We start from the raw sequence: 144179 nt of genomic DNA on the forward strand, positions 1-144179 counted from the left end.
AGGGCACATTTTCTACAGCCTGAAAATACAGGTAAGGAGTACATGCCCTCTCAGACCACTTTAACTACAATATGCTCAAAGGTTATTATGGAGCTAAAAATCTATCAAGCACTGCAGCTTTAACACACATATCTGTCAACCTTTTTAGTGAAAGGCAAGATGGAGCACAAATATGATGCCAAGCAAGATAAAAATGACTGAAATTTCTAAGCTCACTGTCATCTAGAACCAAAAGTTTCCAAAAAATGATGGTTCAGTTCTTTTAATGAGCTATTCACTATGAAAAAAATCAAAAATGTACTTTCTTTACTTTGGTGTTATGCCCCAATGTCAACTGCAATTACCATGCAATTACCAGGCGGATAAATCAATAAGTCATGGATGAAAAGCATCCTCACATTATCGCGAAGACCGACTGACAGACACACAATCAGGCACCAAACAAACACATAGGCAGTATATCTGGGCACAAATCTATCAGGTTATTTGTGTGAATAAAAATTAAAAGTTGTGGAAAAATCAACACCCACAGCTTGTTTACAGTAAGTGATATGTAGTGAGAAAAATCATACTTTGACCAAAATTCTGTCACTCTTTCCTATTACAAATGTGCTCTGAACTCAAAACCCTTTGCTTCAACAAGCCACTGACCAAAATAACAAGGTTTTAGAAGTGCTTCATAAAATATGCATTTTGATGGTAAGTGGAAAACTGTTGCTCTAGCATTGTTGCAGGGAAGATAAAATAAAAACAGAATCACAGCCAACTGTAAGACTCTTGGTTTGGCTAAACCTAAGCAATACTTACATACTGTATTCTGTTTTTTATTACTATAATTGTTTTTTTGGGGTGTTAGTCTAGTACCACTGTATTATATTTAACAGGATTACTTGGATACTTGGCAGTTATTCTGCACATGAACTGGACGACTGCAAGAGCTTGAGGCTCTACTGCCACCTGTTGGACTATTGAGAAAAGTGTTTTGACAAAAAGCCAAATAATGGAGTGAAAACCTTTACATGGCTTCCAAAACTGAATACTGTGAGGTTTCACTGCTGTTCACTAAACCTACTTCTACCTATTACTTCAACACTACTCACATACATGTCCCCAATGCCAGTTCTTCTTAATACCACATACAGCTATAATGAAGATCATGAAGGAATACAACACACTGATTATATTTTTATCCAAATTTATTAGCAACAAAAGGGGAATTCTGTCAATGAACAAAATTTGTTTGCATTCATTTCTTTGCAGTTTCCTCCTCCTTTGACAAGTTTTTGATGATTTCTTCTTTCTTGGCCTGGAGGCGCTCCTCTCTGCGTTTACGGGCCTCCTTTGTCTTTGTGCGACGAGCTTCGGCCTGGTCACTGTTAAAGTGTTTGGAGGTAAAAGAAAATTAATTTGGCACGGCATCAGATTCCTTTTGTAGTATCATTTTTTTCTTTAAACATTGATATTTCTTCATTGTTTAATGTAAATAATGTCGATTCTAAGGACATATCCACATTTACTAACCTACTCCACTAAGAACATGTTTTTAGTATAATTTTATGAGCCGTTTAAATAGAAACTTGGTGTCTTTAGTAAAAGGGAACTGAGATAAAGGAGGGGGGGATTTTACTAATAGTTATCTCAAACATAAGTTTGCTTAAAATTGACTTTTAAAAGACCCAATGCTTATGATGGCATAAACTATGAATACGGTTCCGAGAACTAACAGATCGCAATAGTGACAGTGATTGGAACTTACGCAAGGAGCTTCTTGCGAGCCTTATCTGCCTTCAGTTTGTGGATGTGCTCCATCAGAATGCGTTTGTTTTTGAAGACATTACCCTTGGCTTTCAGGTACAGACTGTGGTACCTGGAAAAAGGATCAGGAAATTAAGCAAACCAAGAATCCTATAGAGGTACATCAACACAAAATAGTTGTCCAAAACAAAAATACAGTAATTCACACATACATGTGCCTGTCAATTTTTTTAGACTCCCTGTAGCGACGAAGAAGGCGACGGAGGATTCTCATGCGTCGCATCCACACCACCTTCTCTGGCATACGAGCATTGGCTGTACCCTTTCTCTTACCTGAGGGAAGCATTCAAGTATAATTATACACGTTTGTTTATAAAGTTTGTATGGCTTCAGGTCAAACAATACACAATATATTTTCAAGTCTCCCGGTTGATCATGATGCCTCAGACACAAATCAACTACCCACCGTAACCAGTGTGACGTCCCTTGCGGCGTGCCAGTGTGTTTTTGCGACAACGGGCACGGGAATGAACAGTCACTGGTTTTCGGATTATCAATCCATCTTTCACCAGTTTACGGATCTGCTGGCCTGTTACGTAGACAAAAGGACAAACCATGGCATGAAGCTGTGACCACACTAATCTAGCTAAATAAAACTCAAACAAGGTAAAGAAGATTACTAACGGGAGTTTGCATTGGCAATCTCATTGGTTTCATTGGGATCCAGCCACACCTTCTTCTTGCCACAGCGCAAGACGCTTGACGCCAGGCGCTTCTGGAGCCTGAGCATGCTGGGAAAACAAGAAGAGCATGTTAGTGCCAACCTAATATATTAATAACTGCAAAGTAGAGAAGTGTGAATTAAACTTGTCCTACGGATATTGCGTTACATTTCATTCCTCAGTGCACTTATTAAAAAAAAAATGGATGCAAACACTAAGAATTTAATTAACATTCAGAATGCATTGCCTGCATTTGCAATGTATGTCAGGGTAGACTCACTTTTGTCGTCATGCTCTAATATAACATTTACCTTATTTGAAAACATTAATTTAAACACTACGGGCTTATCACAGGAGTTAAACAATAGGTTTCACTGACGCTAGTTTAATGCGTGGGCTAGTGCGTGTGGTTCGTAGACTGAGAAACAAGTAACGCTTTAATATATTGCCGGCTAACAAAGAAATAAAAGCAAACTGTGTAGCCACGTTGTGACACAAAGACTAAGTAAAGTGATTTTTATTCAACGTAAACTGCTTAATTTTGGCTGATTTAGATGGCAGATAAGTGAAAAGCCATGAGACTGGACCGCGGCCGACCCGCGGTGTTATGTTGTGACATGTCTGTTAGCTTAACTTTGTAGCACACGAACACAGGCCTACATGTTCTGTGGTAGTTTACAAGGATTTACTACAAGTCAGACTTATCCACAATCTTCCATCTTGTTTTAAACGTAGAAACAAACGGCACTATTGACTGTACGCTTCGAAGAGAAATATATATTTAAATGTCAAATGTCTCACTTACCTCATGGCTGCAGCTAGCTACAGCTACAGGAAAACGAAGGAAATAGAAAGAGTCAGCGCATACCATTGTAGTTATCGTCGTAGGTTACTAACAATGTACGTATTAAAATGCGTATAAATGTATGATGCGTATAAAATTGATTGGCTATTATACGTCTTAATGCAATTACAAATATTTTTCAATATAATATGCATAATATACTATATTTTAAAGCTACATGATGTGTATTAAATGCTTCCCCATCATAACACATTGGTACGGTCCAACAAAAATGTAGTGTACTTTTATAATCAGTAGGGGGCGCGCTACATTTCGGGACCGGGACAGAGCAATCGTTTAACTTGTGTTACAACTTCCAGATGGATTTTGTTGTTTGTTTGCATTGTCCGCACTTAGAAATACACATTTAAAATAAAAAAGTAACTCTAAACTATTCAACTTCAGAGGTGTAGACATAATCACTCAAAAGGAAATTAAATGTAGATTGCACTGTTGTGGACAACTCTGTCAAAAAACGGCCTGGGTATCAATAATTCCAATAATATATTAATAACAATTTTTAGCACATTCTTTATTTCTGATTTCAGACAAAAAGTTGGAGTGATCAGACAGGAAACAGATAAATGTAAATCAAGCCAAAAAAAAAAAAAAAAGATAATTGAATTAGGAGGATTTTTTTAAATGATCAGTGTATTTTACCAACCATGTAAACAACGGCCTAATCAAAAGGATAAATCCAGCATAAAAGACAACTATAGGAAATAAAAATAGTACAAAAAGGAATGTAATATGATATATCAGTCTACAGTAGTTTATTGTCAATATAGCTCAAGATGTTACATGATAGGTTAATAAATGTAAAACAAATGTATAATCTGTCTATATTTTTTACACAACATCCCACATAGCCTAACTTTACAAATAATCTAACTTTTTTTTCTTTAAAGATTGTATTTTTACTTAAAAATAAGAAGAGTTGCGCTTCTATGTAACAATGTCATATGATACAATCTTTGCCCCACTAGACATTTCAAAGTATAGTGTTCCTGCACTTATACATTTATGGCAGCCTTATGCAGTAGTTGTTTTTAAATTAAGATTGTCATATGTAAAATGTACACAAATGTTAAAGGATCTTGTAAAAGCCCTTTCAAATATTCTCAGTGTTGCATACAGAGCAGCAGTGGAGGTTTTAATTAATTCCTGACACTAGCTTTCTTTGTTTTCACGTGTGACGAAATACTTAAGGGTTTACAACAAAACTAACCCTACTCTGTCTTCACATTTAATCCATTATTTGTAATCATAGCTTCTTGATTGAAGTTCTATGTCCATTTGCAATATGTGTTGTGAATCATTCACTATTTCCATGTCAGGTATTTATCTTCCTATTGATTATCTTCAATGTATGTAGGTTTGTTGTACACTAATAAGTAATGGTGTCAGTTTGACCTCAATTTTATTCCATTTCTTGTAGGTTGAACCTTCACTTCACATTTGTTGTCTCCAGTAGTAGGTAATTGCCAATGAAAAGGCTTTTTCAAAATAATTCAATTATTTATTTAGAAGTCAGCAATAATCAACTGGAAGTATTTTGGATCAACCTCAGTGAGTCATTTAAATTTAGAAACTGCAAGCTTTTATTTTGATGGGGTTTACACCATTTTCCCGTTTCCTGTCTTCAAAGAATTTGTGAAAAACAATGGTAAAACCAAACTTGGCTTTTTTTAGAAAACAAACCGAATTAAATAGTGGCTTCAACCTTATATTTATAAACCAAAGGCAAGAGAAGAAATATAAAACAATAAATCATATTTTTATAATGAGTGACATCCATTCAAACGCAATGCGAAGTGGTCGTTCCGGCAGCGCCGCCCCCTGCTGGCTACTGGCGGAACTCTACCACCGGCACTGCCGCTGAGCCAAAACATCAGCGCTGGTACCTCCTGGCTGTCACACATCTCTGTATGTCAGAGCTGTGCCGTCCGGTCTACTGAGGAGAAACGACTAAAGCTACTACAGGCACACACGCATCCGCCTCAGGACCACACGTCTGTCTGCAGTTCGTCGAGTTTATTTCTGAGATATGAGTCAGCGTAACACAATATTGAAGGTAAGTGGGATTTGGTTCTCGCGAGCCTGACAGTCGAGCTAATGCTAGCTACAACTACGACGTCAAAGGGACTAATGCTGCGCGTGCATTGTCATGGAAACATAAACTGTATGAAGGTTTGTTCGGTCCACATTGTTGACACATTGCTGACTGAGACAAGATAGTCCAGGGTCGTTTTAGTGATAGTACTCGACGGTAGCCGGTTGTAAGTACGTTGACATTGAAGTTGTGGAGGAGCCGTTCAGTGTTGCCCGCTAGCCCCCTTCACGTATTTAAGGTCAGGCTGTGGGTTTCATTGTGAGCTGTGTTAAGGCGCCGCCTGGTTGCTTTGCCTCATGTGGCCCCAGCGGCCATGGGACCTGTCAAAGACACTCACCCCGGAGCCACGGTTTAGAACTTAACATGATGGAACCACTTTGACGCCTTACAATTGAAATACTGTACTGTGAGGTGAAGAGAAGCCCACTTAGCCCATCACAACAGACGGCAGGCAGCCTAGTTTGTGCCATTGTTGTCTGCATGGTTAGTTGTGTACACAGCCCATCTGTCAGACTTCTCCTGTTTGACCTGCTTACTGCAGACAGCACAGTGGCTGAGACGGATTAACCTACTAGTCTTGTATGTACTCTGTCTATGATCATAGTTTGTTTTTTTTACTTGCGAGATTAATGTAGTAGTATCATGTTTGAAATATGTAACACTACTGCGTTAATATCATATTTCACAAGCTTCGTGGTAGCTCCTGTAACACCAACAAAATTTTTAGAGTGGAAAAATTAAAGCTACATTTATGAGGATGAATACAGAAGGATAAACATGTAAATATACTGAATGCATTGTCTTCAGATATTTTCCGTTAGGAAGAGCTTTAGTAAGACCCAAGCCTTGATGGAAAAAATATTCCATTTCCATATTGGTTATAATAATATCATGTGTTTATTTTATAATTCTATCTCACATCTTAGTAATTTTGAAAATTAAATCCAAATTAGGATATCATTTTTTATTTTCATTGTAGATGCATTAGCAGTTCTTTTTTTGTATTCTAAGACAACAAAAGGCTGGTTAGAATATTTTTGGTGTGTTCATATATTTTATCCAGCTTTACAGCTTTCATTACTTGTTATCTATGCACAACATCTCATTTTTAACTTCTTTGTTTTGCATCCAACACAGTCACCCCATCGAGTGGTGTTCTTTCGGTCACTGACCGTGTGAAAGCCCATTTTTCCCTCATCAGTGTGCGTTTTGCCTCCTACCTATCAGAACACAGTAACAGGACAATGGCTCCAAGAGCATTCATTCACTCCTGGATACTAGTTAAGCAGGGATGTTTTGCCAAGAAGCCTGCATGTTTGCCATGCAGGATGAGGGGATCCTTCCCAGATATGATTCTTTTTGTTTCTTTTGTTTTCCACACAATTGTCCAACCCTCATGGGCTTATATGGTACCAAAAAATAAAGCTGCAGTGGCTGTGATTCCTTAACAGTTTTCTTCAAAAGCCAAACCGTTTGACATTTATATGTGGTTGTTAATACCTTATTGTTGATCATTTGCACATAAAGCTATCATTTTTTTACTGTACTTTTCTCAGACTTTCACAATCTTTTTTTTTTTTTTTTTTTTATAAAGTTTGGCTTGATTTAGGATTTTCATGTACAAAATTGCCCTGCACAATGTTTGAGTGAATTTTGCATAACATAGAATTGTCTCAATAAATGTTTTTTCATTGACAGAGAGAGATGTGACCTATGTGATGTTTTCAGATGATTGAATGGCTTACAAAAGGAGGCCTCAAGTTTACAGCATGTGTATATCGATGTTTAAAGCCTTACAGCAGATATGACTGAAAACTAATGACATTTGAGCTGCGTACCAAAATTTAAGGAGTGGCGTCCAACAGTGTCTCATAGGATTCACATCTCAATTGTGTGGGTGTGTTAATACACAATACTGTACATTGTTGTCACGTTTTTTAACTACAGTAGACAAGCCCATAGACTCTAAGTGAAACAATGTAATTCCCATGTCTCTCAGAAAAACTGGGCTAGATGGAGAAAAACCGGTGTTCAATTTCTTTGTCTTTCACACTGAAGTTCCCACTGAGGTTCATACTTGGAGGTTTTCAATCAAGTACTTAATGTCTAATTTAAAATTTAGAAAGCTAGATGTATATTTTATTATCTTTGTGAAATAAAGCGCTGAAATCTCTCATCTATATATTTTAAAGCACAATTTCTCTTCATTTTCTAATTGGTATCAGTTACCTCATTTATATATTTATTTATTTATTTTTGCTTTTTCATCCTAGCATTAAGAAATAATGACAGTTTTCTTAACCAACCTTAAGTAATGTTAGATATAGCCAGGGGGATTACCATTTCCCTTACTGCTGCCATCTTGCAAAGATGTAACATGTAAAATGCACCCTAAAATATATGTTTAAGAGGTGCCAAAAAGAAAAAAAAAAATTCAATTGTAGATGAAAACAATAAGTTACTTTACACAGATGCCAGAATTGAGCAGATACAACCTTTGAACCTGGAATATAATAATATAATAATGTAATGTCAAATGTCAACTTTTGGTACAAAATATGATCCATTCAACAGAACTCTATGGCTCAAGTAGGAGTCTGTAGAATGCTTTTGTTTAGCATTATCTGTATTGCCAGTATTTCCTTCACTCGGAGTCAGTTTTGAAAGTTAGTGTGTATTTTGAGGATATGAAATGTGATGATGGGCCTGTGGTCATATTTGCCTTTTCTAGCCACAGATTAATTTAATAAAAGGAAGTATAATCTAAGGTAAACCAATTCATTGCCATTTTGTCTGCAGTTTGGTTTTATTATATTTCAGTTAAATTTATCTACTATAACTCTGTATGTCATAATAACATAAAAATGTCATGCCGTGCCTGTGTTTTGTCAGCTTACCAGCTAGTGGTGTGCACAGGAGAAAAGGAAGGAGAAGTTGGGGCAGCAGAGACCATGGAGTTGTCAGATGGCCTGTTGCTGCAGGTTAACAATGGAGAGCAGTGGTGCAACCGCTGGAAGCACCCCAATGATGACTCGGTAAGCCGCAGAGCCACAGCAGCGATCCATTCTTAAATTATATTATAGGATTGACTTTGCACATCTTCAAATCCTAAGTGCACCATTTTGTTTTAGTAATAACAGAGATTGGTCATTTTGTGTGGTATAGTTCTTCTTCACTCATTGATTTTTGTGTATTGATGTGTCACAAGGACCGCAGCACCAGCCCTTCGGTCCTGCGTTGTGTCACCAGCACGTGGAAGGAGGGTCTGCTGAACAGAAAAAGGCCTTTTGTGGGCCGCTGCTGTCATTCATGTACACCACAGAGTTGGGTAAAGTTACACCACAACTAATTAACTCAAGCATAAGTCCATTGGTAGGCTCCTCAGGTCCAGACCATTTGTTCTAATGTAGAAGGAATAGCGGCCTTATAGAGAGTTAGATTAAGTGCCAAGGGCAGTACAGAATAAGTGCAATAAGACACAAAATCTTCACTGAAGTGTATTTCAACTTTGAAAATGCAGTTTTTATGAAAACACCATGACCGTGTTTCTCTTAGTTCACTCTACTATGCATTATATTCACACAACTATATATGGGTTTAAATTTTTGGTCGGATAGATTTGCAAATGTTATATAGAGTAAAGTCTTATCTCTCTAAAGGGTGTCTTGTTGCCGAGGAGGTGGCATTTGTTTTAGACAGCTTAGGCATCAAACAGTGATTTTTCTCTGCAGTGGTTTTGTAAAATATATAGTAAACACTTAAATTGAAGTAGAAATCCTCCAGCGTGTGTGTAATGGTTAAAAAACAATTTTGGTCATTAATCCAGAGGTTCTTGTGATCAATAATCATTTTTATTTCTGCTTCAGGAGAGGCTATTCAACACCAGCATTCCTTCGTTGGGACTGCGCAATGTCATCTACATCAATGAGACGCACACTAGGTAACTGAAACAAAACCTCCCTGATAGTTTCACTTCCTTTCTGCTGTGTTTTGGTCTGATACACTCATAGGCCTTGCAAAAGGAACATATGAGACTTTTCATACACCACTGGTAGCTGGTTGGTTTTCACATACCTCAGCCTCTGAAAACACTTATAGATCCTAAAATGTAGAAAAATTATATCTCCCTGTGTAGTGCAACCTGTTACACTGGTGCAATCAGTTTGATGCAAGACTACTTCACAACCAGGGAATAATAAATACGTTTAAACTAAATGAAGTTTCTGTGCAGTGGAAAGGTTGACAGATGAATAATTCAAGGTGTTTGTCAGAAGACACTGGATACATGCATCCAGTGACTGACCTTAGCCAGCAAAACTAAATAAGATACCTTAATAGCAGTAATTTCTTTAACTGTGTGTATTTGTGAGAGACAAAGAGAGCACAGGACACACACACATTTTAATCACATTCACAGGCATATTCTACATGACATATTATTGTATATTAGCAGTGATTGAAGGTACTTTGTATATTTGACGATGTGTTCTTTTTCTTTTTTGTGCTTATGTGGTCATGCAGACAGCGGGGCTGGTTGGCACGCAGGCTTAGTTATGTGCTGTTTGTCATGGAGAGAGACGTTAACAAAGACATGTTCACGAGAAATGTGGTGGACAACGTGCTCAACAACAGCAGGTAGGAGTCACTGTAACCCAAGACAGTTGTAAGACTGCACTTATCCTGTGCATGTCAGGGGATCATGACTTTGTGTGGCGGTCCTGTGAAAATAAAACCGTGACAACAAACAGTATCTGAGGCTGGACAAAAGCTCTAGAGTCAAGAAACAGCATACAAAGTGTATACAAGGAGAAATTCAGTAAAAAAAATTGCTACAAACATATATGTCATGGGGTAGTGAATGAAAAGACTCATACACGCGGTGCTGAATGGAGAAACAGTGTTTGATGAATGGAAAAATAAGACTAACGGTAACAAACAAAACCTGAGGGGAGGTGTAATCAGAGTCCGCAGGGTTAGGAGAAACAGGATGGTGATGTAGTCTGAGTTATGGTGAGGTGGTGAAATTATCTGGTATTGCACATCCGCAGAGGAGACCCTTATATGCACTCCTAATGGTAAGGTGCTGTGCCTGTGCAGCGTGCAGCAGGTAAATAAGATTGTTGAGGGAGGGGTCGGCGGCCACACCGGAGCAGACCATGACAGTATCTTGAACGACTGTATTTAGATGCATTTTAGTTGAGTAAAGATGCACAGATATATCTCAAAAAATTAGAATATCATAAAAAAATTTTACATAAGAAAAAGGGAAAAGTGTATATATTGTAGACTCATTACACATTCCTTTTTTTGTTTTAATTTTGACAGTTATGTCTGACAGCTCCAAAAAAATGAGTAAAAACATCCTAAAATGTTACAATATTTCATCTTGAGTTTGAGTAAATTGACATTACATTCATTCAGTCTAGTTCCGTACACACTACCACAATCACAGGGAGGACGGCTGAATTGACAGTTGTCCAAAAGATACTCATTGATCCCCACCACAAACAGGGTAAGCCACAGAAGATCACAGCTGAAAAGGCTGGCTGTTTACAGAGCGCTGTATCAAAAGCATATTCTTGTAAAGTTGTAGGAAAAGGTGGACAAGCAACAGAGATGACCCCAGCCTTGAGGGAATGGTTAAGAAAAGCAGATTCAAAAATGCTGGGGAGCTTCACAAAGAGTGGACTTAGGCTGAAGTAAGAGCATCAAGAACAGAAGAATGTGAAGAATAAGTACTAGACCACTGCTCAGTCCTGTTTTCAGAATGTAAATTTTGTATTTTATTTGGAAATCAAGGTCTCAGATCTAGTGTACGAGTGGAGGCGCAGAATCCAAGCTGCCTTAAGTCCAGTGAGGATTTTGGGTTCTACTGTGTTTTAGTCCAAAGGTTATGCAGCCATCTACCAGGAGATTTTAGAGCGCTTCATGCTTTCATCTCCTAACCAGCTTTATGGAGGCTTTATGGATTTTCTTTCCCAGCAGGACTTGGCACCTGCACATACTGCCAAACCACTTAGAACTGGTTTGAAGACCACAGTGTTACTGTGTTTGGTCATCCAGCCAACTCCTGATAGACACCATATCCAGCTCAGTACAGACGAGCTGAAGGCTGTTATCAAAACAACTTGAGCTTCCTTAACACCTCAGCAGCATAACCACCTGATCCTCTCCACACCACATTGATAAAGTAATTTGTGCAAAAGGAGCCCTGACCAAGTACAGAGCTCATAAATGAGTGCAATTTCCAGATGTTTCTCATTCATGTATTATAAATGTTTAATTGATCTCTTGAAATATTTTAATATTTGAGAAACTGAATAGAGGACTTTCATGAGCTGTCGGATGTAACCATCAAAATGAACCCATAAAGACCCAGTGCTGCTTTTGTGGCAGTTCCCAAATGAATTTGTCTCTATTTTTAACCTTTCTTAAATGTTTTATCACCATTTACTCAAATATTGTGTTCTGTATTTTGCATTTATAAGTGAAAATCAGGTATTTTCCTATATTTAATGTACTCATTATGTAGATGTTCATTATAGCTCAGATTAAAGTTGAGGGCTTTTATATTTGAAACAGAGAAACCTAAAAAAAAGGATTATTTTTTCTGCAAAATATATCATTAACTGAACATAAAATAAGTGTTTAGAACCACTGTCATTTATCAAGCTCCATGGGTTTTACTGGTGAATCAGTGTTGTAGAAGATGACGGTGTTTCCACATTCACTACAGAGTCTCTGAACGTCCAAATGGGTCATATCTGATGACCATGAAAAGATGACAAACTGTATTTTACACCAATTATTTACAAGTATTGATATGGTTAGTGGATCAACGGGTATTAAACATTTTATATAAGTGAATAATTTTGGTCGCCAGTTGATGTTTGGGTTAAAGCAAAAATCAAGAAATATTTCAGATTATGTGTAATTAATCTAAAATATATTGAACTTTTATTGTTTGAATTAAAATATGGAAAACATTTTCACAATATTGTCATTTTTTTCATATGCACCTGTAACATGTAACAGCACCACAGTTACTATTGCAGGTTTTAGTTGGATGACTGAAAACATGATATGATATGTATATATGCACAAAAACAAAGATAGGATACTTAAAAAAAAAAAAAAAACATAATATCTGAGATACTGATGTGCATATAAATAGTCAGTGATGCTTTTATTAAAATAGATGCTGCCGTCTTATGTTTATGTTCTGGTTTTGTTGGTCACAGAGTGGAGAGTGCTATTGTGCAGGTAGCTACAGATGTGGATGCTCCAGCCAGTCAGCCTGGCCAGGAGCAAAAAGCTGTCAGTAAAATAAAGCAGAAAGCCAGGTCCTTCCTCCAAGAGATGGTGGCCAATATTTCACCAGCCTTCATCAGGTACTGTTTATTTATTATATGTTTTACAACTGTAGTGTTTATACTTTACCATTTAAACTACAAACACGGTGTTTCAAAATGACATAGTAGAGTGACCTAAATGAGGGTGGATGTCTCAGGTTAATGTTATTTTCTGTTCATTTCTTTCACTTCTCTACATCTCTTTGTGTTTAGGCTGACAGGGTGGGTACTCCTGAGGCTTTTTAATGGTTTCTTCTGGAGCATCCAGATTCACAAGGGGCAGCTGGAAATGGTCAAGAAAGCTGCAACAGAGGTCAGCACACAACTGATGTTACTGTCACGTAATATACAGTATATGACAGGTATCTGGGTGCCTGTAGGAGGTTAGGCTTGACATGTTTATACTGTACACTTAAACAAGACAAATGAGCTGCATTTGCTTAGTTTTAACATCATTAATGTGTTGTCTTTGCAGCAGAATGTGCCCATGGTTTTTCTCCCAGTGCACAAGTCCCACATCGACTATCTGCTCATCACCTTGATCCTGTTTTGTCATAACATCAAAGCCCCACACATTGCAGCTGGAAACAATTTGAGCATCCCAATCCTCAGGTAAAAGCCTCATGAAACTTTATGTCAGGTTTGATCTAGAAATAAGATGTACTTGTAGGCTTTTTGACAGTGTGACATCAGAACAGAGGGAATTCACAATCAAAAACTCTACTTAAAGATGTGACTAAAGCACAGATTTTACATTTGGGGGAATTTAAAGAGCCAGGTATTCTGAATGACAGACGCTTGTGAGTCTTTTCTTCCTACTTGCTCAAATAGTATTTAAATATTCTTAGTTGTACACAGCAACAATAGACAATGTCAGCCTGTGACAGAATAGAACAAAGAAAGGGATGTTAAAGTGAAGCCTTTTCCTGCAGTCATTGTCCAGTGAATGCATTTGTTGAAAACAGTAGATTATGTATTGTTGCATCCAACTGAAATCGCTGCTGCCATTTGTGAAAGTTAATGTTGAAGTCACTCAGTTTAGTTAATTTTGTTTTCTCTGCATCATTTTCAGCACCCTGATCCGTAAACTGGGAGGATTCTTCATTAGGCGAAAAATGGAGGAGACAGGGGATGGGAAGAAAGATATTTTGTACAGATCCCTCTTACATGCAGTAAGCCACAAGAATCTATTCATCTGTTAAAAGTAAAATTCTGGTGTAACATACCTAAGCTCAGTAAATGTCTTTTCTTTCCGTTTATGAGTCATTATGTTACTAACAGCCAGTTGTCTTCATGCGCTTCTGCCTTGCATACTCTTCACTCTACACGATGAACAGACAGAGTCAAAAGTCTTTGTTATGTAATGTTAGTTCAGCTAATTCTTTCTAGTGTCAAGTTTCTAGCAGTTCCAGCTCCAGTATTTGAGCACTGCGGCCTGCCAAGTTTCTGATGTAAAAAAACAAACAAAAAAAAAAACAAAAAAACTCCTCATTAGACCATGCTTGGGGAAATTAGAAAAGAGTTCTCCACAAGATCGCTCCCTGACTTAATGGATCTCTTTAATTCTCTCTGACTATTGAGAGGTGGTTTTAATATTTATGTTTTAGAATCAGTAACATGGTGTCTGGTATAATGAAAGGATGTGGAGTCTGTCAAACAAGTATGAATTGTGTGCCTGAGATAAGTGTTATCAGCTGCAGACATGGTCAACTGTTGGAGAGGATGACCTAAATGTTATTCTAATGTACAGCTTATGTTTTTCAACATTTCCAACATTTCACCAGTCAGAGTTTTCATATTTATAAGTATGCAAAGTAGAAAGTAGAAACAATTAAAAGCCATGTGCTATTACAGCCTTTGCACATGTGACAGCTGAATATAGATGTGTATCCCCTTCAATGCTTACACTAAATGCCACAGCAGAGAGTCTATTTCAGGATGACACTTCTCTTTTCAAAAGTGTCTCCATAGCAAAAGGCAGCTGTATATTTTCTGTGCTCAAGGGCATGACTTTACATAGCATGTCTTTCTTGGCACATGCCCAGTTCTGCTTAGTGTTTCTGAGAATCACGCTGTTCTTGAATGCCTCTCACTTGTGACTTGTACTTAGAGTTCATAATGGAACAGCTGCACACTGTTTACTTATCAGACCACTACTCAGGGTTAGAGAATCATGTCCTAAATTAAGTTTTATGCAGAAATATCATTCACACACATTTATCTTGACTTGTGTAAACTTTCCCTCTGTCATCATTCTGTCTCCAGTACACAGAGGAGTTGTTGCGGCAGCAGCAGTTTTTAGAGGTCTACCTGGAGGGCACCCGCTCTCGCAGCGGTAAACCCTCTCCGGCACGAGCAGGCATGTTGTCTATTGTCGTAGACACTCTGTGTACAGGATCCATCACAGACGTACTGGTGGTGCCAGTTGGCATCTCCTATGACCGAATAATTGAAGGCAACTACAATAGTGAGCAACTGGTAAGAGCTTGGATAGAATAATCTGTCTGTTTCTGTGTACTTTCACATTTCTTCCAACGCCTAAGACAAAGATGGGAAAGCCACACATCATTTGGATTTTAAGCTTGTGAAGTTATGGCAGGGGTAGACACCCCACAGCTCCTGAGCTCAAGCAGCTCTTTAATTAAGTTCAGTACATTCAGTTTTATTTATAAAGCACATTTATCATTATATAACAACGTAATACAATTATCTCAAGGTACCTCAAAAAATAAGGCCAAGACCTTAAAATAGACCTTCCCCAATTGCTTCTGGGGGCTTTGTCAAAAGAAGAATAGTTTTTTTTTTAATCTTTAAACTATAGAAGCCTTAGTAAAGACTAAACAATAAGAGAGAGAAACAGAATACAAGAGACTAACCAAAACCTACAATAAATTAATAAATAAATGCATTTATATACTAAGCAACATTACGTCATACAATCAAAAGGCATTATCTTCGATTATTACTTACTTAAATTTTTATACCGTTAAATCCTCCTGAAGGCTTTCAAATCCAATGTGTCTTTCCCCTTTCTGGATGACACATATCTGCAGGCAGGTAATCCATTAGACACTGAATATTTTTTTAAATATTAGAAACATTTGGTGTCATTTAGTCTTTCTTGTATTAGACTAAAAATATGTAGCCTACGTTAAAATTTTCAACTAGAGAACCAAATCAAAGTAATGCCTCAATAAATAACTAAATCTGAGTCACATCAAACTCTCATTTATCAATAAAGCTGGGCCTGACTCTTAAAAAAAAAAAAGTGACAGGCATTTAATCAGTTGGGGAGTTATCAGCCGCTATCAAAGTCAAGCTCTACTGATACTAATACTTTGTAAAACATCCTTTCAGCAACATTTCATTGGCCAAACCAATTAATCGGTGTATCACTAGTCATAAGTCATGTGATACCTTAATTTGAAGGGCTCAGAAAATTGTTTTATCAGACTTTTTTTCTTCTTTTTTGCCAAAAACAGCTTGTTATATGGTCAAAGGTTTCTAACCCCTTTAGAAATGGACCAAAGTACCAAAATGTTTAATACCAAGAATGTCTAATCATTTAAACATCTCACTTCCACCAGGGCAAGCCCAAAAAGAATGAGAGTTTGTGGGGAATAGCGTGTGGAGTGTTCAGGATGCTGAGGAAAAACTACGGATGTGTCCGAGTTGACTTCAACCAGCCCTTCTCTCTAAAGGTGATTAATTTTATCCACAAATAGAATATGTATAAATGTGACACAGCTCCATTATTGTTGTGGCCACATTTAGAACTGGGTATTTTTGTTATTATTTTTGGGAGTGCTGTTCATTTTAATGTTGCTCTTGATAGAATTGGAATGAATATTTTCTGTGTCAAATGTAGGAGTACCTGGACTCCCAGAGAAGCCGCCATATTCCACCTCCAGTCTCGCTGGAACACAACCTGATGCCCATAATTATCTCTGCACAGTAAGTTCAAACAAACACAAACCATTCCCACACAGAACATCAGGAATGTGTTCTGAACATGTCCCACAGTCTCACTCGTGATATAATAAACCTTGATGTCCAAAGTTACCACCCTGTTAGCTCACAGCAAGGTCTGTTATCTTAACATCAGGGGGCAGCACTTGAGTTAACACACACAGGGGTCACTTCAGTTCAGCATTATCCCTTCATAATAAAATTGATACAGTCATGTAATACTGTTATAAGGACAACAAGCGTTCCACTCCAGTCGGTCTGGAGTTGGAGGTATCACCAAACATGCTGCCAACAGAGCCGATTAAAAACCATTTGAACCCTATGGACACAAAATAATGCTATTTGTATTCTAAATTATGCCATTTGTAGGGAGCTTAACTTGCATCAAATATAGTATATTATGCTTGAGTAAGACCAAATTAAACCATAAGCCTGGAAAAAAAAATACGGTGTATGTCAGAGGAAACAGCATAATCTTTAAGGCTTTTATGATCACATTTATTAGATTTGGTAAATACCAAGTTCACCCTAGATGATGAGTAGTAATGTTAGTTTGCAACATAAAGTTGTGGCACAAATAAGGAAAACACAGGGCTATAAATTAACAGAAATGATTTAAATGATCTAAGAATACAAAATTCTTTTAGAGGCCACAAAAAATTCAGTCTTACCTACTAGTGTATAATCATATTTTCTTAGTTGTTTTGGTTTGTATTCTGCTGCATATTTTTTATCAGCACCTGACAAAGTTAGTTTATTGCTTTTTGGACATAAAAACGATACCACTTGAATCTGATCTTTTCAAAAATGTGGTTTCACATGTTACTGTTTCTCTTTCAGGCCTGATGCTCTACTGTTTGATGGGCAAGGAGAGGAGCAGCAGAGCAGAGAGCTGCCCGATGAGATGTTTAGGAGACAGCTCATTAACAACCTGGCCAAGCATGTCCTCTACAGTAAGAAGTTTACAGCCATGCAGTCACTGGAGTTTTACACCATAACTAACCACACTGACGCTCACTGCAGTCTTTTAATGCAAACATATAGTTAAAGTTAGGTTTAAATGGGTCATATTTTGCTTAACCCACTTTTATCTTTGTCTTTGGTACATTTATTTGTGTATTTGAACCCTAATAGTTCCAGAAGTTTGAATTTAAACCCTCCAGGTGCTGCAAAGCTATCTTTATATTCATTACGGCAAAAATTGAGTGCATTACTACAACCCATTTCAATTCCTTCATAATTTATTGAGTTTTATAACTAGTTATGTCACAACATTTGCACATATAAGGTCAAGACTTTCGATGAACATTTCTCCAATTACGCCATAATTGTTTGTCAGCAGCAGTGGTTGTAGTCCATACTGAAAATATGTCCAGACTTCGAGTCGATTACCTAAAAAGTTCAGTTGTTGGTTGTAACAGCGAACACAAGTGGCTGAACGGGACAGACCAGCACAGTCAACAACCTGGAGGGGGTGGGGCGTGAAGTGTCTCATTTACATTTAAAGGGCCAGCGCTCAAAACGACCTTTCTGGTGTCATTACTCAGAAATATTGTTGAAGATGGACCTGTGGGGTTTAATTAATGAGGAATTCAGACCCAAGCATAGCATTTACAGTTTATGTAGACTACAGGGAAATGTTTTAAAATGCACATTTCCATTTTAAAAAAAAAAAAAAAAAAAAAAAAAGCTAAATATCACTCCTTTAAATAAAGAAGCGAAACAAATGGTTAAGACTTAAACATCATAGACAACATGACTCATCATCCCTACTGAGGATCAATGAAGTTCATCTGTATCATGAATCATCAGCACATACTAAGAAGCAACATTCAGTTAAATGTCTGTCAACACTTGCCAATCATTTTATATTCTTCTAAACAGAGTAAGCCTCGCTGGTGCTTTACGATGCACTGCTCTTTATCTTTCCAAAAGCAGGAGGGTCTCCTTTTCATTCTGTGTGTGAGGTGCACCTGCGAAGCAAGCGCTCATGAAATACTATCCATCATACTGTTTCCATTAATTGAAATCCAACACAGCACGGTATCCGTCCATTCGCTTCACATCACTGAGGGCTTTTTGCCCCAGAAGTCCACAACAGAAACCGGTTCTCCCCAGCTCATTCAGCCGCATTCTCCTATTTTTTTTTTTTTTTTTTTTTTACCTCCAGCCAATCACAAAGCCTCCAGATGGATGGCATGTTGTTTTTAGCCAATAAGATGAAAGGGGGGAAAGGGATGGAAAAGAGGGGTGGAATGCAGCACCAGTGTTGCCGCTCTCCCCTAAACCTGAACTATGCTAAGGATGACCTGTGGTAACCCTTGTTCCAAGAAATGCTCAAGCCCAAAACCCCAACTATTTTATTTATTTTCTGCCATGCAATCAATATAATTATATTTTTTGGTCCCACTAAATTTACAGCACTGGACATTTTAATCAGATTGAGAGATGTACTTTTGACACTGAACTGCTCCTGTGTGGATCAAATATACATTATTTTATTAATGTTTATATCTTGTGGCTGGTCATAAATTTCTTGCCACCTCTATTTGAAAATGCTGTCTTGTATTTCTGACAGCAACATTTGCCTATTGTAGATAAAAATTATTATACTAATAATGATAAAGGATGTTATAGTTTAAGTTGGAAATTTTTTTTTGTCTTTCAGCTTTAAGTTTTAGACATATTAGTTCATTTGAAATTTCTGTCTAAGAAAAAAAGGAAAAAAAAAAAGATATTTCTGTTTGTACAAATCAGTTCTGATGGCTTTTCTTCAACATGTGCTTTTATCTTCAGCGGCAAATAAATCATCAGCGATCATGTCTACCCACATCATTGCCTGTCTACTGCTGTACAGACACAGACAGGTAAGTTTAGCTGTCTTTAATGTGCCCTCTGTCATCTCATACCCTTGTCGGAACTCCACCCCTTTCCTTTCTTTCTTTTTCTATTGTTTCCCTGCCTCGTGCTTATGCTTCCTCCCCACGCAAACCAAGGTTAATCACATGTCACATGCCACTGATGTCCAATAATTGTCTCTTTGTGTTAGCAATGTCCTACCACTATTCTTTCTGTCATGTCTGTCCACACCTGAGCAACAGTAGTGGGCCTCTGCCCCCTGCAGGCGGAATGATAGAAGTGGATCTACACTGATGAACAACAATTTAACCACGGGGGGAGAGATAACTGTTATTAGCTAAATTAGGTACACTGGTTCCAAATCTGAATCCAGAATTTCTCCCACATGTCAGGACTTTGATTTGGTTACAAGTGAATATATATCCATTAACGTCATACCACACTGGCATTTTACTTCTGTCAATTGAAAGTGATCAAAATTCAGATGCTTTCAATAATTGAAAGAAATATGGTGCAGTTCAACGTGATACAAAGCTGGAATTCTCATTGGACCTCAGGCTGGAGATCCCATTGGTGATACAGTATTCTCCTCACAGCTCAGATCTCTAGAATTAACATCTTAAGATTCATTTGTGAAAGTGATGTAACATTTTCTAGGCAACCATAGATCCCTACATTTTCATCAAATAGTTGAAGATGTGATAAAAGTCATTCAAGTGATGAGTTTCTGAATGTCACTCAATATTTATTTCCTCTGTTCGCACCTTGAGCATTTTCTTCTCCACCCAGTTTTGGGTGTTGGTTCCAACATTAGGAATCTGTCACAACCCGCAAGCACTAGAGCAAGTGTCTGAAATATTTTTGAACAATTTAGAGAAACTCTTATGGGGCTGGAACTGAGTTTTATTCTTCATTTAACTTGTTCATATCTATTTGTAAATGTGATTAATTTAACTCATATTACCTTCAGAATGTGAATACACAATAAAAGGCATTGGCGCAACACTGGAAAACTTGTGCTATTTACATGTTCTCATAACTTTAATTTTTGACATGCTGGAGCAATCTGCAATTTGGAATCGGCAAGCTTGATTTAGTCGAGATCAGATATTTTTCCTCCAGAAGTGAGCAGATTTATTTTTGTTGCTGTCCAGGGTTGTCTTCTAAAATTGTGATGAGGCCAAATGAGGACTGGTCAGTGCTACATAGAGTAGATAAAAATCAAATCTAATACTGTGTTATAACAATGTATGTATGTGACTGGTTTATGCAGTTCATCTTTTCTGGATGTTCTTAATTAGTAATGCAGTGTTCTTGATCACCTTTGCTCCTCTATTTTTCTCCAGGGGGTGGTGCTGTCCAAGCTGGTGGAAGACTTCTTCAATATGAAGGAGGAGATCCTGTCTCGAGACTTTGATCTGGGCTTTTCTGGGAATTCAGAGGACGTCGTCATGCGTGCCCTCCACCTACTGGGGAACTGTGTGAATGTGACCAGCAGTGCAAATCGCAATGGCGAGTTCACCATTGCGCCCAGCCAAACTGTACCTGCGCTTTTTGAGCTCAACTTCTACAGCAATGGCCTTTTCCATGTGTTCATTTCTGATGCAATCATTGGTACGTTTTGTGTTTTCTGCACACTTGCACCCATAATCAATGTTAAAGCTTAAATGTTGAAGTTATTCTCCACCATAATTGTTCATGTTTGTTTTTAGCCTGTAGTATCCTGTCATTGCAACGAGAGCTGGTTGTGGAGTCAGAGTCTGATCAACAACCTGACAGTCCCTGTAACCTCCTTCTCAGTCAGGAGAGACTCATTCGTAAAGCTGCTGGACTGTCCCACTTCCTTGTCAATGAGGTGGCTGTGGCTCCTGTAAGTCTTGCCCTCTGTCCTAGTTTCTTTAAGTTTTTGTGAGAAGAAATTTTCAATTTCAAACCACATTCAAAGCACATGATCTTAAACATAAAAGCAATTATTATATGCCTATTACAAAACAAAACAATAGTGAGTTTTGAAGAAAAAAAAGGTTGAATCAAATTTCCTCTCTGTTCCACAGCCTTGCCAGACTATTTACCAGGTTTTCCATGATGCTGTGACCCGGCTGATCCAGTATGGAGTTCTCTACGTAGCAGAGGTCAGTTCACAAACCTCTAATTCTCCTCAGGAATAACAGTAAACATTGTAACTATGGGAAATTGTCAGCTATACGGTTTATGCTAGTATGTAATGTCTGAATAATTTCTCTGTCCCTAAGGGTTTTGTTGAATGTGTATGTTTGTGTATCAGGAGGACCAGGAAGAGCTCAGCCCCAGTCCCACTGAGGAGCCATGGCCCAAAAAGTTTCCTGAACCCTTATCATGGCGAAGTGATGAGGAAGATGAAGACAGTGACTTTGGAGAAGAGCAGAGAGATCGCTACCTAAAGGTGCATTGTAGTGATAATTTCTTCTACCTCTGTATGCCACTAATGATGCGGGGCTCTTGAAACCAGTCCGATGCAACAAAATTCCTGAAACTTAAGGTTCTTCATTTAAAAGGTTTACTAATAAATGTGTCAATACAAAAAAATACAGCAACAATTCAAGCTGTTCATGGTCATAATTGGTGGTGGTTGGTCAGAAAAATGATATCCCTCCACACCCGACTGTCTCCTAATGAGAAGTTGCACATATCCTGTGACGTACTTTGCATGCTTTAACTGCTCTCCACCTAGTGGTTTAATAAACAAATGCACTTCACAATGATGAACTGAGTAATGTTCTTACCTACTTGAATTATGAATTCACATGTCTCAAAATAATATTCTATTAAACAAACAATAATTTAAACCAAAAAATTAATTTCTCAACATTGCTCTTAACCCATAAAGACCCAAACAGCCACTGGCGACAAAAAACATTGATTGATCTAAAATGTTTAATACCTGTTGATCCACTAATCCTATCAATACATGTAAATAATTGGTGTAAAATACAGTTTGTCATCTTTTCATCGTCATTAAATATGACCCATTTGGACGTTCAGAGGCTCAGTAGTGAACCTGGAAACATCATCATCTTGTACAATAATGATTCACCAGTAAAACCCATGGAGTTTGAAAAATGACAATGGATGGAGACACTTGATTTATGTTCCTTTAATTATGTATTTGGCTCAAAAAGTCCCTTTTTCTTCACTTTTCTGTGTATTTGATATAATAACCCTCAACTGTAAACTCAGCATGATAATTAAACTACATGATCAATAAATTAAATATTGGAGAATACGAGTTTTTTACTGAAAAAACACAAAATACAGAGGATAATACTGTGATGGTTGGAAAACAACAAAGACTTCATGGAGAATGGATTTGCTTCAATCAGGTAATCCGTTTATTTGTGCACAAATGAGAAAACTGACAGACGAAGCTTCGCCCTCTCTCAAGAGTCAGTTCTACCTAATAAAGAAAATCAGTCTAACTTATAGAGGCTGTGCTAAGCTTACATGGGATTGGTTAATATAAAATATGACATATGATGCTGTTGCTAAGTAAAAGAAAGAATGTCAGATGGACACAGGACAGAATGTAAGACCTTGGAGTCATTCTGGGAAGTTTGGGAAAGTAACTCTTTGTTGAATTCCAGAACAGAGAGCTCATGCTCTGCTATGGGCTAAAAGGTCAAACTGTACATTGTGCTATCTTTAGAGATAAAGTAGCTTACAATATGCAGAACTGAGAAGCTGACTGAGAGAAACATTCATGTTTTGAAGGACACAGGTATCTTGCAAACTAACAGTTGTGAGAAGCCAAAAAAAGAAAACTTATGGTCAGCATTAAGCATTAAAATCAGTATTAACAATACTTTGATAGATGGTGATAAATTACTTAAAAGAGGCTAAAATGGAGAGAAAATGAATTTTTGAATTGCCACAAAAGTAGCACTGGGTATTTATGGGTTAAGTTACAGCCTTTTTTATTATTACTTTAATTTTTATTGATATTTTCAACATTTCTAAAGGACAATAACAACAACACTGTTTGGGAGTCACATTGTTAATAGTCCATCCATTCTTTGCTTTTTCTGTTTTTCCTTTTTTGCTTTATTTTTGTCGCTGTTTTGGGCTCTGAATAAAGTCCATTTTCCCCATTTTTCTTCAGACAAGTTACACACTTTTAATCAGAAATACTAAAATCCCAAAACATTCACTCCTACAGTTAAAAGTGTAAGCCTCGTCCAACTGTCGTCTTCTCTGTTCTCTGTCAGGTGAGCGTTTCAGCAGAACATCAGGAGTTCTTCATCTTCCTACAGCGGTTACTTAGCCCAGTTCTGGAAGCCTACAGCGGAGCGGCAATCTTTGTTCACAGTCTGAGTCAGCCCATGTCTGAGTCTGACTACACCCAGAGACTCTTCAGATACCTGCTCACCCGCACAGAGAGGGGAGTGGCTGCTTACGGTAAGTTTTAACTGAAATCTAAAATACAATTCATCATCTAAGCTTAGTTCCTAATTAAATAAATGAAGGATATGATAATATTTTTAAGTGTTAACCCATTCAGTTGTATTTATCACAAAGTAACCAACATCCACTAAATGTGCAACTGTAAGACACACAGTTTCTATGTCAGCCAACACGGGGTTTCCTCTTATAAAGCAAATACATAATCCTGGAAGAAATGTGTTAAAATTGTTTCTGCTAAAGTTATTTTTTATCAAATACTTTTATCAAGAGCTGGCTTTAGAACATCACATTTATTGCTTGGTTGAAGCCAATAAGAGAAAACAGTCAAATTAGGAACTTTAGAATTACATGTAAAGTCAGAGATCATTAAAAGAATTGATAACCACCAGTAAATACCTGAAACCACATATTTTTGTTATGTATTCACAATTGGAGCATCATCACACACTGTCTTTTATATCCTTAATTATGAATGCTTTTTTATATTAAATGGAAGCATATTGCACACATTTTTTAAGTCTTATCAGGTAGATTTATGTATCTTGCTGAAAGACATTATGAGAATAAAGCGGTGTATTGATTATCAAACCAGAAGCTGAACAATAAATTCTTCTTCAAGGCAAGAGATCAGTCTAAGATTAACAAATAAACAGTGATATTTCTCATAAATATATTTTTTTATCGTGAATTAGAATATATTAAAGATAACTGTTTTCTTTTTCAGGTGAAAGTGCGACTCATTATCTGGTTAAAAACACCGTGAAGACTTTTAAAGAGCTTGGGGTAAGACTGAATGTGTGATGTTCATGAATGCCTGTGTAAAACACTTTTCCTTTGTTGTTAACAATATGGGTTTAGGATGACGTTTAGGGTCGTCCAGTCACAGTTAATTCAGTCTTTCTGCATTTTCATTTGCTGTAGGTCCTAAAGGAGAGGAAAGAGAACAAGGTGAGAACTCTGCAGCTGAGCAGCACCTTTCTACCTCAGGCCAACCGGAACAAACTCCTGCATTACATCTTAGGTTTCATTCTGCTGTGACCTACACATCTACGTAAACCTGAGTCCAGCTCATCACCCAGGCTCCTTCCAATCAAGGGCTTCTACTGGTTACTTCTAAACAATCCCAGGTGCTACTCTGTGGAAAGCTTTACCAGGAAGTGCCTTCACGCAAAAGCCGCTAACGGTTAGCGTTAGCTGGAAGAGACTTGAAGCCAGTCTTCCCTCTTTTGTTTCGGCGACTATGACTTCCTGTCTTAGGACTGCGTACCACCCTTTGAGGAGGCTTGAATCCTCCTCACTTTGTGAACTTTTGGCAGCGAAGTCATGAGGTTTTAGTATGATCAAATATACTCAAGCAGGTTAGTAAGTGATTATTACTAATTATCACAGCAGTCCGAACAAAGCAAGCTGCCTTTGGTCTATACATGTTAACAAGTGAAATATGCAGAAAAATATTGTTAAACATAACCAATCAAACAAAGGCATTTTTATGTTAAGCCTCTCTGCTAGTTTAAGTAGTAACATCACTGTATTCTGTCCAGTCCAGAAAATGAGAAAATGTTTGACAAAAGTCTGATAATGAAAACAATGTCCTGTATATAGACCCACAAGAACTAATGTCTCTAATTTTTTTAGTGCATATTAACATCTGCACTTTGATGTCATCATGTTAAATTATTATATTGGACACATTAGACAGATTTTCTGACTGACAGATGCAGTGACCCAACATAAGCATTAATATTAAAATTATGTCTGTATGTCCTCCCTTGTGATAACTGCAGTCAGAAGTGTACAATTACTGGTTTAAGGTATCAAAGCATAAGCGGAAAACAAACGTGACATCCACCTGACAAATGTATGTACAATTGTACCGGTACTGCATAGTTGAACACACAAGAATCCACAGTTAAGTGCATTCAAACCACAAATATCTAAGTGCATTCAGTTCTACTCTTCTTCATGGGTTTTTTATGAGAAGTGACTTTAATCTTTGTATTTCTATAACACCTTTCAAATGAATGTTACTTTGCTTATCACGTAAAATACCTACTGTAAAAACCAGCCATCACATTCAGTTGAGTTGAAATGCAACAAACTCAGAAACAGTTTGGTCATGCCTTTCAGGGAAAAACCAACATTTCATATAACGGAGTCTTTCCTCGTACACGAACACACTGTATAAAGAAGCCTTTACAGCACCACAGCTGAGACGGGGGGGGTGTTTGCAGTTTTGCTCCTATAACTGGGCATATGGACGTCAGAGGGAATACACAGCATGAGGAAATAAAAAGGTACATACCCACTGTGTTTTGCTTTGGAGCAAAAGGTCACATGTTAAATTTAAGATGTTAGACGGGACAAAGTGTCTCTGCTGTACACTGTATAGAAACTTGAAGAAAGGAGGATGCATCTCTCCTTTTAGTTGTTTACTTATTTTGATGTACTGCTAGAAAAGGGCAGGAAAGTTTCAGCAAATTCAACCCTTATCCAGGATACTTACTCCTTATTTTTCTTGTTTAAAGCAGCGTTTGTTTGTTTTTTAGCACCGCTGTCTTACATTCACATACTCCCAAACTGAAATAAATTTAAAACACATACATGATAATAGTCCGAGGGATTCAAAATGACATGACAGACTCTGGTTAAAGTAAAACAGGGGTGAGGGTTTTTAAATTTCTGGTTAAATAATGTTTTTGACCGAAACATAAGAGAAAATGAATCCTCATGGTGAACTGCACTTCTGCATTTGGCAGCGAAACATCTACTGGCTTTCACCGTAATTGTAAAATAACTCGGCCTTGTTATGAGTTTGAATTACACTGTATCTGTTAATAGTTCCTAGTTTGACATTTGCATTCAGTGCGCAGCAAATGAACAACATCGAGCTTATTTCTGCTGTATTAGAGACCGTAATGATAGAAACTGACTGAAAAAGGAAGAGTGTGTTTGGAGAGTTGAATGGAAGTCTGACGGCGGCAGTGCTAACTAAGACGTCTTGAAATAAATGTCTGATGGTACGAAGTTACACAAATCTATACTTAAATATTTGGTGACAATGGTCTGCAGCATTGCTTGTTACGGCTTATTTAAATGTTTTTCCTCAAAACACAACTTTATTTAATATTATATACCTGCATATTTTCATGCAGCTTTTCAAATCTGTGTGGAACAATCCGTTCATGGGAAAATTATTTGTTTTTCGGGTTGATGAATGATAACCATAGCATGTTGGAGAAAAGACGAGTATGTTATTTAAATGGAAATGTGATGTGTGCACAAAGTTAGATGAAGAACCACTGAAAACGTTTTCTTTGGGATAATAATTAAAGCATCTCTGAGCCTATTTCTGAGTCTGTACGGCCCCTGAACAAAACAAAAGGGGCCCTTCTGCCAACACAGAGCCACTATATGTACTGTACAGCATGTTTCCTCTGGTCGCCTTTAATTATCAACACTTTAATGTGAACTCAACCGAACCTGGGAATTGTATTTTACAGTGTAGTGAGTGACTAGTGTTGCAGAGAGAGGTAGTTGTTTGTGTAGGAGATCTGCTAAATCTGTTACCTCTTGAATGTATCTCATCTGTCCCCCAGAAGGTTGACGTGATAATATAGAATACCTAATGGGGTTGGTAGAAATATTATATAGTTTTTATGAACTTGTCATGGGGGTTGCTATTTAAGTTGCATTAACAACATCCCAATTATGTAACTTTGTAGGATTAAAAAAAGAATGCCTGTTTCAGTGGAGCAGGTGCTTTTTAATGCACTGTAGTGTTCTTTGGTTGTGTTTTTTTTCTGTTTTTGTGCATGTTAACAAGGGTTATCTTGTGTGGGAATCCAAAAGTACACTGTAGATTTTAAAGTGAAAAAAAAAAGAGAATACACAAGAGGAGAAATCTTGTGGTATCAATGAAAAGAATCACCAGCTACTAAAAAAAGTCACTTTTTTTGTTCTTGCTTTCTGAGAGCAAAGCACAATTGGCATTAATAAGCAAAGTTTTTAAATAAACAAATGATAGATTAACAAATGTCTTGTGTTGATGTTTCTTTTTTTGGAACGTGTACTCTAGATGCATACAGAATCATGAGTTTTATTCTATGAACAAAATCAGTCTATTACATGATTAGCATAACATTCAGAATAGTTCTATCTATTTACCTTCTGGTGTTTGGGTGAGCTTATTATGCACAGTTTGCATTTCATATTATGAAAGGTCATATTTTTTTGCAATTTGTATAGTCAGATTTCAAAAGTTGTTAATTTTTGCATATTTTGTTAAACTGTGACCCTGCCACTAAACCAGGGCTGTTAAAGTCATTTTAGTTCAGTTCCACTTTCAGCCCAATTTGATCTGCAGTGGGCGGGACCAGTAAAATAATAACAGTGAAAAAAGTAAAATTATATTATGATCAGGTTTACATCTACAAAGTTTCCTTAAAAATCCAAATAACATGAACAACTTGAATTGTCTTAAGAATAACAAATGCATTTTTAACAATATTCTGCCTTGGTTTATCAGTTTATCATTTACACATGTGCATTACAATCGCACAGAACATTTAGTAACAGGCAGAATATTGGTAAAATTACATTTACTTTTCTTAAGACATTTCCGTTTGTTCATATTTGTTCAGGTTATTCACATTTTTTGTAAAAGTATAGTTTGGTAATGTAAACATTTTCATGTAATTTTACTTTTTTACACCTAAAAAAACAGAGAATTTGGGTTGTCATTATTTATAGGTTATTATGATAATATTTTTCCTGTTTCTGACCCATTTGAAATCTAATTGGACTGTATGTGGAACCTGAATTAAAATGATTTTGACACCACTGATTGTTAATATGTTCAGTGTAATTTTTGCATTTCACAAATTCATCCCACCGGCCGGATTAGACCCTTTGGTGGGCCAGATTTGGCCCCCAGGCCGCATGTTTGACACCTTTGCACTAAACTCATTAGAAAATGAAAAATTACTTCACTTGCACCCTTCTCCAAAGTGAATAACAAAAAAATGCGCATTGACACATTTTAGTGTTAAGTATTTTACCCAGCACAAAAAATAATAATGCATATTATAACCAATGCTGCTGTTAATCATTGACATATGCCCACCTGCAAAAATACATGAATAAGTAATCCAATTTATATGTAGTCCTACATTAAAAGAAAAATGTTTTTTGCATCAAAAAATATGGTTTATTTACCTTAAGGTAAATAAAGGTTAAAAATGTGACAGTTATTGAGTATTTGGTGTTTTTGTTTGTGGTTCAAATTGATGAAATACAAAAAAAAAATGTAAAAAAGTTAAAAGCAAATTGTATGCTATTTTTTTGACGCAGATGCGCAGATGACACACTGTCAGTAAGGGTTAAATCAGTCAGTTATGATCAGTTTCTCTTGTTATAGTTCACATAAGTTCTGTGTGAGAGGCTGTCTTGTTGTGAAGCCAGTGGGAGGACAGGAGGAGGATATATGAAGGACTGAGACACAACGAAGCTGCTGAGAAGATGATGAAGAGGAAACTGGAAAGACAAGTGTGTGTACTTTTACCCAACAAGCAGCACCTGGACTGTACCGTCAGGGTGAGTGGACATTTGACTTCTTTTAAAATGAGACATGATGACTACCTTTAACCCATAAAGACCCAAGTGCTGCTTTTATGTCAGTTCCAAAATGGATTTTTCTCTCTATTTAACCTTTCTTAAGTGATTTATCGCCATCTATTATAATATTATCCTCTTTATGTTGTATTTTTCAGTGCAAATCAGGTATTTTCCTATGTTTTAACCCTTTCATGCATAGTGGTCACCACAGTGCACAGTTATTCTACAGCTGTTCTCTTGTATATTCATGGGTTTTATTGTTTTAGTTTCATATCAGCCAACACAGTGGACACTCATGCATCATCCCATACACTGACATTCATACCATTACTGTAACTTTGCTGTTCTTGATAAACCTGATCTGCAGTAACATGTTTTAGTGTAAATCAATTGTAAATTGTTATTAGACTGTAGGCTAATTAACAACTTTTTTTTTTAATCAAAAAGATTGTTTTATATACATTATCTCCATGAAGTGAGTAATAACTAGTATTAGAATATGTTAAAATGTGAGAAAACATCAGATTAGCAGCATTAGAAATGTTTTTATTTCATTGTTTTCATATCACTTTCTGATATTGGGTTTTAAATACATGTTTCTTTGCTTCAAAAATTAAATGTAGAGTGTAGCTGAGTGGACATTTTTGTAACTCCATGAAAAAAAAAAAAAAAGTCAATCACATTGTTTTTTTCATGCCTAAGGAGGGAATAAACACTCTTGACTAATGTTCTCATAATTGATTAAATTATTGATTAATTAAAGGGTTTATTGTCTGATCATGTAGGTGTTCATAAAAGCTCAGATTAAAGTTGAAGGTTATTATCTTATAGATAAAGAAAACTGAAGAAAAAGTGACTTTGTAAGCAAAAATATCTTTAACCTCCTAAGACCCAGCTATGGGTTTTCTGTCCACATTTGTGGACAAGAGTTTCACAACTTTATGCAAAAAAAAAAAAGAAAAGAAAACTGTCCACCACAAAGGACATTCCATAAAAATTTTAAAAACTGCATCTGAAAAAACTGTTGCATCATGATGTTTCCAATATAGACACTTATTAAGTAAAAAACAAAAAAAGCTTGAACTTTGCTGACATTTCCCGGGTCTTAGGAGGTTAACTGAAGATAAAAACAAGCTACGATAAAAGAAAATAAATACATAAAAAATCTAAACAAGTTTCTCCATCCACTGTTGATCCAACTCCATGTTTTGTTTTGTTTTGTTTTGTTTTTTTCACTAAAGTTTTTATTGAAATTTTTTACACATATATTTGACAGCACAACAAAAGATGAACAAACAAACATTGCTTGGGTACATTATACATAAATCCAGTCTTTCCATCATACTTAGTTCTGTAAACAATCCATTTATTCCACTTTTGGTCCATCTGTGCTTCCTGTAGTCGCACTTTGTGACTCACCCTTTCCATTGTATATATTCCGTCAATAATTTCAATCCACTGGTCCTGTGTTGGTGGATCTGTCCTTCCCCAGTTCCTTGTAATAGCTTTTGTACAAGCCACTGAAAGTATCGTAACCAAGTATATGTCATATGTCATTTCCCACTACATTTCCATCAGATAAGTTACACAAATACAGAAGATCACAGCACAGTGGAATCTCATGCGACAACTCCATGGGTTTTACTGGTGAATCAATGTTGCAGAAGATGACCGTGTTTCCATGTTCCCTACAGAGCCTCTTAACGTCCAAATGAGTTATATCTGATGACCATAAAAAGATGACAAACTGTATTTTACCTGAATTATTTCAAAGTATTGATAAGTTTAGTAGGTCAGCAGTTATCAAACATTTTAGATCACCAGTGGCTGTTTGGGTCTTTATGGGTTACAGAAGTTAAGCACTGATACTGTGATGTAGTTTTTTTTTTTTTTTAAATGATATTATCTGCTACTGCTTCTCTCAAAAGCCTTAAATAAAACTGGGATGTTAAAGCTGCTTTGAAACCCTAGGGCCATTTTTGTAAATTTTTGTCATTTTTCTTTTTCGACTTTGCGATCATTATGTCTGTGTTACAAAGTATGGCATGAATGTTTCTTTTTTATTTCTTTTTTATTTAAATCTAATCTCAGTTACTCTTACAGGTCTATTAAAAGCTACAGATACATATTGCACCATCTGGGGACCCTCGAGCCAAAAATGTACACACAGAAAACAGCATTAAATTATCTCACATCATTTTTTTTTCTGCATAAATCTATTAAACCACTTCAGCTGTGCTCAAAACTACCAAATGTTCGATAATTTTCATGAATTTTAACCCTTTAAATGCCAGTTTGAATGTGATACCGCTTGTTTTGTTAAAAGACATTTTCCATATAGTGCACGGTAGAGTGATGCAACATTATTTTATATCATCGCTGTCGGGCGAAACCTCTTATGTCCACAACGGTTATTTTTCAGGAAGGAAAAACAATGTTTAATCTAAATCACAGGTGTCAAACATGCGGCCTGGGGGCCAAATCCGGCCCGCCAAAGGGTCCAATCTGGCCCGTAGGATGAATTTGTGAAATGCTAAAATTACACTAAGATATTAACAATGCTTTTAGTTCAGGTTCCACATTCAGAACAATTCAATCTGGGCAGGATTCAGTAAAATACTATCATAATAACATATAATGACAACTCCAAATTTTCTCTTTTTAAATGTAAATATTTCCATGTATTTACACTAAAATGCAGTATAATTTTGCAAAAAAAAAAATGTGAATAACCTGGACAAATATGAATAAACTGAAATGTCTTAAGAGAAGTAAGTACAATTTTAGCAATATTCTGCCGGTTACTAAATGTTTTTTTTTGTATTTGTAGATCCACTGTGATCTGTAAGTCATAATGTACAAGTGTAAAAGATAAACTGAGGCATAATATTGTTAAAATTACACTTATTTTTTCAGTTTGTTCATGTTATTCACATCTTTTGAAAGGATAGTTTGTAGATGTAAAACTTTTCAAAATGTAAATTTACTTTTTTTGCTCTAAAACATAGAGAAAAGTTTGGAGTTGACATTATTTATATATTATTTTGTTATTATTTTATTGGTTCGGCCCACTGCAGATCAAATTTAGCTGAATTTGGCCCCTGAACTAAAATGAGTTTGACACCCCTGGTCTAAATAAACGAATGGAGTTAAAAGATGTAGTCACAAGCTGTTATCAACACTTTTCGTTAGTTGAATATTTCTAAAAAAAAAAAAAAAAAAAAAAAAAAAAAAAGTCAGAATTGCAAACAATAGAATTGTTTAAGATTTTAAAAAAAAAAGACCAAAAATGGACTAATGAGGTTTCGACCCAACAGCGACAATATCAAAGTCTTGAACATGTCAGAGATTAACAATATCACACTGATTTCATTTCTTTCATTAGTAGTTTTTGTTCAGTGCAGGACATTCATGGCAACAAATAAGTCAATGACTTACACTGAAACCACATTTTAAAATCTCACATAAAAAAAAAAAAAATACTAATGCAGTGAAATCAATGTTGTTACTACTTTTGGACAAGACTCTAATCACCAGCACCACTATTTATTATGTAGAAAATATCTTATTTATGAAAAACACACAAAAACCACTGACATTGTGTATTCAAACTAGCATTTAAAAGGTTAAAATTCTGGAAATTATTAAACATTATTGAAGTGTGATGGTTTTTTAGCAGGTTTTTGTGCAAGTACATTTTTGGCTTAAGGGTAGTGAATCAAATGGATAGATAAAGGCACAGGTGTCAAACATGTGGCCCAGGGGCCACATCTGGCCCGCCAAAGGGTCCGATCCGACCCGCGGGATGAATTTGTGAAATGCAAAAATTACGCTGAAGATATTAACAATCAATGGTGTCAAAATCATTTTAATTCAGGTTCCACATACGGACACATACAGTCCAATTAGATTTCAAGTGGGTCAGAACCAGTAAAATATTATTGTAATAACCTATAAATAATGACGACCCCAAATATTCTCTTTGTTTTTTTGGTGTAAAAAAGTAAAATTACATGAAAATGTTTACATTACCAAACTATACTTTTACAAAAAATGTGAATAACCTGAACAAATATGAACAAATGGAAATGTCTTAAGAAAAGTTCATGCAATTTTACCAATACTCTGCCTGTTACTAAATGTTTTTTGTGATTGTAATACACATGTGCAAATGATAAACTGACAAACCGAGGCAGAATATTGTTAAAATTGCACTTTTTTTTCTTAAGACAATTCAAGTTGTTCATGTTATTTGGATTTTTAAGGAAACTTTGTGGATGTAAACCTGATCATGATATAATTTTACTTTTTTCACTGCTATTATTTTACTGGTCTGGCCCACTGCAGATCAAATTGGGCTAAATGTGGCCCCTGAACTAAAATGAGTTTGACAACCCTGGATAAAGGAGTGTGTTTTGTTGTTTAGTGGGTTAGAAGATCTGGATTTCATTAGTTCAATAAAATTTCACACTAAAAACATGAATATTTTGTCCAAGTTAACAGTTCTGTGAAGTCTATGAGGGCCGGTACATTAAAGCCAATAGAAAAGACACTAAACTCGTCCTGTTTCTGAGTTTTTTGTTTGTTTGTCAGGTTAAAGCCAGAGGCCAGGAGGTGCTGAACCATGTGCAGGAGCTGCTTCAGATCACTGAGCTCCAAGTCTTTGGCCTGGCTGTGCTCAGAGGTTGGTTAACCTCAGCGTGGGGGGGGATTCAAGGCCAAATATTTGCCATTCATTAATTGTGGAATGTTGATATTCAGGGAGGATGGCTGATGACTGAACCAACCAATGATGTAAACTTACTGTGTACAGTATGTGTCTTAATGTGTGTTTCTTTTGTAGATAATGAGTATCTCTTTGTTGATTTGGCGCAAAAGCTGAGTAAGTATTTCGGCAAAGAATGGAGCAGGGGGTCTGCGATGGTGAGTCCAGGTTTATTAGTGTCGTCTTTAAGTTCAATAATACTTTTTCTCACTGGATATTCTGTAAATGTGGATGCATGTTTTCAGATAAACAGTATAATTATTTCTGGCAATGTTATAATATTACAATACTTTTTTTTTTTTAACATATAAGACATAATTATATATTTTACTTTGATCTTTTTTTTGGTTAATATTTGTATCTTGACATGTTTTATTTCAATATTCCACAAGCTTTGTCCATAACAGACAAAATAAAGCACAACACTGACATAGAATCACATAGGATTCAAATCAGAATGAGATTATATGTTTATACAGGGGTTAGTTGTTCCAGTTTAATCATGTAACAATAATTCACATCCACTCAAGTTACAGTTCACTCCCAGAGCTTCCAATGGCTCCTTACATTTCTGCAAACAAACAAACAAAACATGAATTTTTCCATTGCTATGTATCAAAAAAGACCAAAAATAGTCTCATTACAATCCTTTTTTAAACATATAATACCAGAACATAATTATTTTTTTAATTTTTTTGTCTTTTTTTGTTTGTTTTTGTCTTTTTTATCTTAACATATTTGATTTCAGTATTACACAAGCCTTGTCTATAATAGACAAAATAAAGCACAACATTTTCACAGAATCACATAGGATTCAAATCAGAATGAGATGATATTCTTACTGATGTCAAAAACTGCAGAATCAGTGATTTCCATTTTGAAATTGAAAAATGTACCTTATATTTTAATTAATTAATCTTGTTGTTCTTCCTTCACTTTTTCCTTATAGTTCTATTGTTTGCTAAATTTTTTTTATTGTTTCATGTTGTTTGGCTATATTGTAAATTATTATTATTATTATTATTATTATTATTATTATTATTATTATTATTATTATTATAACATTTATTTCACTGGGAAAAAAGCTCATTGAAATTAAAACTCTTTTTTTCAATAGTGTCCTGGCCAAGACAGCAGCAGAAGTTACAGAAAATAGAAACCACAGCCATCCACACTAAAAATATACATAAAACACTGTAAAAGTCAGTTCTAAGACCATACATAAAACACTAAAATAAGAACATACATATAATAAAACACCACCATTATTTTAAAAGGTATTAAATGTATCACAACAATGTTCCTTAAAAGCATCTCAAAGCAGAACCCTATTCAGTCAGTTAGAAAAACATCTACATCCAGATTCATCCTTTTCCATATGGAAGAGGATTAGGGCCACCGGGGAAAAAAAGAAAATGAAGGTCCAATAATTTTTATTATTATTATTATTATTATTATTATTATTATTGTGAGAAAAATGTCAGAATTCTGAGATTAAAGTCAGATTTTTTTTTTTTTCCCCCAGTGGCCCTAATCCTTTTCTGTATTCTGCCGTTCATTTAAAATGACTTTGAATGAAGGCTGTATCTTGCTATACTTTGAAACTGGATGCAATGATCAACTTAGAAATATCAGCTCATTCCTCAAAAATGACCTAGACAATAGAGCATATATAATAGTGTATAATCTTTCCCTCTGATGACTGATGGAACTTTTCCTCCACATTTGCAGGTGCCGTTCATCTTATTTCTGAGGGTGCAGTATTACATAGACAGTGGAAGGCTGATACTGTAAGTCCTTCTTCTCTCAGCGTCTTTTCTTTTCTCTGTGTTCTTTATTGTGAGGTAAACGCTTCCCACAGAACAAACAGTAAAAGGTGTTGTCAAACATAATGTTCCAATTGTTTTTTTTTTAGTGCAATTATGGTTTTATGTGCAATTATTTTAACATTTCTCTATTTATTACTTGTTATATTTGTATTTATTTTGTGGTTTTAATCTATTGCCCTTTTATGCTTTATTGTCTTATCTATTGTTCTGTAAGCTGTCGCTACATTTTTTGGCTGCTAAGGTGTTTTTATATTTCTTGTGTCTATGCAAAAAGTTGATGAAACGTAATTTCGTTCCGCACTGTATCCATGTTGGCATTGTGTTTGAATGACAATAAAGTGAATCTTGAATCTTGAAACCCTTGACAGATTCCCATCCCTGTTGTGTGTTTCCAGGAGCAGCAGAGTTCTGCAGCTCTACTACACAGAGCTGAGGCAGAAGGTGCTGCGCTCACAGAGTCGCCATCAGGAAACGCTGTTCTTCCAACTGGCAGCGTCTGCACTTCAGGCTGAAGTCGGAGATCTGGAACTGAGACAGGAGAACAAAGCTGAAGGAGGACAGACCAGATGCAAGGGACCACTCATACATTATTTCCTTCCTGAAGATTATTTTCCTCCCTGGGTATAAAACACAAATAATAATATTCTGTTGTATTTTTCTATACTTTGTTATTTCAGATGTGGTTTATACTCATATTAAATGTATTTGTGTCCTAAGCTCATAAAGCGTCGAGGGCGAGACTACCTACTTCAGCACTGTCCACAGCTCCACTCTGAGCTGAGGGGTATGTCTCACAGACACGCAATCCTGGAGTTTATAAAACAGGCGGGAACGCTACAGGACGGACCGGTGACCCTTTACAGCATGAAACAGGTCTGACCACACAGACAGACACAGGCTGGACAGTTTCAGGATCTGGTTCAAGTGGTTTTTCATGAAGACCTGTTTACTGCAGCACACAGTTACAGTTTGTCTCAACTGTTTGGAAGTATCCTTCAGAGATCTGACTACATTTATTGAAATAAAGTGTAGAAACTGAACAAACACAGTAGAATATCTGTTGAAGCCTGTAATTACTGAAAATCCTGTATCTCTCAAAAGTATTTATGTCAGTGAACAATGTGACAGTACCAGCAGAGTAATTATTATTAATGTGTAGTGTATCAGTTATTGTTAGTAGTAATAGTAGTAGTAATATTAGTAGCAGTAATAGTAATAATAGTAATAGTAATCATAGTAGTAATAGTAATAATAGTAGCAGTAATAGTGGTAATAATAATAGTAATAGTAATAGTAATAGTAATAGTAATAGTAATAGTAGTAATAGTAATTGTAAGGGGTGGAGGAGAATGGAGGACCCACATGCAACACACTGGGGTGAAAGTCACAAATGTCCTTTATTTTGAGTTCACAGATTCAGACACAGGACATGGACTGGTAAAAGTCACTGGTTCTGCCAGTGGGCTCAGGACTCTGACCCAGACAGAACACAGGAGGAGAACAGAACACAGGCAAACAGAAAGCAGATCTCTTATCCTTTTGACAGAAGGCTGGTCAGGTTTCCGGGGCAGAAACAAGGAGGTGTTGTCAGAATCAGATGGGTTTGGAACCAAGAAAACAAGTACAAAAGAATACTGGAAAGTCAGGCAAAGAAACAAGAACAATCTGTCAAAAATAGCTGAGCCAGAGCAGCTTATATGCTGGCCAGCTGATGAAACACACCTGTTAGTAACAGGTGTAACTGATGTTCCTGATGAGGTGAGGCAAGGTGAGGGAGAGGACAGCAGCTGGGAGTCCCAGGGGAAAATGTTTGTGATCGATGAGGGGTGGCAAAGGGAGGGAGGAGACACATTTGAAGCAAACTGTGACAGTAGTAGTAGGAGTAATAGTAGTAGTAGTAGTAATAGTAATTGTTAGGCCTGTAACGGTACACGTACCGAACCGAACCGTTTCGGTACACACCTGTTCGGTTCGGCACACAGCTGTACCGAAACGGCACAGTATGTTGACAAAAAGAAAAAGGAACGAAAGATGTCGTTTAATGCGGAACTTTAAATCCGCGCAAGTTTCACACGGACATATTAAAGGACACGCACATTGACCCAAAATACCAAATAGCAGCTGATATAAGGTAAAAAAAAAAAACAAAACAAAACAAAAAAAACAAATATGATGTGAACCTGGAAGGAAGAGACTGAAGACCCTCCACCATCAGTACAGTCCAGTTTGGATCACTTCAGGTCCCGGTGAAAGACAACAACGAGGAAAGAGACGGAGATAAGACGGACGTTGTTTGGCCCCTAGGAACTACGGTAGTTCTAAAACACACTAGCTCTCTCTCTCTCTCTCTCTCTCTCTCTCTCTCTCTCTCTCTCTCTCTCTCTCTCTCTCTCTCTCTCTCTCTCTCTCTCTCTCTCTCTCTCTCTCTCTCTCTCTCTCTCTCTCTCTCTCTCATGCACGCTGTATAACAGAGGAATAAAACTCGGAGTTGGCCACTGACAGTATATAAAAATAAAGTTTCACTTTCGTTTCACGCCAGCGTTATTTACGTTAGTTATGGACCGGACCGCACCCCCCCACCCCCCGGCTCCGACCAAAAAAAACAAAACAAAAAAACAACAAACAAACCATCCCCCAGACAAATCGTACGTTCCATGCGCGCTCACACTCAAACACACACACACACACACACACACACACACACACACACACACACACACACAAGTACACACAGTGTCCTAAACAATTTATTCTCTGTCCTAAAATAAATAATTTGGTTCAGTTTGTTGTCAATGTTGCTCTTCAGTTTGTTTAAACAGAATACCAGTTTACCCTCCTGTTGATGTTGAACTTCATGCAGAATTTTTTTGCTGATATTTTTCTGCAGATTGTGAACTGACAGAACTGTGATTAGATTTTTCTTGTTTGTTCAAAACTACCTGTCAGAGAAAAGTGCAATACTAATGTTTAAAATACATTTAGTCATATTAATAATTTATTTTATTTTCTATTTGATTTATAGCAGCAGAATTATATTATTCCTGTTTTTCTATATTCTATTGTGTCCAAAAATTGGGGGAAAAATGTTAAAAAATTCATAAATGTATTAAAGACATTTTGAGGGGTTTTCTTTCTTCCCGTACCGAACCGAAAAAAACCGAACCGTGGCTTTGAAAACCGAAAACGTACCGAACCGAAAATTTTGTGTACCGTTACAGGCCTAGTAATTGTAGTAGTGGTAGTTATAGTAGAGTAATAGTAGTAGCGGTAGTAGTAGTAGTAGTAGTAGTAGTAATATTAATAGTAGTAGTAGTAATAGTAATAGTAGTAATAGTAATAGTAGTTGTAGTAGTAATAGTAATTGTAGTAGTGGTAGTTATAGTAGAGTAATAGTAGTAGTAGTAGTAATAGTAGTAGTAGTAGTAGGAGGAGGAGTAGTAGGAGTAGTAATATTAACAGTAGTAGTAGTAATAGTAATAGTAGTAATAGTAGTAATAGTAATAGTAGTAGTAGTAGTAGTAGTAATTGTAGTAGTGGTAGTTATAGTAGAGTAATAGTAGTAGTAGTAGTAATAGTAGTAGTAATATTAATAGTAGTAGTAGTAATAGTAATAGTAGTAATAGTAGTAGTAGTTGTAGTAGTAGTAATAGTAGTAGTAGTAGTAGTAGTAATATTAATAGTAGTAATAGTAGTAATAGTACTAGTAGTAGTAGTAGTAGTAGTAATAGTAGTAGTAGTAGTAGTTATAGTAGAGTAATAGTAGTAGTAGTAATAGTAGTAATAGTAGTAGTAGTAGTAGTAGTGGTAGTAGTAGTAGTAGCAGTAGTTGTAGTAATAGTAATAGTAGTAGTAATAGTAGTAGTAGTAATAGTAATAATAATAATAGTAGTAGTAATAGTAATAGTAGTAATAGTAGTCGTAGTAATAGTAATAGTAGTTGTAGTAGTAATAGTAATTGTAGTAGTGGTAGTTATAGTAGAGTAATAGTAGTAGTAATAGTAGTAGTAGTAGTAGTAGGAGTAGTAGTAGTAGTAGTAGTAATATTAACAGTAGTGGTAGTAATAGTAATAGTAGTAATAGTAGTAATAGTAATAGTAATAGTAGTAGTAGTAATAGTAATTGTAGTAGTGGTAGTTATAGTAGAGTAATAGTAGTAGTAGTAGTAATAGTAGTAGTAATATTAATAGTAGTAGTAGTAATAGTAATAGTAGTAATAGTAGTAGTAGTTGTAGTAGTAGTAATAGTAGTAATAGTAGTAGTAGTAGTAGTAGTAATATTAATAGTAGTAATAGTAGTAATAGTACTAGTAGTAGTAGTAGTAGTAATAGTAATAGTAGTAGTAGTAGTTATAGTAGAGTAATAGTAGTAGTAGTAATAGTAGTAATAGTAGTAGTAGTAGTAGTAGTGGTAGTAGTAGTAGTAGTAGCAGTAGTTGTAGTAATAGTAATAGTAGTAGTAATAGTAGTAGTAGTAATAGTAATAGTAATAGTAGTAATAGTAGTAGTAGTAATACTAATAGTAATAATAGTAATAGTAAAAGTAGTAATAGTAGTAATAGTAATAGTAGTAGTAGTAATAGTAAAAGTAGTAAAAATAGTAGTAGTAGTAGTAGTAGTAGTAGTAGTAGTAGTAGTAGTAATAGTAATAGTAAAGGTAATAGTAATAGTAATAGTAGTATCATCAGAATGACAGGTCCATGTGTCAGGACAAACAAGATACTAGTCATGATGGTAAAATCCAGTGTACTCAGCATTTTCTGATACAAACTATGGTCACAGTTTTAATGGCAGCGACTGAAAATGCACAAGACCTCTCTCTCTCTCTCTCTCTCTCGCTCTCTCTCTCTCTCTCTCTCTCTCTCTCTCTCTCTCTCTCTCTCTCTCTCTCTCTCTCTCTCTCATCAGTTTTAACAGTATTAAGTAAAACATTAATACAAGTCACATTTGTGCCTTCATTGTTCTGCTGCACTTTGTTGACAAACCATGTCAGTGTAAAACAGAAAGGACAGTTTCATGATACAGAGTGGGGAAAATTAGAAACACAAACATATAGGGGACATGCTGTTCTGTAAAGTCCTGAATAGGGAATTACAGCTCAGTCTTTCTACATCTCCTGATGGTCCTGTGTGTCGGGCTATTTTAGAAACCTAATGTTTCATGATAACTGCTCAGCCATTGTGCGTGTAATGACTTATGCTATAAAGTAATGGCTGGATCAGGGATAAGCCAGCCTTCAGCTCATTAACTCCTGTGGCTTAAAAAAACATACTAATGAATAATAATGTTCTAACACTTTGCTGTCACTGCTGTCGGCCCAGTTTTACCTTATCCAATTATAAAAACATGTAGCCTATGAAACAAATAAAACAAATCATCTAACATTTCATCAAGTAAAATATAACCGATGCATTTAATCCTTAAAGACGCAAACATCCACCATCCAACAAAATCGTCTACTGATGTAAAACGGTTAATACCTGGTGATCCACTATTTTTATAGTCCGTGTAAATAATTGGTGTAAAATACAGTTTGTCATCTTTTCATAGTCGTCAGATATGACCTATTTGGACGTTCAGATCTTCTACAGCATTGATTCACCAGTAAAACCCATGGAGTTGGATCAATGACAGTGGATGGACACACTGATTCATGTTCAGTTATTGATATATTTGGATGAAAAAGTCACTTTTTCGTTGTTATTCTTTGTTTTTCATATAATAATCCTCAACTTTAATTTGAGCTTTTATGGACATATACATGATCAGTGACTTAAATATGGGAAAGTACATGACTTAAACTGAAAAACTGCAAAATACAGAGGATAATATTAGAATAAATGGTGATAAATCGTTTAAAAAAGGTTAAATAGAGAGAGAATTTCATTTGGGATTTGCCACAAAAGTAGTACTGGGTCTTTATAGGTTGAGGGGCTCGGTATTTAATCAATCTCTGGTCAAAAATAGAATTTAGATTATAAAATACTGGTAGATCCCTGGTGTACAGTGTGGGGAAGCAAAATTTACAATGAACATTTAGTTGTTTTTTTCTCAGCAGGCACTATGTCAGTTGTTTTGAAACCAAACATATATTGATGTCATAATCATACCTAACACTATTATCCATACCTTTTCAGAAACTTTTGCCCATATGAGTAATCAGGAAAGCAAACGTCAAAGAGTGTGTGATTTGCTGAATGCACTCGTCACACCAAAGGAGATTTCAAAAATAGCTGGAGTGTCCATAAAGACTGTTTATAATGGAAAGAAGAGAATGACTATGAGCAAAACTATTACGAGAAAGTCTGGAAGATACTATTAAAGAAGAATGGGAGAAGTTGTCACCTGAATATTTGAGGAACACTTGCAAGTTTCAGGAAGCGTGTGAAGGCAGTTATTGAGAAAGAAGGAGGACACATAGAATAAAAACATTTTCTATTATGGAAATTTTCTTGTGGCAAATAAATTCTCATGACTTTCAATAAACTAATTGGTCATACACTGTCTTTCAATCCCTGCCTCAAAATATTGTAAATTTTGCTTCCCCACCCTGTAGGTGTTGGATGGTAAAGCATTTAAATGTCTAATCTGAAAAATTTAAGTGTATTAATGAGAAAACCTCTGATGTCCAATGTGCAGGAGAAAAAGGAGATGAAAAGTTCAATCCTTCTTGGAGTTGCAGTTAAGGGAGTCCATATTTATCAGGTAGGTCTTACATAATAACAATAAATTACATAGAATATTTCAGTTAATTATTGAGTTTAACTTGTGGACTTAAAACACTGATGTTTCCTAAGGAGGTGGAAGGAAAGCGGTGTCTACGATATGAGCTTTGCTGGACTGACGTAGACCGCTTGACTTTCCAGGTAGGTCCCAGAACACACACAAACCCACACAGTCAAACCTCATGTTATGACTGTTTTGTGTTTATTCCCTTATGTTTCTCTTCAGGGCAGCAGGTTTGAGGTCTACGCAGTGGCCTCTCTGTGCCTCCCTAAGCTGGTGTTTTACAATCGCTCAACGTTCCACTCCAAACACGTCCTGAGGCATCTCACCGACTGTCACAGGTTTCACATGAACATCAGGGACGCAGTCAGATACATCCAACAGCTGGAGGACATGCACGGTCAGCAGCATCACACAAACTTAGATCAGCTTAGATACTGCAGTCAAACTATGAAAAAACCAAGCATCAGGATTATGGGTTTTCTGTATAAGGACTGAATATTTCATTATTAAAAAAACAAATATGGTTTTGAATATCACAGTTACTATGTCTTAAAGGTATGATCACATAAAATTTATATATACAGCATTAATGAACAAGACTTGAACCAGAAATTATCAATATACATGATTACTCTTTACCGTAATTAATAAATATCCGCGTTAAATGGAGCAATTTAATTGCAAAAGCCATTTAAGCATTTCAGGGTCAAAGCATTTTTTAATAATTTTTACAAAACCTGATTTTTTTTTTTACTTGTAAAGACCCTGTGCTACTTTTGTGTTAGTTCCCAAATTAATGTTTCTCTCTATTTAACCTTTCTTAAGTGATTTATCACCATTTATTATACTACTATCCTTTACATTTTGCATTGTTCAGTAAAAATCTGGTATTTTCCTATATTTAATTTATTGATCATGTGGATGTTCATAAATGCTCAGAGTAAATTCAAAGGTTATTAGGTCAAATCCGGAAAAAATATAGGAAAAACTGACTTTTTCAACACAATATATCATTAAATCATGGGAAGGAATTCTTCTAGGACCCAAAAAAAGAGTTTGTTTGAGGCGCTCATTGGAAAAAGGGATTCACAAAGTAGATGACAAACAGGAAGAAAACTTCAAGGCACTCTCTTTAAGCATTAAAATGCCTTTATTCTCACAGCATGCTCATGTATAGACCTTAAAAAACATTTTCACACATTTCATAATGTCTAGTTGGCAGGTTCCTATTGGTCAAGACCTACTTTAAAAGAACCTACAATTTTCCAGGCTTCTGTTTTGTTTGACTTCCAGATGAAGGCTTGAAACTGAAATGTGTTGAAGTGTTTTTTAAGGTCTATACATGACCATGCCATGAGAAAAAAGGCATTTGAATGCTTAAAGAGAGTGCCTTGGAGTTTTCTTCCTGTTTTTCACAACATATCGTTAAGAGAACATAAAAACAAGTTTCTACAGCTACTGTCATTGATCCAACTCCATGTGTGCAAGATAATTCAAAAAGTTATGGATGGGTTTGGATGAAAATTTCAAGAAAGGAACAAATGATTAAATTTTGGTGGCGATCAGGGGTGGGGGTGGGGGGGCCACGGGGGCCTACTTATCTGCCTTGGCAGAGATCTGCGCTCTCCGAGTGCTTTTCTAGAAAAGACAGTGCAGACCTCCACCAAAGCAGATCAGTGGGCCCCTGTGCCCCCCACCCCCAATCGCCACCAAACTTTAATCATTTGTTCCTTGTGCCATTATCAACATTTCCTGAAATTTTCATCCAAATCCAGGGCACTGATCTGCCTTGGTGGAGGTCTGCGCTCTCCAGGTGCTTCTAGTTTGGTTTGGTTTGTTTCTTTGTTTGTTTGTTAACACTCTAGCTGTAAAACTATTGATTGAATTCATACCAAATTGGGTTTATAGATTGCCAGTGACCCACAAAAGATGTCATTACATTTTGGGAAAAGTAGGTCAAAGTTCAAATTTTTTATGAATTTTTAAAATCTTTTTTTTTTCTCCCATGTACTTATAATGGCCGAAATTTCAAATGTCTATAAAAACATCAATTTTGTTTCAATTCACTTCAAACTTGGCATATATATAGAGGCAATTGATATGCTGACATCATTACACGCATAGACGTGATGACATCAGCTGGATCGATGCCAAAATAAGCTACAATACAGGAGTTGGACAAAATAATGGAAACACCTTAAAACATCAACAAAATATAATTTAATATGGTGTAGGTCCGCCTTTTGCGGCAATTACAGCCTCAATTCTCCGAGGTATTGATTCATACAACTTGTGAATTGTTTCCAAAGGAATTTTAAGCCATTCTTCAGTTAGAATACCCTCCAACTCTTTTAGAGACGATGGCGGTGGAAATCGACGTCTTACTTGAATCTCTAAAACTGACCATAAATGCTCAATAATGTTGAGGTCTGGGGACTGTGCCGGCCATACGAGATGCTCAACTTCATTAGAATGTTCCTCATGCCATTCTTTAACAATTCTAGCTGTATGGATTGGAGCATTATCATCTTGAGGTGAAGGTGTTTCCATTATTTTGTCCAACCCCTGTATGTGTGAGGGGTGGGGTTTGGTGTGCCTGGAACCACTTCTGTCATCACTGTTTTACTTATTTTTTTCCCCCTTGTTTTATGATTCATGCACAGCCCTTTGGCCAACTGTAAAGTTTTTGAAGTGCTTTATAAATAAAATCAGTGTGTTTTTTCCCTGCAGCTAATCGGTTCTATAAGGAGGCTTACATCTGTGACATGATGCTATTAAAGCAGAAACTTCACTGCAACAGCCTCGAATCTTCCATGTCTGACTGCAGTGTAGAAGTAGAAACAACAACAGCCTGGTCCAAAGAGAAGGAGGAGGAGGAGGAGGAGGAGGAAGAGCAGCCTGAGGGGGATGGTTTTATAACAGGTCAGTTCTAATGGGAAAACAAGTAACAGGAGCCAAGTCTAGTCTGTGTGTCTGTGGTAATGTTGTACTTTCAACTAAATGTTTTCATGCAATAAATCTTATGATACCAAAAAGAGTTCAAATGCATGTGATTATTAGTATCTGCTTTAAAACTCATTTACTTGTGTTAGAGCACAGGTGTCAAACATGCGGCCCGGGGGCCAAAACCGGCCCACCAAAGGTCCCTATCTGGCCCGTGGGATGAATTTGCAAAGTGCAAGTTAGGGCTTCAAACTCAAAAATAATATCATAATAACCTATAAATAATGACAACACCAATTTTTTCTCTTTGATTTAGTGCACAAAACATTAAATTATGAAAATCCTACTATATAATGCACGTTTCGGCCCCACCCCGTGTCAATCCCATCGATGTTGCAGCACTGGACACGGGAGGGCGTTTGGGTGCAATGCCGCTAGTGTTTACAATTAACAAACTCTCCTTAACAATAAAATGTGAATAACTTGAACAACCTGAAATGTCTGAAGAAAATTAAGTGCAATTTTAACAATATTCTGCCAGTTACTAAATGTTTTGTGTCTTTGTAGATCTGATCTGTAATGCAATATGTATAAATGATAAGTCGAGGCATGATATTGATAAAATTGCACTTATATTTCTTAACAAATTCCATTTTTTTCACATTATTCACATCCTTTTTGTTTGGATAGTCTGTAAATGTAAATATTGGCATAATTGACTTATTTTCTGCACTAAAATTATTTGGAGTTGTCATTATTTGTTGGTTATCATGCTATTATTATAGAGGTCCGGCCAACTTCAGATTAAATTGGGCTGAATGTGTCCCCTGAGCTAAAATGAGTTTGACACCCCTGTGTTAGAGGCTGAGTTGTGTCTGGAGGAACCTGCAGAGGTTTTGGTCGATAACCTAGCTGAGGTTTCCTGGCTGGCTGAGCTGGTCTACGGCGTGTCTGTCGATGGACCTTTGGTGTTACCTTCATCGCAGTGGACAGGTTAGTCCATAAAATGACAAGTAAAATAACCTGTGATCATGTGCTCATCAGTTCAGTTCCATGTGCACTCCTTCATTTTGTCTCATCTCTCATTGAACAGCTGTCACCATGGAAATGAAACAGGTTAGCGCTGTGCAGATTCGTGACAGATAATTTCCCGGCACTGTGCTGCATCAAAGCTTTCAGTGTGTCTTCTCTGATCTTTGTACAGGTTCTGAGGAGGAGATCAGACGATGGGGTTTGTGTGGACTAATGCCAGGCCAGAGGACGCTCATTATATACATGTTCTGCAGCACAAGGACTCCTATTTTACTCCCATTAGCTCTTTGAAGCTACAAATCAAGTACCTTAAGCATAAGATATATAAATTATGCTAACCTCTGTCTGTGATCTATTTATAAAATGAGTTCAAATGTAACACAGCATTAACTCAGAGAATTTGTTGTGTATAAGCAATGAAAATCACTTTAAATGATCGATAATTCACCCATCCTGTGCAAAACAGCCATTCTCACATGTAATATATATTCATCTGCGAGTATTAATCACCCTGTGCACTGTAATTATTCTGTATATATTCAACCAACCTCTGCAATACATTTTTTATATTCTCAATTTTTATCCTTTTACCTTCATATTTGTATGTAGAGCTAACTTTATCTTGTACATATTTTGCACCTTATATTTTATCTATAATTACCTGTTTGCACTGAAAAAGGAGAAGCTCTCGAATCTCGTTGTACATTCAGTATAATGACAATAAAGAGCATTCTATTCTATAAATGGGCTAAATTGTGTCTGTTTCTGCTTCCATATTAGGCGCCTTTTTTTTTTTTTTTTCAAAACTTGTGTGGGAGTTCACAAACTGAACTGACATCTGCTTCAGTGTGAGTGCTTTCCTAACACACATTTAAGAAAACATTTAAAAGCAGCTCAGTGTTTGAATACTTTAACACCCCAGAGAGGTTCATACAATGACAATGTTACTTCAATATATATCAATTAATTAATTGGCTAAAATTTGCTTAGAGGTCTTATTTATGTCTTTGTGCATAAGAAATCAATATAAGTGAATCCCCAAAGGAACTTTGTGTTGGTAAATGCAAGTTATGCAAATTTACAGGATTTCAATTCTGTTGCAACATGTTGATGGTCATATGAACTATGTTTTCGGGTCAAAAATGTCCAATTTCATCACATTTAATGCTATATTTTCATGTCAAAAATGGCCAAGTTATATTTTAACTGAATTCACCTGAAAAACAAATATTCTATTCATTTAGATTCCCCAATTTTTCTTACCAGATTATATACTACATTTCACATGTTGTATTTTTACAGGTTCAATATGGAGTATGGTGCTGATCCATCCTGCTTATGTTGCGCCAATACATACATTAAGAATGTCACATGTCACTTTTTAAATCAACAGTTTTCTAATAATAAAGATTTTTATAAAGAAAAAACAATTCTATATTGTTATTTACTCATTAGTATGATGATAAACTATACAATAAATAACTAGAAGCACTCGGAGAGCGCGGACCTCCGCCAAGGCAGATCAGTCGGCCCCCGTGCCCCCCCCACCCCCGATCACCACCAAAATTTAAACATTTGTTCTTTGTGCCAGTATCAACATTTCCTGAAATTTTCATCCAAATCCGTCCATAACTTTTTGAGTTATCTTGCACATGGACAGACAGACAAACCAACACCTGCAAAAACATAACCTCCTTGGCAGACGTAATTATGATATTAGTTTTTGCACAGGGATCATTTGTGGAAACGGTGACATGGCTGCCGAGCATCAGTATGATGGGATCCGTAACAACCATGTCACATCCGTCCATTGCCACATTTTGTGTTTTTGTGTCAGCTGTTATTGTTTTAGATCCACAATACTAACATTTATGAATAAGAGGAGAATTAGCAATAGTTCAGACATAAGACCTTCAGAATCAATTTTGCAAAATGCAATTTTGCAAACATGGTACCTGAAAATGTTTTTATTCATAGTTGTTTTTTTTTTTTAAGGATAATTTTCAAAGAATATTTTAAATCTACTTCTGTTTCCCTCTTCTTCTCTCTTCCCCTCATGTGTCACTGATATTATTAATAAGAACTGTTCTCAGCCCATTGCAGTATTTTAAATTAAACAGTATCACTGTTTATTAACCCATAAAGACCCAAACATCCACCGGTGACCAAAAGTATATACTAATCTAAACTGTTTAGTACCTGCTGATCCACTAATCCTGAAAATACTTATAAATAATTGGTATAAAATGCAGTTTCTCATCTTTCCATGGTCATCAGATATGACCCATTTGGACATTCAGCGGCTCCGTAGTGAATGTGGAAACACCGTCATCTTCTACAGCATTGATTCACCAGTAAAACCCATGGAGTTGGATCAATGACAGTGGATGGACACACTTGTTTTTACATTCAGTTAGCAATATCTATACAGAAAAGGTTATTTTTTTCTTCATTTTTTTCTGTTTTGACATAATTATTAACTTTGAATTTGCTGTGAGCTTTTATGAACATTTACATGATCTGTGAATTAAATGTAGGAAAAAACATGATTTACACCAAAAAAGGCAAAATACAGATGATATTATATTAAAAAAAAAAAAAAAACTGGTGATAAATCAGTTAAGAAAGGTAGAAATAGAGAAACATTCACTTGTGAATTGCCACAAAAGTAGCACTGGGTCTTTCTGAGTCCTTATAAGAAGCTTATGAACAGGATTAGGCGTTCAGGAGACTCTAAAAGTGTGAATATAGCACCATAAACATATTTATTGTTGGATTATTTGACATTTATAAGCACTTATAATAGACTTTAACATTTACTTCTATCACAAATAAACTTTTCTTAGATTTGTTTATTACAGTGTTACAAATATATCTCATAATTTATTGTTTTAACCAGTTCATCTACTGTCTGTTAAACCTTAACTAGTCTTAACTTGACTGGTTGAGAGGGATTGAAAGAAATATCTCATATTTGTTGAACTGCAAAGAGTTAAGTATGGAAATATGGAATGCTTTATTTTGGATATCGACACCTGCCTCTGGCAAAAAATATCTATACCTTACAGAAAACATACGGAAATAATTACAAAACAAAATACAGAATTTGGGCAAAGTTTTCAGTAAAACAGAAAAAACCCCTGCAGTGTAGGTCATTTCTCTCCTCTCTCCATCTCTTAACATAATATACAGTAGGTGAACCGAATCTGCATGATAGCTTATTTACCTCAGAAATCTCCTACTTTCATTTTTAAGTCTGATTCTTTCACTTAAGAAATTGTGCCTTCTCTTCTCTACAGACATCTGAGAGGTTTTGGTATCAATTGCAGATGATAACTCCTTATCTGTTCTGTGAAAGCTTTTCCATTGACATTTGACCATTAATTTCACATTGCAGTATCAATAGAAAATTCCCCCATCATGTAATGATGTACTTAAATTCAATTCAATTCAATTCAATTTAACCCTTTAGGCGCCTGAATTTTTTTCCCCAAAAATAATACATTTTGATATCAAGATTTCAAAATTTTACTCACTAAACCACACTTTTCAAACTTGACTTTGTTTTTCACTTTGAATAGATACATGCCCTGAAATAGTGTTTGGATTGAAGTGGCACATGTCCTCCATTTATTGGTTGGAGGTGTTAACAAGATTTGGCACTCTATGGAGCTATGAACTATTTCATTCAATTACCGTATTTTGCTTGTCGCAATATTGCGCTGGAAGAATTGATTGAATTCAGCAAATTTCTGTTTTTCCATGATAGTTCTAGTCAGCAACACATGGTCCAACTTTTGTCTCCAGATTTTGATTTTATATGGAGGTCCAGAACTATTTAATAAATGTGAAAGCAGGTTCATTTCTATCCTTTAAATCACTTCAGTTTTGTAACATATTTCTACCTGATACAGAAGCTCTTTCCTTCTTTGTTTGTAGTGCAGGGTTACTTTCTTTGGTTGTTTCTTTCCTTTCAGTAGATACTGCTGTTATTTTGTTTCTGTCTCCATGGTCTTTTCTGAGAGATCACCTGAACAATGAATACCTCACTGAACCAAGCAAGTTACCCATCATATACCATAACCATCTGGTATCCAGGATTTTATACCCAGTGATAACATTAATAATGTTATTTTTGGATGTCTCAACCAAAACCTTTTGCAAAATTATCTTTTTCTCTCATAACCCTACCTGTCAACTCATAAGTCAGCGTTTGCAACACATAGTGTTTCTATAATGTGGTTCTTCCATTTACTTGGAGCCTTTTCTTTCAAGGGACACTCGTCTTTTCCTCTGATTTTTGTCACAGTTCAATGTGCAAAGGCATTGCAATACTGCTCATTTTTCAAACCAAGACAAATATTATACTAACTTTCTGTGGGATATAATTTTTCCATCTGCAGTGTGATGGCAAAAGTATTAATTTCAATCAGAATACCACTGGTCAGTAATTTTAAATCAAGATTTGATTTTACTCCAGACCCTGCATTTAAGTCAATGCCTATTTTCTTTGCTCTGGAATAGGAATAAGTGTTCATCATGAGGCACTGATAGATTTAACTATTTGTGCTCAATGTCCACAGTTCACTGGGTTCATGTTTTTTCAATGGAGCTGACAACATTTTGGTTCATTATTGGAGCCTGGGAGGAACAAACTGAAAACATGTATTGCTGTGTTGTTCAGTCTAGGTTTGCTATAGTTGTCTTATGTTTTATGAATTGTATGAGTAGACATGACAGGGAATCTAGGCTCTAGCTATTGGCGGTTAACACTGTTTTGGATAGCAAACAAGACTTGATTTCTTTTATCACATATGCAAGTGAATGTGCATTTACTTATTTGATCCTACATCACTGACACTGTCTGGTTTTGACCTAACTAGCTAAAATAGCCAACAACTCTCTGTCCAAATAGAATATTTTCATTGCACATTTCTCACCAAGATATGACTTTAGGTGTTCTTTAGCTTTAGTCCATGAATAATAATAATAATAAAAATTTCTCAGGAGCAACTCTTTAAGATTTAAAGAGTAAAAATGTGAGCCTAGCTACATATTTGGTTCAATTCTTAAAGCCCAGGCGTCATGAAGTGTGTTTTATTTCAGCATGTAGGTGGCTTTCTGTCCATTTCCATTTAGTTTTGGTTGAAAACCTCTAACAGGAAATGACGACACCCTACCATGGGATCAGAGCTAACAGGGCAGTTGATCAGAAATCGTTAAATTATTTATTTCAAACATGTTTTGTATTTTAGATTTTCAGTCTGCTGGGTGAAATATTTACAAAACACAAGATATTCATGTCTGTAATTAGTAAAGCATGTATATTTGTAGATTAATTTGTAAGTACACAACCTAAATCCAACATGTGAGTGGTTAATTTTTTTTTTTCCTTATAGTTTTATGGATATAGTCCAGGTTCAACGCTAAAGTCAGACAGATTTACTCAAATGCCTGCATTTAATTTGACTGCGTATTACTTATAAAAGTACTTATACTCTACTCATATATTGATGCCTTGTAAATGAACAGACAGTATTAGGTTAGATTTTTTTTTTTTTTTTTTTATTAAAAATTGAAACAAAAGGTGCAAAAAAACAAGGTGCCTTGAGATTAAAAGGGAAATAAACATGTATGAAAGGTTCAGGCTTTTGGACCAGGGTCAGGATCAGCTGGTCCAGGACAGCCGGTCTGGAACTCTATGCTCCCGGTCCCTTTTTCGCTTTCCTACAGGAAAAGTAATAAAAATATTAAAATGAATAACAGAACACAGGATGTCAGATTCCCACCAGTGTCTGGGTCTTCACTGGGGACTACAGACCCCCCCACTACCCCCTGTAATTTGAACTATGGAACAAAGTACTATCAAACAGAACACCGACATAACTACACCATAACATATCATATATCATATATTTTGAAATTTTATATATATTTTCAGCCCTGTGACGAGCTGGCGACATGTCCAGGGTGTAGCCCGCCTTTGCCCATAAGTAGCTGGGATAGGCTCCAGCGACCCCCGTGACCCTAGTGAGGATAAAGTGGGTTCAGAAAATGAATGAATGAATATATTTTTGAGTTTTTTGAGTATGTTCATTGTATAGAACTTTATTTGCTGTTTCTGTACGTCTTAGTCAGACATTCTACTTTTCAAAGTTATTTTTCAGACTACAGTTTTTCATCCTGTTTTTAACCATGTAAACCTGCATATATGATTAATAGATAAATAAAAACCTTTATATGTTAATATTTGCAACCTGTTTTACTTGTTAAACTTCCAAAAGAGATCATTGACCATGATTGTGGATTTCACTGAAACAAATAGTATATTTTTGTGTATTTTTGGGTCCAATATGTTATTAAAGTAAGATCAAGTCTGAAAGGAAATACCAGATCATATAGGTGAAATAATGCTGAAAAATATGTACCAAACATGGGTATGGTTAAAAAAAAAAAAAAGAGTATCATGCTATATAGACGTAAAATCAGTTTTGGAAGACAGCCTAAACAGGCTCAGACCCCTAAGGGTTAAACACTATCTTCTACTATGAACCACTAGATCAGTGAGGTACAATCCAAGCAATGACATGTTTGTTCAGGGTTTGTGATTGGGATTCTGTTGTATTTTTGTAGTTTTTCTTTTTTCTTCTGTGTATGGGTGTGTGTTCTTTGCCTTTCTCTCTTTACAGATAGTGGTTGAGTGAGGATGAGCTGCAGGTGTGGTGCTGGACTGCTGCTGCTCATTGGTTCCTCGGCGATGAGCAGGGAAATCTAAAGCAGGATCACCCTACCTCCTAGGAGACTCCTCTCTTCCCATCCTCCTCATTTGTAACCAGCCATCTGTCATTTTTGCTGGAGAACTTTGTATAATCAGTCGCAAAAGGAGGGAATCTTTTTAAGTTTTCTCCTGTTTTTATGTTAGGAGGGTAGGTAACATGGATGCACTGTGGTTTCCTTGGTTTGTGTTTGTAGGTCAGCGTAGTGAGCTTGGAGTATGATTCTGTTTGTTATGTTTGTTACTTTGATTCCCTACCTGATTTAATTACCTCCACCAGGAGGTATTATTATGATCACTTTGCTTTGTGTGTTTGTTTGTTTGTTTGTTAGCAAAATAACTCAAAAAGTTATGGACAGATTTTCATGAAATGTTGATACTGGCACATGGAACAACTGATTAAGTTTTGCAGATCTGTCTTGGTGGAGGTCTGAGCTCTCTGAGTGCTTTTCTTGATTTTTTTGTTTTTTTTTTTAATGTAAATAAATCCCTCAAACTGCAGTTATGTCATTGCTGGTCATCTAATTTTTTTTTAGCTTGCTCCTGTATTTTAAGGGACATGGAGGGAGGGGAGTCTCACATCATGTTGCATCTTGGCAACCCCTAGACCAAGTGTAACAATGTTCTACAAAAACAAACTGAACCTCCATCTGGGTTCTTTTACAAAGACAAGAATAAAAATGAAGTTTGTGCGGTTTATTGCAGTTACAGTTTGAGGCAGAGGGGTCATTTTGGGTTTTGTGGGAGGGTCTGGTCTGGGGTCTGGGTTCTGGTCCTGGTCTCCCTCACAGGTCCATGACTGACGTCTCCTCCGATGTCATTTACACCCACATCTAGAAATATCAAGACAGAATCATGGACACTGTGTGGATGAGGAAGAGTGATTTCAGGAAGTGATTTTGTAAATATGGGTCTTCAGGAGACAGGAAGTGGATTTGTACCGACCTCTGGATCTACTGGTTCTGATGGAAAACGACCGCTGATGGATGAACGGCTCCATCAGACAGACCTCCTCCTTCACAGACAGTCTGCATCGCTGTCTTTCCTGCAACACAGTCAAAGTAAGACCCAGGTTCTCCACTGTGACACCCACACAACAACACAAACGTCCAGCTGTAGTGGACATTCCTGATCAGATGCAGAAAAATGTGTAGAGACCAACACGTTGACTTCCATGTTGAGACAGTGTCTTTGTACCATTGATGATCCAGACCAGTGTCCATTGTGTCTCTTCATATTTTCTCATCCTGCTGCTTAAAACAAAAAAACTAAGAAAAACAAGACAGTTGTAGATGAAATCACATTGCACTTGAGCTTAGACAATATTAAATCCAACTGTACACTGCAAAAAAAGGTGTCTGAAAACAAGATAAAACACAAATCTGAGGAAAAAGGGACTCAAAATAAGTGAAATTATCTGTCCATGCAGCAAGATAATTTCACTTGAAAAGATTTCTTGAATTAAGAGTGTTAAATCTAGAAATAGGTATGTCTACGGATGTACTTAGAAGGCTTAATAAGCATAAAATACTGGATTTAAGATGAGATTACTTCAAATGTAACTTTCTACAGTCTCAAAATAAATGAAATATACTAAATATAAGCTGAGTGAGCTGGCTCTAAGAATTTAAGTCTTAAAATAACAGTAACAAGTAGAAAAAAATGTGTTAAAATAAGCATTTGATTTAGCTGAAAATGAGCACTTCAACCTGGAATCAAACCCAGGTCTACTGTATTGGAGTCCAACGCCTTATGACCTGGACCCTGGTGAGGGACGGACCCCATGGGCAAAGGCCCGGCCACCAGGTGCTCACCCACGGGCCCCAACCGCAGGCCTGGCTCCAGGACGGAGCCCCGGTAAGCCTCTGGGCCGGGTCCACGTTCCCTTGTTGTTTGTTGTCACGACGGGTTTTCTGAACCGTTCTTGGTCCGACCCTTGGCCTAGGACCAATCTGCCATGGGAGACCCTACCAGGGGCAACATGACCCCCACAACAGAGCTCCGAGGGCCATTAGGGCTCTCAAACTCCTCCACCACATAAGGGGACGGTTCAAGGAGGAGCTAACTATTTTTTAAAAATCATTTCAAATATTTTTAACTCTTGTTTTTTTCTTTTTAAAAATTTTCAAAAAATAGTTGTAATTTTTTTATTTTTTATTTTTATACGAGGTGGAGGGCAGAAGGTCTGGCTTTTTATTCCTTTAATTTTTTGTAACTTTTTTGTTTGTTTTATTATGTTTTTGTTTGTTTTTTGTGACGTTTTCTTTTTTTTTTTGGCAAGAGGCAATTGGCAATTGGAAAACAAATGACAAAATTGCTGGTTTGCTGATGGTTTGATGATATATGATAAAGTATTATTCCACATATATATTAGCTTATGTACATTTATACAACAGATTTATTAATGTTCCACTGATAGAACCTGTAAACTGAATGTATTGTCATGTGCAGACAGTGTTTTGAAGTAGATCTGGTAGCTCTGACACTAATATTCCCCTGGAGTTAAACCCATTCTCTTGTAGATGTATACGTTGGGGAGCTGCTGTATCAAAATGGAGGATTGTCTTCCACCAGAAATTAGGGTTAGGGTATATTTCTTTTATGATTCCAATCCATTCCTCTTTTACTGTGGCTCAACATTTAAATAACTTTAATCCTTTCATGCATGAATTATGGAACCTTTGTCAATATATTTTTCCTGAGTGTTTTTGTTCCTCTTTAGGCATGAAAAACAAACCAATGCGATCAAGGCTTTTTTTTTTTTTTTAAGGAGTTAAAAAAATGTTCACTCAGCTGGAGATCATGCATTTAATTTTTGAAGCAAAGAAACATGTATTTAGAAACATGTATTTAAAACCTAATATCAGAAAGTGATATGAAAAACTATGCAATAAGAACATTTTTAATGCTGCTAATCAAATGTTTTCTCACGTTTTAACATACTGTAATACTATTTATTATTCACTTCATGGAGATAATATGCAAAAAAAAAAAAAAAAAACTTTTTGTGGAAAAAAAAACAGCCGTTAATTACAGTCTAATAACAATAAACAATTGCTTTACACCCAAACATGTCACTGCAGATTAGGTTTATCAAGAACAGCAAAGTTACAGTAATGGACTGAATTGCAGTGTATGGGATGATGCATGAGCGTCTACTGTGTTGGCTGATATGGAACTAAAACAACAAAACCCATGAATATACAAGAGAACAGCTGTAGAATAACTGTCCACTGGAGTGACCACTGTGCATGAAAGGGTTAACTAGTAATGTATGCATTTGGTCTCCTTTATTATAGCTGACAGTTTATAGTACAGAATCCAAAATGGGTTAGAAATAATCAGAGTGAAAAAGTGCAAATAACACTATTATAAATTACTTTATTTATAATTCAAATAGTAGAATGGTGTTCTCTGGAAGAGGTTGTAAATATTGACTTGTATGTGAAATGCAGAGGCCTTACAGAATATGATGCATGGCTGCAGAGTGAACTGCCATACAGAAAATAGTTCAAAGGAGTTCAACATAATGCAAAACCAAAATAAACCTACAATTTATGATTTAACAAATCTACTGCATGCTTTTAAAATATATTAAACATATTATATCTTTGAGTTGCTCATCTTGCCAGTGCTTATTTGTTATTTGTCACTGATGGATTTTTCACAGATATTTATTTTCTTCAGTTCACAACTTTTTGAATTTCAGTGAAACTTCTGTTGCAGTTTTACCACGAACTACTTTACGTCATCACTCGTTCAGCCAATCAGTGTGACGGGGTGTGGCCAAAACACGGAAGTGCCAACAAGGGAAAGTAACTGAAAGGCTGTGTTATTGTCATCTGCTGTATATTTTATAGATGCATTTCTGTAAGCAGTATTTAAAACAGCGAAATGGTAAGGTTAAAATCCGTATTCAGGATGGCTGTGTCTAGGTTTCACATTGATTTGGCGCTGTGTTTTGCGGTTTTATGTGTTGCCGTCGCCATCATCGAACAGAATCAGGGTAAGAAGTTGAATCTATGACATGATTGAAAAGTTGTTGCTAGTTTCATTAGACTGTGTGAAGCGCAGTGTAACAGCTATCTATTTTAACATTAGGACGGATATGGCTGTAATGTTGGCCTACAGCGCCCCCACCCGGCTGTTCTATTGCCTCTGTTTCTTGTGTAACCCCGGCTTTCTGTGCAGCGATGCCGCGTCCTCTGCTCGCCGCCGTCGCCGTCTGTTCCTCGGCCGGGATGGCGTTCATCTGGAGGGATATCAGCTCCAAGATTAAAAGCGAAAACCGGACTTTAAGCAGTTTACTCAGCCAGTATGTGGCGGGGAAGGCAATAGGCTGGCTCGGCAGACGGCAGAGGAAGAAACTGGAAGCCGACACGGTCAATGTGAAGCGAGTCCAAGAGGAGACTCTGCTGATGCGCCTGCGCAAACACGCAGACACATGTTATGGAAAACAGTATGACTTCAGTTTAATTAAAGGTAAGAAAAAGGTGGAGGTGTTCATGGACATTTTATAAAGAATGAACATTTATAATTAAGCCATATCTTTTTGTTTTTAATGAGAGTCTGTATGTTGTAAAACAGACCCGGCAGTGATTTGTCCTTTGACATCTGTGACGTAACATTATGTGTAGTACATGTGAAGATCCCACAAATAACAATGGCACTGTTACTCAGTGGCAGAAAGTGTTATATACTTTAGACCGGGGTCACCAACCCAGGGCTCGAGATTTACTACCCTACATGTTTTAGATGTCCCCCTCTCCCAGCACACCTGACAATTGATGGTTGGCTTATTATTTGAATCAGGTGTGTTGGAGCAGGGAGACATCTAAAACATGCAGGATAGTAGATCTCAAGGACCAGGGTTGGTGACCCCTGCTTTAGACTAAAGTATTGTACTTAAGTATAGATTTGAAGTACTGGCACTTTACTTGAGTGACTCCATTTTATACAACTTTAGTCTTTTACTCCACTGTAACACATGTGTAAATATTGTAATTTTTACTTAATTGGATTTGTTTGATGGCCTAATTGACCTACAAGTTGTAGTGAATCTCATCTGTATTTGTAGTAAGGTTTCAGATTACAAAGTTTCATTCTTCTTACCTATTGAAAATCACATATATCCACATGCGATAGACTAAGGATTAATGTGTCTTAAAATGAATGATTAGTGTCTGTTATTTGCTTGAGTGTAAAACTCTCCTCTTTCCCTGGCCAAATAAGCTCTTTCAAAACTATCTTGTGTAGGCTGGGAAATGCATTGTTACATATTTGAAAACAGTTTCTCTTGAGTTCATGCAAAGATGGCTTAATAGAGATACAGCATAAACATAGGATGATCTGACAGGACATGATGCATCTATAGCATAAAGATGCTACATGCACATTAATTCAGCAGTGAAATTAATTTAAAAAAAAAAACAGCATATAACAGTAAAACACTGACCGGGAGGATTTTACAAAGGATAAATACTTTTACTTTTGTAAGGTTTTTGTCTTTTTCATGATATATAATAAATAATAAAACTTCTTTTAGACTGTCATGACTTTCGTGCTCGTCACCCTGTCACCACATATGAGCACTACAAGGAGCTGATCAGGCGAATCGCAGCTGGAGAGGAAAAGGTGATAATCGCTGAGAAACCACTGATCTTGGCCATGACCTCTGGGACATCAGGGTCCAGTGCCATGCTCCTCAGCACTAAGGACACCAATACTGAGTTCTTCCTACAGGTGAGGTGACACCTCTATAAGATACACTTAATAAGTAAAGCTGACTCTATATGCCTTTCCATGCCTGATACCAATTCCAGTTAGTGTCAGTCTATGATAGTGTTCAATATTAAATTTTGACACATGTACAGTCATGTACAAAAGTTCTAGGCCAACATTAGGTTTGCTGGTTTTAGTAAAGTTCTAATGACCACATATATGTATTATCAGTCTATGTATTAAGATACAATCTGTATGTATGCAAAGTATGCAGAGCAGTAAAAATGAACATTTCAGGAAAAAAACAGGTTCTATAAACCAAAGAGGTAGTATTTAGTGTGATCTCCCTTTGCAATAAACATATCTTTAATCCTTTTGTTCATATAATATGAGTTGTCTTTCATGAACTTTCATACCAGGTTTCATTCAACACGTCAAATTTTCTACCTGTTTATGCTGCTTCTGGTCATGGGGTCAGGGTCACACTTAACAATGATTTAAACAGTTTCAGTTTTTTGTGTGTCTTTTAAGGCTTTGCACATATTCCATGTATTTTTGTTGTTGATGTATCTGAAGAAAAGAGAATGAAATAAATATATACGATCATTTCAGCCTTGCAAAAACAACAAAGCTAGAGGTGGCAATGTACAAAAGTTTATATACTACTATCAGATAGAGTGTGTCTCTATAATGTAAATACACTTATACTGCATTTGTGGACCAACACAGCACAATATACCACATATGCACTCTGCTAAAGGAAAAAGGAGAAGATCATTTAGGCACAATATTTCTATGAACCTTGGACTGTAGACATCTTGTGTGCAGATCCAGATTGGTGACAGAAAACAAGGCAATGTATACGGACAGTAGCACGCCATGACCTTTAACCTGACCTCAGATTTAAGAGTTTCCTAAAACCAGAAGTAATGTTAGAATTTCTCCAACAACTTCCATACCACTGACATATTGTGGGCAGCTGTTTTTGAATGCCATTGATTAATAGCATGTTGTTCAAATTGTATCTACAAGCATGTCAGGTTCAACTGGCTTATGTATTATATTGGATTTAAATTTTATCTCCAGTTGTGTGATTTTTGTTCGATATCATACCACTACGATAATGCAGTATGTATCAGATCATTGCATGCTCTTGAGTTTGGCTGTGTGTTTTTGTATCCAAAAGGGAGTGACAGTGTGTGTAGATGCGATGCAGCAGGCCTTCCCTGCTAGCAACAGCCTCCAACGCACCACCAAGTTCTTCTACACACCTATTCTCCGCCAATCAGAGGCCGGCATTCCTATTGGACCCAACTCCTCCACACCAGCATCCTCTCGCCACATGCTCAACCTGTACACCACCCCAGCACCCGCCTTTGAGGTATGAGTATAGGAATCACCCCGTTAGCCTCATAATACAATGGCCTCAATCATATTTTTGGCCAAATTGCAATATCTGCGTGACTTTACTCATCTTACACTGCTGATTGATTTTTTGCAGGTATCCCAAGTTGGCCAAAAATATAACAATTATGCTATGAGGCTAATGACTTTGTTAAATATTCTCACTAGACTTGTGTTTGTAGTGTCGTTGTTTTGTCCTCTTTTCTTTCAGGTTAAGAGTGAAAAGGACACTCTGTACTTGCATCTGCTCTTCGCTCTGAAAGATCCCACTGTGGGAACGCTGGAGTCCAACTTTGCTTCCACCATCTTTTATGCTTTCAGTGCCTTACAGGTACAGCAAATTCACTTCATGGTTCATCACGCAGGCACTGGTTACATATATTACTATAAAACGCGCCTTTTTACCCCACCCCCGAAGGGGAGGCAAGGAGTATTGTTTTTGGTTCAGTTTGTTTCTATGTTTCTTTGTTTCTTAACACTCAGCAAAATTATTGGTTGAATTCATACAAAATTGGGTTTATAGATTGCCAGTGACCCAGAACAGATCTCATTACATTTTGGGAAAAGTAGGTCAAAGTTCAAATTTTTAATACATTTTTTTTTTTTTAATTTTCCCATTACTTATAATGGGTGGGATTTCAAATGTCTGTTGCAGCAAAACTATTGGTTGAATTCATACCAAACTGGGTTTATAGATTGCCAGTGACCCAGAATAGATGTGGTTACATTTTGGGAAAAGTAGGTAAAAGTTCAAATTTTCTTTGAATTTTTAAAATCTATTTTCTTCTCCCATTTACTTTTAATAGGTGAAATTTCAAATGTCTATGAAAACATAAATTTTGTTTCAATTTACTTCAAACTTGGCACATATATAGAGGCAGTTGATATGCTGACATCAGCACATGCATACACATGATGACATCAGCTGGATTGATGCCAAAATAAGATACAATACACTTGAGGAGCGGGGTCTATTGTGCCTGGCACCACTCGTTAGTTTCTGATTTGCAGAATCAACATTGCACAGGTCAAGAATTCCCACTGCATTTGTAGAACAACTTTATTAAAGCTAGAGCAACACATTTGGGCGAGAATTTTTCATCAAAGTTTAGTAAAGTTAATAAACTACAAATGGTGCTCAAGTTGTTGACCTCCTGTAGTTTTTTTCTGCTAGATGCATCGTGCTAGTAGGAAGTCAGGGAGGTTGTGCCAGACTCTTCTGCTTTGTTTCTAAGAATAAACATTTTTAGGAAATATAAAGTTTCTGCAAATTAAATACATTTTAAAAATTGTAAAAAAAAAAAAATCACCAGGCTATAAATTATAAATCTGTCCCTCTTGTCTGTTGGGTAGAAAAGTCCTTTAGTGTTGTGTCCTTTATGCAATCCCGCTCGAGCCTTTTCTTATTAACCAGGATACAGTGTAGAGTCAAGTATCGGGCTCTCATTGACTGAAAAAAGCTCTGTTAATTTGTCTGATGAACTAAGGGTTAAAAAAGTAATTTCTTCCCAATTCTCTGGCTGTCCCTTAGGAGCGCTGGCAGGAGCTTGTGGAGGACATCGAACAAGGTAAGGTCAGCAGTGCCCTGGATCTGGACCCCACAGTGAGGGCCAGACTGGAAGCTCTGATGAAGCCAGATCCGGAGAGGGCTGCCCAGCTCCGGGTGCACTTCCAGGATGGCTTCCAGGGGATCGGAAGGCGCCTTTGGCCCTACCTTCATCTGGTGCTGGCAGTGGATTCAGGCTCCAATCAGATATATGGGGAAATGCTGAGGGAGAACTACTGTGAAGGAGTACCTTTCTACTCGCCTTTCTACGCTGCTACTGAAGGTAAGAACCTGCACATGATGGTCGGTAAAACTGGTTTGTGTGTGACGAGACACATGTGTATTAAAGTTATAATACCTAGCATTTTCACATTAAAATATCTGTAAATGACCAGAGCTATGTTATATATATATTTTCTTGCCTTTTGTACTTACCAGAGAAATTTGTCATTTTATTCCGTGTGACAGCCTGTTTTATTTGGTCACTGGCAAGCAACACTTAGGGCCATTTCATTAGAACAAAATGAAAATGTGATGTACATCATTAAATGTAATGAAACATTGAATGTATTACCTCTGTAGTGGTACCAGACAGTGGTGAAATGAACCTTACATTATATGCCCATTTTCTCTAAAAACAATGAATAGTTTATATTAAATGAACATATGGAAGTGAATATTCAATAAGGGGTGTAAAGGAGGGGCTAGTTTTAATCAACGGTAGCCCCAGTCAATGTTATATGGATAAAATAATACTCCATTTGTGAGTTTCCTGATTAGTGACTATCTCATGTATCAAACAGAGATGCCAGGGGCTGGATACAGATGTTTTACTGCATTGTGTATTGATTGACTCAGTTATTCAGTTACTTTTATTTCAGTTGTTGTAAACAGTTGTTCAGTGTGTTGTGTCTCATGTCCAGTATGTGTTCATCTGGGTCCAGTCCAGTCTGTTGGATATGGATTTAATGTCCATGTTTTATCTGAAACAGCATCTTCAACAATGGTGTTCTATTAAACTGAATATTGTCTTTTATTTTTACCTCACCCCCCAAAGGGGACGTAAGGGGTATTGTTTTTGGTTTGGTTTGTTTTTTTGTTATGTCTTTGTTTGTTAACACTCTAGCAGCAAACTACTGGTTGAATTCATACCAAATTGGGTTATAGATTGCCAGCGATCCAGAATAGATCTGATTACATTTTGGGAACAGTAGGTCAACGTTCAAATTTTTAATGAATTTGTAAAATCTGTTTTCTTCTTCCATTTACATATAATGGGCTAAATTTCAAATGTCTATAAAAACATCAGTTTTGTTTCTGTTTACTTCAAACCTGGCACGTACATATAGGGGCAACTGATATGCTGACAGCAGCACACACATAGACATGATGACATCAGCTGGATCGATGCCAACATAAGATAAAATACATGCGAGGGGCAGGGTTTGTTGTGCCTGGCACTACTTTGTTTAATTTTCTTAATTTATCTAACATCCAACAAAACATTTTTATTCCTTATTACATACATCTCATCCATTAGCTTTCGCTTGTTTCTGCTGCTTTTTGGATTTTTTGTTGCGTTTTCCACATTTCATTGTATTGTTCTGTGAACTGTGACCCAAAAACCAAGGTACCTAACAAGATTTTTTTTTCTGTACTGTGACACCCCTAATATTCACTTACAATCTTACATTTTATTATTTTCCTTCTTTCATCGATAAGTTTTCACTAAGATATGTCAGAACAACACGTGGTTTTATCATCACACAACATGCTATATATCATCATACTACACAGCCCTACTTGAAACCACTACATTAACACTTATCAAAAACATAATCTCTGAGAGTATTATACCGTTATGGTACCGAAAGAGGGTTTCTCAGGTGCATGCATTCATGAGTTATTTACTGATGCTCCTACAGGTCTGATAGGGGTGAACCTGTGGCCTCTGGAGTCCTCCAGACGCTACCTGCTGTGTCCTCGGTCCATGTTCTGTGAGTTTGTGCCGGAGAACAGCCTGGACGAGGAGCAGCCTCACACTCTGCTGATGGATGAGGTGAAGGAGGGATGCAGCTATGAACTCGTCATCACAAATGCTTCAGGACTCTTCAGGTTGGATTTCATTTATGATCTATGAATAATATTAAAACAAGAAAAACAAGGTGTTTGAAATAAAAGAGTGTACTTTTTGTTCTAAATAATTTGAAAAATGTTCAATTACTTTAAATATAAACCCAACAGAGAACACTTATTATTATTTGCTTGTCAGGCCAGCATTTTGTTATGACTGATCATAGCTTGAATCATCAAACTGAGCTGCATCTGTGTCATGGGGTGTGTGTTGTGTTTCAGATATCGCATTGGAGATGTGGTGAAGGTCGTTGGATTTCGCAATCAGTGTCCCATTGTTGAGTTTCAGTACAGGTAGAGCTGTCACCATTATAATACGGTTGCCTGATTACAGTCATTTCAGCCAACTGCGTTAGAATAACTGGTTATATTTCCATTACTATGTCTTTGTGCTTTTCCAGCATTTTAGTTTTGATTAGTGCTTTAATTAATGACAAAATTTTGTTGCGCACCCTTCATCATCTATGGTGTTTTTTTGCACCTGTTTGGAATGGTTGTGAAACATCAGAATATAGGTAATTATTTAATGATTATAGGTATCTACCTGTCATTGTCAGTAATGTCTTTGTAATGACTTTCTTTGCTTTGCTGTTACTATATAGTGTACAGTAATAGAGAGGCAACTCCCCTCCTTTCCTGTGTGCCACATGAGATGTTATTTTGGAAAAAACATGAACATTAGTCAATGGTGCAATAGAAGAAATGTTTTTAATGTAATCTGAATTGTGCTAACAGCCACATATATGCTTGTCTATTTAAATTATAATTTTACAAGTCAAGGAAGTTGGAGTTTGTGTTAAAAATGTAAAAGTAACTTCCAGTTTAATGTACTGAATGTTTTGTCTCAACACCAAAATGACCATTTCATCGGCATAGTTCACCTTTGTTTTGAGAGTGAAATGAAGTATTGAAAGAGGTCAAATTCTCTGCAAGTCTGGTCATTATTTAGTCCTATTTCCATATTCTTCTCAGACTGTGACAACAAACTTTCTTGATATGGAAGGTTATCTTTTAATGTTGCATACATCATGTGTTTAAATGATGGCAGAATCCAAATGGAATCAAAGAATTGCTTGTCTCACACCAGTGACTGTTACATAGTATTTGTCTGAAATTATGTCCCATGGAGCACAACCAGAAGGGGCAGGACTTCACCTCTCTATAGGCTTTATATATTTTAATTATGTAATATCCTCATTATACTGTAATAGTGACACAAAATGAAACAAAGTGACAAAATGTAATTATAATTATTTGATTGAAGTTAGTAAATTTTCATGATTGTTATAACCTTGAGGACACATCCAATAGGTCATAGGGCTCTCTTTATATCATCTCATGCTGGATGTAATCTGTTTCAGCCTGTTTTCTACTCAGTGGATGTTACAGTGTAGAAAACGCTTTCTCCCTGCCTCTGTATGATTCAGACGGGGTCAGATGCTGAGTGTTCGAGGGGAGAAAATATCTGAGCATTTGTTCCTGGGGGCTTTGAAGAAGGCTGTCGCTCAGTGGCCTGGAGCTCAGCTTGTCGACTATTGCTGTGCAGAGAGTGGCATTCTGGGTAAGACAGTCTCAGTAGAATTTCCCATCAGATCTGTGTGTTTGAAGTCTTTTTAGCAGGAACTATGGTAGAATTTGCACTTCAGTGCCTCTAACCATACTGTGGTTCTGCAGGGGATTCAATAGGTGGCTCAGATCCTCATTACCAGGTCTTTATAGAGCTTAAGGGGGTGAGGAACCTCACAGAGGAACAGCGATACAAGGTGAGACAAACCAAATGTCAACCTATTTAAATTGAACCAAAATGGCTGCTTGTTCTGTTTCTAAGTGCTGCCTTTTGTCTTTCCCTCCAGTTGGACATCTGTCTTCAGCAGGACTCGGCTGTCTATAAGTCGTTCCGTATCAAGGGCAGCATTGGACCGATGAGGGTGCAGCTGGTAGCACATGGTGCTTTTAAGGAGCTCAGCAAGCAGATGATGGCCTCTTCTAACACCTCACCCAACACCTTCAAAATGCACCGTGTACTGCGCAAGAAAGAATATGCTGACTTCCTCCTGCAGAAAACAGTTTCCTGAGAATTTTCACAGTGAGGAGACATTAAAAACTGTGATGAACACAGACTGAAGGAAATGTCTCACGTTTCACAATTAACATTACATGAACGTGCCTTTGAAAACAACACACAAGTTTTTGTTGTTATTTTTGACTGTATTCTAGTCTGGTGCAGTGGTTAGCACTCGTGCCTCACAGCAAGAAGGTCCTGGGTTCGATTCCAACACCAGTCGATGGGGGTGGGACCTTTCTGTGTGGAGTTTGCATGTTCTCCCTGTGTCTGCATGGGTTCTCTCCAGGTACTCCAGCTTCTTCCCACCATCCAAACACATGCACTGATAGGTTAATTGGTTAATCTAAATTGCCTATAGGTGTGAATGTGAGAGTTATTGTTTGTCTCTACAGGGGTTGGACAAAATAATGGAAACACCTTCTATGATGCCACAATGTTAGGTGTTTCCATTATTTTGTCCAACCCCTGTATATGTCAGCCCTGCGATGAACTGGCGACATGTCCAGGGTGTACCCTGCCTTCACCCCTATGTAGCTGGGATAGGCTCCAAACGACCCCCACGTGACCCTAGTGAGGATAAAGCGGGTTCAGAAAATGAATGAATGAATGAATCTAGTTGTGATGTAATTCTATTATATCGTCTACATTTTTAAAAAAAATTAAATTACATGTCACAAAATACAGATAATAGATGCATTTTGTCATATGTAAATATTCTAATTGATGTTAGAAAATCAAGACATGTTGTTGCCTTATTACTACTTGTGGTTTTATATTGATCCTTAAAAAAACAAACAGTAAAACAAAATTGCAATTACTAATCACTCTACAGGAACATTTTAGTAAAATTTTGCATTTATAGGAAGTAATATTTTGCAGTTGCACACCATCTGGTGTGGTTAAAGTGACATCATGATGCACGTATTGTTCCTTAAGTGCAGTCACCTGTGAGAAGTAAAGCAACAAGATTTAGTTCTAAAAATAAACCCCTCCTGCTCGCTGAAATCGTGAAAAGCAGCTTCAGTGGAAAAGGCAAATGCTTCCTAAACCCCTGTTTTGGAAAACTATAAAGTATCATTGAAGAGAATTAGAGCAATCATGTTAGATGTCATGATCATATATTGATGCCTAAATTGAATTCAGTGTAAGACATTTCCTGTTTAATCAGCAAAGTCTAATTCCTATATAACCACTGCAGATTCGGGCAGGTTCCTTTGAGAATATCCTGAAGTGAGCTGTTTTTTCTCACCTCTAACACATTGAGCCATTTACACTGGACAAGCTGATGTAAATTGATTTTCAGCAGGACATCAATCACTAAACAATGACTGCGTGATTGCCATATCCTTGTCTCGCTGAGTTGCTTTTTCCTTCTACATTTATCTCCAGCTTGTCAGTGCTAGGACTTCATCAGCCAGTAGAGGGAGCTGGTCCCATATAGAATTAAGTCACAGTGTTGAGGAAGAAAAATCATCACCAGGGCTAGATAGGTACAGATTTTCATCTACATGATCCAGTAATTCAAATACAAAAGCACAGTCTTCTGAGTCTGTTATGAGGCAGATTTATTGTAGATTAAAACAAACCTGGAGATGACGGTAAATGTCTGTCTCTGCCAAACATGCCTTTTATACCACTCTTTACCTCCTCCCCAGATATGACCCATTTGATGCACCTCCACAATTTGTCCTGAACTTTGCATCAGTTACCTGTCCTCTGCCACCCTGGACATCAGTATTTATTTGCTTTGAAGCTTGTGAGTAATTACCAGAATATTCTAAGAAACTCTAAGCATTAAGGTGTGTTTTTGGGTTCTTGTCACTGTTTCTCTGCAGATGCCAGGTGTCAGACAGTAAGCGTCCTTGGGCTCCTTCAGCTGGTGCTTACTTCTCTGCTCCCACCTCCACCATTACACATCTAAGGCAATTCATGACTTTTCAAAACATTTATTATTCTTGAGTTTTTTTAGCCGTCACCTCAAATGCTGTCTTCGTCCTCAGCTGTTACTTTCACAGGTGTCACACATACAATGTCCTGGTGCGCCGCTTTGTTTCATACACATTTCTTGCCATAGCAAATATCACTGGACTACAATCTATTAGAAATTATCTACCTTATATATTAAATGCAGAAAATATTATATACATTTATAAGATGAATTAGAAAACAAATGACAAAAGTGCTGGTTATCTGCTATTTTTATTGTATATGATAAAATGTTATTTCATGTATATATTAGTTTATGTCCATTTATCCGATCGATTTCTCAATGTTCTGTTATATAGAACCTGTAAAGTGAATGTATTCTACTGTGCAGATGGTGTTTTGAAGTAGATTTGGTAGCTCTGAGACAGACATTCCTTTTGAGTAAAATATATTCGCTTATTAATTCTCAGAATTTCACATTTTGACTCAAGACTGTATCTTGGAAACTACAGCCAACTAGTGTTTTGAGTTAGTTTTTTTTATTATTAGTGACTCAAACTTGTTAAAGTTACACTGCTTTTATTCTGGAGCCATTTTGCTTGTAGACCAGTGTGTCATTATACTTTTAAGGGACAGTGTCTGTACATTAATCACTGTCTTTGAGGATCAGTAATATTTGCACAGTGTAATTTCATGGGTTTCAGCATTGCTTTTTACTTAAAATCTCCGTTTGTAACCAAAGATAAATCTCTGAAACATAGATACAGCAGAAAGTTTACTTCTGTTGACAGTTATTTTTTATAACAGGAAAACACAGTATTTACTGCCACCTACATTATGAATAGATTTAATTCAGTATCACCGTGTTACAGCTATACTCTGAGCCAATCATTGATTATTTAGTGTAAAGTGAGGAAATGATTCATGTGAAGCTGCCCTTCTCTATTACTCTCGTGCCTTGTTGCATGGCATGCCTCTCTCCGTTGACAAAGTGGGCTAATATTTTTAGCAACGTCCCACTTCAGCTGAGATTTGACACTGATCACGTTTTATTTTGGCTTCATAATGTGATTAGATCAAAACAGCAGCGGAATGAAAAACGCTAAAATTGAAGCGCCGCACCAAACGACCTTTTACTCCAAGGAGTTGATGATTAAGTGTTTTCCTCCGCTGAGGTTTGAAACAGTTTAACCTGTAGGCATCTGAAGATGGAGATGTTTCTTATCTCATGTATTTCTCATGCACACCAGCGTATTAAAGCTTACTTGGAAGTAGTCATGCGGATGATTGAAAGATTCCTGCTGTTCTAATACTCCTGTTTCATGGTCATATAAGAGCTGAATATAAATATAATGGATTTATAATGGAGTAGTGGATTTTTTTCCAAGTAATTACAGCAGGTTTTCTTGTTATTTTACATTTTTATCCACAAACATGACTAAGAATCATAAGCAGGATACAGAAAAACTTACAACTTTTGGGATTTTATTGTGCATGATTAATTTGGTTAAAAAGGACCATATGGCAGATAAATACAATACGTCTCCCCATTCTCTCATTAATTCTTTAACTGTTTGTCAATGCAGAATGTTTTTATTGTTACCAGTGAAGTTTAGTGTAATGGTGCCTGATATTCTCACGTGCCATGAGGATTTGCTCACAGATAACCACACACAGAGCTTCTGAGCACATCTGCTCCAGTCACAAGTTAATTCAATGTAAACAGCAGAGATTTGAGAATGACAGACCTGATTTCTCAATGGGTTTGCCAAGGGAAGGAGGATGTATTTAACTGAGAGAAGGGATTGTTGCATGTCGAGTGAATGATGCCGGGCTATATTTGCTTCATAGACAGGATTAAGGACAAGTCGGTTCAGATGCAGGCTGTAAATTTCCATTGATGTTTACAGAGGCGAACAAGTTTCATCTGTTCAGTATTATTATCAAGCTAATGAAAGACTTTCCTCTGTTTAAATTCACCTAAAACTTACAGGCAAAATCGAGCAATGGCAAATCTTTTTCTTGGTTTTAGCATACTCTGCAGCCACAGAGCTTTGAATTTTGGGAAATGTAGTTGAGGTAATATTTCACCTGTGCGTCACTCTGTCATATTAGACAGCAGAGTAGATAGTGGGCATGTTTAATGGATTAGTCTCTTTATTGGTGACAAGCAGAGATGGATGAACTACAAGAAGAAAGGACAATGAGAGGCCATTAAAAATAGATAGCTGTGAAGGGCTGCCAGGGCTTGAATAGGATCCGAGAGGGGGAACAATACTCTCTTACAGTCTGCGAGCCCGTCTCTTACTTTCACTGGTTCTGTTTTCTCTGTCTTTTCCTCCAAATGGAGCTCACCTGAGTCACTCGCTGTGTAGATTAATTGCGCATGTTTAATCACCTTTTCTCTATAGAGTATTTTACGCCTGACAATGTTGATGAGTTCACACACAAAAAAAAACTCATTTAGAGACAGAATTGAACTGAACACACACCTGACACCTGCGTTTGTGTATGAATATTTTCTGAGATTTGCTCCTGGAGACAAAAAAAAAAAAAAAAGAGAAGAAAAAGCAGTTGCTGCAAAGGATTGTCAATCAAGATCTGGACCAAACTTGTTTTTCACCCTGAAGATTATAAATTTCAATTCTGTCTCAGGGAAACACCCACACAGCTGCTGAATCTGCTCAACTTTTCCAACATTACCAACACCCCCGCTACAAACTCACATATAGTCTATTTTTTTCATCCTTGTTTTAAACATGACTATTGGCTATCATATACTAAATGCATTGTCAATAAAATACATCAGAGAGATTTTTTTTTTTAATTAAAAACACATCTTCTATACTGTATTATGTTAAATTGCCAACTTAACCTAATTTAAAGCCACTGAAATGGTCCAGAAACCTTCACACTGATATATTCATCAGATCCCAGTTTTGTTTTGTTTTTTCACAACTTCAGCTTTACCGTTTGTTCCATCCTCCAGCTTCCACATTAATCACAGTGACAACAAAGAAACACCACAACTGAGTAAAACTAGAACCTTTCTACAACACAAGACGAACCAATTTATAGAGTTATATTTTCTACTCGTTTCCTGTCATCGTATTCACTCAAGCCAGATCAGAGTCCCAATATTCATCCCCTAATTATCAGGTTTCTTTATGTTGCTGCAGTTTTTAATATTTAATGACAATAGATTAATTAATTCCAGGGGATCATCTTTCCCTAATTACTTTAAAATCCAATCAGATTAATATAGTCAAAATGGACATGATACGCTTTCAGATTAGTAATTCTCTGTTCTGGTATTCTCCTCTCTGGAAGTATTTGTCAGTTAAGCAGTGATGTTTGCATGGGTCAAAGTAAGTTAAGACGCAATGTTACTTTGGTGTGTTAAGCATCAAGTCCTCATGAAAAACATCTCCAGGCTTATCCTTTTAATCCGCTCTTATCCCTGGCTTTTATCCCAGTTTTAATTCTCTCATGAGGATCGGGGCTGAGAGTGCAACGGTGACCAGCTCCGTTCAGACCGTGTGCTGTAGTGACACTGAGAAGCTTGAAACACATCTTCTAGGAATTGCATTTTATGACTTGTAATAGTGTAGCTCCTTTACACCCCCCCCCCCCCACCCCCCCACCACCACCACTTGGACAATGTCTCCTGAGACAGATTCCCATAACAAAACTGCACAACGGCACACAATTCAAGTGAATACAATAGGGTGTATTGACCAACATGCTGGTAATCCATCTTTCCTTGATTTGCAGACATGCACACAAAAGCCATGCGCTGATAGTAGCACTATAGGGGTGTAATGGTGCTGTCAGCTGCTCCGAAAGCATCCTCCCTCCCTCCCTTCGTCTATCCTCCACCTCTCGCTTCTCACTCCCTCTCTCTTTACCACCACCACAGATGAAAACAGGTCCCCACTGAGAAGCCAGTATCTCATTGGCTGGAATACCACAGGAGTGGATGGGAGCAGGAGCAAGAGAGAGAGAGAGAGAGTGTAGTGAGGAGGGGAGCGAACCACGGTGAGAAAGCTCAAGAAGATACAACTACTCTGCCACAGCATCCTGACAGAGCTCTGAGCTGAGGGATGCAAGAGCTGTAGGTACATGCACTGTCCTGTTTGCCTCGCTGATTCCTTGTCTTCTTTTAAATGGGAAGCATAGTGGACTTCAATGATAACTTGGTTCAGTTTGATGCTGGAATGAGCTCTGTGTCTGAAAGGAGCAGGCGAGCAATAGCTGGGCTGACAGATCTGAAGATCTCTGGATCTCAGCGTCACCTGGACTTGATCCGTCCTTGTTGACTGAACAACTGTTGGTGACTGCTACTCTCCATTTCTTCTACCGTTTTGTGTAGTCGACCCACACACCCGAACCTCTGCGGTGTTGGAGGGAGCTATTTTAGTCTTCCCAGGCTACACCTTTGTCTTAGGGAGAGGCATTGCATGGAGAAGGCAGGTCACTTTTAAATGTGTGTCCCAGTGGCCACCGGTGGACTGTCCTCAAAGTATCCTGTACCTGTGAAGCCACCTGCTGTGTCACTGTCATGGTGTGACCCCCAGCCTGCTGTTGGCTGCCCGACTTCTGGGTCAAGATGCCAGTGATGAAGGGCCTCCTGGCCCCTCAGAACACTTTTCTAGATACCATCGCTACACGCTTCGATGGCACCCGTAAGTCTGAGCATGATATTTTTCAATTTTTTAATGGATTGCTTGTCTAAATATCAAAAGTAAAACTGCTGTGGTCATAAAACTTGTTCTTTTCACAGTCCTCAGTGTGATGCTCCACAGTGGTTTAGGATCATATACTTGCAGCATCTGGACTGGGAATCAAACAGAGGAACTGCTGTGGCAAATATTATCTAATGAAGTCTTAAAATGTAAAATAATTAAAATACTAGAAACTAAATTAGTAGATGTCTCCAGGGCTGTAATTCCCGTGCAACACTTGCTGTTGATAGATGCTTGTTGCCAGAATGATTCCCTTCCCTGCAATGAAATTTAAGTGAGACTGATGCTCTCCAGCTGCAAATAAAAAGTAGCTGTTTCAACTGCACTGGAAGATAGTTTATGTGCACTTTGCAAGTAAAATATTGGCAAAAATCAAGTTTTCGTTCCATGTTTGTTTCATGTAGTTAGCTTTAACGTAGCTCGTGCATCCATTAGGTAATCCTGCAAATTCAGCGCGGCATGTATCTCTTGTTTTGTACCTTGTGCTTCCTCCTGGGAGGTTGTGGCTTGTTGTAAATAAATACCATGGGGACGTCTGCGTTTGTTTGCTTGTCGATTCAGCTGGTCCTCCCTCTGCTATAGTCGCAGCAGCCAGAATGAACGGCTGTCTCACAGTAATTCCCAGAGCTGTGACTCAGTTCAAGTCGACTGTCAGCGGGAAATAAACACAGTGAAATGGGTGACATTACTGTGTAATTGATGTATAGGCTATATAATTATAGCCTTGACTTGGGAGCCATTCTAATGAGGTGTTAGCGGATCTCTTGAGAGTTTAAAACACACATTGCTCATCAGGTTTTGTTCAATATCTGAACACTAACTGCAGTTAAACTTACAAACTAAGAAGGTTGTGAGATGACAGGATAATACATAATGCGAGTAGTTCAGAGCTCAGTGTGAAGGCAGGGGTCATGCACCCTTGTTGCATCATCCCTGCTGAAGAGTACTTGAGCGAAACATGAACTCCCTGCCAACTCTAGCAGGTTGCTCTCAGGGTGAACCCTTCTGATGTCCTGTTAAAAGAAACAAGAGGGAAAAGCTATCATTTAAGTCCAGGGTCTTTTGTAAAGTCTAACACCATACGGTTGCTTAATAAAGAGTCATTTAAATGTCAGAAAAAAGGCCAAATAATTTAAAGGACTCTTGTCACTGAAGAGTCTGAACTGTTTTACATTTTCAACATTTATGACAAGCACTTTATGTCCACTTTATGCTTTTTCGTACTGAAAAAATAATCTAATAAGTGTTGTTTATGACACCATGTCAAGGGACAGACATGCACCAGGATACATGTCTTTGGAACTATGTGCCAATTTTTGCCACATTCAAGCCATTTTCAAAGTCACCATAAGGCTGTGGCTCCTAGAGGGGTGGCTGGGTGCCCACTGCTCAAAATAGCTTCCTTCCTGTTGCCCCGGCGACAGGGTCCTGCCACTTGACATGGATGATGCTTGAGGACTTTGGTCTTTGAGGAAAGATGGTCGGCTAAACAGAAAACACTCGAACTTGCTTCCCAATCAAGGACTTTTAACATGCAGCTGGCCTCTTGTTTGGTGGCCACATCTTAAAACAAGTGGCATTGTGGGATGTACAGCTGGGTTCTCTCAACAGCGTTACCTCATACTGCCTGTAACCTGCTGCTGCTACGGGAAAGGTGGAAACATGTTCCATTTTTGCCCAAAACATCTTCCATTTTTTGAAAAAGTCTGACCTGAAATCCTAAAATTTAAATGACAGAACAGAATATACTGAGTGCTTTGTTAAACCTTTATTCAAACCCTTTTTATCAGTGCCAAGCATGTTTTAAATTCTACAAAAATCATGGAAAATAGATTGTGATAAATTACAGACAGCACACTGAGTGCTTCAATTTCTGTTAAATCTAAATGCCATAAATAAGACATTTTACAAACTGTTTTTCAGTTGGAATTAATGACTTTTTCAACAATAATAGAAAAAAACAAAAATGGCAGCTAGATTTCTGATGTTCATTTCCATATCCTGAATGTATTAATTTAGGTATTTATTATTTTGACTTGGCAATTGAGTTCAACTTTTATCCAATGTCTAATAAAGTCAAAAATAGTTAATTCTAAACAAACAATACTTAATCAGCTGCTGGCTTTTTCCTGTTAGAAAATCATGATTATATCAGCCTTTTACAAACTACTTAAAATGATAAATTAATCAGTAAGTAATGAAGAATAAATATAACAACAAAGGGTTCTGTCAGGCTTGACTTTGCCCTTCTAAAATGCACCCTGATCTAATGTCACTTGGAGGAAGCTGATCTAAACAAACATTCATTGTGGATGTCTGAAATTCTATTTAATATACAGTCCTGTGCAAAAGTCTGAGCTTAGTTGTTTTTGCAAGGTTGAAATAGACATACATAGGTATTTCTCATTATTTTCTCTTCAGATACAACAAAAAAATACAGGGAACATGTGCAGAGCCTTAATAGACATACAAAAAATTGATCTAAATGGTTTCTATAGGTTAATGTCAGTATTTGATGTGACCCCTGACCCCATGAAAAGAAGCATCACAAACAGTTAGAAACATCTGACGTGTTGGAATAAAACATTAGAAAATGAACGCAGTAAATCTCACATTGTCTGAACAAAAGGGTTAAAGACATGTTAAATGTAAAGGGAGGTCACACTAAATTCTACCTGTTTGGTTCATAGAAGCTGTTTTTCCCTGAAACTTGTTTTTATTGCTGCGCATACTTCACATATATCCAAATTGTATACTGAAAAGTAAAGCCATAATCAAGAATAAATTGTACCCCTTAAAGTCTAACATAATCAAGAGAAAGATGCTTTTTCTGACAAGTCTCCTACCACATTAGTAAAAAAACAAAACTGAAGGGAAAACTATTAAATGCAGACAAAATAACTAGAGGAAAATGCCTGTCACATATTTTCAGTGCTTACACAATACAGTACAAAAATGCTTTTAGATCAGCAAAACAAAACATGGCTCCACTGCTGACTTAGCAACCACTCAGTCAAACATTGTCCACATTTTTGCATAACGTGTCACTCCAACATAACCCTCCCCCTCGACTGCTGTTGCTATTTACAATAACCACAATTTTTAATTACAGGATTATGAACATACACATACTCCTGTAATACATTTATTCCTCTCAGCGTCCATGTGCAGTGATTCACCCTTTGCCTTTGTGTAAAGCATAAATAGATGTAGCTACTCTCTGTTCAGCCAAATAGTATAGAATTTATATTTTGAGAGCATAACAGCAGCCATTATCTGTTGCACAGCTTCAAAATCCACATATTTGTAACGTTAGGGCTGTAATTTCTCCAGGGGGTGAGAGATGTTCACAAATATTGATTAGACTGTGTTTTGCCCTCAGGAAAACATTTATGAATCCAGTTTAAGTTCATTAAAATTATTTGATTTAATAGATTCCAGAAAATTACTTGTGTGTAGCATGTATACTGTCCTAATATAAGTAAAATGTCAGAACAGGTTAAGTCAGTAACCTTTGGAACAGCACAGCCCATTATTATTATACATTATTTTCCCCATAGCAATGTCAATGTTCCTATTCCTAAAGGTTCTGTAGCAGTGCATGTGTATGTGCACATGCCTGAGGTCAGGGCTTTGTGATTGTCATGTATGTGTTCTATGTATAGTACGTGTGTATGATTTGATACGCGTCCAAATGATTACGACAACGGTCAATCGATCCCTTCAGGGGAATTCTTAGAGGTCAAAGGTCAAGGTCTTTGTATGGACTAGAACCTCTGGGGCAATGTTTGGCTTCAGGGTTCTTCAACTCAATTTTATTTTCATGGACAGAAATGGCAGATGCAGTATTTCTAAAACATTTATCGCCTATTAAACAGTGTGAATAACATGAATAAGAAAACAGATGAGAAGTAGCTGCTACTATACATGTGTCAGTACCATGGAAGGTTGGAGAGTGGAGAAATAGGTTTAAAAATAATAATTTAAGATATTTAGTGGGAAAAAAAGTCTTTCATAAATGCAGAATCTCCCATTTGACCATGAAAATAATAAGTGCCTTTTCATCTATTGATTCTAAAATGAAAATCAAATTACTTTTCTATTCGTTTTCTGACATCTGTCTCTAAAATAGCGACATTTATGAAGCATTTTATTGTATTTATCATTAACCTTATTAGTTACAGTCATGCATGAATCATATATCAATAACATTTTAACGCTGATGATGAAGATGCAAAAAAAAAATCGACAAGCGTTTGCAAAAATAGTAAGTTGTTAATATTTTACAGACTCCTGAAAATGTCATAAATCTTGTTTTTCAGAGGAGCTCATGTTTTATTAGCCAGGCTCCACCTGGCTCCCCTGTAGTTTGCACTCTGCTTCAGGGAGGCAGATGTTAGCTTACTGTAACACAGACTTAAATCCAGATCTTCCAGTTCTGTACTTGCTCCTCTAACTGTGCTGCCTCTGTACTGTGTGTGGGCGTGTACGCATGTGTGTCAGAGCGTACATGCCTCCAGCTCATGCCCATCACTTTCACCCATCCCTACATCCTACCAGCCCCCAGCTCCTTTACACAACCTCCCCAGCAGCGTTTTCACTCTGACAGCAGCGCTTACCCTGTGGGGCAGCGTAACTAAAGGGCAGCTGCAGGCAGAGATAAGAACCAGGTTCATTTCCCCCCAAACACTTTTCAGTTAAAAGGCAACCGAGGAACTAAAGGAGAGAGTGAGCCGACTGTCAGCTGGAACCTTACGGCACTCATTGTTACCCAGCTGATGAACAGGTCTTAATAGGCAGCTGCAAAGGCCGGCCCACAGACAGAATCAGTGGATAGCTGAGGCAATTGTGCTGCTTATTCTTTTTTTTTTTTTTTTTTTTTTTTTTTCAAACCAATAGGGACATGCAGTATTACTAATAGTAGTCCTAAGGCGGCTAAATTTGATCGAAGCAGAGGCAAAAAAAAAGCAGGCAAAAGTTTGTGTTTTAATCCCTGGCTTTGTCTAATGTGTGTAGATATCTTTGTAACAAGACACTGAAATCTAAATCTGCTCCTGGTATGCAGGTCGGCCCCTTGCTCCACAGCTCCACCACCATCAGTGTGTGAACGTGGGTGTGAGTGGGTGTGAAGCTTTGTAAAGCACTTTGTAGCATTCTCAGGATAAAGGCGCTACATACTGTACATGCAATCCATTTAGCTTTTTAGACATTCAGGTCACAGACTCTTTCATGCAGAGTAAATATGCTGTATGTATTTCCCAGTTATTCTAACGTAATTTCAATAAAAACAACAGTTAAACCCATCATTTACCAGGCCCGTGACCTTTTGCCCCCTGCAAGTCCACTTGTCAGCCCCAATAAGTAAACACATACCGCTGGGTGGTAATTCCACTGCAAAATGGGGTGTCTAAAAACAAGACAAAAACACTAAATCTGAGGAAAAAGTTACTCAAATCAAGTGAAACATCTATCCATGCAGTAAGATAATTTCACTTGACAAGATTTCTTGATTGATTGATGTATTTATTTCGAATATGAATGTCAAAACAGAAGAAAATAAATAAACAAAACACTTAAACATAAGACAAAAGACATATAATACATATTCAAAAAGGAGTGAGAAGAAGCATAACTTATAAACTCCCACCCCTTCTCCTTGAATAATTAATAACAATAATAATCTTCCTAGTCTAAGCATATCTATACTATATACTATAATATGTCTGATACTTATTATTCATCCTTTCATGCATACTGGTCACTACAGTAGACAGTTATTCTCCAGCTGTTCTCTTGTATATTCATGGATTTTATTGTTTTAGTTTCATATCAGCCAACACATTGGATGCTTATGCATCATCACAAACGCTGCAATTGATAACATTACTGTAACTTTGTTGTTCTAACATGAGTATAAATCCATTGCTTGTTATTGTTATTAGACTGTAATTAACAACAAAAGTTTTTTTGGGTTTTTTTGCATATTACCTCCATGAAGTGAGTAACGACTATTATTAGAGTATGTTAAAATGTTAGAAAACACCAGATTAGCAGCATTAAAATGTTTTTAATTCCTAATTTTCACACAGTATCAGTAAATACATGTTTCTTTGCTTCAAAAATTCAATGCATGGTGTCCAGCTGAGTGGATATTTTTGCAACTAGATGACAAATAGCTTCATAAAAAATGTTTTCTATCGCATTGTTTTTTTTAATGCCTAAAGAGGAATAAAAACCTCTTGATTAAGGTTCTCATAATTCATGCATGAAAGGGTTAAATAATTTGGTTTCTGGCTTTATATTATTATGAACAAATATAAGATGATTTACATAAACACATAATACACATAATATACTTGAATTAAGATGCGTGTCTACAGATGTATTACACAAAACAAGATAAATTATCTAACTCTTCTAAATCTAAGTTTTTTTTTATCTTGTAAGAACCAAATAATTTGCGGTGTAGATGTTGGGAGTGGTAACCTCATGGGCTTCATCTGTCTTTGACACTCTGTTTTCCCCACAAAACAAACCTGTGGGACATGAACATGATGCAGGCTGTGTGGTGTTAGCAGTAGCATGTAGCATAATCATGTCAGATTACAGTTGTAGCAAGTCAGCACAGATGTGTAATTAAGGAAGCTGGCGCAGCAGAGCAGCCACTCGAAGCAATATCCCTGAGAGGATTACGGCCTAAGAATTGAGGCATTGTCACAATCTCTCACACACAAACACACACAGAAAACTGTTTATTAAGTGGGGTTCATGTGGGCGCTGTGATGCCTGTTTACATAGTTACAAGACAAGAGATAAAAATGCATTTGGGAAGCTGAAGAAAATTATGCATAAACTTCTGTTGGTTTTTATCCGAAGTGCACAGCCTGACAAAAAATTGGACTCCACAATCAGACACGTAGAAACAATGCATGCTTGGCCCTGGAAATGCCTTTTTAAAACTCTCTATCCAAGATTAAAATTTCAATTTAAACTATTCTACAAAATCATTACTTTCTGGATTAACTCTGTCGTGCAAGGCTCATCTTAAATAAACCTTCTCTAAATCTGAAACCTTAAATTTTATGTCTTATATCTTATATGTGATCATCTCTGATACCTTAAGTGACTAATAAAATTGAAGCAGAACTGTTTGCATACTTTCATACGCAGCATAAAAGTTTTCATTTGTAGCTTGTTGGTTTTATACATTGTCACGAAGTGATTTATGACTACACCTGACTTTGACCCATTTAAAGGGCCGATTTAGGGATGCTGAGTAGAGAGGTACCTATTCTAGGTAAACATTACGTAAACTTGAGATGAATGCGGTTGCTCTCCAACACATGCTGGCTCACTGAGTTGAGGTGTTAGAAATTTATAGAACATGAAAAAGAGGGCATTATTTTCCCAACAGGATAGGCTATCATATCTGTTGAGCCATTGGGTTTTGGTTTTTTTTTTTAGACATAAAAAGACAAAGCCAGAGTTCCAGAGGACTTTACCTTTACACCTATTTTGAGCTGAGGCCTTATATACACTTTAGAGAATATGCTTGCAACAAAAATCCACAGCACACAGTACAGCGGGTCATGTGTTAGATGTAGCATGGGAATCTGAACAACATGTACAGTACCATGTAACATAGGCATAAAATCTCCTTTGCCAGTTGATGGATCTGACTAATGCTTCTTTCCATAATTCCTCAGTGACAGTTTAGTTGCTGCACACCCAAGAAAGGTTGTCACAGCTCAGAAAAGACATCCCCCTGCGGACTACTTTCTGTTCAGTCTGGCCAATTAAAGCGCTAGATTGTTGAAAGCGCAGTAGCAGCTGCTTAATACTCAACCTTCTTAGGCTCGCTCTCTATGGAATCAGTAGAATTCAGACTTGTCTCTCTGTCAGTGTGCTGCCTCGATCCCTGGCATTCAGAAAATCTGGAGTTTGATGTTTTAACTGCAGAAGAAGTCACTTACTTTGGGATAAAACTAATGCTTTTGGAGCAGTGCAATTTGCCTAAATATTTGTCAAAATAAGTAATCACACAGAGTGTCTGTGTTCAAGTCCCAGCTGGAGGGCCTTGTCTCCAACCTCGTCACTATTTTGTTTTGGTATTGTTGGGCATGCTGCTTTGTATTTTCTGCTAAATTGTTCTAAAGAACTCGACATGGCTTGTTTTGAATTATTATATTTCACAGTCCCTACATCTATTAAACCATTCATATTCAGCAGACAGATCACCACAATGTGTATCTAACAATTCTTCATATTGCAGTAAGAGTCTGCTTTAGCTAAAGAAGGTCACAGCCACCTAGTATCCAAGGGAAAGTGAGATGTCATTCTGTACCTACCAGTAAGAATTATACAAACTTATAAATGCACCGTCTGTGATCTCTGCAGCCTGAAGTTACTGGGATAGATTCCCAGAACAGAAACCAGTCTCACAGCCGTAACTCAACAAAACACAACTCAGAACCTTCACCAGCTATGTGTTGGAGAACTGTCCATGGTGCTGAAATTAGGGCAAGAAATCATTTAAAGGCACAAAGAAGATTTAGTGCTGAATGACTAGTTGTGATGTGCAATATCTATCTCAGATGAATATAGATAAAGCCTGCCCACTACATGCAATATCCTACTTCTTTATTGACATGTAGACGTGAGGCTCTTATGGATCTTTGCCAGGTCGGAGTGGTATATTGCACTTTCCCATCCACAATATTAATACCATAAGATAAATATTCAAGAAATGTATGGAGCACAGGGCACAATGTCAGATCATATTGGTCTTTGAAATTAGTTTTCACCCATTGTTATGCATGAATTAAGATCAGAAAAGAAGTACTTAGTTCTGAAAAGTATGTCTCAAAAAAAATTGTGGCATTTCCTTAGAGTAATGGATCTTTCTATTAATCTGTGGAGTAGACATCCATGTGTATGGTAAACATAAATAAGTCATTAAAAAACTGTTAAGTCAATAAAATCACTCATTTACAGGAGGTATTTCTAATCCACCTGACTGCTTTAACATAACATCCAGTTTCTTTTAATTCATGGGTCATAACCTTAATAGGTTCACATCACACAATTATGTAAGCCTAGTGTTGTGTGCCAATCAATCTCTAACCTTTATGCTCTCTGCATATCACAGTCAGCTGTTTCTGTATCTCACGGTCTGCAGCCTGGAACACCAATTCCCCAGACCAGTCATAACAGTCCTGACCACCAGCAGCAGCATGACTGAATCAGACGATGACGGCCAGAGGGGAAATTAATTTAGTCCCAAACTGAGTTTACACCAAAGTCTGTTTCATGTTCTGCTTTGAACTGAGCTACTGTTGAACTAAACTACTGAGCTAAACTTGCAAAGCTTTGACATAAGTTCAAAGACCTAAACAAACTTTGATTCATATGCAAAGAACAAATTACACGCTAAACTTCAAGCAGACCATGATACACATGGCTGATACGCACTAATTTTCAAATAGGTCTGAATTTTTTTTTTTTCAGTGCTTTTGGTCAGGCCTCATTTTTGTAGTTTTCTCACAGAATCATGTCTAAAACAACCTTTTACCCTCTTTTAATGCTTCTTTACCTTCTCATGTCGTTCTCACAGACAGTAACTTTCTGCTGGGTAATGCCCAGGGCCACCGTGGCTATCCCATCGTCTACTGCTCAGACGGCTTTTGTGAACTGACGGGCTTCACACGGACTGAGGTGATGCAGAAGAACTGCAGCTGCCGCTTCTTGTATGGGGCTGACACCAGCGAACACGTGGCCCAACAGATGGAGAAGGCTCTGGAGGGCCGAGAGGAGTACCAGGCTGAGGTCCACTTCTACAAGAAGAACGGTGGGTGCACAGAAAAGAGGAGGGCGAGGAGATGGCCAAAAGTTTATGCATAACTTTTAGATTTGCAGTAAAATGCTATCTATTTGAAATCCAAGGTGAAGGAACAATTAACCTTCCTGTCATCTTTTGTTATGATGATCAAACGAGAGACGTGAGGGTATTTATTCCTTCTGTCTGTTCTGGTTTGATCAGGCTGTGATCATCTGTTCAGTTTTTGGATTGACATTTAAAGAGATTTTCGCTTCTTGTCTTCAGCATCATGAGGAGCTCATTTATTTTTAGATATTTTAGTTGAAAGATGGATGCAGAATATAGCAGTTCAGCAGTGCAATAGTTGTGAGTAGCAGTGCTCCTCAGTGCTAAGGAACATTTATACAAATCACATGATATTTAAAGTGATAATCAGAGGTAAATGGATTAAACTTTACTGCTGTTATAACAAAACTCCAATGTTTGCTTTAAACACATGATTCTGGAGTCAAATTTAGTGCATGCATTTATTATAAACTCAATGTATTGCAGTAGCTTATATATTGAAATTAATTCACTCTTTCTGACCGTAACTTCTAAATCCTTCTAAATTAGCCCTGGGTTCAAAATATGATGTCATGCATGGAAAAAGAGCTCCATTAAGCCTCTCTGATTGGCACATAGGCTTATGTTTCCTCAGCAGAAACTCAAACGTGCAGCATTAAAGTATGAAAACCTTTAATCGTCAGAGCTGTACTGCAGTTAGAAACATTTTCTTTAAGTCTTATAGTTTTTCCCTCCAGAATTCCTCCAGTTACTGACAAAGTTATGCTAACACTCAAACAGTAAGAAAATGCCACCATAGCCAAGGAGGGGAATGGCATAGTCATTTGTTATATGCCTGAAATAATGTAATACTGTATGGCTCACAGAGAATCTTAATCCAGGACTGAAAGAAAAAGAACGAACATAGTGAAAGTGAAGAAAGTACTGAAGTCTAAATGACAGATAGAGTATTCCAGACTTGTATTAGCAGCAAGTGTTAGGCGATTCAATATAAACACACATAGTTTTCTCAAGTGTGTGCCTCAAGCTTGCGAGCACAAAACACATAAGAAGGCTCCTCTGATGTTGTCTTTACACCCGCTGTGTCGGACTAAAACACCAGCGTCTACTGTACAGTTTTTTCTTTCTGTCTCTTGTCTAAATCCCAGACATTGCTAGCACAAACATTCATATAGACACACAAACACAAGTACGCTAGGGGCACTCTATGAGATGTGCAACATCTGTTTGGTGGCAGAGAGCTGCTTCTGCAGACTTGCTAATGAGCATACTGGGTTACGGCAAGGTCTTGGATCTGGTGCTCCTTTCCTGTCTTACTTGTTCTAGCCAACCACTGCACCCCAACCCCTCTTCCCTTTAGCTCTTTTTCTTTGTGCTCAGCTCCCCTCGAATATGATCCACAGCTAATTTGAGGTATATTCTTAGAAAGGCTGTGCCATACTTGACAAGGATCCTTGGTTCACGCATTGTGAGAGCTGTCATGACATGGGGAATCACAGACTGTGGCATCACGACAGAACAGAAGTCATTAAGGAGATACATTTACACCGTGGATGTGTCTGTTGAGGATTTACTGTCATTCTCCAAATGAGGAGAAAAGAGGGTAAACAAAGCTGTAAATGAACATTTCTGTTTTTGTTACAGGGACGGCCTTCTGGTGTCTGTTAGATATCGTGCCCATAAAGAATGAAAAGGGTGAAATGGTCCTCTTCCTCTTCTCATTCAAGGACATCACGGACACACATGGAAAGGGCCACCACAGCAGCAAGAGGGAAGGTAGGTAGGCTACCAGCCCTGTTTACACAACCCCTGTTATTTGCTTACTATGAGCATGATTTATGAGCAGGCAATCTTCTGGCCCCCAGCTTTCATTTTCTCTGCGCGCTTGTGTTCATCACTGTCACATTGTACCCTGCAGTTTTGTTTGGGCTGGCATTTGTTCACTGAACTCAGACAATGTTTTGCAATGGAGTTTGATTTGGGCAGTGGTGCGTCTTCAAGTGGAACCTGGACACAGTCTGCCGCAAATACCAAGTGCTACGCAGAGGGAGCTTTACTTCGGCATAACACAAATAAAATTCAAGTAATTGAAAATATGGCTGATGGTTGTTGGGGTGTCTTACTTGTGTAACTATCAGAAATAAATTGCTTAGTCTTAGTGTGAAAAGTTGACTGAGTTCAGGCATTGGATTAAATAATACATTTTCCTCTTTCCCGGTGGCTGACACGTAATGATTTCGTGGTTGTGTGACAGTTTCAGAGGACAAGAGACGCAGGAGGAAGAGCAGCTCTCACTTCAGCGAGGCCAGGAAGCGTGGGCAGACCATGTTGTACCAACTGACCAGTCAGTTCTCCAGAGGGGGCAAAGGAGAGGTCAACCTGGGTGGAGTGAGTACATCTAATACTGTTACAGGGTGTCTATAGAGATCAGACATTTACAACTCAAGCCTGACGTCTGGATGAAGTATCTTTTCTTATTATTGTAAATAAATACAAAAGGAAGCAGTATATACACTATTGCTCATATAGTTGGAATAATTGTGTTTTCAGACACATTCCTGTTTTTCTTCCTATTTATACACGTCAGTAATCACATTTGACCAGGTACAATGATTATACACGGAGTCTCAGTTATACTGTATCTATCAAGAATAAATGCCATTATCACAATCATTTCATGAGAAGAGGTAAAAATGTTTTATTCAAACTTTATGGGCAATAGTGTGTTATGTGGTCCTGTGTAGAGGTGAGTTTTATAAAGGAGCATAATTATTCTTTTCTAATTGGGAAGTCAGTGTTACCTTCAGTTATAGGTTCAGAAATGTGTTTTAATCTTTATTTTTAGTCACCTCTCCAGTTTTTCCAGAGTTTTTCCAGGTGCATAGTTGCTTCCTTATCATAAGGGTCTTTCTATGAAACTGGGTTTATTTTGGTACCTGGCACTTTGCCAGCTTTTTAGACCCAATAATAAAAGAGAAATTAAGACATATTTCCCACCAGGATGTACCTAATGATGACCTAATAATACCTAATAATGATGATAAATGAAAAAAAATTATACTTATACTCTGAGCCATCCCAAAATTAATGAACTTTTAATATAATATTGGGGCCAAAAATAGGACCAAAATTGGGACAGGAAAAGCTACATAGGTGTCATTGTATTTTGTCTGGAAAACATAGTTTGAAATGGTCGTATATACCGCTATAAATAAAGACAAATTTGACAATCCTAGTGGTTTTTCCAATCCAGACATACAGGTTTTTCCTGAATCGGTAGTATCATTCCAAGTTTTGTGCGTAACCCATCGTGTCCACTCGCATTAGGGGCGGAACCAGTCCGTTTAGACACAAATAAATCGCGAATGATTTTGCAACAGCGGCCAATTTTGTGAAACACTCTGCCTTGCATATTTACTTAAATTCCCAAAATGTACCTGTGAGAGACTAAAAAAATATTCCAAAAAATAGTAGCGTGCAATTTTCGTGTCCTTTTTCCTTGGTTACATTGGAGTAATCTTTGCGTGCAGAATCATCCACACACTGCTGAAACACTGACTAGTCATAATTTCAGGGGAAAACTCAGATATCACTGAATTGTCTGTGGATTTGTTTTGTGTAATAGTGTGCGTATTGGGAAAAAAACCTGAAAGAAAAAGACGGGGGAGTTCATTATAGAAACCTGGTGTCCGTGTTACATGCAGATTTTTATATTCGCGCATCAAATAAAAATGTGTTTCATGTGAAAAATAGTTTCTCTTTTATCTCAGTAATTATTAGTTTTTAAAATAACCCAAAGTGCTTCCAAACTTGCTTCATAACATTAGTCTAATCTAATCTTAGGTAACGTTGTATGTAGTCTGCTTTTCCCAGAGTTTTGTGAAGTTTTGAGTGTCAACCCATAGCATGTTTTTCATCAACAATTTGTCATCCATTTGTTCTTTGGTGGGAGAGTTGTAATGATGGGGTTCTTCCCTGCAGCCAGGAACAGTTTGTAGATATTTATCCTTAGTTGTAATTTTTGATTTTTCCCAGAAATTATACGACAAAGGAGCAATCAATGTTTATTCTAAAAATGTCCTTTATTTTCTTAGCAATGTCTTTTGAGATTATTAATTGAAAGGACAAGAGCAGAATATATGAATGTGGTCGGTCATAGGTTTACCATAATTCTTCCAACAATGACCCTGGCCCAGAATACCCTGCTCCCTGAATTATAGCATTGGGGTAACAGGGTTATGTTTTTCCAGCAGGATCTTGAATTTGTAGTTTTCCTAAATATCATCCCAGTAAGCTTCAGATCATCTCCAAGCTGGACTTCTTCTCCCTTTTCTACTGGATGTGGATTGTAGAGTAGTTTATGGGATTTTGTATTTTAAAAAAAAACATTAACTTTACTCACACTGAGAAAAAGAAATGACAAGATAAGATCAGATGTCCTGGCAGTTGATTTGACTTCCAGACATTGTATGGTTTTTTATGAACTTGCAGACACCTTTTCTGATCGGATCGTTCTTTGCAACTAACAGAGTGTTAGTGTCCTCCGTTTACCCTGTAACAAAATCAACAGGTAGGAGTTACTCAGACATGCAGCGCCCTCATTTTTGATCTTGAATTATTAATGCTGATATCTTAAAAGATGAGTTTTTAGTAAGACAATGTGAGGGAAGTCTTGACCCAGATTCCCAGTGTGGCTTATCTCTGTGGAAAATTCATCAAATGGGTTGTCTATTTTAGGTTTCCTCAATGATTTTTATCTGCTGCTGTTGCATTTTGTGTACACGCTTTTAGTCGGTGGCTCTGAGTGGACAAACAGCAAGGTCAGTGTAGCAGCGGTAGGCACTGCGAGGCAGAATGTAGATGTCACAGCTGGTGAGGTGTTATCGGTCATTGGGGGAAGCTGGATGCATCATCATCATCACTTTTTTGGGACTGTCCGGACATGCCAACACCTCACCAGCGTGGGCTCATGGATGTTGGTCATAATTCCACCAGCGTGTTCCGTTAAATTACCTTTACCCTGAGGTCCAAATGAGGTTCCTGTGTCTTATTCTGTAAAACAATTCCCCACATCCTGCTGTATAAATAGAGAAATGGTCGATTTTACATGAATTTAAAATGGGTTCAAACCTTTTTTCATCTAAGTGTCTCATTTTGCCAGAGGAATTGCTTGCCTCAGTCAGTTTTTCAGGAGTGTTTGTCTTTCAGTCGCTTAAGAGCATACTTTAGGCCTATAGCTATAGTCTATTTCATTGCCACTTGTCTTGTTTCTACAGAGTGAACGCCTTTACAGGGTTTGAATAATAAAAATGATGCTACACTCCAAGCAATGTTATTCATGAGAAGGAGCTCCTGTTTTGCTCAAAGATACAAACCAGACCGGTAATTTTAGCAGTGCACTATTTCTGAGATAATCCCCCTCCCTCCCTATAGGGGCTCAGTAGCCAACTGGGTCTGTACTCAAACCTGTCCTTCACAATGTGGCATTTCCTCCCACGGGGCTAAAAGCAATTCAAAACTTTTCAGGAGAAAATTGAAATTAAGAAGAAAAAAAAAAAAAAAAACTTGTTAGACGTGTGACTGTATTAAGCAGCCAAAATAGCACTGAAAATGTGAAAGCAAAAAGATGTACCTGCACAATTGCACTGTACATCTTAACACCAAAACTGAGAAGTGACATTAGCAGCTTATTAGATACAGTGTGATGCAATGATATGTCACTTATCTATACAAAAAAATCTAATTTCAAAGCTGTACAAGAGAAAACATTGTCACACAAATAAGATATTTCTCTAGATAAAGCATAAATATAAGCCTGTCATATAAGCCTTAATTATTGTGTCCATACAGGGTGTATCAGAAAAAAGTAGACTCTCAGAAAAAACAACATAAAACCAAAATGCAAAGACATTTTGAAAATCTGCTCATATGTGTTTATCTACCATGTAATTCTCCCTTGATTGACACCAGTGTCCTGGACCAGTTTTTATGCTTTAGTGAACAACGCTAATTTGAATTTTGCAAAATAAAAGTCTTTTGTGCATGGAAGTGTAAGGGTTAATATGAGATCTGTCGCCATGGATGACAAGTTCCACTGGTCGTTTACTTTCATACATAAAATAGGGGGAAAAAAATAATTACATGTTTACTCCCTACCATCGATATAAAGATTTCACAATAACGATAGGTTTGAGTCTACCATGGCAAACACAAGGGGTTAATGCTATTAGTGAGGATTCTTTAAACTTGTTTTGAGCTGACCATTTGAAATTTGAAACATTACAGTCAGCATACATCCCATCTCATGTTATTTGCACAATTTAAATTCTATTTTATACAAATGTTTTTAGTTTGCAATATTTTTTATGTACATTACTTAATTCTACTGTTCCTTTTTACTGGTATTAGTTGTTTGTCTTTTAATCCTTTGCACTGAACTGGAAAGCTCTACCTCAGTTTGTTGTATTTCGTACAATGATACAGATATTCTGACTCTGATACGTAATTCATTGCATCATCACAGCTAGGGATGGGAATCGTTAAGAATTTAATGATTCCGATTCCATTATCGATATTGCTTATCGATCCAATTCCTTATCAATTCTCCTATCGATTCTCATTGGGTGAGGGAATAAGAGTACAAACGGGTGTGTTTGCATTAACTGTCTTTTATATTTCCATCTCTGCACAGAAAATATAGCTTATACAGTATGTACAAATCATAATAACAGATGACTCCGGGCACGGTTCGGGGGGGTGTACAGTGAAAGTGAAACTAAAGATGCTTTACTAATTCCTCTATTGCCTCATTTCTACTGCGTGGAACCGGTTCGACTCGACTCGGATCGGCTTGTCTCCCGTTGTTGTGCACCTCATTTCCTTTCCCTTCTTATCTTCGGAAACTTGTATTTGAGGAGTTACGACATTTGCTGCCCACACCGGAACCAGCCCGGCGTTCACTCTGCTGCTACATTCACAAGCACCGCTAAATAGCGTATCAAATACGTGACATTCCTGTAAATGATTCACATGCTGTGGACAAATGTTTGAGGATATTGGAGGGATTCCACCCTTTTGAAGACATGGAAGCTTTGACAGTGTTCCAAGTAAGTGGACCTGGTGTCGTCTTTTTAGACAGTTTCTGCCTCAACGCCATGTTGGCCATGTTCTGACCAAAACAATGCAGCATACGTGTGATGTCATCGTGCATGCACAACAAAGGTGGAATCAATAAGCAGAATCGTTAAGCAGGCAGGGAAACGATTCCAAGGAATTGAGCTACTGGGAACCAGTTCTCAAAAAGAACCAGTTCTCGATTCTCATCCCTAATCACAGCTGAAGTGGGACTCCTGAGGCAGGACAGGGGCATGATTAGGTGTGCTGCTGCAGATACACTACAAACAAAAAGTTAAGGATATTTTTAATTTTTTGGCTGTTTTTTTCAGTTGGGATTCTTGCACAACGCTTTTTACTTTTTTGTGTATGAATTGAATTGAAACACATTTTTTTCATGACCATACATAGTTTTATTTGCAAATGACAAAAATGACCAAAAAATTATTTAAAAAAAAGAGAAATATCCTTAACTTTTTGTTTATAGTGTATGCTGAGGAGGGCACAAATTTGCGTGGCAAGGAACGGGGCCCATGTGGAAGACTAAACATGCTGGAATCCTTTAACGGAAGTGTGTGCCTTCAATTAAAATCCTGAAGTGTAAAACCGAAATCCTGACTCACTGAGCAAATTTTCAGTTTCAAACCAATGTGTGAAATCTTTGTATCAATGGCAGGGGGTAAACATGTCATTATTTTTTTCCTGTTTTATGTATGCAAGTAAAAGACCAATGGAACTTGTCATCCATGGTGACAGATCTCATATTAACCCTTACACTTTCATACGCAAAACACTTTTATTTTGCACAATTCAAATTAGCGTTGTTCACTGAAGCATGAAAACTGACCCAGGACACTGGTGTCAATCAAGGGAGAATTACGTGGTGAATAAACACATAAGAGCAGATTTTCAAAATGTCTTTGCGTTTTGGTTTTATGTTGTTTTTTTCGGAGAGTCTCCTTTTTTCTGATACATTCTGGATATAGATAGTCAGTGATCAGAACTAAAGAAAGGTGTGTTGGTGAATGTACTGTCCAAGAAGTACAACAGGCTGTCCATACCCGAATCCATTTAGACTGCCAGGTCAAGAGAACATGAAGAGGTACAACAGAGAAAGAGAGGCCAAGTAAAAGGCAGGATATTCTCCTCTGAGCCACTCAAAGTGTACTCTACAGAGGCAGGATAATAACACAAGAACAGAGCCACCAAGACTGAGGACTGAACAACCCTGGAGAAACGTAAGGGAGACAAAGGCATCCCATAATACTAATGCTCAGTGACTAGTGGACCTGAGAGAAGACCACATCCACCTCTCTGAATCATGATATTCAAGAGTCTCAGGAAAAAGGACTCGGCAGCACCAGGCCCTGACATGACCCACTACTGTCCCTATCATAGATACTCAAAGATTTACTGTAGATCTTGGTGTTGTGGATCGGTGAGTCAACATATATGCTCTTGGAATACTGATTGGATTGTATTTCAATGGGAAAAAGGTCATGAGGGATGTGATGAGGTGGATGAAGTGATTACCCATCATGCCTTGTGCCTATAGTACAAGCCTATGGGGGCAGTGTTATGATCTGGGTTTGATTCATTTAGTCAGGTGTAGGTTTAACAATGTTATGTGTCTAAAAATAGAATATATAGAATGACCACATTTGAGCATCAGCAGACTTTTTTGTTCCCTGACAACACGGACGTATTCCAAGATGACAATACCAGGATTCAACAGGACTGAAAATTGTGAAAGAGTAGTTCAGGGAGCGTGAGACATCATTTTCACGTATGATTGAACACCACAGAGTCCAGACCTGAACCTTAACAAGAACCTCTGGGATGTGATGGAGAAGACTTTAGACAGCGGTCCAACTCTCCATCATCAATACCAAATTATTATTATTATTATTATTATTATTATTATTATACTGAAGTAAATGTTGTGACATTCATTGCACAATATGTGATTATTTATTCATCATCTATTCATTACTTCAGTGTTTTCAATCTATTTATTTCTTATTTTGTCACATCTTTTACTGACATCAGTTTCTTCCTCATTTTTAAGTTACATTACTTTTAGGCAAGGCTATTTTATTTGTATAGCGCAATTCATACACAGGGCAATTCACAGTGCTTTACAAAAATGGAAAAGAGACAAGTTAAAAACACACAATTAAAACATAATAAATAAAACATACAGTCACGGAAAAAATTATAAGATCATCAAAAGTCATCAAAAACAATGGTTATGCAATCAAGTACTAACTCCTGTGTGTATCATGTGACTAAAACAGACAGAAAAGAAAACATGGAATGCCTAAAAGCACTGTTTTTGTCAGTACAATGCCGTAGATATTGATGTAAGAACTGAAGTGATTTGGGTTATTATCAAGAAAACATGGAAAACGGATAGATATCAGCTCTGAAATTAAACTCTTATGAGCTATTTTTGTTGTTATCATTAAATTTGTCCAAACAAATGCACCCTTAGTGGTACCAGGCATTAAAATGAACAAGAAATTGAAGAAAACAAGGGTGATGAATAATTTTTTCCGCGACTATAAATAATAATCAAAATAAAGTAAAAGAGAGGAGTGCAGATAGAACACTTTCAGTTATGCATAGTTGATCCCCAATCTTTCTTATTGTCCCTATCTTATGAATTTCCTCTTCCTTTTCCTCAGACTTAAATATTGAAGCCCCATATTCGATCTTCCCTCCAAGTACTGCATCCTTTTTACAGTTTCAGTGGGAAATATATATTTTAGTCAGCTTAACTGATATAAAGGAAGTATCTTTAATCACCTCAACCAACTACAACATTATAAATTTATGAGCAATTATCACATATACCATTAAATTTATATATTAAAAGTAGTAATGAGGTCATTTTTGTTGCAGAAACAGAAGACTTTAAGTATGTGATATTGTGTTGATAATATTGCTGTTATTGCAATCTAACCAGTGCTGGACTTTCTACATTGTGGCTACTTAAGGAAGCAAACTAAAAACCTGCCAAACTCCCACTCTATCACTATATTTTTCTTATTCAGTGTTCCTTTTTTATCTGTTGCTCTTTCCTCCTTTCTTCCCTTTGTTTCTTTGTCTTTTTCTCAGTAGCAGTCAGCTAAAAATGTGCTCCTCTGCCTCCACACCACAGCCGACCCAGCTCTGCTTTAACTATATCTCTATTTGTAGCCCATCAGCAAGCCATTCAAAGAAATAAAGGATGGAGCGATACAGTATATTTACTGGAAAACGCAGATCTTTAAATGGGAATGGAGGTGGAATATAGAAATTGAAAGACAGATGAGTGTGACAGCTCAGAATGTCAATGAAGTGAACTACAGAAACCTATTTTCTAAGTAGAAGTATTAAATGATTCCAGGGCTGCACATTTTTATAACACTTTTTTTAATGATCTAGAGTACTCTCCATGAAAACATTGTCAACCTTAATTCCTTTCTGCCTATACGACCGAAAACATGCCTTTTCTCCTAGTTTTGAGCTGTCAATCCACAAGTACCATTGGATCAGTTACAGTAGCTGATGCATTCATGTGTTGACAGCATCAGCGGCTGTCACCAATATAAACACACTCTGAGGACTTTTCAAGCTGCTTTGTTTACCACCCACTGCTGTCGCCTATCACTTAAATGTTTGTCAAAGAGATGTGAAAATGAAAAATAGTCCAAGAGGCTTTTAAAGCTGTGATGTAAATAATTCAACAGACGACTATGAAATACAGGCACATATTTTATGCCTAGTGGTGTGACTTATCTATTTTTGCCCTCCACTTATTCACAAGCACACTTTCAGTTGCTTGTTGTAAGTGCATTTTATTAATATATTTGAAAACTGAAGTGTTATATCCGAAGCTTATACTCCAGGCCTCAACGCGGACACTTAAAACTCTCAAGGAATCACTTATAGAAAGTAAGATTTAGTAAAATAAAAAGCAGAAGATCATCTACACTATTTAATGCCAAAATCTGTGCCTAGAGGAGTTGTTGCTGCTTGTGCCACATGCATGTCTTCTCCATCAAGGACAGGCTTTCATCAGTGACAAAGCCCAAAGCATGTTGGGAGTTGTAGTTGGAAGAGTAACCCACGGGCCACAGCTTGAGTTAATGAAGTGCGAAGACCAGCTGTAGCTGTGTGACGTGCAGTTCTATGTGTCCCCGTGGTGCTTGGCTTTTCTTTTCTAATCATTTGGATGTACGCGGCTGACTGCCGCAAGTGCCAAAGGTCAGACGTCCTGACTTGTGTGATGTAAGGCAAATGAAATAACAGTCCAGCTTTTGCTGACATTGCTTGAACTATCATTAACGTGGTCACATCTGTAGATGGCAGTCAGAAAGGTCTGCCTTCGACATTTTCTGCCGCAGTTCTTTGGAAACCCATTGAGTGGTGAGTGCTGTGATAAACACTTCTGCGCTGAAATTGTCAGATTTCAAGCAGCTTTAATCAATACCGTTCTGAAAGTTGGTTCACAGGGATACATGTGGCATTGTTTGTTGTCGTTCAGTGGAGTGTGCCATTGCTGCCTGGTGTGTTTGTCTTTTTTTTCTCTTATAGCACAAGAAAAGATTATCGCGTCACAATTTATTTAAAATACAGTTAGTGTTTTTTCTCCAAGTCAAACTGGCAGCTTCAGAGCAACAAGGATTTGTCACTTTATGACTTCATTAACCCACCATCTTGTTGCCTGCCTCACCTGTATGTGAAGTGGCCACATTGTTCTTGGATGGATTACTGCTCATTTATCTCTCCTCTCTGCTTCCCTCTCACCACTGTCAAAGGTAATAGCTTCGCCTCCTGTCTCCAAAACATGGTTAAGGCTATTATGTGCCAAGTGCATGGCCCTTTCTGGAGAGCTGCAGTCTCATTATGTGCCAGATGGACTTCCAACTCAGCAGCAATAGCAATTTATACATTTTCCAATTGGATTTTTGCAGCAAAAAAATTAAATGAATGGAATGAGTATGCATAATTTTCAAAAATAACAAATCATCATTATACTGTAATATCTGGGACTTAAAAGCACTAATGCCATTTGCAGGGATGAAGCCAAGCCAAGGTCAACTCATGTATGAAATTATCAAGCATAAACGGTGGTAATAAGTTTCCCTCTCGTTGACCCCAAGCCTATTTCTGTCATTTTGTATTTTTACTGCATGGTCATTTAGAAAATTTATCTGTGTCAATAGGACACTGTGAAGAATAGATAACCACCAGCATTACCATATTTGTTTCACTTGAGTTGCCTACCATACTGAATCATCAGCAGTCAGAGAACAATAGAGGGTGCTGACATTTATATTGTCTGTTGCTTGGAAATCTTGGCGCTGCAATGTCCATCTGATTCTCATTTATTTTCACAGCACTCACTCATTTATTATTCATTTATGCAGTTTGCTCACACGTTTTGTGTCTTTATCAACTTATGCTCAGAAGTCAAAAGCTGTTATTATTGGACTTTGACTCACTCTCAACTGACTTTTCTTTGTACTTGTGTGAAACAGTGTGTGAAAAAGACTATGTATGAAAACACTACTGTCATTCAACAGAAACAATCAATAATATTGCTGCCCTTTTGCCTTGTCTACCTTTGTTACCTACAGACCATGATTGACAAACCGTCAATACCAGAGTACAAGGTGGCGGCGGTGCAGAAGTCTCGCTTCATTCTTCTCCATTACAGTGTGTCCAAAGCCCTGTGGGATTGGCTCATTCTGCTGGCCACCTTCTACGTAGCTGTCACCGTGCCCTACAACGTCAGCTTCACGCCGTATGAGGACACTGAAACAGCTGAACGCTCCACCCTTGTAACTGATATCGCTGTGGAAATGCTTTTCATTATAGGTGAGGTCGGTAGGTTAAACATTTCACGTGAAAGCATGACTCTACCATCAATCAGTCCACTGTGTGTCCCATCTGTGCTTTACAGCAGCGAAGATAAAAACAGAACCCAGCAAAATGAAAAGATAAAAGTAGTAGACAAACAACATAAAAGTAAGAATGGCAACAACAATAACTGTTGCCCCAATTCAGTTGAAACCTGTGTTTTCAAGCCCCTTCAAGATGCCCTGAGTCTCACAGGGACTCCCCTCAGTTTATAGTGTTCGGTGAACTCCAAAGGGAAACTTCTCCTAAGGATAAATTGCGGTGTTATCTAGAGCATGCTTTTAGTGTTTTGGAACAATGGTTTATTTGGGAGGATGTCAGATTGGTAAGCCCTTCAACTTGGCACAGAGAGGGCATTCAATTTGAAATGGTCAATACCGAGAGCCGGTTTGTTTATTTTCCTTTTATTGTGTGTATGTGAATAGAAATAGGGATTAACCTTCCATTGCACCCTGTTGGAGACAAGGTAGCAGAAAATCTTCTGGGAATAAAGTATGGTATACGAAAGAACAGCTGTAAAACTTGTTTAATCTGCAATCATCTGTTACTTGCCTAGTTTTTCTGAAGTGTGAACATTTTGGAGTAGCAAAACTGTGGATGAAAAGTACAGTATGTACTGTACATGTACAGCACTGTGAAAAGTCCTTGGCTAACATTAGGTTTCCTGGTTTAGAAAAGTTCTAATCACCACACACATGCATTTCTCAGTTTCTGTATGAAGACACAATCTGGATATCTGTGAAGTATGTACAACCATAAAAACCAAAGTTTCAAGAGATAAATCAAACCAAAGGGGCAGTATTTAGTGTGAACTCCCTTTGCACCTATTATTGATCAGACCATATGAGATTTATTGCATTCATTTTTGATGTTTTACACCAGGTTTCATTCAACACATGTCAGATGTTTCTAACCTTTTGTGCTGCTTCTTGTCATGGAATCAGGGGTCAAATTAAATAGTGACTTTAACCATTAGAACCCATTTAGTTCCGTCTTTTAAGGCTATGCATATAATTCCTGTATTTTTCAACCCTGCAAAAACAACAAACCTAGAGGTGGCCTAAGACTTTTGCATAGTACTGTATGAAATGGGTTGGTTTTTGCCGTGTGATTTCAAGGCATCACAGACCTCTTGACCACCAAGGCAACATTCCCCACTTAAGTTACACTTTGTATCTGTATTTTCAGACATTATCCTTAACTTCCGTACCACCTATGTGAGCAAGTCAGGCCAGGTGGTGTATGAAGCACGCTCTATTTGCATCCATTACGTTACCACCTGGTTCTTTGTCGACCTGGTGGCTGCCCTGCCCATTGACCTGTTATATGCCTTCAATATTACAGTGGTAAGTATGTCTGTACAATAGGGTTGGTGTAGCTGTATCTAAGTAATGTCCTGCATTGTAGAGGCTGCTATGGTTACTTCATATTTTGCTATGTCACAAGTATTGTTGGAATTTTGTCAGAAAAAGAAATATATACATTGTAGTCAAAATATGTATGATATAAGAAAAGGATGGAGTTTGTGAGTGCTGATTTCTGCATAATAGATATATCTTTCTGTTTCTTACATCTCGTTGTCTCTGTTTTCATTTTACCTGCACTTTACCCCCTTTTTGTCCTAGACCTCCTTAGTCCATCTGCTCAAAACTGTACGCTTGCTGCGCCTTCTTCGTCTGCTCCAGAGATTGGACCGCTATTCACAATACAGTGCCATGGTGCTGACCTTACTCATGTCTGTGTTTGCCCTGCTGGCGCACTGGATGGCCTGCATCTGGTACATCATTGGACGCAAAGAGATTGAGACTGATGCCTGGGCCATAGGTGAGTCTGACTGGGGCCCTGCTGAACTGAAAGTAATTATGTTTGGGGTTTTATCCAGTAAAATGAACTACTTTCAGTTCAGTGGATAATATATGCACCAGACAATGGCGCCCGACTGGGGACTTTATGAAACCAGATCAAACTGACTGTGTGTTGGTGCACTAATGTTTCCTCAGAGTCACTGTTTGACTCTAGTTGTTTGTGGAAACCAACAAAAACATAAACTCAAAAAGTTTTCTGAGACATTATTGCTCAAAGATTTTATTTATGTTTCAAATTAAAGAGATCACTGGTTTTATGACTGAAATGTATCTAAGTTTGTTCTACAAACTACTGGCAATATTTCTTCACAAACTCTAAAAAATATGTTTCAGGTTTGAATTTTGCTTTACAGAGAATTACCAGTCAGTATTTGGTGTAATAACCCTGATTTATAGTCACACCATGAATGTGTCTTGGTATCCTCTCCATTAGTTCTTCTTCCAGAGTTGTGTGTTTCTATTTGTATGCACTACACAGATCATGCATTTTGAGTATTCTGTCTATAGGGAGGGTAGGTCACACCTGCTAATTAACTGTTGGCCTTATTTAAACCTGGGGGAGCCAAGCTAATTGTACCACATTGACATGTCATCCTCCAAACATTGCTGACAGTGTATATCTGCCATACATAAACCCACATATGAACATATATAAACATATATAGTTATTTTTTTCCCTTTTGACCAGGTTATGCAATACCATCCAACCTGCACCATCTAGGCACGAGCTGTAAAAAGACACAGACATAAGTTGAATAAGAGAACGTGAACCTTTGAACATTGTTGTTCTCTCACGCTCCTCGTCATTAAAGGATGGCTCCATGAGTTGGGCAAACGTCAGGAGACACCTTACATGAACAGCACAGTGGGCGGCCCATCAGTGCGCAGCTCCTACATCGCTGCCCTCTACTTTACCCTCAGCAGCCTGACCAGTGTGGGCTTTGGCAATGTCTGTGCCAACTCCGATGCTGAGAAGATCTTCTCCATCTGCATCATGCTCGTTGGCGGTACGTCTGACACTTGGGTACATTCTCCCTCTGGCATCCTGGCATAACGGAGCCTCTGGTTGGCAAGCCAGCGCAAGAAACAAAGCAGGAAGAGGGTTGGCTGGCCTTTAAGACTCAGCTTGTTGCCATCTTAATATTCCAATAAACAGATTATTTTAGCTGAGGTGGCAATTTTTGGTGTTACCATCAAGATAATATTATGTTTTTTCCATCTAATTCAACCTGCTTAGAAGAAGCATAGTACACTTGATTGTATATCAATGTTGTCATATATGGTTAATTAGGAAAGTATTAGGAAGTATTAGAAAGTATTATCCACTTAAGATGCATATCATACACATTTTCATCCTATCTTCTTCTGCCTCCCGCACAGCGTTAATGCACGCCCTGGTCTTTGGTAACGTGACGGCCATCATCCAGCGGATGTACTCACGGCGTTCTCTTTATCACACGCGCATGAAGGACCTAAAAGATTTCATCCGTGTCCACCATCTGCCCCAGCAGCTCAAACAACGCATGCTTGAGTACTTCCAGACCACGTGGTCTGTCAACAACGGTATAGATGCCAATGAGGTATGAGTTCCATTACTTCTGAAATTCAAGCCACTGTTGTTCCCACCTTGGTGCAGTGAAATCCTTTCTATATTCTGTTCACAAACCTTTGCAGCTGTAATTGTTTATCATTTACAAACATGGGTGTCTGTAGACCATCAGTTCACATCCTATTGAAATTCAAAGCAGGGTAACTGGTGGCACCACAGTTCATTCCCTAATAACCAATCAGTGTCACACTTCATTACGTCTGTCACAATTCCTCAGCTCCTCCATGACTTCCCTGATGAGCTGCGGGCTGACATCACCATGCATCTGAATAAGGACATACTGGAGCTGCCGGTCTTCAAGGGGGCCAGTCGTGGCTGTCTGCGCTCCCTCTCCCTTCATATAAAAACCTCTTTCTGCGTCCCTGGGGAGTACCTGATTCGCCAGGGTGATGCACTACACGCCAACTACTTTGTCTGCTCGGGTTCATTGGAGGTGCTCAAAGACAGCATGGTTTTGGCCATATTAGGTTTGTATTGGGCTCATTTTTGGATGTTCATTTAAGACGACAATGTGCAGTTTATTCATCACTTACATTGTTTTCTTATTTTGATTTCAGGAAAAGGTGACCTGATTGGGTCTGACCTGCCGGGAACTGACCAGGTGATCAAAACCAATGCTGATGTGAAGGCTCTTACCTACTGTGACCTCCAGTATATCAGTGCACGAGGCCTGAGAGAGGTGCTGGAACTCTACCCCGAGTACGCCAGTGTGTTTGCAACAGACATCCATAATAACCTCACCTACAACCTGCGTGAGGGCAGCCAAGATGAGGTACTATATTTGGAAACCCACAGACACAGACACATCTTAACCTAGAACTCAGACCTAGAACTATTTTTGGGCACTTCAAATGAATTTTTGAACATTCAACCTCTCCTAAAGGATTTCTCACCATTTATTATAACACTATCCTCCACATTTTGCATTTTTTCACTTAAAATCAGGTATTTTCATGTATTTACGGATTGTGTAGATCAAGGATGTCAAACTCATTTTAGTTCAGGGACCAGTATAGTTCAATTTGATCTCAAGCATAGTATAGCTTGTAAAAGAGATCTTGATCTCAATGGGATTTTATCTGGTTAAATAAAGATTAAATATAAATAAGTACAGCATGTAGCATAATACCTTATATGAAATGAATTATGCGAACTTCAAATATTTCTCTTTGTTTTAATACAAAAAAGTAAAATTAAATTATGAAAATGTTTACATTTACAAACTATCAATTAACCTGAACAATCTCAAATTTCTTTAAAAAAGTAATTGCAGTTTTCACAATATTATGCCTTGACTTATCATTTGTACATCTGTACATATAGCAGTGGATCTAGAAAGGCACAAAACATTGAGTAACTGGCACAATATTCTTAAAATTTTGGAAATAAAATGAGTTTGACACCCCTCATTGTTAAAATCTTCAGTATAAGTTTTGTACTTCAAGTAAATTCAAAGGTTACTATATCAAAACAGAGAAAACTCAAGAAAACATGACTTTTTCAGGGAAATATATCATTAACTGTATGTAAAAACAATCATCTACATCCACTCCCACTTGTCAAAGTACATGGCTTCTACTGGTGAATCAATATTTCAGAAGATGACAGTATTTCCACATTTACTACAGAGCCTCTAAACGTCCAAATGGGTCATGTCTGACGCTGCTGAAAAGCTGAAAGCCTGCATTTTACCCAAATTATGTAAATGTATCGTTAGGAGTAGTGGATCAAAGGTGCCTAAACAGTTTAGATCAGTAGATGCACTTGGTAGCCAGCAGCTGTTTAGGTCTTGAGGGTTAAGGGGCTGATGTTAGAGTCTGTTTTATCTCTTGCTTCAGGTGGATCTACCTTACAACCTCACCATTTCCCTCACATTTGTCTGGCACACACATCAGACAACAGGGTGAATTCGCTGTCTCCATGACACTTGTTCCGCTACAGCAACCAAAGGGCTGTTGATGGTTTGATTGTCACACCAATTACCACACATGAGCGCTACTGTCAGGCAGCCGTATCGCTTCCCTGTTACCGCCCCAAAGCACATCAAGATGACATTACACCCAGACGCTGACCCCCTCTTAGTACTCCCTCTTACGGTTATTTAAGAAAGCATTATGTAAGGCTAGATAATCTTCTGTCTCTGTAGAAGATGCACCTGTTGCTCCTACACGAGTAGCTATATTTTCCAGTATTGTTATTATATAATGTGATCAAAATGCAAAATTAAATAAATGAATTAATTACAGAGACACAACAGTGCAACTAAGCTCGCTGCCTCATATACATGCCATTTTGCTGAACTGTCTCATCCAAACAAATAAATGCCACAGTATCTTTGAAGTGTGACTGACAAATCTGACAAAGCTCCCTGCGGATTCTTCAGCCTCGTCCTTAATGTCAGTCTCAAGCATTTCGCATTTGCCACAACTCTTCCTGTTGATTCCCACAGGCGGTTCGCAAAGTTTGAAGCATTTGTGTTGCTCATTAGTTTATTCATTTCATTCAGTTCATGTGGAACTTGAAGGATCGGACATCTGTGCCAACTGTGTTAACTATCACAAATGTCCCTCTGTGACAGTGGTAAGAAAGCGCCGACTATGCAGCTTCAAAGGCAGAGAGGGATAATAGTGATAATGTTTCTCCCCGTTTTGGCGTCTTTTAGGATGAAAGACAAATAAAAAATGCACATATGGTGCTTTGACCTGTGAATTTCCCCATTGTGGGATCAATAATCAGTAGTGTCATCTATCTACTGTCAATTATTAGACCACCCCTTGTTTTCTTCAATTTCATGTTTATTTTAATGCCTGGTGCAACTAAAGGTCCATTTGTTTGGACAAATATGATGATAACAACAAAAATAGCTCATAAGAATTTAATTTCAGAGCTGATATCTAGCCATTTTCCATGGTTTTCTTGATAATAACCAAAATCACTTCAGTTCTTACATCAATATCTATGGCATTGTACTGACAAAAACAGTGCTTTTAGGCATTCCATGTTTTATTTTCTGTCTGTTTTAGTCACATGATACACACAGGAGTTAGTACTTGATTGCATAGCTATTGTTTTTGATGACTTTTGATGGTCTAATAATTTTTTCCGCGACTGTATCTTTCTTTCTTTCTTTCTTTCTTTCTTCTTTCTTTCTTTCTTTCTTTCTTTCTTTCTTTCTTTCTTTCTTTCTTTCTTTCTTTCTTTTCTTTCTTTCTTTTTTTTTTTCTTTCTTCTTTCTTTCTTTCTTTTTCTATCTATCTATCTATCTATCTATCTATCTATCTATCTATCTATCTATCTATCTATCTATCTATCTATCTATCTATCTATCTATCTATCTATCTATCTATCTAATTATTGTGATGACTGATATGATTGAGGTTCAAGCTTGTGAATCCAAGTAACAAATCAGCAGGTGTTCCAGGGGTGGGGCTGGTCACAAGGTCTAGAACTCTACATCTCTCACACCATCTGCTCAGAGTTTATGCTCAAGCACAAAGCCAGGGCACTGCCGCCCCATGACAGGATGAAGGAATGTTCAGCTCCTTGGCCAAGCTGTTTGGTCCCACAAACCCCTAACACACACACACAAGTGCAAGCGCACAATTGATGGTTTAATGTGGAAGTTGTTGTAAAATGGGAATAACACTACAACATTAAATCAGTATCCAGTGTGATATTATAACACATATAGTTGTATTACTTTGAAAACTGCCAGCAGATATTGATGCATCTCACTATGTCTTCTTTCGGTTAAAAGATGAAACCACGAATCGCAAATTCGTCAATATTTTACTTGAAATAATCGATCTGTTGTGTAGACATTTAGAGCTGCATGCACACACACACACTTCATAAGGCTGGACTGTCTCAGAAAATGAACATATAAATTTTGTGCTAATTTCATAGCCGACTGAAACTATATTCATTAAAAAGCTTCAATATACAATATTTAAAGGCATTAATATAGTAATCCATTTGTGTGAAAGCTTTAATTAGCTATGAAATTGATGCCCTGACACCCTTATCAATTATTGTCAAATGAAATATTCAACAAAAAAAAATCAGCTGAGTTTCTCAGTCCTAGTTTCCAGTGGAGTGTATGAGAGATCACGGCATAGTTTACACAGCACACCATCCTCCACACAACATCACATGGGCCTGCAATTCAGAGAGTTTTTATTTGAAGGAAATGTTAATTGAATTCTGATTGCTAAAAGGCAATTACAGACATCTTTCCGAAGGTATGAAGTTAATAAAAGCTGTCTGAAAATCTTTATGGGTGTCATCACTGGGTGCCAGTTTCTTGGCAGCAGCCCACTTATGGAATTTCTTCCATTTTTCTGCATTTTCTGCTTTATTAGATAGATATACAGCACAGAGAAAAAGGCACAGGAGAAGGGGGGGTGAGGATCCACACTTCTGGATGTGAAATTGGTGGCACATCTGACAGATCAGGTGATCGGTGTCTTCCACATTTTCTTTCAGTCTTGTATTCTTTTACTTCACTTTAACTTTAGAGTGATACTGAACCCTGAAACATGGTAGCTGTAAAAAGTTATATGACTTAACTGTGATGAAACACTGGAGTGCTGGTGATATCAAGGAAAAAAATATTACACCACCTTTGTTTTCTTCAATTTCTTGTTCATTTTAATCCCTGGTACAAGCAAAGGTACATTTGTTTGGACAAATTTAATGATAACGACAAAAATAGCTCGTAAGAGTTTAATTTCAGAGCTGATATTTATCCGTTTTCCATGTTTTCTTGATAAAAATCAAAATCACTTCAGTTCTTACATCAATATCTATGGCATTGTACTGACAAAAACAGTGCTTTTAGGCATTCTATGTTTTCTTTTCTGTCTGTTTTAGTCTCATGATACACACAGGAGTTAGTACTTGATTTCATAACCATTGTTTTTAATGACTTTTGATGGTCTAATAATTTTTTTTTGCGACTGTACATGTAGAAATTGAAACTTCCCACCTTAATGCTGAATTTGAGTCAAATACCTTTGGTACTACGTCCTCAGATTTGGGGGGAAAAAAATTAAATAAATAAAAATGATAATTATGTCCAATGTCCATTAATCAGTAGTGTGTGAGCCACCTGATTTGTTTGAAAACACATGCAGTTATACATGTTATTGCTGCTCAGTTACAACAAAATTGTGTCAGTTTGTATCTGAACTAATGTGAAAACACCAGAGTCAGCATTACAAGTGGACTGACAATCTATGCAGATGCAGAATCACTGTTATTGCTACAGGAGTCTGGTTGGTTTGAAGAGCTGTTAAGGCCTTCACTTCCTTGTGGGACAGAACTGTGTGATGTGAGTTATTTAGACAGTTTTTAGGGAGTAAAAAAGTAAGATATCTCAAATTATCACTTCCACAGGTTCTGTATTGGTGTTCTGGGATTGGAAATATATTGCATTAATTTGATTATTTGAGGTTTCGATTTCTGAAAATCATGAAAAATGGCAAAATCACAAACCACACCTGGACATTCAGTCAGTAATCCTCCTCCTCTCAGCCTTTTTCTGTCTTAGTAGCAGAAAAATTGTTTACAAAGTGGAAAAAAAGGGTAAAATCACACTTGTCATAGGCATCTCATGTCATATCACCAGAATGTCACACCATTTCTTATTTACTTGAGCCACATTCAAAGACTCAGGAGACACAGACATTTTTTAAAATTATCACTCCCTAGGAAACACTTTGTAAAAATGAGCCTATATGGCATCAAACTCAGACACTATTATTTCACTTTTCTTAACCTATGAAGACCCAGTGCTACTTTTGTGGCAGTTCCCAAATTATTTTTTTTTTTCTATTCAACCTTTCTTAAGTGATTTATCAACATTTGTTATAATATTATCCTTTGTATTTTTGCGCTTTTTCAGTGAAAATCAGGTATTTTCCTATATTTGATTTACAGATCATGTACTTTAATCATCATTTTGATATTACATTTGAGGATTATTATATCAAAAATAGAGAAAACTTAAGAAAAAGTGACTTTTACAGTAAAATCTATCATTAACTGAACATAAAAACAAGCATCTCCAACAACTCTCATTTATTGAACTCCATGGGTTTTACTGGTGAATCAATGTTGTAGAAGATGACGGTGTTTCCACGTTCACTATGTGCCCTCTGGATGTCCAAATGACCATGAAAAGATGACAAACTGCATTTTACACCAATTATTTACATGTATTGATAGGATTAGTGGATCAACAGGTATTAAACAGTTTAAACCAGTTGATGGTTTGGGTCTTTATGGGTTAAACTGTGACACGCTGCTTCTCTCTTAGTACAACTTTACCCCTGATGTATAGATTAATATTATTAAGGTCAGGTATCATTGAATGTGTTGGCTAAGACCCAGGAACACAGCTTATATTTGAACTGAGGTGAGTTCTGAGAAATAAGCAAAGACTTTGGTATCCTGTGGTGCTAGTGGAAAGGTCATCCCACCACTTAGGAGTCAAGTTCAATCTCCGTGTCACCACTGGGAGGGAAAGGCACAGAGTGGTCACTGAGTGTGAAGAACAAGCTGGTCATTGAGGAGTTATGGGGACGCAGTGAAGCCTTACATGACAACAGTGGACTCACAGAGGTGTTCTGAGCAGCCACTGGTGACCACAGACAACGGTGCAAAACATGCCCATTCCATTAAGTTTCCTACTTGGTTCTCTTGTATTTCTGGGCTACTTAGTTTGTATTTTGTTCTAAATGTCTATAGCAAAAACTAGAGTGCACATCATATCGTTTTAATAAATGTAACTATACTAATATGCAGAAAATACTTATCTCAGTGACTGAATCATAGTATACCTGAGAATGTCTTCACAAGAAATGACAAGAAAACATCCTTTTAATGCAGTGTTTTTCAACCTTGGGGTCGGGACCCCCTGTGAGGTCGCCTGGAATTCAAATGGGGTCACCTGAAATTTCTAGTAATTGATAAAAAAACAAAACAAAAAAAAAAAACCAATAACTTACTAATAAAAAATATATGGTGAGCTGAGGAGACAATCACAAAACATAAAAGACATGACGAACTGTGAAGCTGAAACTGAAGCACTGTGGTGCTTTTTATCTTTCAAATGTTCGTTGTGGTCAGTTTCAGATGCTGCAGCTCTTAATAATTCATAGTTTGAGTTCTTTTTTGTTCAGTATTAATTATCAGTCTTGTACATACAAGCTGGACTGACTGTACATATCCTGACCAAGGAAAATAAAATTCTTTCTTTGTGCAGTAATCTACACCTGGCTTTTCTGCCTCCATCCATAATAATTTACATTATATAGACTAAATGTGTCTAAAATGAATGCTTATTTACAACATAGTATAGCAAACTATTAAATGACCAAAAACAAATTAATTTTAGAAAAAAAAAAAAAAGTCTCTGTTTTGAATGTTTGGGGTCGGCAGAAATTTGTGATGTTAAAATGGGGTCACGAGTCAAAAAAGGTTGGGAACCACTGTTTTAATGACACTGATTCTATAAATTCAGTTCCCGCAAACCCATTTCACTATGTAGGACACGTGTGGCATAAGTGCTCCATTAATTGATATTGATGTTCAATTAACGTCTTTTGTAACTAGTATTCATCACCAGCTTGTTAATCATTTAGCGCTGCTCCAGGGAGAGATTCCCTAGGAGGAGAACTTGTCCCTTCCATGAATAGACTCTGTATCTGGTGTGATTTCTTTTCAAGGGTGATCACTTTCCTGCATCAAAGGGCATTACTTGCACTAAACTGGTGGAGCGACAGACTGTGGCTTATGTTGCCACATTAAGCTTTGTTGTCAGAAGCACATTTTTCATACCCAGTGGAGGACTTCACACTAAGGTCGTTTTGTTTGCCATCCAGCTGGTGATTATTCCGAACGGCCGACAATTTCACACACTAGCAGAAAAACAAACTTTACCTCTGCTCAGAATGTAGAGAAAGGATCAGCTGTGTGATTTAGCTGTCGAGGCGAGCGCTGCATCGCAGGCCAAGGTCATTTTACCGAGGAGCAAACAGGGACACAATTCAACTGAGTGAAACGACTTGTTTCAGTTTATATCTTAAATGTGAAGTGTTTCTTTACATTTTTGACAAGGCTCAGTAAAGACCAAATAATATTGAAAACATGCATGAATACACCCGTAACTTTGCTTGTAACTGTTTTTTTGTGTAACTCCTTTCCTTCACTGCAGGGCCACAGCAGGTTTTCAAGGTCACCCAGGCTTTCCCATGTGAGTTCAGTACAAAGCATGCTTCTTCTATTTACCTTTTTCTTAACACATGCTTTGTTATAACTTATGATAGATTAAAAATTCTACCACCTGATATTTGTCAAATACACAGTAGGCAGTGTACAGCAGTGTTTATAGGTGCCATGCAGTTCAGTTCCTGGTTTTGGGAGGCGTGTGTCTCTTTTTTCAAGGTAACCCCCCTCTGTTTTTCTGGGACATACTATATTGCTATGTGGGAGGGTCTGCGCAAGGACTTCCCCTACAGGTTGAAAATGATTTTGGAACAGCAAGAGCAGTTCAGTCCCAGGAGTTAGCGCACTAACTGGGTCAACAGCTCTCCTTATGAGCTCCTTTTCTCACTCTGTACTGTATGCCTCTCTTCCTTCCCTTTTTTTCTATTATCAAAATGTTTTTTACAGTGATTTGTCTTTTATTAAAAGCAATGTTTTAGTCACAAGTACATACATAACCATAGGTGACATGTTTAATTGTTAATGATCTTTTTTTTTCATCAGATGTTGGAAAACTTCTGAAAAGTTATAACCCCTTAATATTGACTGTCACAAATTTGCAGCCATTACAGAATCATTCAAGATAGCGTATGTATTCATCCACTCTCAGATTGGGCATACATACCTAGTCATGACACTGAAAATAATTTTGTGGTATCAATAAAACCATCTTCATCTTCTGAAATCAGAAAATCTGTTACTTTTTCATTACTATTGACTATTATGCCTAATGTTGTAAATCTGCATCACACCCAAGTTTCTTTATATTTTATGTGCCATATTCAAATTACAATCTAAATATAATTTAGCATCTCTTTGAAAACAAAAACACAGATAATACACTGGTATACAAATTCAAGCATCAAGAAGTTAAGGTGGACAGATCTTGAGAATCACATTTAAGGCTTTTATTTAGTCCAGCATGACTACAATTTTGCTCTTTATTTCAATGTCTAATAATAATCCCAGTGTTCTGAGATGATAGTTTAACTAATTTGTGGATATTCTGACTTACAGGAACCTAAACTACCTTCCATTGTGGAAACCCAAAGTGATGACCCAGATGACTCCTTCCATCTGTCTCCAGCTACACGTTCACGCCGCAACCTCCTGTTGCCCAACTTCAGCAGCCCGGTCCGTCGTACCTCTCTGGGGAACCTCTTGGGAGATGAGTTGCGTCAGTTCAATGCCTTGCGACGCTGCCGCTCCCCCAACCTCAGCCGTAGCTGCCATGGTCAGAACGCATCCCCGCAGCCACCGCCAAAAAGAGAGCACAGCACCCCTACGACTTCCTCGGCCCCACCCTCGACTTCAACCCAGGCAGAGTCAGGGGCTGAGCAAAAGCCGACAAAGCTGCTTATCCCGACTGTCACCTGTTTTGGACCCCCAGACCTTAGTCCCAGGTACTATCACGATTCCTGTCAAGTTGTGTACATTTCTAAACACAAGTAGTTAAACCTTTCATGCATACTGGTCACTACAGCGGACAGTTATTCTCCAGCTCTTATCTTATATATTCATGGGTTTTGTTGTTTTAGTTCCATATCAGCCGACACAGTGGACACTTAAGCATCATCCCATAATACATTGTAATTCATACCATTACTGTAACTTTGCAGATCAGGTTGATAAACCTGATCTGCAGTAACGTGTTAAATCAATTGCTAATTGTTATTAGACTGTAATCAACAGTTTTCTTAATCAAAAAGGTTTTTTTTGCATATTGTCTGCATGAAGTTAGTAGTAACTAGCATTAGAGTATGTTAAAATGTGAGAAAACATCAGATTAGCTGCATGAAAAATGTTTTTATTTCATAGTTTTCATGCAGTTTATCACTTTCTGATGATAGGTTTTAAATACATGTTTTTTGCTTCAAAAATTGGTGTCCAGCTGAGTGGACATTTTTGTAACTCCATGACAAATAGGTTCATAAAAAAATTTCAATTGCATTGTTTTTTTCATGCCTAAAGAGGAATAAAAACACTCAGGAAAAAAACTCAACTAAGGTTCTCATAATTCATGCATGAAAGGGTTAATTGATATCCTTGAAAACAAATACTAAAGGTGAGATATCTTAATAATACAATGCAGTTCAATGCAACATCAAGTTTGGAGGTTATATTGCATGCAGTTCAGTTTAATTTATATACATTATACATTTTAGTGTATAAACCCAGAGACAGCGAATAATCCAATCAGATTCATTCATCAATAAAGGAGCACAGAGGAGAAAAAAATCCCATAATACCTGTCCCATTCTTAATATCAAGATAATGACATAAGTACAGATGATCATCCCCTATTTTAGCACTTTGTTCTCTCTTATCACAGATAACATGAAAAATAAACAATATATACTCAAATACAGTCTTATCAAGCCTGTGAACTTACCCAATCAGCTCAAATCATACATTTTTTCTTTATACATTAATTGAAACTGTGCATTGTTTGAGCAATATTTTATATTATTCTCCAGACCATTCCACAGTCTCACTTTTTCATTTTCTCTTCTCATCATTGCAGTTTCATCTCAATGTCAACAATCTGCAAATCCTTAGACACTATAGTCTATTTCTGACTTTGCATTTTTTCAGTAATGGTTTTCAGTCATCATCACAATTATCAGCTTTCAAAGGTGCGTACAGTACATAGGAACATGGAAGTGTTTTTTCTTAAATGCCAGCGGCCTTTGAGAGGATGGAATTCTATGTTTTCCACTCACAGTCTCAAGTTTTAAATCCATTACTGATTAAGTGCACTGTCTGTAAACTATGAGATTTGATAGCTAATCTATTCTTCCAGTTTTTAAACAGTAAATTCTCTATTCATGGTATTTACCACATATCTTGTTTCATCACAGTGTAATTATGGAGACAAAACACAATGCATTTTTATAACATAATATATGATGGTACTTTATTTAACTTTGTGGCAGAAACTCTGAGGAGGCCTGACTAAAGTGGACACCTAAAGTCATCCAACAGAAACCGGCAGGATATACAAGATGTAAATTAGTTGTATTAGCATTGCATATTACAACAGATGCACCATATCCACCTGCACCAACCATCTGTATTCATGATGTATCCCTAAGTCACCCAGTAAGTCCTGGATATGGGTAGGCGCTGGTTCAGGGAGCTCAGGTGTCCCCTCCTCCAGGCTGAGCTCTTGTCCTCATGTTCAAACCCACATGGGCCCCTGCCAGCAGCAGCTATCATGGCTCTACTGTTACATTAACATACCCTTTTTACCCCTCCCCCAGGGTTGTAGATGGCATCGAAGACAATGGACACACATTCCATTTCAACGTAGAGCACAGCGGGCCTAAAGCCAGTACAGGAGGCAGTGCCCAAGGTAAGCCAAACCGCCTCCAGCTGTGAGGGTCATTTGGATGCCAGATGGCTGGAAGGACTCTCGAGAGTTCAAACAGTGGACACCACAGTGCTGCTCTGCCTCCTTCTGGGGAAATCTGAGAGCGTAGAGGAATCAATTGGCCACACAAGGTCCAAAGAAGCCGAGGGTCTGTTAAAGGACAACTGGGGTCAAAACAGAGCACAGCACAGATCGTCTAACTCAAGTGTGTGAGGATTATCATCGTACTGGGATGGCTATCAGTTTCAGTGAAGTTCAAGTCTAATTACAGTAAAACAAGGGTACTGGAAAACACACGAAATCTTGCAAGATTTTATTTGGTATGTGAGAATTTTTTTATTTTTTTGGTCACTAAATCAATCTTTCAGTAATTTACAGATGAAAATGCTTTAATTACCAGTATTACTCCATAAATGTATTGTGACGCATCACATTAAAAAACATTATAGGAGACAGAAACACTTTTACTAAACAAATGCTGAAGTAGCTAATAATTTACCATTTAAGTCTGAGCAGGTGATTCTGCTACTAGAGAACAAAAGAAGTTTTTAGCATATCCATGGAGATCTCTCCAGCTGGAAAAAAAAAAAAAAATCTCCTTTCCATTTCTTTCTAATAGATGGTAAAGGTGACTGGATTTGTTTGTCAGTTTCTTCTTGTGTTTCCTGCTCTGTTTATTACAGCCATGTATAACATAGCTTATACTGCCACCTTCTGACCACACTAAACAAACTTATTTATTCACTCCAAATCGGTTGATGGGAATATACCGAATTCCGATTTTTCTTGTTGGTAACATTCGCAAAGTTTCAGATTTACTTTACATTTGTATGTGAGCACAGCTTTACCCTCATGAGGAGCTTAGTGTAATTGCAGGACACATAAAACACATTTTACTAAGTCTGTACAAAACAGCTTTCGAAGTAGAAATATGGGTTAATACAGTGTTATAAAGTACAAATTAGACATATGGACAAAATACAGTCTAGTAGAACAAAACCACACTTTATAGCCTCAGTTTAGACACGTAGCTCAGAGGCAGCTTTTGTTATTTCATGTCTAAGCCAGTCATAATATTGTGTCTACTTATGGGTGTTATACATGGTCTAAGCATTGTGCATGAGTCATGTTTTACTAAGTCAGCTCCTCTCTCCCCCTCATCTCCTCAGACTCCAATCAAGCTAATGCCACCCTGCTGCTGGAGACAGAGGAGGTCAGGCAGAGCATCAGTCAAATCAACCAAAAGGTATGACACAGCAGTGTGAAAAAATATAACTTGCTCGACAGTTTTGACATAAAAATGTGATTTTGTTCTTCAGAAATAGAATCACCGACGTTTTAATTTCAGACCACAAGCATCTGTCTTGACTGGTGTCTAATGCATACATCATCCATAGTTATATTTTTAAGTCTAGATGTACAGTGACATCAAGTAGACTCATTGTGTCCCCTGTACCCAGTTCTGTCTCTGCATTGCATTTCAATGTAAATAGAGGGAAGGCAGGTGCAGTGAGAAGATCCAGATGGGCCCAGGTAGGTGCTGTGTGAAGTCAATATTAATTAATCAGCAGGGCACTTCTGCAATGCAGAAGAGAGTCTAGAGTGCTGACTAAACAATCTCAAGAAAAAAAGACTCTGATGACAACCTCGCTGTAGTTGTGGCCTTCATTTGGCCGCTTTTCCCTCTCATTCCAGTCCGCTGTTCCCAGTTTTCTGTCTGCTTTGTCCCCGTTTGCGTCACTTTGCTGTTGGTCTGTGTCCCTCTGGATTTTAGACCTGCGTAAGAAGCCATTTTTAGAGTCACAGAGGCAAAAATAATTTGTTTGGCTCTCTTTTGGAAAGCAATCAGAAAATTAAATGTGGACAAGAATTTGGGATTAAATAGAAACAGATTCATTTGTCACTCGCTGCTGGAGTCCTAATTGGGTGGAACATTGTCTGTTCATGCGTATTTTACCACATTTGTACATAATACCCGAGCTTAATAATCTAAAGCCTAGTTTAGAGCAAAGATTCACAACAAAACTGTTTTAGGATGGTGGAGGGAGAAGTTGCAGCGACTGTGGCTCATGACATCAACTGCATCTCAGCTTGTCAAGCCAGCGGTGGGTTAATGTAGTGTTATGTAGTATTTATGGGCTCTTGAGAAGAAGGATGGCATCATTATGAATTGCTCCCCTGATGAAATGCTGTGGTGATCTCTCTTCATCTCTGCTCAGAGGTGATGATGATGGACATAGCCTGAAGAAATCCTTAACCCTCTCATCTTTTTTATATTTTTTGTTCTTTCATTAATTTAAAAAAAAATGGCAAAAGTTGCAAGTTACCCACTATCATCATCATTCATATTTTAAGATGCTACAAATTATATCCAGCAACAAAGGAGCATAAAATCCAGCAGTAGGAACAAAAGTGCAGAGAATCGTTGCTATGGAAACAATACACCATCTCGTCTAGTCGCACTGGCAGAGTGGTTTGGTTGCAGACCGCTGAAAGTAACCTCAGGAGTTCAGACAGAGCCTTGTATTTTAACTGATGAAGTAGATGCAAGTTTCAACTAGTCTCATGCTTGGTGTGAGCAAAGCTTTATATAATGTGTAAGGTGGGGTAGGATCTGCTCAAACTTAATGTGAGCAAAATATTTGACCAAACCTGTGCTTCCTTTGTTAGCTGTTGAAGCCTTTCATTTCTTTACATTGCGTACATATAAGCTTGTCTTTGAAACAATGTATGAAATCAACTATGGCTGTATCCTCCATGCATTTTGACTGGTCATCATGCAATTTTTTATGTGGTGATGTAACTTTTGTAATTAATTATTTACTGTTAATGATAGCATTACTATTATTGTAACTTAAAATTGTAGTTTTGTTTTGTTTATTCTTTAGTGTTGAATCTGAACGTGCAGATTACAGTTTATTAACCCATAAAGACCCAAACAGCAACCGACGACCGTAACCATCTACTGATCTAAAATGTTTAATAATTTCAGATCCACTAAGCCTATCAATACATGTAAATAATTAGTGTAAAATACAGTTTTTCATGTTTTCATGGTCACCAAATATGATCCATTTGGACGTTCAGAGACTCTGTAGTGAACGTGAAAACAGCGTCATCTGCTACAACATTGATTCCCCAGTAAAACCTATGGAGTTTAATCAATGACAGTGGATGGTTTGTGTTCAGTTAATGATAGATTTTGCTGAAAAAGTCTGCTTTTCTGCAGTTGTCTCCATTTTTGATATCATAAGCCTCAACTTTAATCTGAGCTTTTATGAACATCTATATGATCAGAAAATTAAATATAGGAAAATACATGATTTTTCTCTTCAAAACACAAAATACAGAGGATAATATCATAATACAGGGTGGGGAAGCAAAATTTACAATATTTTGAGGCAGGGATTGAAAGACAGTGTATGACCAATTAGTTTATTGAAAGTCATGAGAATTTATTTGCCACAAGAAAATTTACATAATAGAAAATGTTTTTATTCTATGTGTCCTCCTTCTTTCTCAATAACTGCCTTCACAAGCTTCCTGAAACTTGCACAAGTGTTCCTCAAATATTCGGGTGACAACTTCTCCCATTCTTCTTTAATAGTATCTTCCAGACTTTCTCGTAATAGTTTTGCTCATAGTCATTCTCTTCTTTCCATTATAAACAGTCTTTATGGACACTCCAACTATTTTTGAAATCTCCTTTGGTGTTACGAGTGCATTCAGCAAATCACACACTCTTTGACGTTTGCTTTCCTGATTACTCATATGGGCAAAAGTTTCTGAAAAGGTATGGATAATAGTGTTAGGTATGATTATGACATCAATATGTTTGGTTTCAAAACAACTGACGTAGTGCCTGCTGAGAAAAAACAACTAAATGTCCATTGTAAATTTTGCTTCCCCACCCTGTAAATGGTGGTAAATCTCTGAAGAAAGGTTAAATATAAAGAAAAATTAATTTGGGAACTGACGCAAAAGTGCCACGGGGTCTTAATGTTTTGTACAAACTAATAAAGAGAAAAATAAAGAATATGCTCAGTCCTTATTATCCTGAATAACTGTATGTTCTTCTCCACAGATGGGTACATTAAACCAGGAGGTTTCTGAGCTTGCCAAGGGTCTGCACCACATGATGCATCTCCTCCAGGCCCATGTTTCTCTGCAGCACTACCAAGCATCTCACTCTTCCTACCCTTACGGAGTCCAGATGTTGTCCAACCCCGCCTCTGCCTCCAACAGCGACATACTTTCCAGCTTGCAGCTCCACACTGATCCCGGTAGCCATGAAGGCCACAGCCACAGAGGTGTTCGCTGGAGCTACTGTGGAGCCACTGAAACCCAAACAGAGTACCGCAACCGGCCCCAGTCCTCCAGTCCACCAGCTGCTCTCTCCTGCCCCCCCATCTCCACAAACTCTGAACCCGGCCGAGGTCCACGTCACAGCTCTGACGCCGTGACACCGTGGACTCTTCTTAACATCGGCCCGGGCTTTCAGAGTGGACGTGCAGGCCTCGCACCACACGAGGACGCTGATAACAGGCCTCTCAGCGCTAGTCCGACAACTATCAGCCAGTCCCAGCCCGCTTTGTGCCTGCAACCTCCCAGTGATAGTGATGAATTTTCTTGCCTTTTGTCTAGTGCCCCTGTAGGTGCGTCGACACACAGCCTACTGGTCCCAACACCCAGCTCTTACCCCCATCTCTGCCTGCCCTCTGAGGCCCACACCGACTTATTACAAACCTCAAACGAAGACATCCAAGCTCTGATGTCCTCTTCAGCATCTCATAATCTCAATCCAGACACCTCCATCTTTCACATTGACTCACATGTCTCCATCCACCCTGCTGCTGCTTCTCCTCCCACATTGTCCAGCCACCCAGCTCTCTCCTCCCTGGATTCAGCGTCACTGGGATCAGATGCTCAGGAGCCCCATCTCCCACTGGGCGACCCATCTGCCATAGAACACACAAGTCTGGAGTGCCTACTGGGGAACGGAGGCTCCATGGAGAGCAGGGACAGTGAAAGTGCATCATCGCGCCAGTCCAGCATTGGCGTCCAGACTCAAAGTACAGAGCAGTCATGGTGTTTGGACCTCACAGACTGAACTCAACACGTTAGGGGCACACTCCTCACTGCAAGTGGATATGAACCACTGACTGAGGACCTCCAGTTATCCACATACAACTTCTTACAGTGTTTTAAAGACCCTGCTGGAGATTGTCAATGTGTGCTGTATTTTCCTCTCTTAATTCCTGGGCTATTATATTTGTCAAACTCCATGCAATTTCTGCCATTTCTATGCAAAAGCATGTCAATTGTTCATTTTTTTGGCTTTACTCTGAAGTGTGTCTTTAAAAAAAAAAAAAAGTCTCATTGGGTTCTAGTGTATATTGTATATTATTTTTCCTACATCTTCTGAGAAATTTGCAGTTGATATTACCTGTTACCTCCTTGCATGGTAAAGTTGTTTATTCTTTTTCCTAAGGAAAAGGTTTCCAAATCAATGTGTAAGCATTCTACATGACAACCTGTTGATTGTGTGCACATATGGCAGGTCAAAACAGGTAGACAAATGAAACAGCACAGTTCATATAGGGATTAGAGTATGTGCATCACACTGCATAGATTGTTTTCAAAGAATGTTTTTCTCAGTTCAGCATTTTTTTTTTCAATTTTGATAGTTATCAGGCTATAAAAAAAATAAATCTACCAAATGGTATACACTATATTACATTTGATTTCACATACAGTTAACACATTCTGTCTGTGTTCACTATAGGGGATTCAACTGAACGTCCTATTTTGTCTTTACAATGGCATTAAATACAGTATATGGCTGTGAAATAGGTTCAGTTGCTCTCTGGAATAAACTTGAAAAGCTTTAAAAATGATTCTTTAGGGATCTACCATTCACTAAACACAACTTAGCTGCTAATAAATCAAACAAATAAATATACGCACATATCTAGCTGCAAAGTGAAGTGGGTCTTAAAAATATAATTTACAAATTATGAACATCTCCTGGTGGGAAAAAATTGATTCTTGATATTCGTACAACATTCGGAGTATTCAGAAATGTTATTCTTTTGGAGTCGTTTCTCCTTGACTGACAAATAAAGCAGAATGCAGGATTTTCTTACTGTGTCCTTGACTCTGGCGTCACATTTGTCAGAATGAGTGTGAAGACGGCGGCTTAGCACCGAGTGAGATTTATACTAAACAAATACAGATGTCCAGTTCTGCACTATTTTTAGGCAAGGACTTTGTTCATAGTCCAAGCAGGAAAGACAGAATTTACAATATACTGGTTCTGTTCTGTTGAGTGTGATTCATATTTATTTTGGGTAAACGTCAATTTTTCTGGCATATTTCTTTAATGAGCTTTAATAAAACACACAGACTAATGTATTTATTTTGAGAAATAACTGTATGATATAGAATGAATTGGATTTTGATCATAACTACAAATATTTGCTTTTTATGTCGGAGCTGATAGTGACGTAATACTGACAAATCACACTGTTTTTGGTGTGTTTCATGACTTAGGTCTTTCTAATATGCAACAACATTAAGAATAAGCCATTCATAAAATTGCAGAAAACTACAAGATGTTAACATAGAACTGTTTGGTCTTGTGAGTGGTGTAATAGTGTGTTTTCCTGTCGGGCCATGAGGAAAACCCAGATGACAATCCCAGAGTTAATGATAAACTGGATATTCAGAGGTAATGAGCTCCAGTAATGCAATGCATGGTAATTGCACAATACTGATCCAAACAGAGGACAGAAAGATGTCACAAACGTGTAGCAGAGGGAAGCATCTAGACACAGACTCAGGCAAAAACAAGGAATTTTTAGACAAGGAAACAGAGCTTTGCAAAGTAAACACCAGAGGGACCAACTAGAAGTCCAAAAACAGGGAACAAACACAGGGGATCACAAGGAGAACATGCAGAATGACATTGACAAACTGGTGGGGAACAAAGGGAAGGTGAGCGGTGTATAAATAGTCTACTGATCCCTGAATGAGAAACGGGTAAGTGTGGAGCAGGGACCCAGACCGACGATGAAACCACTGACAGTGTTGTGGTGTCTCAACACAGAAATGTGAGATTTTATGTTTGTATGAAAATACATTCCATTTTGGTAATGACCTAGTGGAGGTCTGTGATTGGGTTGATTTTACAGTACATGATTGGTACTGTGTCACTTAGAGCCCTCCCCCTTGTCTTCTCTCGGGGATTATGGAGCCTGATGCAGTGCATATTAGTTTTGTGTGGCTATGCTTAAAAACAAAAGGAAATAGTTCGATTTTCCTGAAGTCTGCTGTTGTGTTTTTCCAGTGGTCTACTTAAACAGTTAAAACCTAGTTTTTTTTTTTGTGTTAAATACACGACAAGTATGACTTCCATTTTACAGTGTATAATGAAAAGCTACAAATAATATTGACTTAATAAAATAAGCAAAGCAACATATTACCTAATAATGCATTCTGGCTCTTTCTGTTACAGATCAAACATTATGTGGAGGCAAATAACCCTATGAACAACCACATCCCACCCTTATGTTGAATTTTGTGAATATCAATATCAATATAATAGGCAATACACTACATAGTAAAAAGCAATATGTAGATGTTTTGGGGGGGGGGGTTGTCTCCTACTTATGTATATGGAGAGAAATTATTGTTGATTATGCTGCTTATGAAATACAGCAACACCATGGAACAATAACAGGTATAACTGCTGGCATCATGAAGGTCAGCTTCACTCCAGTTGTGTTTCAGTGCCACCTACTGCCTGGTACACTCAGTTCATTTTATGTGCACAGTGTTATTCATGTGGATAAACTGAACTAATCAAAATAAGACACAAGTAATATACAAAAAAAGAGAGAGGTGAAAAAATTTTAATGCATTGCCCTTTATTGTGACAGCTGTCTGCATCACAGTGGACTGGTTATTTATTTGAAAATATGGTGGCTGAATGATATTCATCTATCGGTTGCACAGATCTGTGCCGCAGCAATGGGCCTGGGATAAAGGGGGTTGATTCATTATGCTGCACTCATATGAGGACATGCAACGCTTGAAGTAGCTGATCACTGTGAAAAATGGGAGAGAAATAAAAAAAAAAAAGAGAGAGAATTAAAGAACTGGGTTTACATGTTCACAACAGAAGCAACCATTCATCTCATCCAGGTATTGATTTTTGTTGCAGTGTTTTAACTTCAGTGGAGGTTCCGTCTGTACACTGCTGCTGCAAAACCTTGATGAAGACCACTTACTGGAGCCAGCAGTTAAGATGACACTCCCACAGCGGTCATCTGAAGGGGAGCAGGTTACCACAGAGCTTGAGCAGCTAGCTTTGCCTCCACAGTAACACCTCAAGGCTTCACCTGGAGGATAAAGTAAATAAAAACTTGTGAAACAACAGATGCTGCATTGTCATTGCAACAGATGACTGCACTATAAAATATCATCTGAGAAACCAAATTGAAAATGAAACACTGCTTTTGTGCATTTTAAAGAGTTGCACATGTTTGTTGTTATGGCTGTTTAGAGGGACCATAACCTATTTTTTTGTCATTTTTGTACAAAAAAAAAAAGGTTGTACAGTCATGGAAAAAAATATTAGACCATTGAAAGTAATCAAAAATAATGGTTATGCAATCAAGTACTAACTCCTGTGTGTGTCATGTGACTAAACACACACTACTGATTAATGGACAGTGGACATAATTATCTTTTTTTTTTTTTTTTTTTTTTTTTCTTTACCCAATCTGAGGACATAGTACCAAAGATATTTGACTCAAATTCAGCATTAAGGTGGGAATTCTCAATTTCTACATGTAAAGTCGCAAAAAAAAATTATTAGACCATCAAAAGTCATCAAAAACGATGGTTATGCAATCAAGTACTAACTCCTGTGTGTATCATGAGACTAAAACAGACAGAAAAGAAAACATGGAATGCCTAAAAGCACTGTTTTTGTCAGTACAATACCATAGATATTGATGTAAGAACTGAAGTGATTTGGGTTATTATCAAGAAAACATGGAAAATGGCTAGATATCAGCTCTGAAATTAAACTCTTATGAGCTATTTTTGTTGTTATTATATTTGTCCAAACAAATGTACCTTTGCTTGTACCAGGCGTTAAAATAAACAATAAACTGAAGAAAACAGGAGTGGTCTAATAATTTTTTCTGTGACTGTATGTTTTCAAGTTGACTTACCATGACTAATAACTACAATTACCAGCAGAACAAGAATGACAGTCTTCATGATTCCAAAGAGTCACTTTAACAGTCACTGCAAAACAGTAAAAGTGTGAGAAATATTAAAATTTACTGAGAAAACCTTTAGGTTTCAAATACTGAAAAACTAATGCTATCCAACCTTGTAGGATGTTCTTCCTGAGTGTTGATGTCCCAAATGTCTGCTGTATGGCTTCCCCTTCAGCCTTTTATATGGTTTTGTGGCGCAGCAAGCAAATACTAAACTTTACAGGTTTTTTTTGTTTCACACACACAATGACTTACCAAGGTCAGATACGTTGCCAGGAAAACACGATTACACCTTTACTGAATATCCAAGATAGCATAAGCCTTTTGTGTATAAACTGCATAGTTGAACTCTGAATTTTAAAATCATTAATGATATAAAGTATATACAGTATGTTCTAAGGAATTTATAATGACAGGTTTAACTCTTTTGTATTTGACCCACTTAAGTCACCAACAGTGACAGCTTTTTATCTTGCTCCTGTGAGCAAGTTATCTTGTGCGATCAAGATTTCTTTAGAGGGACTTTAAATGCTCTGTCGTATTGGCTGTGATTATTGAATTTATGTAGAGAAATAGACTGAAACTAATGAGAGATACTCCAAACTGTAATATATTTCTAATAAAGAACCATGTGCAAATTAAGTGTCACTTGAAATTAGAAGTGACTGTTGCTACTTTTGTTAATCACTCTGTCAGAAGTGACTCTTCTGAGAATGGACAAAATAATTTTTTTTATATTATTCCAAATCCAGCTCAAGGACAGTGTACCCCATAGCACACATGGAGGAGGGAGAGGGTGGGGGCTGCTGCTGTCAAACCACATGCAACTACTTTTATCAAAACCTGGTTATATTTAATTGAATTTAAAAACACCTGCTGACATTCGTATACTTTGTTGGGGGGTTAGCTGGCATTCCTCCCTTATGCACAGTCGATGTGGGGGAGTTACATCAGGAGCAGCTTTTTAGTGCTAATTTATGGAAAAACAAAGAACAAAAAAGCAAATCTCAGCTTTGTTACCTGCAAAATAAACATTAGTCGTGTTGTTTAATTGTGTCTTTTCCATTCTTGTGTAAAATAATGATGTGGGCAAACACTTTGGTGCTGTTTCAACAGAATACATTCTGTCTAAAAGATGTCTTCACGATGGAAAAATACTTTGACAGCTTTCCAGCAAAACATGACATCAGCAAAAGTCACTGGTTTTTACCTCCGCCAAGGATGTTATGTTTTTGTCAGCGTTGGTTTGTCTGTCTGTCTGTGTGTCTGTCTGTCTGTTTGTCTGTCTGTCCATGTGCAAGATAACTCAAAAAGTTATGGACGGATTTGGATGAAAATTTCAGGAAATGTTGATACTGGCACAAGGAACAAATCATTAAAATTTGGTGGTGATCGGGGGTGGGGTGGCCACTGATCTGCATTGGCGGAGGTCTGCGCTCTCCGAGTGCTTCTAGTTTCCAAATGTGAAAATCAGGATTATTTGGTCAGTATGTTTCCTGTAATTAATCAGTACAGGTGTTGAAGATAAATCACAAAACCTGATTCAAAGTTTGCTGCGATGACTGTAGCTTTATTTAGTGTTCCGGAGTGCGGTGAGAGTACCGATGCAGACAGAGTCTGTTTCAGTAGTCTGACCCCGAATCTATGTTTTCAGCTGGTATTTATACAGTTACTTCAAAGCAGTCAATAGAAAAACAATAGACACACAAAGAAATAAAGAAAAAACAGGGGGTTGTACTTCAGGAAGGAGCCAAGAGAATTTACATTCAAGGGAAAGGGGAGGGGGTCGCACTCCAGGAAGGGGGTTCACACCAAGGGAAAGGGAAGGTAAGTCTCTCAGACCTGGTGGAGGCATCTAACCAAATTATCAAAACATCACTGGTTAATGCTAAACAGGTTAGCTCAGCAGGGAACATGAAACAAAAGGGTGCCGTCTGTGTTTTCAAATCATAAATTTTCTTCCTCACAGGAGTAATAGTGTGTTTTCCTGGCATCTACCTCTGCCCTTGATAAGCTTATTTATTTTATTACCTCCTCCAAGGACATTATGTTTTTGCCAGCGTTGGTTTGTTTGTCTGTCTGTCCGTGTGCAAGATAACTCAAAAAGTCATGGACAGATTTGGATGAAAATTTCAGGAAACGTTGATGCTGGCACAAGGAACAAATCATTAAAATTTGGTGGTGATCGGGGGGGGGGGGGGGCACTGATCTGCATTGGCGGAGGTCTGTGTTCTCCGAGTGCTTTTAGTTTCCAAATGTGAAAATCAGGATTATTTGGTCAGTATGTTTCCTGTAGTTAATCACTGCAGGAGTAATAGTGTGTTTTCCCGGCATCTACCTCTGGCCTTGATAAGCTTATTTATTCTATTACCTCCTCCAAGGACATTATGTTTTTGCCAGACTTTAAGCATTTGTACGGAAGCGTATTGCATTCACAAAAAAAAATAATTTCGGCTCTGTTTTTCTGAATTAATGAGATAATTATCTCATAATTACGAGAAAAAATAAGTTAAAAAAAAAAATCGGCCCTGTTTTTCTGAGTTTATGAGATACTGTTTCCTGAAAAAAAAAAAAAAGCTCTGTTTTTCTGAGTTTATGAGATACTGTTTCCTGAAAAAAAAAAAAAAAGCTCTGTTTTTCTGAGTTTACGAGATACTGTTTTCCGGAAAAAAAAAAAAAAAAAGCTCTGTTTTTCTGAGTTTACGAGATACTGTTTTCCGGAAAAAAAAAAAAAAAAAAGCTCTGTTTTTCTGAGTTTATGAGATACTGTTTTCTGAAAAAAAATAAAATGTGGCTCTGTTTCTGTGTCAGTGGGACAGTGGTCCCTGGTCCAGGCAGGAGCTCCTTCTATCTGTGCTGCTGAAAGCCTCTCGGGGGAGTGTGAAGTTGTTTCCGTTCTCATAACCGGTTCCGATTACGGATCATGGAACTAGTTTCATTCACAGAAATCAGAACCAAGCCCCGCTTTGTGCACGGATCAAGCCCTTCAACCACACCGGCGCTCAGAGCCTGTAGCCCTGCTTCCTGTAAGCCGTGTAACCTGTGTAAGCCGGACTGGAGCGGGTGGACGGAGCAGCTCAACTCGACAGAACAGCGGCGCTCGGAGCCTGTAGCCCAACACCACGACGCGGTGATGGGAGTTGGCATTAATGACTACTACCACTACTAGGACTCCTGCCATGGGGCAGGTGTCCCGTCCCGGTGCATTGGGCCGACCAGGTGAACCAGTGTTGTCCATCGCTGGTGGTCTTGCTCCAGCTGCTCTGTGTCCTCCATGGTAACTCTGATGGAACGCATTAGTCAGAACTAGATCTGTGGAGGAGCGTCTTGGTGTCCCGGTTCACCCCCCACCCCCATAGCTTTCCACCTGGACCTGATGGAAAGCTGTCCGGGGGTGGGGGGTGAACCGGGACACCAAGACGCATATTTTCTTTAATCATGGTGAATGTCATTTTATTTGACTTCATTAATGCCAACTCCCATCACCGCGTCGTGGTGCCGGGCTACAGGCTCCGAGCGCCGCTGTTCTATCGAGTTGAGCTGCTCCATCCACCCGCTCCAGTCTGGCTTACACACCGGGGAGCGGATAGCTGTCCGCCTGGACCTGATGGAAAGTTATTGGAGGGGGACGAACCGGTTCACCAAGCCGCCCCTCCATGGATCTAGTTCTGACTAATGCTTTCCATCAGGTCTGACAAATAAATGAATCCACATTTGCACTCTTCTGCTGTGTATATTTTCTTTAATGCTGGTGAATGTCATTTTATTTGACTTCATTAATGCCAGCTCCCATCACCGCGGTCGTGCCCTGTCAGGAAGCAGGGCTACAGGCTCTGAGCGCCGGTGTGGTTGAAGGGCTTGATCCGTGCACAAAGCGGGGCTTGGTTCTGATTTCTGTGAATGAAACTAGTTCCATGATCCGTAATCGGAACCGGTTACGAGAACGGAAACAACTTCACGCTCCCCCGAGAGGCTTTCAGCAGCACAGATAGAAGGAGCTCCTGCCTGGACCAGGGACCATTGTCCCACTGACACAGAGACACAGAGTCACATTTTATTTTTTTTCAGAAAACAGTATCTCGTAAACTCAGAAAAACAGAGCTTTTTTTTTTTTTTTCAGGAAACAGTATCTCGTAAACTCAGAAAAACAGAGCTTTTTTTTTTCAGGAAACAGTATCTCATAAACTCAGAAAAACAGCGCCGATTTTTTTTAAAACTTATTTTTTCTCATAATTATGAGATAATTATCTCATTAATTCAGAAAAACAGAGCCGAAATTATTTTTTTTTGTGAATGCAATACGCTTCCGTACACTTGTTCCTTGTGCCAGTATCAACATTTCCTGAAATTTTCATCCAAATCCAGGGCACTGATCTGCCTTGGTGGAGGTCTGCGCTCTTCAAGTGCTTTTCTAATTTCTTTTATTAGTTTATTTAATAGGGACCAATGCATACTTATTAACATTGTTGTTTAAAAAATATACCCATGTAAATATGACAGAATTAGTAAAAAATAACTACTTTTCATCTGCTGTCCCTGGGCAGGTGACAGAACAAGACATAAAACAGCCAACATTGATATATCATTCATTCACTATAAATCAAAATTTAAAAAATACACACAATGATGACATAGACATCATCAAAACAAATAGACAAGCAAACAAATAGACATAGGATGATCACAGTGGCATTAGCCTATTCATTCACCTCTATATTTACATACACTTTAACAGAGAAAGTGTATGGGTGATGAAATGTATGTCAATTAAGAATGAGTGCACCTCTGGTTTTCTAGGAGCCACTGTTTTAAGTGAGTTTTAAAAGCGTTGTATGTTGGACGCTCTTATTCGGAGGGGCAGGCTATTCCAAAGTTTATCTCCTACTACTGACAGTACATTTTGTCCAAAAGTGGTGCGTCTGAAGGGTATCACACAATTCCTATTTACAGAGGCCCGTGTACTACCTCTGCTATCAAATCTTTGGAAGAAGTAATGCAGTGGGGGAGGGGCAAGGTTATATAGCACTTAATATAAAGAACAAGCATACTTAAAAAAAAATTGAAATTCTCAAAACTTAGAAGCTTATGTTTCTCTAGTGTGTGTGAGGGAAAGCCAGGTGATTATTGGGCAACAAATATGCACAAATACAATGGAAACAGAGAAGTCATACAGCAGACATTTGGAACATCAACGTTCAAGGACATTTCACTGAGCCAAGTTTTGGGTCATAGAAGTAATAGTTGATTGGTTCTTGTTTACATATTTACTTTTTATGATGACTGTTGGGAAAATATGAAGACTGTGATTCTCACTGTTCTGGTATTAGTGTAAACCTATAACCACAGAGGCAACTTTTTAATGTGTGTGATATGTCTTATTATGTGTATATCAGTGTTTCATTTTTGATTTAGCTCTGTTATGATTATAATTTAGAGCTGAATTAAAAACTGTTGTCATGACGGAGCAATCTGCCTGTTTACTGCTGTTTCACCTGTTAGTCTCATGTCAGTGTTGTCACATCTGTCCCCAGACGTTAGTCTGGTTTTGTCTGTCTTGTTCGTCTTGTCTGTCATTTCCTGTTCTATTTTGTTAAGTTCTCCTCGTGTGTCATGTCTGGTGTCTTTGCTTCCTTTCCCTAATCTGTGTCACCTGTGTGATTACCTGTCCCCGCCCTGATTTGTTCCACCTGTGTCTCATTGTCTTCCCTCCCTCTTGTGTATTTAAGCCCTGTGTTTGCCCCTGTCTGTTGCCAGTTCGTATTTGCCTCTGTGCCTATACTTACCAGCGTTTTTTGGATCCTGTCTGTCTGTCTGCCTGCCTGTTTTTGACCCGGTTTGCCTTCCCTGACTCCTGCTTTTTGCCTAACCCTTGTCTGTGCTTCTGCCTCCAACGATTCAATGTGTGTTCGACCTACTGCCTGTTTTACTGGTACGTGAGCTTGCCTGTTCCCTATGTCCTGTTGCCTTTCCGTCTGCCTTCCCGTGTATGACCTGGTCTGTTTACTGACTTCCCTCTGCTCTCCCCTAGTCGGATTCCCAACATGTTTTACCGGTCCGGGCTGTGTGGTCCCGTCTCCGGTCCGGTTCACTAACCCTGAGAAGAACCCAGGACTCTGTGTCTTCAAGATTCTATTTATTCACACTATCAGAGATTTGTCAGTTAACTTTGTGTTTAATAAACACTGTAACCTTTTACGTCTGTCTCTGGGTCTTGCATTTGGGTTCAGTTTTCATACTCAGACCACTAAAAGTGTCACCATTAACACTGGCTTTAGTGTGTGGCTTTCAAAAGTAGCAGCAGTTTACTGGTCAGCGAAGAAGTAGAGCCTACACACTTCAAATACTGAATGATACTTATTTAGTGCTTAATACTGACCACTTAGCACTTGCTGCAACAGTGATCAATGCAATGTATAAATGAATATGGTCGGCCTCCATTGCTGTGGAACTGCTTTGGGTTGTTGACCCATTTCTTGTTCCCCTTTTTGTATGGTTCTGACGTGTACATTGTTTTTTGGTTTTGTTTAACCTTGCCTTTTTTTTTTTTGCCTCTGGCGGTTCGCCGCTTGCCTTTGTGCTATTTCAGGCTGTTCGTTGGACTTGAACTGCTAGAGTTTTGGTGTAGGACAGGAAAAGTTGGGGTGTTCTGGAGCTTTTTACCAGTAGTATGTGTGTGGATAGATAGGTAGGTAGGTAGGTAGGTAGGTATATGGGTACATATGTACATTTTGTTGGTTTAAACAAAGGGGTGAGAGCTAATAAGCTATGCCTCTTCTCACTACTTTTCAAATATGACTTTTTTTCTTTTTGCGTGTATCATTATTTTATGCTTCTTTGAATTTTCATTTCTATATTATGTTGTGCAAAGAAGTCAGTTAGTAGCAACCAGGAAGCTTGTATCATTTCCATATTCAAAATAAATTAAAATACATGAATAAATAAATCATGTACACTGTTGCCCATAAAATTGGAGTAAAATATTTGTACCTTTTCTCATAAAAAGATTGTGATTCATTCTTGATAGATGTAACCTGCGTGCTTATTCTTTGTCTGCGTTGTGTGGTTTCCCGGTTGTGTTGCACGGGATGGAAGGAGGCGGAGCAGGTCTCACTTATGGCGGATTTATTCTGAACATACAGAAAATGGGTTTGTAGTGGGTCAGTCATGGCAGGTAGCGGCTCAGTCTCCGCTATAAAAGAGTTAGCCTAATTAGCTTAGCACATTACAATGTCGCTGAAACGTATAATCCAGTAACATCAGCTACAATAAATTTACTTCAACGCGTTCACTACGCAATATCAAATGTGCTGAAATAGCTCTTCTCCAATTACAATTGGAATTTCTGATTAACAAACTATGTTCATGTAGCGAACCGAGCACATATACCTACCCTGAGCATCCCTCATTAGCTGACTGACTTCCGTTTCCGCCAGCCAGGAGAAGGAGCCCCTGAATGACCACTCACACAATTGATATGTGGAGGGCAAGTGGAAGCAGAACTCTGTTACATTCCCCCCTGCTGAATTCCACTTGCCCACACACAAAAGAAACATAAGACAACAAGGCGTACAAAACACCATCTTAGAAAAGGTCCACATGCAACCTAGATAACTAAGAAATGCCACACAAGCACAACTCATTCAAAACCATAGAAATACTTGCATCATATCCAAACTACAGAAGTCAAAACACTTTTTTTATTTTCACTTATTAGTTTGACACAACTCATTTAACTCTCTGATTCACAATCGCTATAAGCCGAGTAACCGGTTTAAGTAACCTTCCAGCCTTGGAACTAACATGACTCCTGACCTCAACATCTCAAATTGAGACACCATCATCACACATGGCGCTCTTAGGCTTCGCCGGCAACTTTGAAACACACGACCCATCAGAAGTTGCCAATGCCACAACACTGACAGCAAGACCATTGCTCGACTCTAAAGCCACCTCACCAGATGAACTGGACCACAGTAGACTGGGAGCAGAGGAACCCTCAGGGACACAAACGGGCTCGGAATCAGTCCGACTCCCACACAAAGCAGCATCGGTGGACTTGAATGGAGCAGAAGATGGGTCAGACTGATGGTCCTCGTCATTTCCAAACTGTAGAGCATCATCCTGATCCTCTTCATCACACACTTCAGATGGCAGATTCGATACCCAAGCCCTTGTCCTGTACTGGTCAGACACCACTGACACATTAACTCCTGCTGATTCATGCTCATCCTCAGAAGTGGACAATGTGGAAACATCCACATCTTCCACACAGACCTCTTTAGGCACGGGGAGGAAATTGACTGGCATTATGAGATTGCAGTGCACAACATTCTCCCGTCCGGTGACACTATGACGAAGTCTGAAGGTGTGAGTCTTTTCATTTTTATCACCAACTTCATAGATGACATTCTCCCAACGGTCAGCAAGCTTCTTCTTGCCACGCTCACCTTGGTTGGCCAACAACACACAATCCCCACATTCCACAGGTGTACCACGGACTCTGCGATTGTAGAGATTAGTGTGTCGCTGCAGCTGTTTGGTTGCTGTGGTCTGAGCTATCATCATAGCTTCTTTAAGGTTCTCTCTTAAGGCCTGCATATAACGGTCATAATCACAGATGTCAGGGTTGTCAAGGACTGGACTGAAGGCGTTGCCAACAGGCAACCTTGGAACCCTCCCAAACATGAGCAGGAATGGCGCATAGCCTATGGTTTCATGGACTGTGCAGTTATAAGCAAATGTGAGAGCTTTAAGTGCTTCTGGCCACCGTTGCTTGACCCTTGCAGGCAGGGCACGGATCATGTTCCCCAGTGTCCTGTTCATCCTATCGCATGACCCGTTCCCCATTGGGTGATAAGGCGTTGTGAGGGACTTCTCAACACCACCAACTTTCAGCAGTTCTGAGATCAGAGCACTCTCAAAATTGGTCCCCTGATCCAGATGAATTCTTCTGGGAAAAATGTAGATACAGAAGTAGTTATGCCACAGTTGAGTTGTGCAACAGCCTTTGCTGTTTAGTTAGGACATAGGAAGGCATGTGCCAACTTAGTGAAATGATCTGTGACAACTAGCACATCCACTGAGCATTTGGAAGAATCTTCAGCTGACCAGAAATCAATACAAATCGGTTCAAGGGGCACTGATGTTCTGATGTTCTCTAAGGGTGCCCAGGCTCCTGGTTCTGGGGATTTACTGATGACACATCTCCGGCAACACTTTACATACCCCAACACATCCTTGTTCAGTCCAAGCCAGTAAAACCGCTGACGGGTCAGGTACAGAGTTTGCTGTTGGCCTTGGTGACCAGCGTCATCATGGACACTTTTCAAGACTCTACATCACGCTGAAGCAGGAACAACATACAGGTGAGTTTTCTGTTTTGTCATGATGTTGCGTGTCACACGGTACAGTACTCCATTCATAATTTACAACCTGCTCCAATGCTTCAGCAACCTGACGACACCAACAGGCTCTCTGGCATTTTCTCTTCTTGACAGTTTCCATCCCCGTTCCACATACAAGATTACTCTGCTCAGAACATTATCATTTTACTGTGACATTCTCAGTTCATCACGTGTGATTACGTCTGTACCCATATTTCCTGGATTCAATACTGTTTGTGGAAACTGGGGTAACAACAGTGAGTGAGGGTACACCCCTGAGTCATGCAGCATATGTACTTAAAAACAGCTGCCACTTCCTTGGCTGTAACTGACCCAGGGCAGACAACTCTTACTGGATGACAAGTCAGAGACTGCCCATCAACAGGATGTGGTGGGTGAGTAGACCAACGGAACACGTCTTGGACTCCATCTGAGTAAACCGCTGGTGCCTCTGCCAACAGAGTTTCATAGGGCACTCTTGTCAGCCGGCAAGACGTACTGGGATTAACAAAGGGTTCCCTGCTTAAGGTGTCAGCCACTACATTCTTGGAACCAAGGATGTACTTGATGTCAAACTGGAATGGTGCCAATTTGGCAATCCATCGGTGTTCACAAGCATCAAGTTTGGCCATGGACAAAATATAGGTCAGAGGATTATTATCTGTCTACACTGTGAACCGGTGACCTCTGACCAAGTGATGGAATTTGCCACACACTGCCCACTTCAAGGCAAAAAATTCTAATCTGTGGGCTGGGTATTTGGACTGACCATATTTTAGGGATTTGCTGGCAAATGCTATAGGTCTAGCAGTGGCTCCACCAACAGGCACCTGTGATAGAACAGGCCATTACTGGAAGCATCCTCAGAAAGAAGAAAGGGCTCACTGAAGTTAGGGTGTGCGAGAAGAATCTGGTCCAGCAGAGCTTGCTTTAGCTGTTGGAAGGACTGCCTGCATTCCTCTGACCAATCATTGGCAGTTAGCTTTTACTGATGCGGTTGATGTTTCCATCCTGACCCTCGAGGACTGTTATTCCCTGTGGTTAACCCAAACAATGGCTTAGCGATAGAAGAGCAGCCTTCAATGAATTGCTGGTAAAACACTACCATGCCCAGGAATGAATGGATTTTCCACTGTGAGGGAACACTGGTGCCATCCTCCATGAGGTCCAGTTCCTCCAAGGAAGTGATTGCAGCTATCTTGTCCGGGTCAGTAGCAATGTCATCAGCCCGAGAAACTTCAGTGAGCACCGCAAGAAATGGCATTTCTTTGGTGTGAGCTTGAGGTTATAGGCTTTGAGGCATTTGAAAAGTACTTCCAGATGTTCTAACGCTAAACTCTCTGTAGGAGCAAACACCAAGACATCATCCAGATAACACAGTAGGCTGAGAAAGTTTTGGTCCCCAAAAAACTTTCAATATCATCCTAATAAATGTTGCAGGGCTGTTGCAGAGGCCCTGTGGCATTCTGTTATATTCACACAGTCCAAACGGTGATGTAAAAGCTGTGTACTTCCTGTCAGCCTCATGTACCTCCACATTGTAATATCCAGATGTGAGATCCACGGTGGAGAAAAACGCACTGCCACCAAGCGCTGCCAGCACATCAGCTGGATGAGGTAGGGGATGGGCATCCCTGATGGTGCAAGCATTGAGCCAATGGAAATCGCTGCAGATCTGTAAATCACCTGTTTTCTTCCAGACGAGCACCACTGGGGATGCAAACTCACTGCATGATTTCCTTATAATTTCTTTCTCCTCCATTTCCTCCGAAGCTTGTCTGAGTTTGCCATACTGCGCTGGAGGTACATGGCGACATGGGAGTCAAAAGAGCTTCTCATCCACAAGACAGATCCAATGGACAAACCCTGTGGCTTTACCACAATCCAGCTTATCCCTCGAGAAAATGGACTGGTACTCAGCAATAAGAATGACGAGCTTCTTCTTACATTCAGGAGAAACATCACAAGAGTCCACATCAATATCCGAAAGTTCAAATTTATGCAGCAGTGAAGGAGAGGGGTCACTATGATTCTGATGGGGAGCTCTGTTGGGCAAGGTGGAAGTTTCAGATTTGTCAACAACAGTCATAGGTGGTCTGTCTGGCTTCTGCACCTGCTGCCACACCTTTAATTTTGCGTCAGTGTTCATCTCCAAGCTGCTAAAATCTTCCACAGCAGTGCAGTGATAAACATCAGCCAGCTTAGCGTTCCGCTTCAGGGTAACATGCTTATCAAAGGGATTTAGTACTTTTAATGGAAGCCACCCATCATCCTGCAGCAGAGGTACTGTCCTGCCCACTATGACTGAGGTAGGCCGCGACCTAGCACTGGATGGTTCTAGCATGGCAGTGCAACCCACTTGGTCTTCACTCACATGCTGCAATTTCCCCCACACCAAATTTTCGCTCAGTGGTTCAAGGGTGACAGATCTTTTTAATTTTACAGTCCCCTTCCTATCAGGGCCACTGTCTGAGTTTGTCCCCACACGTGCCACCAAACTCAACAGCTCTTTCTGTGTACCATCACCACTGTTGGACATTGTCAGGTTCCTGTCGAGGAGGTTTCTCTCTACTTTAAGTTGGTTGATTAAATATCTGAGAAGATTGTTACCAACAATGAGTTCATCTTTCTGTTCATTAACGACGAGTGTCGGCACAATCACTTTGTATTCACAAACTTCCATCACCAAGTCACACATACCTACTGGGGACGTTCTGTGACCACCACAACCAATCAAAGTGATGTCAGTGGGTTCTAGAGAGGGGAAAGTTATTACACCTTCTTGTAACAACTGGGGCATCACAGTGGAGCTTAGAGTGCAGGCCATCGAACCACTGTCCAACATAGCTCTAACTTTTACTTTATCCCCTATGAAAACATCTTCATAGACCAGTTCATCATGGCATTTCAATCTTTGAACATTTTGGAATATGAGTCTCCATCCCAGCTCTCTCTCTTCACTCGCACTTAGGTAGAACAGGCGCAGAGCATGATTATCAGTCTCAGGGGGGTCACTATCAGGCCCAACATTCTCCCCCTCAGCATGCAGGCCTGCTAGTTTCCCTGACACTGGTCTGTGGGGCCAGTACTCCTGGGCTTAATGTCTGTAACCTTTGGACACTCCTGATGGGTATGGCCTGGTGCGTAACAAATGAAACACAGATGATGGGTTCTGCAGTGGACACAAGTGGTGTGTCCATCATCTCCACAAACTTCACATGGTAACAGGGGTCTCACTCTGTTCCTTTGGTCACTTTTATTACGTGCCATTGTGTCTCTACTCCAGCTCAGCGGCTGTTGTTGCTGTTCAAAAACCTTCTACAGCATGGTGATGAGGTGGTCCAACCGGTCAGACAACCCCTCTGGATGTTGATTTGACAATGGGGTATGATCAGGAACTGATGAAGTCACTCCAAGCTTACTGGTCACAGCAGTAGCGATTCCTGCCGGGGTCAAACCCTGCTTCTGTGCAGCAAGGGTCGGCGCGAATCTGGTCTGGGTTACATGTTGTTTTTATCTATTGTGCTCGATCAACTTGTCATGCACCTCAGCAGCAGTGATGTAGAGGCTTGCTCTTGAAAATCAGAGAAAGCTCAGGGTCAGGACAATGACGAACAAACCAGTGACGTGCAGTCAGAGGAGGCAGGGGAGGCAGAGCCTCCCTTGTCAATCTTGAAAAGAAAAAAAAAGTTAACTATAAAATATAATAAATGTTGATAGTTGTCAGCTGGTATGTTCTATAAACTCATTTTCCGTTCGAATCCAATATTGTTATTATTTTTTTTTTTTTTTTTTTTTTGTCAATTAGAATAGCAGAATTTCCGCATGCTCCGTTCAAATACAGGGAGGAGATGCGCTGTGAGGCAGCGCTGTGCTGTGCTTCCCGGAGAACTGTCTCCTCCCCTCATGAACTCTGCTGGTACCTGATGAAAATATTGTGTCGCTGTCCCTCTGTATATCGCAGTTAAAATGCTTTCAGACACTCTGATTATATGCTCTATCCTTCCATAATCTGCATAACGTATGGAATGTATTTCTGTAATGTGTTTAGGCTCGCAGATTAATCATAAAACCGCAGTGAAAAAGTCACTAAGGGAGGCAAACAGTACCCCTGCCTCATGATAGATGGCGCCAGTGAGTCCACAGATTCATGCGTTTATAATCTTCTTCGTTCTTTTAAATATACACTTTAATTCACCTCATCAAAAATGGAGGATTACATTTCTGAGCTGAGAAATAATGGATTTCATGTACAAATAAAGGTAAGACCATAAACTTTTTTTATTTTTAGTTTGAAATGGCTCTTTTTGAAGGTTTCCTGTTGAGTTCCTGCCAGTCTACCTATGCTGACTTGATGCAGAGCCCATATACCCAGGCCATTCCTTTTGCTCACTCTCTCTATTCCAGTTTCTCAGGCCACCATATATTTGTAGATCTGGCTCTGAAAGAGTCAGTGCCTCCCCAGCCATGAACCCCACTGCACGTCACTGGAACAAACATAGTAGTTAGATCAGAGAACAGGGTATCAAATGTCTTCTTCTGTCTCTTCAAACAATCCTCAGTTATTTCCATTGTTTTATTCAGTCTGAGCTAGTAATCAAAAGGTTCTTCACCAGGACCTGGTAAGGTGGTATAGAAGTCAGCAAGTGGCATGCTAGAAGAAACCGTGTCACTAAAATGCTGCTTTAATATTTCAAAAATGAGACCTGGACCTTCTGACAAATTGAGAGACAGTCTGCTGCGCAACCCCACTCTGACTACTTCATGTGCCTTCCCTTTTAATTTGCTTAGCACCTCCTTAGCTTGCTCAACCACTGGAATACCTTTCTTTTTCAGGTAAGACATCATTAATGTTTCCCATTCTTGGACAGTGTGAGTATCCATGTCATCCCCTCTGAAACTTACTGGTTCTTTCACTTCAGATCTCACAATCACATTCAAAAGTGAAATGTCTAGTCCTGCCTCACATGACACTCTGGCCATACTTTGATTTCCACCCCCACTCAGTCTCGCTTCAATACAAGAAGCTATACCCTCACCTATAGAGAACCCAATCTGGGAGGCCATACTAGTCAAAGAGTTATCAGACACACCCCATCACTAAAATGAGGAACCCCCAATTTAGACCTCAGAGGTACCTGAACATTTTCCTCATCACTCTCAAACAACTTACCATTTATTCCAGGAGTAGAAGTGCCAATAGGAAGTGAGAATCTGGTTTTACCCTTACCAGGTGTTAGAATGGGCGTCCCCAGTGATATTCCTTTTCCTCGCCGAAAACCCTCACTGCCAGCCATGGCGACTGATTTTTTTTACTTACAGCTTACAACACTCCAAAATCAGGACAGTCGACTAAGCAAAAGAAATTATCATTCACCCAGTGTGATTTACATCACCAACACATCCAATACTATTTAACACTTAATAGGTATATATGAGCCACAGACAGGCCTTATCTAACTGATTTCCTCAAATGAAAATATTCAACTGTTAAAACTCAACAGTGAATCAAATCAGAGAATATCAAGTAAATATTTCTCTCGTTCACAAAGAAAGGAAAGAAAAAAACGCTCATCAGTCACATTACAATAATTCACAAAACCGAAACAACACTGCCCTCTGGTGGCGCGAGCCACAACAACAAACCCTGAGAATTTCCAGTCGGTCCACACTTCAGCCGGACCAAGGCTCAGCGTCTATGGAGAGAAATTTGTTTCTTTATTCATCAATCAAAAAGAATAGATTTGCAACCAAAAAAGAGATTTGAGAGCAAAAGACAGTAAGTGGCAATCAAAAAAAAAAGATCATTTTGCTTATAAATCAGTCCTCTTTGCTTGTGACTTAAAAACTTTTGCTTGAGACTTTAAAAGTTTTGATTGAAAATCACTTTGTTTGCAACTTCAAAAGTTTTGCTTGCAAATTTAAGTGCACTTAATGAGCGTGGCCTACGCCGATGGATGAGAGAAGAGTTTCTATTGGTGAGTTTGTTCTGGCTCCAGCGCCGGCTCCAGCTTCCGCCTTAAACCCACTTCTCCATTGTGTTATGTTACTGGGAGGTCAGTTGATAGTCTGCTGTTCGTTGAAATTTAAATGTGTCCCATAAGTAACGAATTACACTACATATCTTCGGCTACAGCCTGTAGATTCACAGCCTGAGCAGAGTATGGAATGAGTGAGTGAGTTACAGGGAGGAGTTGAGACACAGCGGGTGTAGGGTCGCTGGACAGGACACCGGTGCCACGGCTCGGTACCAGGTGCCATGGCGCAGAAAGAGAAATAATGACAGAGTGACATAGGAGCCCATAGGATACCCACAAACACAACTGAGAAGCAATCAGGTAAGCAATTCTTCTGAACGATTATCATTTTCCAGCACGACGTTTTCTGGTTTTCCCTACGTCACGTCCCAACCGGATCCAAGCTCACCTCAGACACGGTCGGAGCGCACCACGGACCGGGTCTCAGGTGCACCGGGACCGGGTCCGAGGTGCCTCGGGACCAGGTCCATGGTGCGCTTGGACCGGGTCTGAGGTGCGCTGGGACCGGGTCCATAGTGCGCTTGGACCGGGTCCAAGGTGCGCCAGGACCGGGTCCAAGGTGAGCTCGGATCCAGTCGGGACATGACATAGGGAAAACCAGAAACCACCGTGCTGGAAAATGATAACGTTCAGAAGAATTGCTTACCTGATTGCCTCTCAGTTGTGTTTGTGGGTATCCTATGGGCTCCTATGTCACTGTCATTATTTCTCTTTCTGCACCATGGCACCTGGTACCGAGCCGTAGTACCGGTGTCCTGTCCACTCGGCGCTGGAGCCAGGTCAAATCCACCAATAGAAACTCTTCTCTCATCCATCGGCGTAGGCCACGCCCATTAAGTGCACTTAAATTTGCAAGCAAAACTTTTGAAGTTGCAAACAAAGAGGAGTGATTTTTAATCAACACTTTTGCAGTCTCAAGTAAAAGTTTTTAACTCACAAGCAATGAGGACTGATTTATAAGCAAAATGATCTTTTTTTTGTTTGCCACTTACTGTCTTTTGCTCTCAAATCTCTTTTCTGGTTGCAAATCCATTCTTTTTGATTGATGAATAAAGAAACACATTTCTCCTCCCTCAAAGCATCCCGAAGGCTGGGTCACGGCACCAATGGAACTTGGGGGCTTATTCTTCCTCTGTGTTGTGTGGTTTCCCGGTTGTGTCCCACGGGATGGAAGAAGGAGGCGGAGCAGGTCTCACTTATGGCGGATTTATTCTGAACATACAGAAAGTGGGTTTGTAGTGGGTCAGTCACGGAAGGTAGTGGCTCGATCTCCGCTACAAAAAGAGTTAGCCTAATTAGCTTAGCACTAGTGATGGGACTTTTGGCTCTTTGAAGGGAGCCGTTCAATCAGGAGCCGTCCACTGAAAAGAGCCATTCAAAAGACTGGCTTTTTTATGTTTTTTGTATTATTTTGAAACACTAATGCTTTAATGACTAAATAGGCTACATGTGATGATTGACATTACATTTTAAAGGTTTTTAATCGGCAAAGCAGTAAATATTATCTTACCATAAAATAGAATAGTTATTTAAAATGTGTGGGCTAAATACATGACATGAGAGGTGACATTAGGCAAATGCTGGAATTTGACAAAAAAAAACATCACGGTACATTATGTGGACTAGTCTGTAGCCTAAAAATGAAGAAGAAAATAAAACATTTTCTTATGAAATAACATTTTATTCTCCTCAAAACAAGAACAATAAATGTGTGTAAACATACGGAAAAAATTGCACAAAACACAACAGTGATTAATCACTGCAGTTATTTAAATACCTGAACTATAGCGCAATTCTCAGAACAACAACAGTATGTTGGTAAACATACAGAAAAAATGCACAAAACACAAAAGCGATTTATCATTGCAATTACTTAAATACCTTAGCAACTGTAGTGCATTTTCCCCATTGACGCTAAATTGACAGGCAATCGGACACTCCCTCCTTAAAAAAAAAAAAAAAAGAACGGGTCTTTACAAAGACTTGGTTCCCGTCGTTCATTTCAAAGAGCCGTTCAAAAGATTTGATTCGTTCGTGAATGTCACATCACTACTTAGCACATTACAACGTCGCTGAAACATATAATCCAGTAACATCAACTACAACAAATTTACTTCAAAGCGATCACTACACAATATTATATGTACTGAAATAGCTCTTCTCCAATTACAATTGGAATTTCTGATTAACAAACTTTGTTCATGTAGCAGACCGAGCATATATACCTACCCTGAGCATCCCTCATGGGCTGACTGACTTCTGTTTCCGCCAGCCAGGAGAAGGAGCCCCTGAATGACCACCCATACAATTGATATGTGGAGGGCAAGTGGAAGCAGAACTCTGTTACATAGACAAAGTGTAACTGGGACTCATTATATAACTAGAAGCACTCGGAGAGCGCAGACTTCCGCCAAGGCTGATCAGTGGCCCCCTCCATGGGCCCCCCCACGCCAAGGAGGTTATGTTTTTGCCAGGGTTTGTTTGTTTGTTTGTCTGTCTGTTTGTTTGTCTGTCCGTCGTTAGTGTGCAACATAACTCAAAAAGTTATGGACAGATTTTGATGAAATTTTCAGGGTTTGTTGGAAATGGGCCCCCCCGTGGGTCCCCCCCACCCCCGATCACCACCAAAATTTAATCATTTCTTCCTTATCCCATTTCCAACAAACCCTGAAAATTTCATCAAAATCTGTCCTTTACTTTTTGAGTTATGTTGCACACTAACGGACAGACAAACAGACAGACAAACAAACAAACAAACCCTGGCAAAAGCATAACCTCCTTGGCGGAGGTAATCATTGCACCAGGTCAAAGGTGATTACTGATGTGTATTAACCAGAAAAAAAAAAAGGAATGTGTCTGACAACAAAATTATTCCAGCATCGTGGACAGCAGTGTAGTATATCTTTCAATGAATGAATAGTTCATTGTGGTCACAATAAAGATCAAAACATTTTTTGCAATCTCTCAGTTTTTAGGAACCTTTGAGCTTTGAGTTTATCCTTCTCAAAAAATTATTAAATGGTATAAATTAGCAACCCTTCAAAAAATATAGTTGTTTGATTACAAGAAAATATATAGAGAATTAATGTACAAAAAAGCAATACATACAAATCAGTTGCTAGTCATGTACTCTATGTACACTGCTCCACAGTATGACAATGATGACAAGAAAATTCTATTGTAATAAAAAGAGAACATAACATGAAAATATTCATAAAATCAAGATATAAAACAATGAATGCACGACTATTATATATACTGTAGGTTTCAGGAAAAAAAATATCCTATAATTTTAGGAGCTTTATTTCTCATCTAATAAAATAAGTGACACAAATATGAAAAAGTTCTTGATTAAAAAAAAAAAAAAAAAAAAAAAAGGGAAAACTGAGGAAGTGATGTTTACATTAATCAGAGAAAATATAAGTAGGACATTATTTGGAAACATGAAATTCTAAAAACTGGTAAAACAGTGAAACCCTGTCACATTGGTTACATTGAGGAGTCTTCTACTGACAACCCACAATGGAATCACTCGATTGGTCAAGATTTTGTATCACGTGACAGAGGAATCCAGGAAGTATTTTTGTTACACAAGGCGGAAGCGTATGAGCTGTTAAATTGTTTTTGGAGCAAAGGAGAGAACGTCGTCAACGAGGGTCAGTAGCTCTTTAACTTACTGTTCTCGATGCAGTAACTATAGTTTTTTTGTTGCCGACAAGGACAACAACATGTTACTTGGTTGTTGTTGTTATGTTAGCCGACGGTAGCTTTGCTAACTTGTTCCATCAGTTTTACAGAGGAGCATTAGCCTCGCAACTAACTTCCACTTGTTTTTGTCTTGTTTTACAAACTAAACATCGGCCAGTGCAGATGGATTACTGATATAACGACTTTATTCATCAGTCGCCAAACACTAAATGAGACTTTGCTTAGCAGTATGAGCTCAAAGACAGCTTAAAGTTGTCGAGGCAGTATAATAAAAGCTAAGTTAAGGTATTTATGTGGTCAACTTTTCAACCGACTGTGTCTTGTGTTTCTACCACCTGTACATTCTCCAGGACTCTTCATATAGAAGCAATAACGCTTAAACTTTTTTTTTTTTTTTTTTTTTAACATAAATCCACGGTTTGTGGTTTTCTGTGACATGCTATTGTAGGCAAAAATCTACCCCTTTTAATGTAAACATCTGCAGGTTTTATTAGCCTTTAAGCTTATGGACAGAAAAAAAAATCATCGGGTTTAGTGAACATGTGAGAGGTATTTATTTGAAACCAGATGAACTGAATACCTAAATTATTCATTGATATAATAGAATGTATAACTACAAATCAAAATTCGCACTTAAAGATGTCTGATTATTTACTTTTATGTACAGAATATACTATCATGTACTGTAGCTGCCATGTTGTTTTAGATTAGATCATGTTTGCATTGTTGGTATTTTTGCAGAGTACAGATACAAAACTGATGAAATGCAGTTAGTATCTAAGCAGAAGTGATGCCATATCTTAGAATATATGAAGTTTAAATATGTGATTGTCAGATTAAATACTTGTAATGTACATATATGTAGTGAGGAATTTGATTTCAGACAGTAGAGAGTGTGTATATAGAGACAGTCTTATTTAGAGCATGGTTTTTCCTGCATTTTTTGAGGGCTTATGTGCTGTTTGTGGCAGAATATTGAAGAAGAATTAGCTGCATGGTTGGGTCATTTGTGGGTCCTCAGGCAAGTAGATAATTCTACATAATTTAGGACAATTATTACTATACGTTTGGATTAAAATTTGGAAAATCTAGAGCAGATACATTTTAAGCAAAATAAAAATAGCATTAAAACAAAAATTGCTAATGTCCAGTGGGAACCAACTGCAATTCCTTAGATCGACAAAAAGTTCTTAAGGTAGTTGATTTTATTTAGTGTCATGTGAAAGGTCAGCTGCCTGGGTGTCTAAGCTTTATAGTGGTAGAATAAACTCTGCCCAATCTCAGTAACAGGAAGCTAAACACATTAAAAAGAGCAGTGCAGATATAAAAGTTCAAAATAAGCTGAACTATCAGGTAGACATGATTGAACTGTCTATCTTTTTATAATCTGATCCACTGAATGTACATTTCTTTTTCTATATAGGCTCAGCCTCTCCATCTCTGCCCACCTTCTCTGGTCTTGGTCACCACCAGGAGTTTGGTCTCTGACCTCACTCACCATCAGTGCCTGTACATCTGAGCTCAGCTCCTTTGCACCTCTTTCGTCTGTTTTTTCAACCTTGCCCAGGTTTTGTCATCCGTAACAGTCCCTGTCAATGGCTGCACGTGGTGGAGGAGCAAGCAGGCCTAATGGCACTGCAGCAGCAAATAAAATCTGCCAGTTCAAACTGGTGCTGCTGGGAGAGTCTGCAGTGGGAAAGTCCAGCTTAGTGCTACGTTTTGCCAAAGGCCAGTTTCAAGACAACCTGGAAAGTACTATTGGAGGTAAGAGACTAAAACAAGCATTTAGAAGATTGAAGTCCTGAACTGTATCTAAAGGGACTTTGTGTGAGTTTGTGAATAGTTGTGTTGTGTCTGTAATGTTGGCCGGGGCTAAATATTGTCTTTGAATTTCTACTACTCACCTGATTTGTAGGACTCAAACCAAAAACTGTATGTGTTACTTAACCATACTTTCTTAAATTTTGTATATTGACGAGCCACTAGGTCTTTCACAATCATTACGTAACAACCTGGTTACAGTTATGTGGCTTGACTGTGATCATTTTGTTTTACTTACTTTGTAGAAGCAGAGTCAGGTAAAACAAAAAGAAGTGTCATCTGTTTTCCAGACTGTTTTTCACTGTTTGAGATCTGACTGGTGCTGTTATAATGACGTCATGTGTTTGCTTGTCCCTCTTGGTGATTTAATTTCTTTGTGTATTTTAATAACAGGCTTCATATATTTAAGTCATTATTTATGGCATAGAACTGGTGACTCATCCAGGGTGTACTCTTCCTTCGCCCATAGGTTGCTGGGATAGCCCCCCACCACCACCACCAATGACCTTAGTGAGGATAAAGCAGGTTCAGAAGCTGAATGAATGAATTTATGGCTCATCATCCCTTTGCATATTTTATTTACAGAGCCTCATAACCAAACAAATTTTTATTTCTGTGGTCCAAAGTTACATGCCAATACATGGCTCTTCTTCTTAAGGTGAATGTATATTTCAGACTTTTGTAAGCTTTATGCTATAATGTGGTATCAAATGAACAGAGGAACCTAATTTAAAACTCTTTAACACTGCTAAAACTACAATACCATGCCATGTACCCTTTCCAAAACTGGACTATTACTGCTGCTGGTTTCTCTTCTCAAAAGAACCTTTTTAATGGAAATTGAGCACAGCAACACGGACATTTTCACATCCTACTAGTATGAAATTACTACTGCAGGCGTTTGTGTGGCAGTTAATAGTCAACTAAAATTTCATGATTGGCAGCCCTACAAACTTAACATTGTGTGAAGTGCCACAGGACTGCAGTCAATGGAAAGTCACATCTATGACTTAGTTCCTATTTGCAATAGCACAGCAATACAGACTCTATCAATTTAAGCCAGTTTTCAGTGTTTAACAGAAAACGCCTAAGTGTAACAGAAGAAATGTTGATGGTCTGTTCCCAGGACTATAGTAAATGTAGTTCACTGACTGCAGCACAATGCATAGACCTAGATCAACATTGTATTAATGCATTTATAGTAAGGGACTTAATGATAGGATTGGGCAGACAAAAATTTCCAGTACACTCTTTATAAAATGCGTTTAAAATGAACAGTTAAGAAGCTGCTTGCTTTATTCTATTAAATGAGAGTTGGTTTTTTTGCTCAAGGTAATGGCCGAGCACAAACTTCCAGCATAGTTAGCATCTTCAGAATTGTAGTTAGACAATACTAATGCTAATGTTTTCTGATGATGTACCCCCCTCTGCTGTTGTTCCCCCCTCCCCCTCAGCTGCCTTCGTGACACAGACCGTCTGTTTGGATGACACCACTGTGAAGTTTGAAATCTGGGACACAGCAGGTCAAGAGCGCTACCACAGCCTGGCTCCTATGTACTATAGAGGAGCTCAGGCCGCCATCGTGGTCTACGACATTACCAACACAGTAGGTTTCAACCACAGGACAACAACTGTGCACTCAGAGCTGAGCCGCCAACAGCAATATGAGATTGCTTACTTACTAGCTGGGAATTGAAATCACTTGCTAGTGCTTTAATTCACTGCTGAGTGATTGTATGTTGGTCAGCCAAGTTTAAATAACGCTGCTACATGAATATATTGAATGAGAACGGTATATAAAATGTGTGTTGTTTCATCAGGATACTTTTGCACGAGCGAAAAACTGGGTGAAGGAGTTGCAGAGGCAAGCCAGTACCAACATAGTGATCGCTCTGGCTGGAAACAAGGCGGACATCGCAAACAAGAGAGCGGTGGAGCTTAAGGTGTGAACACAGAATAAAACTGTATATAAAAGATTCTTTATTGTCAATTCACTAGATACATAGAAAATACAGAGAATTGAGATACTGTTTCTCTCTCTCCTTGTTCAATGTCAGGCATTTAAAAAAGATTTAAAAAATAGAATGAGAATAAATAAATGGTATAAAGAATCAACTATAAGAGGATATAAAGCGTACATGTAATTCTATTTCCAGTAGCAGCTGTAGTGCAATACAGTAATGGTTATGGGGTGAGAAAGTACATACTGTATAGTGAGTATACTGTACCTCACTAAACCATTCTACAGTAAAATGGTTTCAAAGATCCCATTAATTTACTACACTGTTATATCTTGTTGTAGTTGTTACTGCCTTTTGATGTCTGAGACCATTCTCTGTCTAAATTCAGGAGGCACAGACGTACGCTGATGACAACAGTCTTCTCTTCATGGAGACCTCAGCCAAGACTGCCATGAACGTCAATGAAATCTTCATGGCTATCGGTAAGTGCACACTTCATTTCAGCTCAGCACCCCAGTATGAAGTCAGTATTTGCTTGGATTGAAATGAGACCCAGCCACGAGTCTGCAATTTACATACTTGGACCAGATTTACAGATGCTACACAACAGCTTTTTTTGATATTTACAATAAAAACCAAAGGGCTATACTAAATACATGCAGTGAAAAGATGGCTGTGGCT

At 38.1% G+C, this 144179-nt stretch overlaps 6 protein-coding genes across 7 annotated transcripts in view; 5 read left to right on the top strand and 1 right to left on the bottom strand.

Moving 5' to 3' along the window:
- Positions 1-1178: 1178 nt before the first annotated feature.
- Positions 1179-3384, bottom strand: LOC115410657 (60S ribosomal protein L19-like). The gene is made up of 6 exons (XM_030122390.1): positions 3283-3384; positions 2440-2546; positions 2222-2344; positions 1968-2088; positions 1757-1867; positions 1179-1373 (listed from the first exon to the last, which is right to left on the bottom strand). Exons 1-6 carry the CDS (start codon positions 3285-3287, stop codon positions 1247-1249), a joined length of 594 nt encoding a protein of 197 aa, XP_029978250.1. The 5' UTR covers positions 3288-3384; the 3' UTR covers positions 1179-1246.
- A 1811-nt stretch (positions 3385-5195) lies between these two features.
- Positions 5196-27815, top strand: gpam (glycerol-3-phosphate acyltransferase, mitochondrial). Of its 2 annotated transcripts, none has more exons than XM_030121462.1 (21): positions 5196-5395; positions 8327-8469; positions 8643-8762; positions 9301-9374; positions 9956-10069; positions 12676-12825; positions 13000-13099; positions 13262-13398; positions 13859-13958; positions 15052-15264; positions 16374-16487; positions 16655-16740; positions 17596-17708; positions 19552-19622; positions 20961-21228; positions 21327-21484; positions 21669-21746; positions 21899-22036; positions 23856-24045; positions 24776-24834; positions 24973-27815. In XM_030121462.1, the coding sequence occupies exons 2-21, from the start codon at positions 8386-8388 to the stop codon at positions 25087-25089; spliced, it is 2484 nt and encodes an 827-aa protein (XP_029977322.1). In that variant the 5' UTR covers positions 5196-5395; positions 8327-8385; the 3' UTR covers positions 25090-27815. The 2 variants fall into 2 exon arrangements, with proteins under 2 accessions (XP_029977322.1, XP_029977323.1); XM_030121463.1 differs by having other exon boundaries at positions 13265-13398.
- A 1656-nt stretch (positions 27816-29471) lies between these two features.
- LOC115410250 (FERM domain-containing protein 6-like) lies at positions 29472-47875 on the top strand. The gene is made up of 13 exons (XM_030121808.1): positions 29472-29643; positions 34258-34348; positions 34508-34587; positions 36161-36219; positions 36654-36879; positions 36976-37131; positions 42894-42959; positions 43052-43120; positions 43206-43380; positions 45714-45905; positions 46788-46919; positions 47020-47042; positions 47131-47875. The coding sequence occupies exons 1-13, from the start codon at positions 29569-29571 to the stop codon at positions 47170-47172; spliced, it is 1386 nt and encodes a 461-aa protein (XP_029977668.1). The 5' UTR covers positions 29472-29568; the 3' UTR covers positions 47173-47875.
- Positions 47876-57525: 9650 nt separating this feature from the next.
- On the top strand, positions 57526-66839 carry ghdc (GH3 domain containing). The gene is made up of 11 exons (XM_030122564.1): positions 57526-57739; positions 57925-58215; positions 59279-59475; positions 60641-60835; positions 61070-61189; positions 62390-62687; positions 64330-64519; positions 64760-64831; positions 65965-66098; positions 66212-66300; positions 66391-66839. The coding sequence occupies exons 1-11, from the start codon at positions 57628-57630 to the stop codon at positions 66610-66612; spliced, it is 1920 nt and encodes a 639-aa protein (XP_029978424.1). The 5' UTR covers positions 57526-57627; the 3' UTR covers positions 66613-66839.
- A 260-nt stretch (positions 66840-67099) lies between these two features.
- On the top strand, positions 67100-117444 carry kcnh4b (potassium voltage-gated channel, subfamily H (eag-related), member 4b). The gene is made up of 18 exons (XM_030122022.1): positions 67100-68092; positions 68258-68358; positions 72448-73213; positions 82887-83120; positions 84801-84932; positions 85411-85544; positions 95897-96137; positions 97368-97525; positions 97805-98003; positions 98857-99051; positions 99425-99624; positions 99871-100120; positions 100211-100425; positions 107872-107910; positions 108939-109324; positions 111185-111276; positions 112464-112540; positions 115379-117444. Exons 3-18 carry the CDS (start codon positions 73138-73140, stop codon positions 116402-116404), a joined length of 3654 nt encoding a protein of 1217 aa, XP_029977882.1. The 5' UTR covers positions 67100-68092; positions 68258-68358; positions 72448-73137; the 3' UTR covers positions 116405-117444.
- A 22127-nt stretch (positions 117445-139571) lies between these two features.
- Positions 139572-144179, top strand: part of LOC115410333 (ras-related protein Rab-5C-like) — a 7546-nt gene continuing 2938 nt past the window's right edge. The window contains exons 1-5 of the mRNA XM_030121938.1: positions 139572-139664; positions 141140-141480; positions 142992-143143; positions 143358-143480; positions 143887-143980. Of these exons, the coding sequence (XP_029977798.1) occupies positions 141312-141480; positions 142992-143143; positions 143358-143480; positions 143887-143980 (538 nt within the window). The 5' untranslated portion in view covers positions 139572-139664; positions 141140-141311. The remainder of the gene's footprint in view (positions 139665-141139; positions 141481-142991; positions 143144-143357; positions 143481-143886; positions 143981-144179) is intronic.

Source organism: Sphaeramia orbicularis, chromosome 19 (assembly GCF_902148855.1).
Source record: "Sphaeramia orbicularis chromosome 19, fSphaOr1.1, whole genome shotgun sequence".
Taxonomy (NCBI): Eukaryota; Metazoa; Chordata; class Actinopteri; order Kurtiformes; family Apogonidae; genus Sphaeramia; species Sphaeramia orbicularis.

Excerpts from the sequence above, each read along its gene's own strand:
- LOC115410657 (XM_030122390.1), bottom strand. Across the intron at positions 2,089-2,221 it reads GGGACGTCACACTGGTTACG|GTAAGAGAAAGGGTACAGCC; the intron begins GTGGGTAGTTGA and ends TGCTTCCCTCAG. Across the intron at positions 1,868-1,967 it reads AAAAAAATTGACAGGCACAT|GTACCACAGTCTGTACCTGA; the intron begins GTATGTGTGAAT and ends TCCTTTTTCCAG.
- gpam (XM_030121462.1), top strand. The coding sequence starts at position 8,386 with ATGGAGTTGTCAGATGGCCTGTTGCTGCAGGTTAACAATGGAGAGCAG. Across the intron at positions 12,826-12,999 it reads ATTTCACCAGCCTTCATCAG|GCTGACAGGGTGGGTACTCC; the intron begins GTACTGTTTATT and ends CTTTGTGTTTAG. Across the intron at positions 19,623-20,960 it reads TGCTGTACAGACACAGACAG|GGGGTGGTGCTGTCCAAGCT; the intron begins GTAAGTTTAGCT and ends ATTTTTCTCCAG.
- LOC115410250 (XM_030121808.1), top strand. The coding sequence starts at position 29,569 with ATGATGAAGAGGAAACTGGAAAGACAAGTGTGTGTACTTTTACCCAAC. Across the intron at positions 37,132-42,893 it reads CCCTTTACAGCATGAAACAG|GAGAAAAAGGAGATGAAAAG; the intron begins GTCTGACCACAC and ends TCCAATGTGCAG. Across the intron at positions 46,920-47,019 it reads ACCTTCATCGCAGTGGACAG|CTGTCACCATGGAAATGAAA; the intron begins GTTAGTCCATAA and ends CTCATTGAACAG.
- ghdc (XM_030122564.1), top strand. The coding sequence starts at position 57,628 with ATGGTAAGGTTAAAATCCGTATTCAGGATGGCTGTGTCTAGGTTTCAC. Across the intron at positions 57,740-57,924 it reads CATCATCGAACAGAATCAGG|CGATGCCGCGTCCTCTGCTC; the intron begins GTAAGAAGTTGA and ends CTTTCTGTGCAG. Across the intron at positions 64,832-65,964 it reads ATTGTTGAGTTTCAGTACAG|ACGGGGTCAGATGCTGAGTG; the intron begins GTAGAGCTGTCA and ends TGTATGATTCAG.
- kcnh4b (XM_030122022.1), top strand. The coding sequence starts at position 73,138 with ATGCCAGTGATGAAGGGCCTCCTGGCCCCTCAGAACACTTTTCTAGAT. Across the intron at positions 85,545-95,896 it reads GAGAGGTCAACCTGGGTGGA|ACCATGATTGACAAACCGTC; the intron begins GTGAGTACATCT and ends TGTTACCTACAG. Across the intron at positions 100,426-107,871 it reads GTGAGGGCAGCCAAGATGAG|GGCCACAGCAGGTTTTCAAG; the intron begins GTACTATATTTG and ends CCTTCACTGCAG.